The following is a 115012-nucleotide window of genomic DNA, read 5'->3' as shown; positions in this document are numbered from 1 at the left end:
AAAAGTACTTTATTTTCAGAAGTATAAAGTTGCAGAAAGTGGGAAAATAAGTACATAATAAGAACAAGTAGCCTACTTTGATACAAATGATGCTACTTAGCTGCACTCTGCAATTGCACTCCACTAGAGTAAAGGTGTTTTCCACCGCAGTAAATAAAAAAAAACACACGTCGGTGCTCTCTGGTGGACAGATTGTGTAATGGCGTTTTAAACGACCTCAAACAACATTCTGTACTGCAACTTCTAGTATATTATCTGTCACCATGTAAGATATATCTGCAATCATCTGATAGTGACAGATATCTAAGCTTGCCTGATGTTTGGTATATTGTTGCTACTTTATACTTCTACTTTATTTACTTCACTTACATTAATGCAGCTTTATAAATTAATAAAAATGAATAACAAATAAATAACAATACATTATGACATATTATTGATAAAGCTACCCAACAATATAAGTCATTAACTTAGCTCGACTTTACAAGCTGCAGAGTTAAAGTAATAAACTTAATAATGCATTAATTAATAATATATATCCAATAATATAATATATGATATATGATTATAAAATGAGTCATTCTGAATAATGAATACTTTTAATTTTGGTCCTTTGATCTTAATGCTTTTGTACGTTTTCTATCATTTTGAATGCAGTACTTTTATTTGTAACATAGTATTTCTACCCTGTGGTGACGAGTACTGTGGTATAGGAGCAATCCTGAATTTAAATCCTGAATAAAAGCACAACAGAAGCATTAAAATATCTTTAAAGTACCAACAATAAAAGTAATAATCATGCAGAATGGTTTATTGCAGAATCATGTTTCGCCTATTTTATTTTTGTATTATAATTATTGATGTATTAATGTGCACAAGACTGTTTTGGCTTATTTGAACATGGCAATAATATATATATTTCTTAATCATTCCACCTCTGACGGTAGAATAACTTTTCATTAATATAGTTGTTTTCTATAGAAAATAAAATATAGCAGTATAATGCAGTAATAAAACAATAAACCATCAGCATGGGCTAAAAAGTAAGAGTAACGGTTATTTGTACTGATTAGTCATGCTGGGTGGGCTTCTTCAAATCAGCTGACTCGGGCTTCCGTAGCCGCGCAGCACATGACCGGGAAACAAGGAAGTGTTGTCCGAGAAGATACAGGGCCGAGTCTGTTTTCCTCCGCAGAGGACTTGGTAAATTCATTTCACGCTTAAAAGGAGAAGCCGAGCTGAAGGAAGAGACGGACAGCTTCAGTATTTTATCATTACTTCATGAAAATGGGTTTAAATGGCGCGTGTTCGCTCATTCTTTTACACAGTTTACTAACCTGCGTCACTTTGAGCAGCGGGCTGTTTGGAAAATCATTAAAGAGACCTAACATTGTTTTGATCCTCACCGACGACTTGGACATCGCTATCGGGGGTCTGGTGAGTGCATTTGTTTGTTTTTTTGCTATTATTACATGCTAGGTGTTTATTTGTTTTACCAATAAGTCTGTGTTTGCAGGATAGGACGATGCATGTGATTTAACTGATGTAAACTTGACTTTTATTTGTAGTCCAGAGTGATGAAGCTGCTCACATTCCTCCTGGTTAGACGCATCCTTGCGGCATTTCTCATAGTCAGCATAATATTTGCTGACTTAAAATCTCGAAATTGAAACGGCTGTCTGCCTGACAGTGTGTTGTTTGTTTGTTTAGAGGTAAAATAAGTATGCAGATGTTTATTTGAGTAAGATGTTAATACCACACTGAAAATACTCCACTAAAAGCTACCTAAATGTAAGTATTATCAGCAACATTTAGTATGAAAAGTAGAAGTACGTCATTGTGTATCTCCTTAGCCTACTCTTTAATCAGCTACATTTGCATAACCTGCTTTGGCAACACACACTAAACTGTTCTTATTTTATTTATTTTTATGTATCAGTACTTTGTATGTGCCTTTTTTTAACACACTGGATATTTTAATTTATTTTAGGGATTAATTCAATAATATTAAATAATCTACGGATAGTTTTTTTGTTGTTGCGGTTATTGATGTATTGTTTGCTCGTCAAAAGGTTAGTATACAATGAAACTAAAGGGAACTTTTATAAATAGCATGGTTTGCCAAAAGAAAAAAAACATTGAGTTTACCATTACTACAAGACACACGTTTTTTTATATTTCTGAAGTTGGAACTAGTGGGTGTTTGGTAAATAAAAGACAGACAGTTTTAAGTTAAATTAATTCAATCGTATTTTTCAGCTCTAACCACAACAGTTGGTAAAGCTTAAAATATATAGAGTTTGGATCTGTGAAGAATGTTTATGCATAATATAAATATATTTTAAGTAAATGTTATTGTCTCTGTCTGCATGCCAATGGGTCAAAACAGTGTTAAAATCCATATTAGGCACTGATGCAACTTAATTAGATAACGGTTACAAAGAAGCTTGTTGTTGCCAAACTAAAGAACACAGGAGGCCATTACATTACTCCGATAATGAATTTGTCCCATCACTATCTTTTCCTTCCAGAGTCCACTCACCAAGACGAAAAAACTGATAGGTGATGCTGGAATATCGTTCACAAACGCAGTAAGTATCAGCATCATTATCGTCCATTTAGTGCTGTAGAGAGAAGATAGTACAGATATTAAAAAAGAGCCATTTTCCTCCTCTCCTGCCCCTAACAGTTTGTGGCCAGCCCGCTGTGCTGCCCGAGTCGCGCCAGCATCCTGACGGGGAAATACCCGCACAACCACCACGTCATCAACAACACGCTGGAGGGGAACTGCAGCAGCACAGCCTGGCAGAAGAGCGAGGAGGCGCACACCTTCCCCGCCCTGCTGAGGACGTACGGAGGCTACCAGACCTTCTTCGCCGGGAAATATCTGAACCAGGTTAGGGATGATACCACGACATACTTGTGCATTTGGGTAGGATGTAGGAACAAAATAGAAGAGAAACGTGAATTGGAACCATTGGAACCAGCTTAAACCAACTGTGCAATACCAACAATACTTAAGCTGTGTAACTTCAATGTTTCAATTATTCAACTGTGACAGTCTAATATTACTAAGGATTAGTACTGCATTTCAGTTTACATTTTGAGCAATAATCGGGTTTTCATCAATAATATATTTATTTTTCCTTGTATTCCACATTGCATATTCACATTTTTACAACTTTTTAATAAATTGTAGTACAATGTACACATTTTACTTGACTTCCTTATGTATGCCGATCTGTCCAGCATTTTTGCAACACTTCCAATAAAATAAAATAAATTGACTTTACAGTAGGTGAATAGTTAAACACTGTCACAAGGTCTTCCCTTTGTGATTTAGTCTCATGATTAAGTCAGGCTGTCAAAGTTGCATCAACCCTTGAGATAAACAGACGAACAAATGGGGAACCAGGAGACACACTTCACCTAAACAGAAAACAAATAACGCTTAACCCCGTTTTCCAGCTTCCCTGTGTCGCAGCAGCTATAACTTTTAACTGACTTTTAACTGACGTGCCTAAAGTGATACAAAAAGTGGAAGGAGTCCACTCGTGAGAAATCAAATGTTTCTGCTCCTCCTAATGTGTTGCCGATTGTTATTTATTAACACAGGTACCGCCCCCTTAACACTATATAAGTGCAGGCGTGTTCCATGTGTGTACTCTGGCACACGCCCAAGAATTGTAGAGATGCCACCAGGCCACTTTTATAATTGTATATTCCCTAAGAGAAGAGCAAACATAAGAATCGATGGGTACCAACAGAATAAGATACATGCATTAGGCCCATAAACTCTCATATACGTCTTCCTGGAAATATATATTTATATTGTTTGTCTCTTTATCGATGTGCTGCTATAATACCAATCAAGAAAACTGAATTTAAGACTTTGGTTGTATATGACGATAAATAAATTCACATCATTATTCTGTTTGTGTTTCAGTATGGGCACTCGGAGGCTGGGGGGGTGGAGCATGTTCCTCCAGGCTGGAACTACTGGGTCGGACTGGTAAGACAACAACCTTTTGAGCCCCAAATGTACACCTAGGCTCCCTCCTGTCTGACACAATTGTTTATTTTTGTTTACAATTGAAAGCCTTTTATTATATGGTCCTGTCTGCAAGTCAAATCCTGTGCCATGAATTTGGGAAATGATAATGCAACAGTCATTGATCTGCATGTTGTCCGTACTGTATATTATATATATATTCCTTTCCCCCCCCCTGTTTTTGGTACATAAATGTCTCTGGGAAGTTTGTTTCTGTGTGTGTAAGAGCAGATCTGAGTTCAGCTCAGTCGTCATGTGACTGTGAGCTGTCTGCAGCAGCAGCCAGACGAATAAATAGACTAAAATTAGATTTTCTTTCAGTCTCTAACTGGGTTTGTCAGTAAGCAGAGGTCATGGTGGTAATACGACCGGCGTGCAGACCTGTTTTTATCTGCAGCGCTACTAAACAAACACATCTGGTCCCATGACCACAGCTTATCTTAACTCGGACAGAGTCATGCTGATTCTATAGATTGTGTGTGAGGAACATGTGACCGTGAGGACGTTTAGTTAATGTTTGTAATCCTACACTAAGCAAGCTTAAAGTGCTGACAACATAAAAAGGGTTTTGGGCTTACGTTTTTATATTTGTTCTTATTTTACTTTTAATATCTGTCCTCTACAGAAATCCTAAAGGACGATGGAGAAAAATAAGATTCTGGTGATCCATTTTCGATCCATATTTTTCTTTCCTGTGTTTATGACTTTCTAAGTTCTTAAATGTTTCTTTCATTTTGGAACAGGTGGGGTAAAGAGGTTTTGCAAGGTGAAATAAAAGAGTTTTGCCACTACAGTGCAGACTTCATAAGTTTATCTCGAGCAAGAATGTATATAAAAGAAGTAAAAAATAACTTGTGCTAAAGGGGTTATATTTCTACCACAACATAAACAGAAGCACAAAAATGGTAAAATCCCAAATAAGAGTATTTCATGAAGTTGTTTGTGTTTTCCAGGAGAAGAACTCTAAGTACTACAACTACACTCTGTCAGTGAACGGGAAGCCTGAGGAACACGGAGCAGACTACAGCAAAGACTACCTGACAGACGTCCTGGTGAGGAAATCAAACACACCAGCTTTATTTGATTGTGTGTCATTCTTGGTTTTCCTGTTCTATCCTATGTATTGAAAATAATATTTTAAATTGTGACTGTCCCATTAAAACAATATTCTATAAACTTAAGAATATAATGATTTTAATATGATATAAATGAAAGAACAAGCAAAATGTAATATAACAAGCAAGGTCGTTAGGGTCAGTAAGAGCTCAATTAGTTTCACATGAATTTTTAGCTTTGACTTTAGGATTTAGTTTAGTTTTCAGAGTGTGTTTGCTTATTTTAGATTACATTCTTTTTTCTTAAAGGGTCTAGTTTGTATACACAACAATATGTTTCATTGCTTGTTTTCATTTTAGTTTATGATAATAACCCAAATAGAAATGCCTAGAATGAACGTCTTTGCTGCGACTCTCAGGCCAACAGGTCTCTGGACTTCCTGCAGTATAAATCAAACTACCAGCCGTTCTTCATGATGGTGTCCATCCCGGCCCCCCACTCCCCGTGGACGGCGGCCCCTCAGTACCAGAACAGCTTCAACACCACCAAGGCTCCCCGAGACCCCAACTTCAACATCCACGGGAAGGTAGGCTCCTCCTTCCACTTAAATATCCCCTGTGAGGATGGGACAACAAAAAAAAGTGACATTATTCCATCTCCCCTCAGGACAAACACTGGCTGATCCGACAGGCTAAAACTCCCATGACCAACTCCTCAGTGCAGTTCCTGGACGATGCCTTCAGGAAACGGTCGGTCATTGCTGCGTCTATCGTTCTTCCTTCGTTTCTTTCTTCTTCCTTCTCTCCATCCACTCCTTTATTTAGCTTTGCACTCTTCATTTTTTCAGTGATGACAATAAAGCACTTAACTCTAACAATGCTCGTAAACACAGTAGTTTGACCTTTTTATGAGCTTTGTTTCTATATAAAGTCTCACATTTTGGTTTCCTGGCCTGCAGATGGAGGACTCTGCTGTCAGTGGACGACCTGGTGGAGAAGATCGTGAAAAGTCTGGAGGTCAGATCTGAACTGGACAATACGTACATCTTCTTCACCTCAGACAACGGATACCACACAGGTAATCAAAATATAGACTCTTAAAATGGCAGATGACAAGTAGATGTTCCTTTTTTAAAACACAAATAAACAAGGACTCTGGATTCAGAAGGTTTTAAGTTCACAGTGTTTGTGTTTTCTTTCAGGTCAGTTCTCTCTTCCTCTGGATAAGAGGCAGCTCTACGAGTTTGACATCAAAGTTCCTCTCATGGTCCGAGGACCGAATATCAAACCCAACCAGACCAGCCAGGTACACGCGTGTTCCGTTGTAGTATCAGCTCAGTGCCTCCCTGCAGTATTTGTTGAACTAAATGAAATGTAATAACCCTGTTTTCAGATGCTGGTGGCCAACGTGGACCTCGGCCCGACCATGCTGGACATCGCCGGCTACAACGTCAACAAGACGCAGATGGACGGTATGTCCTTCCTGCCCGTTATGGTGAGGTCACTAACAACCCGTTCATGTTATTGTTCTTCTTCAGTGTCTGATTCATCAAAAACAGACATCAGGCATCACATCAGTCTATTTACAGTCAAAAACAAAACAGCTGTTCATTCTGATGATCTTTAAACCGGCACCACTTTTCTCCTAATATATCATTTATTTTATTATTATTATTATTATACAAGTGTTTTGGGGGAAAACATAAATCTTATTAAAAATATATTTTTTTAGATATTCAAAATAAACAGATTCCGATATTAATATTGCACTTTAAATTGATTTAATTAACACAAAACACAAACATTTTTAACAGATTACATTTAAAAATAAATTATTCTAGTTGAAGTAATGTAAAAGTTACAGTGCTGAATTTAAGAAAGTTTGCGCAATATTACTTTTCTATTTTTGCTTTCAAATATGTTCATTGTAATTCTATGTGGCACCTGTGTAAGTATGACTTATTTCACACTTAATTTAATTAGTTTACTTTTGATTATTTCCATCTGTATTACTTACTTGTTTTTTAAGCAAGAGTGTCCTCTGGGGTTTGATCAAGTTCTACGTTATCTTGACCTATCAATGAGAGGTCGTGCACATATGTACCTGTGTGTACCTGTGTGTGTTCAGGAGGGCAGGGTGAACAGCAGCAGCTGGAGGACAGACATCCTGGTGGAGTACGAGGGGGAGGGGAGCAACGTCTCTGACCCCGCCTGCCCTCTGCTGGGACCCGGGGTGTCGGTAAGAGAGGAAACTTTCATTTGATCTGTGAGAGGGAAGAAGTCAAATAAATAAACAAATTATTCTCCTCCTTCCATCCGTCCTCTTTCTGCAGGAGTGTTTCCCAGACTGTGTGTGTGAGGACTCGTACAACAACACGTACGCGTGTGTGCGCACGGTCGCCGCCTCCTCAAACCTGCAGTACTGCGAGTTTGACGATAATGAGGTTGGCCTTTCTTCTTCCATCTAATTTGTATTGCCCTTTTGTGACCTGAAAAGATAAAGACTGTATACAATCATTTATATTTGGATGTGCTGAAACACCATTTGTCATGCAAAAGTACTTTTAGTTCCATTCCAGTCTTTTATTCTAACTTTGTCTTTGTGCCTCTGTAGATTTCTCCTCCATTCACCAGATGACATTAGATAATGCCTAGTGTGTAACTTTAGGAACAACAATTTCCTTCGGGACAAATAAAGTCCTGTTTTATCTAATCTGCATAAATTAAACATAACATTTCAGAAAAGGTGTTATACAAAAAACAATTGCCTTAATGTAAAGTAATCACATGTTGAATTTGTATCTTATTGATTGGTTTAAAGAAGTGTTTCTCCCTAAAGCCATCATATCTTTGTGAAGATTCTCTACTTTGGTGCCTACTGTACTGGTGGTGGAATCCATCTTATTTGTTAGTTTCCTCAGCTGGAAGGTAACATTGGTTGTGGATGTGCGCCCCCTGCAGGTGTTTGTAGAAGTCTACAACGTGACAGCAGACCCCTACCAGCTGACCAACATCGCAAAGAGCATCGACCAGGAGGTTCTGGAGAAGATGAACCACCGGCTGATGATGCTGCAGTCCTGCGCCGGACAGTCCTGTCGGACCCCCGGCGTCTACGACTCCAGGTCTGTTCAGCAGCGCCATGCTGCATTGATTCTCTGAAAAGTGAAAGAAAACAAATATATCTCTGACAGAATCCAAGTTGTAATATTGCATACTCTTGCATGTTACTGCATTTGTGTGTAGGGACTTTCTATTACTGACTAACTGTAGTTAACAAGGTTTGTAGTACTAGAAAATCATTTATACATTGAAAGTGTATTGAACTATGACTGCATAATGGGGCCATTGAAAGTAAAAAATAAACGAATGATGGTGCCAAGAGAGGGGGTTTATATCCCCTGTGCTTAGAGTGTTACATTTATGACAATAACTTGAAGAGAAAACACCTAGAACATTTTCTAAATTAGCGGCATAAATGTACAAAAAAAGCAGAAAATGTCGATTATTTTGTCCATGAATAACATTCAGACACTATTTATGTTTTTGTCAATGTATTGCCTCATAATCTCAGAGAATATTTTAATTTCGCACTATCTATATTATCCATACAATTATTATATTGCAAACTGTATTTCTTTCCAGGGAACTTCTTTGAAATTATTCAGAAATGACAGACCAACAGTTTCAGGAAATCTTCTTTGTTTGACTGGTACCTGAACGCAGCCTGTTCTACTGCGTATAGTTCTAGAATCGCATTAGAATATGAATGCCTCTGTCTTCTCAGGTATAAATTTGACCCGAGACAGATGTTTCCGAACCACAGCTGGCCGCCCAGCAGCATCCGACAGAAGAGGAAGTGAGGAGGTGGAGAAGAGGAGATGAAGGATGGAGGGAGGAAGAGGAGGGCTGAATAGTTTTTAGTATCCAGCCTCCTGCTGGTGTTGCCTTGTTTCAGGCCTGAGCGGTCTGTGTGTGTGTGTGTGTGGATGGAGAAGGTATCAGGTGAGGAGTGGAGGGGGGGGAAGAGGCCTCTGTGGGTGCTCGCCCCCCCCCCTTAAAGCCTCCAGGTTGGGCTGCTGTTTGTTGAGTTTGTCTGTAGGTGTGCAGGGAAATTATTCAATGTTGATTTATACTCACAAGCCATTAATCCTTGTCGTCTTGTAAGCATTCATTGTATTTGTTTAAACCCCTACAGAAAAGGGACAAAAAGAGACCCAGTTCTTATAAATGTCTCCGTTGAGAAAATAATATCAAAGATCCAAGCAGCGATAAGGTCACATTATTTTTTTCTTATTTAAATAGTGCACAAGAAGTGGTTTGCTGCATTCGGATGGTCCTCAATAATTTGTCAAATTTTAAATATAAATCACTGAGTTGCACTGGTAGTAATATAAAACTAATAAAAGCATAATAATTAAAAACAGCACTGTGGTCACTTGATAATGTCAATGAGGATCAACCGACTGCAGCTAAATAAATCCTGGTACGATGATAAGAGAAAACGTAAAATCGGAACGATCACAGGTATTTGTAGTGCAATAATTAAGTATATAAGACGATCAAAAGTTGAACGCTCACCTGTAAATTTGGTGTAATTCATCAATAGTGTTGGCTTGAATAGATGTGAGAAGGAGATGGAAAGATTATACTGCGAGGAATGCAGAGAAAAGCGAGCCGCCTACAGAGAAGTTGACAAACAGGAAGTCCAACAGAAACACATCTCACAGAAACGAGTGCCTACATTTACAATCCAGCTGTCACTTCCACTCTGAAGCTAAAGACAATACGACTGAATAACGATCACACACTGAGAGCAGACGGCATGTGACAAGGAAAAGCTAACACCAATTTCGATTTTTGTCACAGTCATTACTTTTTATGCAGGAGTCTGAAATCAGTCAGGAAAAATGTCCAATAATTATTAGTGGTATCAATAAAAACCTGCTTATAAGTTTACAGGACCATTTCTGACTTTGAAAGCACTTGCTACACCGTTTCAGTATCAGACTCGCATACAAGTACATTACCTAATTTCAGTGTTAAAGCACCTTTTTCATCCAAAATGTTCTTTTTTTTCATTTCCTATTTGGATTTAATTCATCCTGTGTTGTATATTTCATATTTACTTTATTTATGTCACAACTGTCACTTTAGATGGGCAGAAAATAAATGTCTATGTTGGGGTGGAACATTTCGACAACTATTTAGTTTTGCGTTTAACTGAGCCACATTTAAATAAATAAAAAGGGTTAAGGAGAAGAGATACATTTTCTAGAGAAAAAAAGGTTAAACTTTTCCAATAATCAGGGTTCCTGTTTTAGGAGAGTTATTTTGTTTTGTTTTTATTTATTTATGTTTCTAACAAGAATTCTCATTTTGTTTTCTGAGCTGGATGTGAGCACTTTTTGAAGGACAAATTAAAAAAATATATTTGATATTTTTATCCATGCCACCTTCTCCCTCAAATTTAAAAAGAAGCTTTTTGTTGGATAATTGTGTTTTTTTCCCCCGCCACACTTTAACTATTCTGCGGTGTTGAAATAAATCTGATTTCCAGAGACTAAATAAATGACAAATCAAAGCTACCTACAGAAAGTATTTGTTGGTGATACATTTTTTTTTTTAAATAAAGCTCAAATTTGTTCAGTTTCCAGAATCTAACCGAAGATCTGATCAGGACATTTTGGGGGGAAATATGAAATATCAGAAAGTCTGGTCAGAACTAAACGACTGACTCTTGTTGTGTGTGTTTATCTCAATTGTGAATGATTTTCTGACTGGCTGTTAAAATGTGTTCCACTGCTACTGGAGTTATTATTCTTGTAATAATAATAATTATATCATTTTGTTCATGCAGCGGTTTCCTCCTCTGTATCTGATTCACATCTGGACTGAATTAATGTGAGAACCCTGATCTCCACATGTGATTATATTTCACTGATGCACTTTCCAATCTGTCAGAACTCTCTTTATGGAACCATTAGTTTTATTTTATTAAACATTTTTGTAGAGTAGCTTTTTATGATTCTGTATTTTGGGCTTGATTGTGTGTTTGTCCAAATAAAGAGATTCTCAAAATACTACATTTGTCAATTTTAGATTTGTCTTTTTGTCACATTTACACAAAGTATTTTAAGTTTTGATAACCGGTGACCCTAAAAGCCTTCTTCATGAACTTACCTTTAAATCTTACCTGTTTTATTTAAACATTTCCTGTTAAATTCTAAAACAAATGCAACGTTTATGTTAAGGTTTGATGCCAGAACTGTAGAAAACTACATATTTTGCATGCAATTACTGTATTTTCCAGATTAATCAATACATATTTTAGTCTATTAAATGTCAGAAATTAAATTCAGAGAATACTCACAATCCCAGATGTCTTCAAATGTCCAAATAGATTTTTAAATGAATTACGCATTTTAGCTCTGTAACACATTTGTCATTCACGAGTCAAATGTTCTTTTTATATAAAATATTTATTTAATTTCAGCTTTTACAATTTATTTTAGTATTACACATTCCTTCCCAAATTAAAATGTTGGCTGTAAATTAAATACAAAGTAAAATAACAAGAGTTTATTTTGGAAGATGTATTCCAGTTGGATAAAGGTGTCTTCTGCAGACGGTGTGATGATGAATGGGTGGAGTATTTTTTACTTCATTTCTATATTTTAATGTACAGTATTTTAGTTATATGATATGGTTTTAGCTCAATGTTCCTGGGGAAATTAAAACATAAATTACATTCTATGAATCAGCATGTTATCACTTGTGTTATTGCTCCCACGGAAACGTTTACTTTTCTTAAAATGTCTTCACAGTTTCTCAGTTCTTCTCTCAGTTAGTGTGTGAAAAGGTCTGACCTCAAACCAAAATATCCAGGTGTGATCAATGCAACATCTGCACGTTGCTCCAGGGGCGAACAGCCACTAAAAACCTTAACAAGTAAAATCCAGAAGAACCACACAGTTCCTCATAGCTGCCCGATCACAACAGTCCAGAAATAAAAACATTAATCCTACGTTAAGTTTCCTGCCGCGGCCCGTCATCAGCTGTCCGTCATCAGCTGTCCGTCATCAGTTTCCCCCCCCCCTCCAGGACGGGCAGGAAGGGCAGGTCGGTGCTGCCCAGGTACGTCCTCCCGCGGTGCTGGAACACGTCGCTGATGGCCCAGGTGAGGCGGGCCTCGGGGTCCTGCAGCGAGCCCACCAGCCCCCCGTCAGACCCCAGCTCCAGGACCAGGGCGTAGCGAGGCAGCAGGACGCGGTACCAGCTCAGAGGAATCACCTGGAGACAGAAACACTTCATGGTTATCTAAAAAACTGTTTTGATAATACATCATATTTGATCGTTCCAGTGTCTCAAGGTTGTGAATTTACTGCTTTGTGTGGATTGTTGGACTATGAGTTTGTAAAGTGTAAAACCACATCAAAGGTCAAATATCATTTTCCATGGAGGGATTATTAAAGAATATCTTTGTCATCTTTACGTAAGTTCAAAGGGGATATGACACCATGACATGCGACCAGATGAAACTCACCGTTTAAATGACTTTTTATTATTCTCAAATCTTCTCTGAACATTGATGGAAGCATTTGAGATAATGTAAGTAGTACACAACTATATTCTAGTTATTTGTATAAGTGTTAATGTAGACATTTAACCTATTATACCGTTATGCTCCTTAAACCACTTAGTAGTCTGGTCTCGTTTTAAATAACGTTTATTACTTTAATTAAGCTTAAAAAGAGTTTCTCTGTCAGCGTGACCTCAGCTGACATTTCCCAGAGTTCACTGGGAGTTCAGACCTGTCTCTTCCAAGTGTCGGGTGTGACCATAGAGACTGTATAAACAGAGAAGTGTTTTTATCTTAAACCTCTTGTGTTCATCTAACAATTCAATCTGTGTGTGTGTGTGTGTGTGTGCGTGTGCGTGTGCGTGTGCGTGTGTGTGTGTGCGTGTGTGCGTGTGCGTGTGCGTGTGCGTGTGTGTGTGTGTGTTAGTAAAGGGGTCCTGCCCCTGTCCCGTCACATTTCACACTATCTCTTCTCAGGCTGGAACAAAGCCTGTTATTCTCGGCTGACTGACACACCAGATAATTGTGACTCACACAGCCTTCCAGATGGATCATGGGAAAGTAGATTTGGTTATAAAAACAGCAATCAAAATGTAGTTAGACAATCATAAGTATAAAGTGTAATAAATATACTGGTTGACAGTTAAAAGTATGAAGTTTGTTTTGTGTGTTCTGTGTGATATTACTAGAACACAATAAATACAGTTCTAAAAAAAACACTCATACATAATTTCAGGATCTGTGTGCCGCTCTTTCCTCTCATAACAACCGCTCCATTTCTCCAGAGATCATTTTGATCATGTCCCACATATATATTATTTATCAAAGTAATTCATATAAACTATGAAACACACTGACTTTTGCCAGGAATCTTTTGACGGCGGGGTACGGGGCGATCATGTCTAGGAAGGGAGGGGTGATCTTCCGGAACCTCGGTGTCGTTATGCCAACAAGGAATGTGCCGTGGTCGCTACGGCGGATGTTGTCGGGGTAACCGATCATGTTGTCCATGACGACCTCCTTGGTGCCGGCCTTTGGGCCCTTCAGCCAAAACCTGAGAGGGAAGAGAGGAAGAGTGTGATGTTGTTCCCTCGTCTCAAAGTAAAAAAGGTTATTTAAAATGTGTTTCTGGTCAGAGTTTCAAGTTAGGTTGTTGGTTAATATTAGCTGAGTTAAGAGTTAGCTAATAGATTTGTATTTCTGGTGTTTACATTAAAGGGCCCTTATTTCAGGTTTAATATTTGTATGTTGTGCCTCTACTGTGACATGTTTACATATTTTAATGTTCAAAAAGGACTTTATTTTTCTCATACTGCTTGTGCTGCAGCACCTATTTTCACCGTTGTGATTGGGTTGTGATTAGCCTATCACTTACAATGTGCAATAGCCAGTAAAAGTGTGAGTGTTACATAGTGATGACACTATGTTATGGAAGTAAACAAAAGAGTCCAATGGAGGTGTTTCAAGCCGGGGGGGAGAGTGTGTGGGAGAGAAACTCCCTCTGGAGGGAACTTGCAGACAATTTGCATGCACTAAAACCTAGAACACAATACAGGGAAGTGTAAACCCCAAAAAGCATCTTAGGGCCTCTTTAGGGTTTCAAAAACTAATACAATGGTTATCCTGCTGAAACGTGAATCATACACGTTTATTTGCCACAGATCTTATTTTTCAGCAATATTCCGAAATCCAATCTTCAGGGTCAGCCTAGAGAAACACGTCATCACTTCACCACTCTATAGTGTGTACCTCAGTATGCGTCCGATGCTCGTCTCCGCTAGCAACAGGAAGTGCTCGTCAGGTGACAGAGCGATGCCGTTGGGCATGTAGAGATCGCCCAGCAGAACCGTCACACTTCCTGTCTGCGGGTCGAAGGAGAGGAGACGCCCGAGGCTGTTCAGCTCAATCACCTGAAAACAATATACATTTTAATTTAATTAAGTTTGTTGTTTTCCTTAATGTATATTATTTAGCTTAAATATGTTTAATGAAACATAGTTGATATACTGTACTGTATATATATTTAGCTTAATTTGTTGTACAGCTGTTGTGTTTTATTAAAAAGGGTTGAAAGTGCAGTAGAGCCCCCTCAGCAGCTCTGAATGGACCCTCAGTGTGGTTTTTGGCGAAAGGCTTTGGATGGACGGTTACAAAGAAAAGCCTGAGTGTCCTCAAGTGTTATTGGCAAGCACGATAAAAACATCTCTGAAGGACTCTGCATGCATCAGCTTCCCTCTGCCTTGTGATCTTCTCAAATAAAAATCTAAAAAACAGTGATTAGCAGATGGTTTTTGGCTAATTGCCTCCTATCCTCCCCCCCCCCCCCCTCACCTCCAGGGTGACATGTCTGCGTCCCCAGCGACTGGAGGAATCGGTGAAATAAATTATCCCCGTCTGAGAGGAAATCTCCAGACCGTTCAGGAAGGCGAAGGGAACGCCAGCAGCACCTGAGGAACAAAGAGAAGAAGAAAAACAATTTATATACATTTGTAAAAATCGTACTCTCATTTTGGTTGATTTAATGCATATGGAATACATTTTGGCGAAGGTGTGAATCCTAATAAACTTTGAAGCCAAAATGTAGACACTCAGGCCCTTAAGTACAAACATGTTCCCATTAAAACCACAATGTGTTATCCCAGGGCCATTACAGCAGAACGTCGTGCTTTAGATTGTATCAAGTTTTTAATCTTGAGCTCTGGCTTCAAAGCAAAGCAAGTTTATGTATACAGTATAGCACCTTTCAACACAAGGCAATTCAAAGTGCTTTACAAAAAATAAAAGACATTAAACAAAAATAAAACACATTAATTCAACATTATATTTTTAACTATTTCCACGAGATGCCCTTTGGTGCAAATACATGCTATTTTCTTGGTTTTCTGCATAAAAATCCCTGTCGATGCCAATCATTTACATAAACCAGAATGAAAATTACTTGAAAATAGCCATAATTTAAAAGGGTTTGAATTCTGAAAGATATCAAATATTTGGTAGTTAAGATCAACCTAAAGTTTGTTGAAATATTTATCTCAGTGAAAGGAGGAAATTATATAATTAAACAACTTTTTTTGTGCATTTTGACGCAAACAATATTGTTCTCCAAGGATAAAAAATAATATTTGAGTGATTATTTAAGTGAAGTGGTCATTTTACACACACACACACACACACACACACACACACACCTTGTGAGTTAGCCAGCAGCAGGGTCTTCTCTCCAGTTTTGGGGTCGACGCTGTGCAGACCAAGGTACGAGTCAGCCACGATCAGCTGACCGTGACGATCCAGACGGACTCCGTGAGGACGGCCGCACACCGGCTCGTAGTCCGTGCTGCTGCCTGCAGGAACATGAGGACTGCATGTTAATAACAACGTTAGAAATGTTTATGTAATCCTTATCTAATACTGAGGCACATCTGCTATGCCTCAGAACAGAGCTGAGAGAGAGAGGGACTAGACATTTCAAACTGAGGAGAAAGAAGAATTATTAAAAGTTTGGAGAGAGACGACCAATGATTTTGTGATCATAAACAAAACAACAAACTATTTTGTTTCAAACTAAGACAAATCAACTATGGTTAATCTTTTGAAGAGGAAGACAGTCATTTCCACATGAATACAAACCAAACTTTAAGAAGACTTTATTTATTATGTAAAGAAGCAGAAAGTAAAAATAAATATGAGAGAAAAGAAGTGAAAACAAGCTGCTGATGACTGCTGCTCATAAGCCAGTGCCCTTTAAATAATTAGACAGCTAAATGTTTGTGCTGTGAAATGTAATTTCCCGAACTTTTAAGAGAGGGTATGGATTTAAAAGGTTGTGTCTCTTTGCTTACATTCACCTCACTTAACAGCAGCTACACGTTGACTGCAGGAGTTTATTTAGTGTGAGGGAAAGAGATAAAGTCAAAAGGAAGCAGCTGGCCCAGAATAAACACAGAGGAGAATCAGACGTGGAAACACACACCACATTCTGGCAGGTCCTGTCCCATGTGTGTGAGGAGTGTGAGGCTGTCGTCAGGGGCGATCCTCCATAGCTTCCCGTCCACCGTGCCCGTGAACACGTTCCCTGAAACACAACACACACCGGGTGATATATGGGCGAAGAGCATTCAGACCATAGTGTGCCATTTAAACATTTTTTTTTGAAACTAGTAATAATGTATCTATAATGTTTGGAAAATGTATTTAAAAAGACAATGATGAAATCCAATCACAACAAAAAAATCTAAAAATGTAATAAAACAAATATATAATAATAATAATAATAATGATAATAATAATAATAATAATAATAATAATAATAATAATAATAATAATAATAATAATAATAATAATAATACATTCATTAATTTATAACATAATCAAAATAAAATTGATGTCATAAAACCAGACATCTATACAGATCAATTTAAACATGTCACATGAGCCATACCGGGGACAAAATACCTTTCACGATCATTATTGTTTCACTTGCAGATCATTTCATTTATTAATCATTTAGTTTATTAAAAAAACATGATTAAAATCTTAGAAAATATCTCTTTCTTTGAGGCTACCCACAAATCTACTAAACGTATTGTTTATCCTCTCACTCTCAATATCAATTTGTCAAAGTTTACATTACAAACAAAAAGGCCAGCTCACCCTCCTGATCAGCAGTGAAGGATTCTGGTCCGTGAAGTTTACCAGCAAACAGCCTGCGGCCCTTCTGCAGCAGGGTGTTCACAGCCAGGGGCCCCTCGAGGGCTGGGGGGGGGGCCCTTCAGACTGCAGGAGAAATTGGATTAAATTGTTAATGACTGTGTGTGTGTGTGTGTGTGTGTGTGTGTGTGTGTGTGTGTGTGTGTGTGTGTGTGTGTGTGTGTGTGTGTGTGTGTGTGTGTGTGTGTGTGTGTGTGTGTGTGTGTGCTTACACATGTGGTTTGGGGTCTATGGGAGAGGGCAGCAGGTAAACTCCAACAGCCACAGAGAGCAGAGCCGCTAATAATGATCGTTTACTCAACCTGAGAAATAACAAAACAAATATTTATTACCTCTGTTAAAAAGTTTTAAAACTCAAAGTCAATTAAGGTTGATATTTATTTTTATTTTAAATATTTCTGGTGAACAGATCATATTTTTCTTAAGGCAAAACATCTAAGAAATAATAGAAATATAAAGGAAATTATCAAAACAAAAAAGCATGTATAACATTCTTTAAACTCTATACATGATAGCCTTATCTGTAGATTCAAAGTGCCTTAAACAAATACAATTAAAACACTTTTGGCACTGTTTTACGCTGCAAATCCCATGATTGTGTTATCTTTGCAGATCCCAGTTTGTCGTCAATACGTCACAGAGTTGTGTCACATGTGGTGAGGTGAACTTTGACATGTGAGTGATGTTTAACACAAGATCAATCATATACCACACTGCATGTTGGTGACACAAAGGGGAACCCAGGTGAGTGAATAAAACTCAGATCAATGATTTAAATGAGATTGTAGAGCATGATTGTGGGGTTTCCTTTAAATGTGAAGGAATTCCTCTGAAAACGGGTTCTTTTGTTCCCTCCCATCACAATGGAAAGAAGCTAGAGGTTCATATGTGATATAGAGTTGAACAACAATTGCATTCTTCACAGGAAATGAAATAAATCCCAGCCGGGGAACTTATGCAACAGTTTGCATGATGTCATCTAACCTCCTCTCCCACACATAAGGTAATAATCTAGATCATTTCAAAGTGCTATCTAATCACATTTACTGGTTACATAATTCAAAAATGGGAAGTTAACCAGAACTCTAAATTATGTTTTGGGGGTGAAGAGGTTAATGTGCTGACAGCTGCTGGAGGAAAATAATAGTCCTCTAGGGGCTCTACAATGTCTACATCAGCACATAAACATGATTTAAAGTGTAGTTCTCTAATAGCCGAACTAAAGACGACCCCTGTGCTACAGTACCGTGAATATGTGACAACAATCTGAAGAGGAACAAAAGTGTTCCTGTGCTTTTAAATACTGAGAAAAGCTTTTGCGATAAGCGAGCTGTCACCTTGCCAAACTCCGTTCAAAAATGTGCCAAGTTTTACTCCGTCTTGAATGCACCATATTATATTTCACAAATCCTGAGGAAGTTAAATGAAGAAGCAGGAAGTAGTATTCTGTTTGGTTAAATCAGATTTAAACGTTGTGTTATATCTCCCGTCCCGCCCACACCTGCTGACAGATCCACAGAACTTCCACACACCTGAACCTGTTGACTTTTATTTTTATTTTTAGTAATTAGGAGCTGCTTGCATGCATTTTATTAATGCCGACAAGCAGTATGAATATTGACTGTACAAACAATATATTTAATTCATTATTATTACGACGCCGCACTGTTTACAACAAAATATAACATATTTCTGAACGCGGTTTGGCGACGCAGAATAACACTTCTTCATAATTCTGCAGAAGAAAACCGAGCCTAATAGTTGTTTCGTGTGAGTATACAATTATTAAATCGTAAAACTTACATTGTTGAGTTTTGAGTGAGCGTGTCCTCTTGCTGCTGGATCAAACTGATCTGACTCAATGGACCTGACATAACACCACAGAGTAAATAAGAGCATCCGGCGAGGACCTTCAAAATAAAAGTCTAGAGGCACACTTTTCCGGTCCATTTATGTGTCTTATAATATACATAGACTGTGTATATAAAGGTCTTATATTGTCAAACTTTTTCAAATGAGTTTAATATGACCAACTTTACTTTAGCAGGTCATTTTTGAGACACAATTTCATATTATTCAGGGAGGAATACCACTGTTGTACTAAATTTCAAATGTTGGCAGTACAAAACAATGTGAGAAATTGGTTCCAAATTGGAGACAGAGCTACAATATTGTTGTTCTAATGAACTCACCTGCATATACCATACATTAGTTAAAATTCGCCAGTTTTGTTTTGTGACTACTTCAATTAGTATTTTCTTTCAATAACCCGGCACCATTATATAACACTCACATTCTAAAGTGCTTAAATAAATATAAACTGTGTTTATAATTTAATACTTTGGTCTATTACTGTGTATTTTAAGTTATTTCTGCTCTTAAAACCTCTCCCGAAAACATCAAAGGATTACTTAAACAAAAGTTTCAGTCTGAGCTTTTATTTTGAAGGCAGCACTGAAAGGCTCCTTTCTGCAGTTTTACACATGAACAGTTACGTGTGTGTGTGTGTGAGACAGAGGGGGGGGGGGGGTCCATTTAAAGTCTGTGAGTAGTTGGGGTCACAGGGAGGACAAGAGGAGGAGGAAGAAGAGGAGGAAGAGCTGCTTTGGACTGCAGTTCTGCCAAATTACTGACAGCCTTTTTATGCTAAGCTATTTATTACTGGCTGAAGCTTTATATTAAATATTTGGAATTTGTCTAAAAGGGTTATAAAAAAGATCTGAATTGATTTTGGAAAAGTATGGCTGCAATTTAAGATTATCTTTTAATCTGCCGAGTAGTTTTGGTCTATAAAATGACAGAAAATAAAAGATATATCTCAGAGAGTGAAGGTTATGTCTTCAAGTATATTGTTTTCTTAGGTGAACAATTTAGACCCAAATGTATGTAATTAAAATTGCATAACAAAATAATAGTAGTAACATCTCATATGTGAAAAGATGAAACCAGTATTCTTGGGGGATTTGTTTTAAAAAATAAAGAATTTTCAAGAGGAGATACACATTTTTCTTTCAATCAAGTAATACATATATGGACTTATCTATAAACTCTTGTCAAATATATTTAAATAATCCCATTTACAGCAAGTTATTTCAACAAAGAAAACACAACAGCAGTTAAAAAACATGAAAGCACTTGTTTTTGTTTTAATTTCAACTTTATTGGATGCAGCCTGCCCTGTGTGAAGGAAAGGCAACATTTGGTATCGATTCAAAGAGAGACCGCAAGATGACGACAAAAATACATCTGAAGAGTTCTCCTGCAGAAAAAGCGACATGAGGAAGCCCTGCTGCAGGATTCTATTTCGGTCTGACTTTAGCAAGGCACTGCTGTATTCTGAGCTCTCAAAAGCCTACATTTAACTAGAAATATTGCTTCTTTTGACGCTAATCTTGAATAGACAGATTGATGAATAAGAGGTTCATTACAAACCATCTTCTTTTCATCCTCTATTCGATTCCAAACACAAGAATCATTTTGGATTTTGCAGCTCAGGGCTGAAATTAAAACCTGAACATTTTTAATTAAAACAAACAGAAATCACTTTCTGAGCTCAGATGCTAATGAAGAACTCATGATTCGAGATCAATCTGATCTCTAAATAGTCGACAAAATGGCATCATTGGAGAAGATGAATATCAACAGAGTTACATGCAGATCTTTGGCATTTACATGTACAGTGTCTGGATGCTCACGCTAAACACAGATCGCACACAACAGAAGATAAAAGCCTTAAAGACCGGAAATCTTAGATAATAGATTAGTTATGTCATTTAAGAGCTGCTTAAAAAAGACTGATGTATGGTACATGTAGTGGTTTCTCTACTTTCCAACAACTATTTGGTTGTTCAGATAAATCCCTAAACCACAGCTTTGAATGGAAAGTTCTTGAATATGCGGAAAAGTGATTTTCTTGCATTCAATCTGCGAATGAGGATCATGTCAAATGCTCAAAAGCTACAGAAAAGCTGCACATGGTGGGGGGGGGGGGGGGTTCTATTTCCAAAATCAAGAATTATATTTAGTAGCAGCTTAGATTTCAATGTCTCAAATCACAAGAAAGTAAATACATATTTAAGTATCAAGTGTAAATCTAATTGTACACCACATAAGGCTGATATGTCTAATTTATGTTCATTGTTAGTATTTTGGATTGCTTTGTTTCTCATCAACATGTAAAACAAAGACACTTTTAAGAGGCTGGATCATTTTTGGCTTTCTTTGCTTGAAAGAAATGATCAAAATAGTTGCAGAATATTTGTCTGTTGATAAAATAATTAATTCATATTGACTTATTGTTTAAACTGTAAAGAAACTGTAGGGAAACAAAATACTTAACATCTGTTTTTCCTCGAGGCCTACATCAGCAATTAGACGTTGCTCAAATGATTGATCGGGCAAACAATCAGCATTATATGATGTAACATCGTAAAGTGACACAATCTAGATCAAATCTAACATGTTTGGAATTTCTCAAACGGCTTCTTCTAAAAAGGTAAACAATGTTAGGTGAAGCCAATAGTTTGCATGTCTTAAATGTCTTTCTAAATACCAGATGTCATATATAAAAGTATTCATTTATGAACACTACTGGCCCAAAGCTTTGCATCAAAGGTTAATGAATCATCAAGCCTCACTTATACCAGCAGATCTGACAACATTTTAAAAAAACATCAGATGTTCACTCCAAAAGTGTTCCCCCCAGTTTTCTCTACGATAACGCATGCTTTAATATTATTAAGCCCCGTAGTGAACAGAGAGCATGTGTGTCACAAAAAGACAAAACCAAGAACAACATGCGACATTCAACAAAACCATTCACAGTCTAACAGCTAAACTCAAAATATACCAAAGATGAAAAACAAATTAGCTTAAAAAAAACAACAACTTCTGTCACACTGTACTTCCATTTGTTTAAAAAAAAACATTTAATTATGTGTGGAGCTTAACAAAATCTTTCAAAATAAGATTATAGTGTATAAGATGTTAAGATAAAGTACAGTTTGATGGCGGAAGTTTAAAGAAAAAGAAGAAAAATGAAAAAAAAAAAAAACCCGTCTTCCCTGAAGTTAAAGTGCCCCAAAAACTGAATGAACTGATACGATTAGTCTGGTATGATGTCATCTGACAGAACAAGTTGTTTATCAGATACACAAACAACAACATGGCTTTAAGATTCATTAACTGTTTCCATGCAGACTTGTGTATCTTTTCAATGATATTATAGGGAAGCAACACAAGGCCAACATTGTTTGAACGGTTTATAAGCAGCTAAATACCAAATGTGTGATTTCTTTTAATATCCAGAATTAAGGTCAAGATGAGCAAAATAATCATTTCACCATTTCAGTGACTTGACTTTATGACTTCATTTAAATTGGCAAAGCAAATGGAGTAAAGAGTTTTACCCCAAAAACATGTTGAACATCTGGATAAAAAAATGTAAATATGAAAGCTTTTACAGTTGCACCACTTTGAATTAAATAATGGGAAAACGTCCAAAATATTTTCAAATAGTTCATTAATCTAGATTCTGTTGTATTCAAATATAACTTTTAGTTTTGGGGTGTTTTTGGTACTTCTTAAAGAGACGTTTTAAAAAGCTTGATCATACATTTCCCAAAATGCCACGTCTCAAATAATAACATTTTATTTGCGAGTATTTCCGAGTAAATGATGTATTCAATTGGAAGAATGGCCCTTGAAATGTCCCAATTAGGCGTTCAGCTGCTTGTAAGATTCAAATCCTCCTGACCTTTTCCCTTTGCTTCCATATCATTAACCCAGTGTTCGATAATAAAATAAACCAGGGTTAAAACCCCTTTAAATAAAACTCTAAACTTTATATGTGTTCCCTTCAGTGGGAACAGGCCTCTGATATATGTTTTGCTCCAGGCAACACCACAAAAATATCTTTGGTTATAACAAAAAAATAAATCTATGAGATAGTTTGACACAGAAATGAGAGAATAGTTACAGGCTTTGCCCACTAGGTGGCGGTGTTGCACTTCAATCAGCTCAACTCAACCTTTGTTAATGACTTGTGATAGATATTAATAACCCCATTTCTAGTTCAAATGATTGTCTTTGTTTAATATTAAATGTATGTTTTTTTGATCAAATATCTGAATAACTGCTGCGACAAAAACAACAGATCTTTTAACAAAACTACATTGACAAACTCTTTGGTCTCTAAGCCATAAATTCCATATACTAAAGATAACATTGCATATATATTTAAGGCAGCTACTGGCAACACATGTCACGAAGCTTCACTGTACAAAAACGCCTCCAGCTGTTCACCTTCTTTCACACTTTGCATGTCTTTCTTTTCCTTGTATCCACCAGCTGAACCTCGGGCTGTAAAGGAGGTCAAGGCTGCAGGTTTTGACTGGAGATAAGAGCACAAACACACAGCGACAACACGACTCATATCAGTATCAGCTGTTCTCACAGACCTCCCTTATTTCTCCCAGCAGCAGCAGCAGCTTTCATTAATGCACAACAACAGGACAAGCCCGCCATTGTCCTCGAGGTCACACCGCTCACTACCGTCCTATTCCTTCTATTCTACTTTCCTAAACTTCTCAGTCAACTTCCAGAAACCGTCATTCCTCCTGCTGTGACCATGCAGGGTCAAAGGTCGGAGGTCAAGTCTATCCAAACTACATTGGCATCTTCGGCTTTAAATCCAACAAAATCACCCTCACTCGCCATAAAATAACTATCTTTCCAACCAAAACCACGTTTCTTTCTTCATTCAGTAGACAACACCTTTCCTCTTTCATTATCTGCCAGTAGAGTTTGTGTTTTCAGTTCCATTAAAGCTCAAATGCACCTTTTATTCCTCTGTACACCAACAACTCCCTATGGAGTCTGAAGTGTGCCAATAAGTCGAATACAAATAATAATCAAAGATAACAATCATTCATTGATTCTTTAAAAATGCTTTATATTTATGCATTTAAAATAAATGTATGTGATATTTAAAAGGTGATAAAAGCAGCAAAATGATGGAAATAAGAGTTACGGGATATGTAGCTGCTTATTTGCTTTGAAGATCTGTAATTAGGGCTGGCACATATGCACCCTGAAAATAATAATACAGAAAATATCTTTGAATCTAAAAAGTTTAATTTTCTTAATCGACAATTTAATTGCCAAACTTTTTTTTAAGATGATTAAATAGTAAGTTGAAATGCCATTTTATTTGTATTTAATTTGACTTTAATATTGAGTATGTGTCCCTCATCTGTTGTGTTTTCTTTTGGTGCCGTTTTCACATTCTATTAACAGCTATGAACATGAAGTAAAATAATTGTAATATAAAAAAACAACTTTCTTTGGCACACTCAAGACTCCATACATACTTTTTCCCTTCAGAAATATTTCTCAACTTTCAGGATCATTCAAGCAAAAGTCAAAGAGAATCCATGTTCTTTGCTTAAAGGCTCCTAATGATCTGCTCGTCCTGTCATGTGTATGTCCGCTCAATATCTCCCACTATCTCCGTCTGTGTCAACGAGCAGACTGCTGCTCCGCCTCGGAACAAAACAACTCAACTAAATAAGACTTTTTGTTTCCAGAAACACAAAACAATAAAAAGCTTCACCCATATAAATTAAAAAAGAAAAATATGTACAAACCATTAAAAACAAAAAAATTAAATAAAACTCTAACTCAACATATGGCCTTGAGTCTTTCACAAGTTTAAAGGGATACAAAGGGGGAACTCAAGAGACATGATGTGACAGCAGGACAGAGGAGGAGAGCATATGGCACGTTTCAGTGACTCTTTGGTGTGGGCAGGCAGCAGTCTTTCATCCAGGCTGAATCAAACCCCAGCATCCCAATATTGTCCGTTTATCCTTTCTCAGTTTATTTCCTTTAAATGTTTGGATCATCTTTCGTCCTGGCGCAGAATCCTTTGCTCTCACATCCCTCTCCTCGTCAAAATGTAGACACAGCTCCTCTGAGGATGTAAAAAAAAAGTCCCCTCCTCCGAGCCAGTAGGGGGAGTAGTCCTGTTTTTGGGGGTGAATGCTCTAAGAGGGTCCCCGGAGCTCTCTCATCGCCTCCTGCAGCCTCCGCCGGTAAGAATCATAGCGACGAAGCACCGCCTCCCTCTGCTCCTTCTCCTCCTTGTCGAGGATCCGCAGGAAGTTACGCAGCTCGGGGATGGAGAACGCATCCCACTGAGAAGAGGGGGAAACTTTATTCACAACACATCTTATTGAGCATCTTGTTTTTTTTGCATGATGTTCATGGATGGGACTTGATTGCTACTCTAATATAGATGAGAATAAGGAGGAAAGGAAAGCAGACGAAGGAAAGGGGAGCAAGGTAAGGATGGGAAAGGGAAAGACAGAAGGTGAAAGGAAAGCAGACGAAGGAAAGGGGAGAAAGGTAAGGATGGGAAAGGGAAAGACAGAAGGTGAAAGGAAAGCAGACGAAGGAAAGGGGAGAAAGGTAAGGATGGGAAAGGGAAAGACAGAAGGTGAAAGGAAAGCAGACGAAGGAAAGGGGCAGAAAGGTAAGGATGGGAAAGGGAAAGACAGAAGGTGAAAGGAAAGCAGACGAAGGAAAGGGGAGAAAGTATGGATGGGAAAGGGAAAGACAGAAGGTGAAAGGACAGCAGACGAAGGAAAGGGGAGAAAGGTAAGGATGGGAAAGGGAAAGACAGAAGGTGAAAGGAAAGCAGACGAAGGAAAGGGGAGAAAGGTAAGGATGGGAAAGGGAAAGACAGAAGGTGAAAGGAAAGCAGACGAAGGAAGGGGAGAAGGTAAGGATGGGAAAGGGAAAGACAGAAGGTGAAAGGAAAGCAGACGAAGGAAAGGGAGAAAGGTAAGGATGGGAAAGGGAAAGACAGAAGGTGAAAGGAAAGCAGACGAAGGAAAGGGGAGAAAGGTAAGGATGGGAAAGGGAAAGACAGAAGGTGAAAGGACAGCAGACGAAGGAAAGGGGAGAAGGGTAAGGATGGGAAAGGGAAAGACAGAAGGTGAAAGGACAGCAGACGAAGGAAAGGGGAGAAAGGTAAGGATGGGAAAGGGAAAGACAGAAGGTGAAAGGACAGCAGACGAAGGAAAGGGGAGAAAGGTAAGGATGGGAAAGGGAAAGACAGAAGGTGAAAGGACAGCAGACGAAGGAAAGGGGAGAAAGGTAAGGATGGGAAAGGGAAAGACAGAAGGTGAAAGGGAAAGCAGACGAAGGAAAGGGGAGAAAGGTAAGGATGGGAAAGGGAAAGACAGAAGGTGAAAGGACAGCAGACGAAGGAAAGGGGAGAAAGGTAAGGATGGGAAAGGGAAAGACAGAAGGTGAAAGGAAAGCAGACGAAGGAAAGGGGAGAACGGTAAGGATGGGAAAGGGAAAGACAGAAGGTGAAAGGAAAGCAGACGAAGGAAAGGGGAGAAAGGTAAGGATGATTAGATGATTATGATTTTATATAATCAATTTGTGGCGTTATCATTTTGTTTTGTTTAACTTCAAATGTGTTTTTTTACCTTTACCTAGCAGATATGTGCCTCCATACAAAGGAGTACAGAAGTAAGACAAGAAAGAGAAGGAGGAAAAGGAGATAGCGGCTGAGATAGCGAGCATGGAAAAGGAGGGAGATGAAGTCAGAACAGATGAGGAGGAGAAGAAAGAGTGGATACAATGATTCAGTATTGAGCTGTAGGAGAGATACAGTAGTTTCATATCAAAGGTCAATGAATATAGATGTACCATGACTTCTCCGGTCTGTTCCCTCAGAACGAAGCTGAGCGTGTCGGAGTCGGGTCCCGCCACCAGACGCAGAAACAACGGCTGCTCGCCATCCGCCAGCTTACACACGTACACTGAAACACACACACACACATTAATTAAGGCACTACAGTATGTGCGGTCCTGCAAGCCACATTCATGCAGGCACCAATGTGGTCGCTGCAGATGCATTTTGTGTGTGTGTGTGTGTGTGTGCGTGCGCACATATAAACATGCATGGCAGAGGATGAAAGGATGGGTGCAGCACATAAAATGGCGACCACAGTCATTTACAAAAACAGAAAGAGAGGGAGATCCATGTTGCCAGAAGAGGACAACAACACTTCACTTTAGGGCTGATAAAGTCCTCTACATATTAATTTTTTCACTGTACAATATCACCCTAAAAATAAGCTTTAAAAATGATGATGAACAATAAAACTCACGCATATTGACTCGTAAACAATAAATAAATCAATATACTGTTCATCACATTTGAATCAAAAATCAATCATGTGTGGCCTATGTTACTAATGGGTTATTGTGATTTTAACACCAACTTATTTTTACAAGACTCATTATTATTATTTATAACAACATTTAAATTTGATATTATTAATTTATCAAATGATGCCAATAATGGCACTTAAATTGACGGGTAATAACAAATTGCAAAGAAAACTTGTTCAACGTTTTGCAGAAATGATTGTGCCGTCTCCATAGAAGTGCAGCATTTAAATATTGCAAATAAAAAGGAGACCATCGCATGTGAAATGTGACAGGAGCCAAACTGATAGGGTTCAAGGTCACTGTGATCTCAAAAGCTTTTAAACAAACAGTGTCTCTTTTCTATTTTCTTTCAGACAGAAACTGGAGTATATCTCATCATGACTCTGAAGGACACTTCCTCACTAGCCTGGTTTTAATGAGTTGAATGAAAGCTTTTGTCTGGGAACTTTTAATACACAAAGTCTGCATACATCTGCTATCAGTCGTCTGTCTAGACTCTGTCTTTTATTAGTCTCACTGTATGTCTCCAGTAATGAGGTGAAACAAACCAGAGCAAGGCACAGATGCAAGCAGAAACACAAATAAACTCTATAAATGTGACTTCAAACAAGATATTTATATTATATAGCATTTATACAAATGTAATAATTATAAGTAACTTTTTATAGTACAAGGATCATAAAGCAAGCCCATCTTTCTCCTCTCTTGCAGATGCTACAGTAAGATTATATTTGAAACCCTGCAACAGCTGTTAATTCAAAGAGTTGGTGTGTGTGTGTGTGTGTGTATTCCTGGTGTTGATAGTAGGGAGAGCCCTGCATGAGGGCGAGGCATCCAGAAACACACACGCAGCACACACACACACATAGTTGACACGATGTCAGCAGTCCCAAAGCATCTGTTACAGAGCTTGGAATGAGTGGTATGAAACACACCGTCTCCGGTCTCAATCCAGTCACTTTCACTCTCTCTCTCTCTCTCCCACACACACACACACACGGCTCCAGCCTTACCCTGCTCCTCCCTGCGGTAGCGTTTGTATAAGGCGTATTTGGCTGGGTTGTCTTGGACTGTGAACTTGCTCAGCAGGGCGACGATCACCTGAACACACACAGGGGAAAAAACGGTCAAAAATCAATAAACTAACGACACTGATGTGATGTGTATTTATAAATAGTTTTTTTCTTCTTTGGTCTTAGTGTTTGAAAAGCAGTATCTCCTGTTCACCGTGGATATGTCTTTAGTTAGCTTATTTGATTTGTAATTAACAGACACCTGTAGGCCATTCATTAAACTATCCTTTTTGTGTCTGCAGGTTCATTTTCTCAGATTTTCAAAGAAAGACTAAGAAAACTCAGTGAAAATGTAATAAAATCTCAACATCTGCCAGAATGCACTGAACCCTGACTTCAACCAGTATGTCATCAGATCCTAATTAAGTTGTGTTGACATGTGTGTGTGTTAGCCACCTGTCTGACGGTGTTATTGGAGCTGATGTGGAGGGTGTTGGTGACTCCGCGGGGCAGATAGAAGGCCTCACCCACCAGCGCCCCCGCGGCTCCTCTCTGGCCCCCCCGCACCGTCACCGGCCTCCTCAGGTCCATCTGCACTTGGATGAAACCAGTATACACACCAGTGGGATTCTGGGTGAAAAAAAAGAGGGAGGTATGGTTAGAGCTGCAAACAGAGATGTATGGATTAGTCAATCAACAGAAAAATAATCACCAACTATTTTTATATTTTTAGGCAAAAATGCCTGGAAATGCAGTTTTAGGTATATCAAATGTGGAGGATTCACTATTAAAATCAGGAATTTAGATACAGTATATATATAAAAGTTGACAAAAAACAACAACCACCAAATTAGGAAGATTAAGTGAACCAAAACCTTGGATAAATTAAGAATAAAGAAAGTTATTTATAGCAAGAATCTAGATGTACGTGCTGAACGATCTCTGCAGAAGAAACCAGTTCACCCAGACAGATGGCCCCAGACGGAGGAAGAGCATCTTAATCCTATTACCGTGTGTGTGTGTGTGTGTGTGTGTGTGTGTGTGTGTGTGTGTGTGTGTGTGTGTGTGTGTGTGTGTGTGTGTGTGTGTGTGTGTGTGTGTGTGTGTGTGTCACAAGACAAACGAGATCAGTACGAACAGTCAAACTCGCTAGTCAACTACAAAGGGTGACAAAGAGAATCTTGCACAATCAGAGACAAAGCGATAACGAGACCTTAAATATGTCAAATAAGAACAAAAGTTTTGGGTAGGGACGACATATCGATAACACCATCAGTTCCTTTTTTCAGATAAATATGTGTTCCATTTGTTTTATCTTGTATTTTCCATTTAAAAATAACTTTTTATGTTAATATGAATAGTTTTGATGTTTAAATAATGTAAATGAGGCATAATCTAATGCTAACTTCTGGTGATTTTAGGAGAAATCTAAAGATGTAAATAGACAAAGTTACTAATATAAACATCTAATTATGTATTTTGGATGTTTTTCTTTCCACTAGTCTAAAGGAAGGCATGTTAAAGAATCAATAGCTCCAAACCTTACAATGATGGCATGTGAACATTTGCTCTGATGTAACACTTGTATTCCTGGCCTACTATAAAAACAAGCACATGTTGTTTTCCTGACTGGTAGCGCTCCAACAACACAAAACCTGCGCTTCGCCTAGAGTGCGTTATTCTTTTCTGGATTCAACATGCTGCGAGAGTGTGCCCTGTGGCTTTGAATTCAGCTCCAGACATGTTGGACGCTGCCAAGGGAAACAGTGTGAGGAGAACAATGGCAGGAATAACCTCTGTGATGTGAACGCTGAGGAATGCTGCAGCTGGGACAGCAGCACACCTTCACATGAAAACCTGCAGACTCCCTTTTATATCTACAAACACCAACAAATACTACATATAAAAGACATTAAAAGAGCATTTGAAAAAACATCTGCAGTGTAGGTTTACACGTGTTTCAGGATTTTCTCTGGGATACAGAGTTTACTGAATTGCAGATTAAAATGTGCGCAACACTTCTAAAGACTGACTGTGAGACTTAAGATGAAATATTATGGTCATCTGGTGTCACATGTTGAGCTGGTTTATTAAAAGCTGCAGCTAATGTCAGTTAGTACAGATTAGGTTTGTCACTTTAGTTGTAATTTATACCTTTATGTACGTGTATTTAAGGGAAGCAGACAATCCATTTAGACTCTTTGTAAACAAACTTTCCCTTAGGGACAATATCTACAACAACACTATTATTGAGATGACTAATTGGCTCCATATTGACAAACGACAACTTCAAATACTGTTGAATCTATGAATTTGTAATTAGAAGAAATAATATAGTGATATATGAAATTCTTTTCACTCTTCTCACTTTTACTTTTGATTCAACTTGCTGATAATCTGTGTACATATTTGGTGTGTGTGTGCGTGTGTGTGTGTGTCACTTACGAGTGTCATCTTGAGGTGGTCTTTGGTCAGAGAGTTGTACTGCTCGATCTTCTGTCTGAATTCCTCCCTGTTGAACTCCGTCCGCAGCTCTCGCTCCTTCCCCACATCCTGACAGAATAAAGGAAACATGACACGATGAGTTAGTCACAAGTCAACTTAGTTTATCAAAACAGTAAAGTCTCTGTAAAGACAATAGCAGCAGCAGCACACATGGACGACGAGTGCACAGGCAGAGTTCATTCTCATCCGAATTAAGAGTCTCAGTAAGTTACACAAGTTATATTTGATCATCTTCTGCACAAACATTAGTTTGAAAACATTTTTTGGAATGTATTTCTTAAGTGTCACACTTTCTTACAACTCATAAAATGACAAAAATATCCTCCTAAATCCATTTTCTTTTGTTGGAGGAGCTGCATGCTAGTAGGGAAACCTGAGAAAACCAGGCTGTTTTTGGATAAGAAGAGGAGCAACAAGATAAGACTTTACAGAAAGTATAACAAAATATAATACATTTTTCAAATGAGTTGACAAGTTGATAGAAAGGCAACACAAATACATGCTGTCTTTAGAGAATCTAATCATTTTACCTTTGGAAGGCGAACCATAACAGGACGCCGGCAGAAAGCAGAGTAAGCTGTTTTTAGTCCATGCTTTAGGGTCAATAGAGCATTTCTCATGTGACCCCGCCCATTGATATGATGATAAGGAGGGAGGAGATAACTTCAGAAGTGCAATTAGAATAAAAAGCAACATACAAATCTACATTTTCCAATGTGAATGACGGAAAATAAACCTTGTGTCAAAGACTGCAGCAGGAAGATATTAGCACCGTGTGTTTCTGAAAAGAAAATCTAAATCTCTGACTTTAAGTGAGAAAAATCCCTCACTGCTGGAGGGTCAGCGCATGACCAATTCACAATCTGTGTCCCATGCTGTGCGACTGACTTCTAATTTTAGACAAAACATGAACATCTCCTGCAGGAAACTGAACGATGCAAGAAAGAAAAAATATGATTCAGTTTGACGGCCACATGGACTTTAATCGTGTTAACAACCTAAGAGTGTGTACTGTAAAGCACAAGCTGATGTTTGTCAAATCACACAAGAGGCTTCACTGTAAGTGAGGCCTGAAGTCAGCCAGAGGGGGGAGGAGGTCAGAAACAGGCGTCAGCTGATAGAGGGAGTTCTAGATAAAGAGGACGAACTGACACGTGTACTGTGCAGACAAAAACATCTTTAAAGAGCAGCAATAAGAGCAGTGACACCAGGTCAACCACACAGTCCAACCCTCCTTTTACAACTACCAAGGTACACATGCAAAACTATAATGCAGGTCACATGATAAAGCTGAGTGTTACATCATCAGCAGTTTCAGGCAGTTGGCGCATGCAGGAGCTTGGTTTCAGGATAAAGTGACACATAAAGCAGAAATATATATTTACAAAAAGTGGGCTTTTAACTGCTAATTAAATGTTTTCCTTAAATACTGGCAGGTTTCAGCATTTCCATTGGGAAGGGTTTGGGGCTTTTCTCCATCTCATCATTATAAATTAAACTAGTTTTTGACAAAATAAAGAAACATTGTACTTTAACCTCTTTGAAAACCATTGTTCTTACACTTTATAGACTTATTTAAATACAAAAGAAAACAATAAATGATAATGAATAAAAGCCTACAAACTGTCCTCCTACTAACTTTTGGTTATATGTAAAACAATTAATTAAAAAAAACATGTCAATGGTAAAAACAACATCCTCTCATAGCTTTTAAAGCCTCAAAACAACTGACTGACATTTTTAAAGACATCTTCTGTGTGCATGTGAACAGTGTGTGTGTGCCAATGCAGTCTTTTAATTCTCCAGTGTAGTGTGTGCTTACATGGGCATAGTGCAGCACTCCTCTACATCTATTAAAAACTACACACACACACACACACACACACACATAAACACATAGTGCAGAATCCAGGGAGGCTTTGAAGGCACACACACACCCTTATATGGAAAACACACACTGCTCAAGGGAAAGACAAGGTGCCAATGCAGCGTGTGCAAAGTGCAAACACACAGTTAGAGGGCTTCTGACAATGTAATGCCAGTCTGTGGGCCAGATGAGAGAATTACATGCAACATTTAACAAGTCATTTATCAAACGTTTGGATTTAAAGAAAAAACGATGATCCCATAGAGCTGGTGAAGATGCAGACTGCAAATCTGTTGATGTGTGCTGTCAGAACTGGATGTTATTTTAGATTCAAAGAAAAAATGTGATTCTCTGAATCGGGTCTTTACATTTTTGAAAAATGAAACTATTTTTTTTTGCATTTTTGATCATAACATCTGGTAGTGGACTACTTAAAACTTTGAGAAAACACATTTTCCCACCTCAGGCACAAAATATAAATAATTACTAGGAATTTCCTTGAAAGAATGTGACGGGGTTGAAGTTTTTGGCAAAAAGTAGCCATGAGACCTTGTTTAGCTAAGACAGCACCACATGGAATTTAAGGACATCATACAATTGTAATATTTTGCAAAACTATTGTTGAATTTTTCCTAAATAATTGTTTACTATAAGTAATTCATACAACAGAGTTGAAATGCTGAGCATGACAATCTCAATCTGACAATAAAAAAATTAAATATAGGTAAGAAAAGATACTGACACATGCCTTTCTTTGCCGCCTTTTCCTCAATAGACTTCTGTGATGTCACTCCCTCAATGCAGATGTCACATGGACTGATCCATTATTTTAATAGGGGGGTAACATGTATAGCGTGACAGGGTTGAAACAAACTGGGGGACGAGTGTCAATAGTGTTATTATGTTATTTGTTTAATATTCAATGAATATGTGATGATGCTCAGTGAGGACATGCAAAAATGTGTGTTGTCTACTACAAAGACAACTAATTATTATAAAACAAAAACTAAATATATATATTTAGTTTTACATTGTAATGCAAAACACCCTGTTCCTTTAATTCAGTGCTTTAAAATACATTTTGTAGTTTTCTTTCATTTAAAATCTTTGAAGTAAGCTTGGGGGACACAAAGGGCACCCGATTCAGAGAATCACTAAATATTAAATGACATGAGAAGATTCTAATAGGATCATAAGGCTGCATTCAGCGTCCTTAAATACATAAGAAGTTTGGAAAGTTGTCTAAAGAAGCGCACAACTTTATTTAGGTAGGCTAGTAGACGCTGATTGACATAAAATCACATTTTTGAAAATGTATAAATAACTGAAGTTATCTTGGGCTCTAGGACATTTGAATGGACATGTTTTACGACATCTTATATACTTTTAAATCAGCCTTAGATGTGATGAATTATTACTGCAGAATGTATCCTTAATAAATGGCTTTACTTGGGAATCTCAACACCAAAAAGAGGTTAAAATATAGCAAGTAAAGTCCGTTTTAATTACAGAATGTAGTCTCTTCTGATTTAGAATAAAATAAAAGAATATCATCTATTAAATTATGGAGGTAAACAAATGTGGTGCAGACACATTTATTAAGAACTCAAGAATGCAAGTCATTTAAAGCCTGTATTGTTGCATAAGGCTAATTCCTCGGTGCGGTGACCTCAGTGGGTCGACCTGACTCATCCGGATTAAAGGACGAGGGTATTGGACCGCAACAAATCTGCTCGACCACATGCACACTAAGACACACATAACACCCTGAATCTGAGGGGATCAGATTCCTTGGTTGATCTGAGAAAACTCCTTTTTAAAAAGGTGACGTCAAGTTTCTACCGAGGGGATTTTCCACATTCATGTTAATCACCTGATGAGTCAAAGCTTATCATTGACAGGAAGTGACGAGGTGATTATCTGTCACCTTACCTAGCACAGAGACAGAGCGGGAAAGGAACACATAATTAAAGATGAATAAATAGAAACCTATGAATGAATCCTTCCTCTCGTGTTAAAGTGTGTGCACAAGGTAAGCAGCTAAACCTGAACATCTTGTAGATCAAGTGACTTCCAACCTACATGGAAGTCGCTCCTTGGCACGTTAAACCTGTACTATGTTACTTCCTGTTTAGTCCGCAGGGGGGAGGTCACTCATCCAACTATTTGTTTGTATATGGCTTATTTGTATTTGGTCAAAGTATTGTGAAATAATAGGAATAAGTGCTAGTTATAAATTGAGCAAAATCCTCCCACTTGACACGTCTCCTCAGAAATAAAGTTAGGAATGTAAACACTTTAACTCTCCCCGTTATCTCAGAGCATCTAATACTGACCCAGTGATGTTACTGGCTCACAAATATAATTTTAGCCCTCAGGAGTGTGCATACCAAGTGTGTCCAGTTCAGGAGAGAGAAGGTTACTAGGAACTGGGAGGCTAAGAGCAGCTTAATCCAAACAAACCAGAGGAGCAGAGCACAGCGGAGCTACAACACCATGAGGTCATGGTTTGATTTAACAGCACAGCGAATCCTCCCACTGAAGCTGGAAGATCAACACTGAAGAGGCGAGAAGGAAGACAGAGGGACAGGAGCTGGGCTTTTTATTTCCTAATAAAACACCCATGTTACTGGTTCCTTTCCAGGTACATATGGTTTCTAATGTGTTCTAACCTTGAATGCTGATGAGAAAGAAGTAGAGAATAACTTTGGTAATTGTAATCGTCCAAAAACTTCTGTTTGTAAGAAGTTAATCCTGTTATGATTGAAGATATGTTTCTCCTAAAGTCCAATACTGACGGTACTACATTTTTTATTCAATATTTAAAAGAATACGATTTCATGTCCCCATGCTGCACTTGTTGCATTAAGCAGATGTCCATTAAAAAGCAGAACAGACGTTGCCTCAGCACCAGAGCTACCAGGAAACACTGGGGGGGGGAAGTGACGAGACAAAAAAACAAAGCAAAAAGAAAACAGACCCGAAGAAAGACTTTTATAATGATCTCCCTGTGTCATTGCTGCCGTTTCAAGAATAACCCAGGTGGGTAAAGTTCAGTCTGAATGTGTGTGAGACATACAATTGCTTTTTCTTTCTCCAAACTTTTCTCCACACACCTGCAGCATTCCTGCCTTTGTCAAACACTGTCACGCTGCATCCACCGTCTGTAAATAGATGGCATCACCATGTGAATGTGTGTGTGTGTGTGTGTGCAGACAAAACACGCCTAGCTCAGCTAAATAGACCCTGCACAGAGGTCTGTGTGTTTGTGTGTTGGGGTAGACTAAACACAGTGGTTAGGCTTTGCTAACTTTATCTTACCTACATTACAAAGAGAAAGAAATACATTATATTTCTGTCTTTGTGTTTACATACTTCCTCTATCCGGGTTTCACAGGTTATGTTATACTTATGCTCTGCCAGTCTGAGTTGTGTCTCCAAATCTTTCGTTAAGTTTCATTTATTTAGTCTGATACTTAACTAAAAAAGTTATTTGTTGTCAATTATACAGAAAATACACATACTTAATTTCTTCAACAGTTCTTTATAGATTATTCAGAAACTTATTCTCTCAGTTTGCTCAATTAATTTTCGGAAAATAGTGAAATATATTAACTGAATTAATTTTCTGACAATTGCCTAATCAATGAATCGTTTCAGGTACGATATGTAATTATGAATTATTATTATTTAACACTGTATTTCCAATAAACAGCACATTATTAAATGATTTGTTTACCCGATTTGCACTTTAGTTTGGCGTTTCATTATTCTAAAATCCTGAAAAATGTTAGTTTTCTACGAACTTCCTTTCAACAATTTACTAACTTTTACTGTAAAATAACAAAAACTATTTCGGAAAAACTTCCAAAAATGTCTCTAAAGATTAAAGAGCCATAAACATACAATCCTTAAACCCAACGACTTAAACCATCTCTGTTTCAAATCCATATTGAATCAATTTTCTTTGTTTTTCCACCCTTAAGCTCATCCCTTATTCCACTAAATCTGACTTGTGTCCAATCTCCTATCCTCCTCACCCCCTCCCTCTCTATGCTACTTCCTGTTGAGTCCGCGGGGGGAAGTTGAGATCGGACACACCTTTCCTCCCAGCATTCCTGCACTAATGGGTACACACGCATGCACAAGCAAACCGCCACATAAATGTACAAGTGGAAGTGCTCACACCTTTCCTCCCTGTATAACAGACAACCCTCAGCTAATGGACAGAAACACTCTTCTTCTTGAGAGGACATTCCCGAGTTAATGGACGCTCATACAGTAGAGGCAGTGCAGCCTTGTTAAAGCCTTTTATAGATCTTATGAGAGTGCCAACCACTATGTAAGCTATTCTGTAAACACAGCTTTCTCATCTCTTATTATAACCACCATTCATTTACATCTGGGTAACCTCCTCAAGTTTTCTAACAGATACCAGGGTTTTTGTATTCAAGCTTTGTATAATTATTTTAAATGTTTTCAAAATGCAACCGCAGTAAGAACACTTAAAATAATATATATATATACATATATAGATATATATTATAATATAGATATATATATATATATCTATATATATATATATAATATATATATATATATATATATATATAGATTACTATATACTATATATATATATATATATATATATATATATATATATATATATATATATATATCTATCTATATATATATATCATATATATATATATTATATATATATATATATATATATATATATATATATGTATGTACATGTATTCATCAAGATGCCAAAGGGGTTATTGTCATATGCACAACAGCTACCTCTGGCAATGATGGTAAAATCACAGGCTCCTCCTACAATACAACATACTCAACTTAAGACATCAAATACATCTAAAATACTGCAATATAGTTAAAGTTACATAATGATTCAAGTAATATGCAGGAATAATATCATTCCCGGGTTGCTTGAGAAAGTCCCTCAAGGAATCAAAACAAAAGTGTTCAACCATGGTATTACACCATTATTCATTGGGGGACTTTATTCTGTATTATCTGAAAGTGCTTATCTAAAATGTTGTGGAATGGAAGTGGTAGCATAAAATCGAAATACTCAAGTTGAACTACCTCTAAATGATACTTAATTACCGTACTTCTACTATTGTTTCTTTCGAAGAACAGAAAAAGAGGTAAATGATGCAATTGCCTTTACAAACAGAGAAGTGAAACCTGCAGACTAAACTAGCTGACCCGCAGAGGGACATGAAGACAGGCTCCACACAACGATGTGAACCAGAGTGGACCCATTACATCACCCTGAGGTACTTTCTGTATGTTTCTCAGTGGTTCAGTGAGTACAACATGGAGACATGCACGGCGGAGTACAGGACAAACAGTTATGGTTCAATGATCTGCAAAGTGACCACAAGGAGGCTGTCTACAGGGCTGGGTGGTCCTCCTCCATGAACTTTAGCAACAGTAACAAAAAAGGAGGTAAAATGAGAACTACTGTATGTGAGGAGGAAGGAGAGAAAATGAGGATGGTAGGAGGTAGGAGAAGAGAAGGAAGATGAAGAAATATGTTTCGTAGAAAAGACAAGAGAAGGGAAATATCCAGAAAACTTGAGATTTTTTTCAAGCTTTGGTAATATTCAAACATGTTTAGACTTTAGCTGACTCCTTTTAAACTCAAGCTCAAGTCAAGCAGATATAACATTAAAAATAAATGAAATCAAATTATGTTCATGGTAAACTCACTATGAAGTCTGCTGAGAAATGTTCCCATTGAACTGAAAAATTGAGCCAGGTCTCTCTCATACACACACACACACACACACACACACATATATTTGCCATCCGCACACAGAGTACATGTTTCAGATTATATGTTGAAGGCAAAGATTGCACAACACAAACTGCACAAGGTTGAAAAACATAAGTCTTTGAACACATATGTTATCACAAAAGAATTGAGCAACAAGCCCAGCGGTGTTTGTACATGTATGTGTGTGTAAGCAATAAGCATGTGTGGGTTGAGATTATGAAACTTCATGACTCTGACCTTGGAGGAAGAACAGAGTGTGTGTGTGTGTGTGTGTGTGTGTGTGTGTGTGTGTGACTTCCCCTGGTGAGTTTTATTGCTGAAAGCACAACACCAGCATGTACAGGTCATACATTTAGGACATTTTGTGTTTATTAGATCTTAACTTTTTTCAGATCCATATTTCAGTATTAAGAATCTAAAGTGCCAAAATACAGACAAATGTTCTTAAAGAAGCTTGGTTTTTCTGAGAAACAGTCCAAAACAATAACATGGAAAATCGTCACTTTTAAGAGGCTGAACACAACACATATTTGGACTTGAAACTAAGATGAATGACTTAAAGGAGTTATGCAACATGCAAGATAAAAAACAACATTTCTAAAATCAAACAAATTGGGATTTGTTTCTGAGCTACCAATTGTAAAAATGCATTTATGAACCAACCTAATGAAGAGCAGAACAGTACGGCCAGGTGGACACGGACACATTCATGTACACACACACGTCTGTGGAGATGGCTCAATACTTTAAAAGTTCCTGAATGACTAAGATGAATGTTGTGTTACAAAACTGCCCCACTCCAGGCACTCCTAAAGCAATTTTCCAAAGTCTTACAACAGCAACTTTCATCCATAAAAACAGCCTTGTTAGAAGTTGTTTAATGACATGGTTCAACTCCTGAGAAGCCACAAATGATCCTTTAAAGAAATGTAGCCAAAGAAAGCAAACAAAACACCACTGATGAATGATAATGAAAGCGAGGTGTACTCCCATCGACAGACTCCATGAGTCAGATATGAAGCAACAGAAAAACAAGGCAGTCACCATCAGTCATATCTGACCACTTTATGACTAAATGACCCTCAGTCCCCAGGAACGTGAGAATCAAACACAGGAAACAAACATAATTGCATGTTTTAGAACACTTGCCAACTGCCTGCAAACATATTACAAGAAAGAACATTTCCAATCGTCCCACATATCACAATTTAAAATCATACAATCTTTATTTCAATAATTAACGCAAGGTGTTTTCGAGTATTCATAGCTTGTGTGAAAGGTAGAAATAAGTCTTAAATTACATAATGTAGTATCAGGGTACTAGAGGTTGTTTCTGTGATACAGTGGACACAATGAGGATGTCAAAAGGAGGTGTGTCTGTATGTGGCCTGATAAAGGAAACAATACCTGTGAGTTGTGTGTGTGTGTGTGTGTGTGTGTGTGTGTGTGTGTGTGTGTGTGTGTGTGTGTGTGTGTGTGTGTGTGTGTGTGTGTGATGATGACTATAATTCTCTACAACAGTGGAAAACCCCTTCAAAGAGAGCCTAAACACACAGAAAAGCACAGCACATATTCCCACATCAAGGTAGCCAAAACACAGACTGAGGGATATCCATCAACCGTGAGCAAAATCCTCATGTTCAAAACCGGCGCACACTTAAATAATGAGCATCTAGCACCATGCAGAGCCCACAGACGACAAGGTTTTCATTTGGAGACAGTGGTAAAAAGAGGGTTTTAGATCCTCAAAGATTCAAGGGATTGATTCATCATATCCCCAATAGCTGAAAATCTAAAACTCCTCCACAGTGCAAGATACAATATACTTAAAATAACAAAAAAAAGGACATAATAGTGCAACATTTCTTATTGCAGGAATAAGAAAAATATATAAAACAGAAGAAAGAATGAGATATATATATATATATATATATATATAATTTGCAATAAAATGAATACTGTATACTTTAAAAAGATATAAATGTGGAATATAGAAAATACAACACTTTTATAGTACCCTGTTACAAGTTAAAGTCCTACATGTATTTATTACTTAAGTAAAATCATGTAAGTATAATGATGAAAATGTAATTTAAGTATTTAAAGTAAAAGTACTTGAAAAGTTCTCACATTTGAGAAGCGGGAGACTTTGAAAATGTGTTTATATGAACTGATGGAAATATTTCTGTTATTTAAATGATTATTTGGTTAATTATTTCCTCTTTACTTGCACTATAGTGTTTGTGTAATTTTTTATCAAACCAATCCTATTTACAAATCCAAATGTTAATAGTAACTAGTACTTGAGTAAATGTACTTAGTAACATCGTGCATTTGAGCGTAATTCAGCGTTGGGAATTTAACATGAGACATCTAATGACATGCAGGCTGGTGAGTATTTTGCACACGAGTCAGTGTGTACTCCGTCATTATGTGTGAGCCTAACATTATGCATGTTGTGATGAGTGGCATGTGAGGAATGCTATTTACAGCAATTGTTTTTGAACACATATTATTATTTATATATAAAACTTGACTTATGCCAAGGCATCAGTAAGTAAAGGCATGGTGTTGCCCTGACTTACTGACACTACTGAACTTATTCAGCAGCGAGCCTGAATCTTTTGCTGTAAAACAACAATGATGATGTAAGTATGATAACAAACTAACATTTGGTCAATGTCTTGTTTTTCTAATTTCTACTAAATATATGTTATATTATCGTTACATTTCTTGTCTATCATTTTTTTACATTAAACTTGTTTGTTGTTTTAAGAAATCTCACTTTATTGCATTATACAGTACCAAAAACGTTTTTTGATTCACAAAACTTACTAAAACAAACTCTAAATTGTTATATTTAATTGTGTTGGTTTTCATTCATGTCGCCGTTTCATTTTGGACACTCATTCGAAAAATGACATCTCAAAATTCCTGAATAATCGATTGAGTGGCGAGTTTTTCCACTAATAAAACAAAAAAGTGTCTTTAGATGTGCTAAGCAGGACATCTCACAGCTGAAAATTAACTTCACATTCATCCCTGGTGGACAAATAGTGTAAGGCATGTACCTCACTGAAATGTCCTATTAGTTATCTGCCGACAAATACACTAATTCAACCATGTGCAATCAGACGATGTGTTAACACTCAATTCACTGTTTAATACTATGATGAATTGAAAAAGAAACATTCCTCACACCTTAACCTTTAGTATTTCCAAACACAGCTCCCTCTAACCACAACATTAACTCACACCAAAAATGTCCGCTCCTGAATAAAAAAAACTCAAATCCTCTGAGAAGGTGGTCTTCAACGCATCAACACACACTTCCAGTGAACCTGCCCTGTCATTAATCATCATTCAGACTCTCACTTTCTGCTTTGAGGTGGTTTTGGTGCTGTGTCTGATGTGCAGAGCGTGCTGTGGTCTGGTGATAATGGTCTCACTGGAAACCAAACTGCTCCCAGATGAGCTTGAAGACGGGAGGTAACTTTCAGAGCATGGTAGCAACATTAGAGACCAAAAACACATGCTTCATTACGAATCATATAAACACAGGGGAGGCCAGGCGGGAACTATCTCACTTTTCTACAAGAAGATAGGCTGTACGATGTGAAGGAAAAACCAAATATCGCAATACTTTTGAAAAGCGAATGCAATATTTTTGACTGATATTGCAATTGCGATATGATTCACCATATTAGACAGATTGATTCTTTTTGACATTGTTATTGAGAAGAATGTTTTGTACACTGCAAACAAGACATTTAAAGACATCACCCGGGACTTTTCTGAACTTGGATGGACTATTTTCTGACATTTTATAGACCAAACGATTAGTGTATTAATCTAGAAGACAATCGGTTAAATTATTTGACAATTATAAAAAGTGAAGCAGCCAAAGCAAACAGATACAAATCTTGGATTTTGCTGATACATCTGATATGCTGTAACCAGCGGTACCAACATACAGTATTTCTGTAATAAAGGTTGTGAAAAAACTCAATAAAAAAGGACGAAAAAGGGAGCAAAGATTAAAAAAGCACAAAAAGCACTACGAATGTCTGCGTTTGCTTTTGAATAGTAGTAATAAAGTGATTTAGTGCCCTAACCAGGTAGGTCACACCCCACACCTGGTGCCCTTTGACCTCCTAAAAGGATGCTACAGGTGGTTAGTTTCTCCACAGAGGTACAATGAAGAGGGGAAGAAGGGGGAAGGAAAGTGGGGAGAAGGGGGGAGGGTACAGAAACCCCTTCACCACCTGTTGAGGGATTTTGGCCGAGAGCCATACAGTAGAGAGTATGTTTTAAAGCAGCTGCTGCATGACTCATCATCTCTGTCCACAAGCTTCATTAGCTGTGAGCGGGCAGGAAGGGTTGGATAAATAGACAATTACTATAGTGCTGAAAGCTAACACACTGTCATGGTGGATACATCTTGGTGGAAGCGCATGTTAAAAGGTGTTTTTAAAAACTAAAACTAGAGAAGCTAGAAATTGACCACCAGTTTAAATGAGTGACATTAAGTGACATGTAACATAAAATCCTATTCATGCCATTTGATGATATTTTAGAAGCCTAAACTCTTCCAGATTTCCCTCTCTCAGACACAAACAGCCCATAGTCTCCATGACGCAGGTGCCTCTCAAAGGCCGATTTATCTTATTATACAACACAGACCATTGCTTTTAGAGGAGGTGTGTGTGTGTGTGTGTGTGTGTGTGTGTGTGTGTGTGTGTGTGTGTGTGTGTGTGTGTGTGTGTGTGTGTGTGCATGCATAAAAGCACTCCGGATCTGTTTGAAGAGATAGCGAGGGCTGCGCAGTTAAGAACAATCCACTTATGTTTCTTTTGGAAGAGCGGAGCAGTAAAGAGGGCAAAGGCTAAACGAGTCTCATAAAAAACGTTATGTAACCTGCAGACGTCAACTGAGACCGAGTCAAAACATCACACTGCAAAAGGTATCCAACACACAGATGGTTGAAGATCAACTGATATCATATGTTCAAAGTAGGGCTGTGCATTTAAATCGTATTTTAAATCGCAATTACGATTTTGGCCTGCCACAATTACGAAAACAACATAATCGAAAAAAACGATTATTTTGCTTTGCTTGGTTGTGACAGTGCACTGCAACATATTTGATCTAATTTATTTTAGTCTAATTTATTTGTATTTATCATATTTACATATGTTTAGTAGCTTGTTGAAGTGCGCTCCAAAATATTTGTTGATCTTGTTTATTGGTATTTATTATTTTGATATTATTTATTTAAATGTAAATATAAATGTATCATTTATTTTATTTATTTTTGTATTGGTTTTTCAGTTGAATTATACGTTCAGGGTAATCAACAGTTAAAAAGATACTGTTCAAATTATTATTTGTATTTGTTTTAAAGTTCAATAAATGGATGTTTTCAAAGTCAATGAATAATCGTATTTAATAATCGTGATATCAATTATTGACCAAAATAATCGTGATTATGATTTTTGCCATAATCGCACAGCCCTAGTTCAAAGTCAACTTTAGTTTGACATTTGATGTTAATTCTTTACTTTTGAGGTGAAGCTGTCATATATTCTGCCCTAAATCCCCAGTAAAGTTATCACAATGCAGTAACATATGCAGGAGGCCCTTGTTAATGTCATTTCTCTGTGTTTGTAAAAGCAATTACGCCATCGAACTTTAAATGAAAGTATTTCTGGTTGAGGAAGTTTGTAGCCAATAACAATAGAAACACAATAACTTAATTGTTTTAGGAGAACAATTCTTACTTACTATTCCTGTCAGAATATAAAAATACTCCTGAAGCAGGCAGATATATGTATGCCTTTATACAAATCATTGCACATTAATTCAAATTTCAATTTACATGACACAGTTTAACTTCTAGGAGCTACACATTGACTAACATTCCATTCTGAGACATATTTCTATCTATCTTGCAGGTAAAATCTAAATGTTACCGAGTTAATGGTCTATTTAATGGGGTTAAAAGACACATTCTCCAGTCAAGTACCAACTCGTCGGCCCTTATTGACACCACAAACTAATAAAAAGAGACACCAGTGTTTACGGTTGGCATGGCAGTGTTGTGAGTTCAAACACTGCAAAGGTTGACTGAAAGAACTTGAAACAGGACTGTAATTCATAGAAATACTCAGATGACGCTGGATATACAAGAAAACCAACCTGTGGCTCTTTCTGTGGCTACAGAGGAAACTATAATCACTAGACTAACTCTGGTGAAATCCTATTTCACTCTCATTGTTTTCAATAAACACATTCAGCGTAATGTTACAGTATCCCACAACATTAAGGTTTGTTTAAGGAAAATAAGGATAGATTTCATGAATTTACAGCTTTAAAAATAGGTTTGATGCTCAGTGGGTCACGAGTTGAATCTGCAGCAGTGGATGTGGCCTAATGGCGCGTTTCCACTACACGGCCTTGCTCGGCCTCGCTCGGTATGGCTGGGCCTCGTTAGGACTGGCTCACTTTATGGCGCATTTCCATTACAGTTTAGGAACTGGGGTAGTATCTATAGTAACGCAGTGTAGGCGGAGCCGTGACGTGATCTTCAGAGGACCCCAGAAAAACAACACAGCCGTTAGCTGTTAGCACTCAGAGCTCACAGCTCCTCATATATGTTCAGAAACTAGACAAAAGTTAAACAAGTACAAACCACAGACTGCCTGTGTCATGGTGAATACAGTCGCTGCTTTATTTATGTCTGTATAGGCCGTTGTTGTGAGTGTGGACGGTCGGAGCATATACTGCGTTAGCTTAGCCAACCTCCATTTAGAAAACACGCATTTTAAAAGGTTTTTCGCCTGCCGTCTGTCTGCAGACTTGACAAAGCATTAATTCATGGTTTTTACTAACCGGTATCAGTATGTTGTTACTTCGGCATCATTTTGAAACGTGTATTACAATTAAATCACGGTCAAATATGTCCATCTTGTTGTAGTTGTAGCCCCCTTGCCAGCGACGCTCTCTCTAGTTTAGCATACTCAGCCCGACTCAGCCTCGTTGTCTCTGGCCCTGGACCCACGATTTTATGAGGCCAGAAAAACTGTGAATTAGGACCCGCCGGCCGGTACTAGGCCAAGTGAAAACGCAACCAAAGATGGGCCGCTGACGTCACAGCCCTCTTAAACCGGGCTGCGCGCTGTAGTGGAAACGCGCCATAATAGTCTTTAGTAGGCGTCAGAAGTCGGCCAAGGACAACAACTTGAACTTGTAGAGTGAGAGATAACCAGACAGAAGGCAGCTGCAAAGATAAAACTGGAACCAAATATTCACCAAATAAGTGTCAAGAGTAGAAACTGTGAGGAAAGCCCCAAAGTTTCAGGTCGGAGTCTGGTTTCAAAATCAGAAGTGTTGGCAGTAGAATTAAATGTGATAAAGTGATGAGAAGAAAGGTAATGCCTTTGTGATTGGAAACAACACATTCAAATGCCACATTACACAGAATATCATGTGGTATGTTACCAGAACCTGACAAAGAAGAACAATCTAATAATAATTCTTGATTTGACCAATAAATCTTGCTTTTAAACAACAATAATTAAATTAAAGAATAGTTTGTTACAAAAACAAGAGGCTGTTGTACAAAAGGTTGCTAGTTACTTGTCAACAACGAGACTTGGGTGGCCTTAGAGAGAGCTGGACAGGAAGTGACATAACAATGAAGGAGGAACCAGGATGAAGGGAGGAGAGGAGGCTAGAGGGGTGAGGAGGTGAGAAAAGGGGGTGAGGTTGGACAGACCGAGGAAGGAAATCTAGAGAAAGAGAATGTGAGAACAATCTGATTTGGGTTCATATGCCAAGAAGGACAGGAAAGATTTAACAAGGATGGTGTTTTGATGAAAGCAGCCAATTGTGTCCCCTTTGCACTTGATCTGCTTTAAATGCTGGTGTGACCAATCCAGATCACTTTTTTGACTAACTCTTCCATCCTGACCACAAACCAAGTAAAACACACTAAATACTTGACATTTCCGGCATAACATGTATAATCTTTATGAGCAGCTTCAATAAACAAGTATTCTTCAATCTGGGTAAACCTACCAAATGGCTTTAATTATTAAGATGTACATGCATGCAATAGCTGTTTGGATATCTACTATAATATTTACATTTCTGCTTTAAATGTACTCATTTCATTTCAAACCTTTATTTAACCAGATGGTCCCATTGAGATCATAGATCTCTTTTTCAGATACTAGTTAGTTTAGTACTAAACTAATTCAGAAGCTCTTTGCATGACCAGGGCCTTCTTAACCAAAGGACAAATGCAAAAAGTGAAAATGGGTCAAGAGGAGAGATTGTGTTTTAATAAAGGGGTCAAAAGCTCAAATCTTGTGCAATTCAAAATAAACGAAAATTCAATAAGAAATGTTCCAATGGTGTTTGAGAAACTGTTTTACAGGTCGGCCTGCAAAGGTTTGCACAAACAATGAGCTAAATGATGATGCCATTGACTATGTGAGAGAAAAGGGGAGGGAAAAGAGGTGGAGATAAGATCTGAATCTGTCTATAGAGTGGCAGTCAGTCTGTCTATCAGTCGCCCTTGCAGATAAAAACCATGAGGTACATTTCCCACAGCGACAGATAAGGAGGTGGAAACGTTAGCTCAACAGTAGAAAATGACCTCACTTTCATGTTGGCAGAGATTACACAATTCTCCACAGAGGACATGTCAAGAAGCACTGGTTTAACTGGATAAACAAAATGAGTTTGAAAACAAACACAATACAAAATGTACCTAGAGACGGCGTGGTGAGGTAAAAACATATTGCACCATAAATATATTGGTCAGCAGTGGGGGAGGAAGAACAAACGTTGTTATTGTACACTATAATGAGGTCATTTGAAAGCCAAACAAAGCCTGAGCTTCAATAATTTCCTGGGAACACTATATGGTGTCCTTTTAAAAAACGGGAACATGACAGGAGTTTACTGTATGAGGAAATACCGCTTCCTTTTTCAGATTGAAACACACACAGTTGCTCTGATGGTACAACATTAATGCTGTGGTGTAAACCTGCAGCTGAAACCATAAGCTGATTTAAAAGGCTGGGAAAAAGCTTGTATGAGTGTCTATGGAAGTTTATGGAAAGCATAGAATGCGTTGAGGTAATGCTTTATGATTATAGCTCATCCCTGAACTGGATGTTTTAATGTCATCTCTTTTTCAGATAGTCTATCAAATACATTGTGCATAAAGAAGTGGGAACTGTTTGAACTGAGGTTGTTGCATTTATTTCATTTCAAAAGAAGCCCAAATGTTCAAGTGAATTGATATCTAAACACGAGTAGCCGTATGCATATTTAGCATGCAAATACTTAAAAAAAATAAAGAATATTTTATATATTTCAGGATCTCATCAAAAAACTTGCTCTATGGGAAACATGCACAATGCCGCCATTTTCAAAGATGTTGGCTGCGACATCAGCCAGTTGACCGTTGAGACCGTAAGTTCAGTAAATAAGGAAAAATAAATATATATTCACTTTACATACTTGTTTGAATATTTACTGTTATAGTTTTAACTTGTTTTGGACATGCTAAAACTGCCTTGTCATACCAAATCATTCCATACCAGTCTGCAGGAAGTTCTTGATGAACAAACTTCCTCCCTACTGTACATCAAACTATTTTTGCACAGTGATTACATTTGACCCTTTTTATCAAACATTAGCAACACCTTCGAGCACTATATCCAAACTGCTATATTGTAAAATACCACAGTCTATTGACAGATAAATGGTCATTTAGATCATCAATGAGCAGAATTAAATGACTTGTAATGCATTTTAGCTTTTTGAGAATTTGGAACCACTTCCAAATGTATTAATTTATAAGGTTAAATAAAGGTTGAATTAAGGACACCACTGTGCTACCCTACACTTCTAGCCTGTATATTAACTTATTTATGGTCAGCTGACACTGGTTCTGTAAGGGAAGAACCAACTGCTGACGTCTGTTCATTACACGGATACAGCACAATCACTGTTTCTGTTAAACAAGATTAAATGTTCTGTGCTGGTGTGTGACGTACAGGAAAACAAACAGCTGCACACGTACAGTATAACACACTGCAGCGGCAAACCTGGACGTCTACTACTGTAAGAAATGGTGTCATGTTGTGTTTTATGCTTTATTTAAAGCACTTAGACGACACTTTGCTATGTGGATGAAAAGTGTTATAAAATGAACTTGCCTTGCCTCGAACAAGCCTTTAAAGTGAGTGTGTGTGTGTGTGTGTGTGTGTGTGTGTGTGTGTGTGTGTGTGTGTGTGTGTGTGTGACCTAGGGGTTGGGTGGATTACCCTTTTTCCACGAGACACACAGACCCACTGGTCATGACATGACATTTCACCACAGAAACACCATTCACGAGTGTGGAAGAGTGGGGGTGTGTGTGTGTGTGTGTGTGTGTGTGTGTGTGTGTGTGTGTGTGTGTGTGTGTGTGTGTGTGAGTGAGAGAGAGAAATACTGTCCAGTATTACATCTCATTTCCCTGTTTGACCATCCTGGATCAGTTTATCAGCTGTCAGTCTATCCGTCTCTGTTTACACTCAAGCTTATTAAACTTCTCTTTCCCCAGACATTAGAGACTGGTACAGCCGGGAATCTTACTGAGAAATCTCTCCTGGCAGACACTGTGACTTGAGTCCAACTGAAATCACATTTAGCCACTTCTTGTTTTAGTCAAAGCTAATGTCACTTGCCTTTCTTACATTATAGGAAGGTAAAGAAAAGAGAAAGAAACTTCCAGCTCATCAAAGTCATATTCGTCCACCAGAAAGTACTGACACTTTTTTTTTTTCACTGTAAACTGTCCATGTTTGTCCTGACCACTAGTCATAGTTCCGTTTCATTTAAACTACCAGCTTTAGTAAGTTTACTGTATTCTCATTTCTCAAACATATCTTAGGCTTTTCAGGTCCAATATTGTAGTTAATCCATTGCTGTACAATAAGTACAACTCAGTGATCAACATGAATAGCCATCAACTCTGACAATAATCTTATATTTTTCCAATGGTAAACCAGTCATTTAATGCAGCAGTCCCATACATTTCTCCCAAAGGACACGTCTCTTCTATAGATGTAATTACGGTTGGCATGTGGGAAACCACCATGCAGGAGCCAGCGTGCCATTCAGGTCTGGAGCCACAGTTTTGGACAGGTCACAACCTCTGCTCCAGCTCTGTATGGGCTACATTGTGCATCCACTTAACACAAACACACTGCCATGAGGAATGAGGAACTGTGTTAAGGGCATGTCATGGAAAAGTGAAGGGTCATGCATTACTGCAGAATCTGCAAGCAGTGCATGTCTCTCTCTCTCTCTCTCTCTCTCTCTCACACACACAGACTAAGTGGGCAGAGAAGAAGAATAGCGCAATTCTGTTATAGTATGCCGAGTTTGAAGGCATGACACAAACCAGCTGTATTAGCAAGACTGTCTTAAGTACTGTATGTGCGTGTGTGTGTGATATCAAGTGGTTCAGTGTGAGTGAGAGCCACTTGAAGTCCAGAGCAGGCCAGTATTTAGTCATAGACCTGAAGAGTGACCTAATTGTTAAAGGCCCAGACATGATAATGCCTCTGGTTTTTAACTCGAATCTAAAGCCCAGTCTAGACCTAATTATCTCAGTCTGCAGGCACAGGAAATCCTTCAAAACAAATTGAAATCTAAGCTGGATCGCATTATTTTATTTAGTGCCGTTTAAACTCTGGGATGAAGTTAAAATGGGTCACAGGGTAGGGGTTGAGATGGGTTCATGTGATTCCCTGCTTGAGGTATACCATAACTACTTGCCTGCTGCTCTTCTACTTCTGTATTTTAAGATATTCTTTTGTTTATTCAATCCCACATTTGGCATTCCTTAAATGCAACTCCTTTTAAGACATCAAAAGCTAATAATACTATCTGCACCAGGGGGAAAACTGGACACCTATTGTTAAAGCAATGTAGGCTAAACCCGACAACTGTCAGACGGGGATTAAGCCACAAACTGGTTTACATGCAAACGTGTGCACCCGCACTCAGCAACATTCCGTTCGATTTATGTTTCCTAGTTGTTAGGAAAGCCAATTTAACAGAAATAAATCAAACTTTACATATATATATAGAGTCTCAAGTCATCATCAGAAATGACAAGCTTTTTCACCGGCACTGTGAACTCCATGGTGGATTTTGTTGGGCGAAGTTCACAGGAAACAACAGGTGAAGGAACTTTAAAAGTGAGGATTTCATTTAAATAACGGCGATTAATTATACTGTATATATGCCGAACTAAAGTATAACCAGTTAAAAGTTGGAAATTGGCTTCAATTTTGCATTACATATTTGCTTTTGCTAGTAAACGAAGTAATATAAAGTTGACATATTTGTGAATGAAGTTCTGAATGACGCCCCCTTCCAAATGAGAAACCCTGACTATAGAGTTGGTATACTACTCCATGAGAAACAAACAGCTTACAGAGGTGTTATCCTGACAAGCAGCATGCCAGTAAATCATTGTTACCTTGTTCACTGTGACTTTTCCTGAGGGTTTTTTGAAGAAAGATGTCCTGGCCGTGAAAAAGTACTCTTCGGAGTCCTCCTCCAAGCTGCTGTAACCACTGCTCATCGTGCTATTCCACGTCATTTGCGGAGAAAATCCCTTGTCTAAAACACGGCTGCATCAAAACCCCCCCAAACTGACAAGTTCTTAGCTTTAAACCAACTCCGAACAAGCTAAATATGAAGACACGCGCCTGTTCATTAGTTGGTGGCTTCCTCTTAGAAAATCCTCTTCTCCCGACACTGGCTTTACTCCCCCGGCATGGCACGACACTCACTCAAAAGTTACCCTTTTTAGAAACAAAACGCAACTATGACGTGTCACCAAAAAAAAGGGGTCCAAGAGCTTTTAACAACTTGTGAATTTCGACGAGATAATGAAGAAAATCCGGCGCGTAACTCCACTTAACCGACGCCTCTCCCTGTACTGTCGAATTTATCTGTGTGACAGCGAGGCTACAGTAAGGCTCCGCCCAACTAAGAGCCGCCAGCCAATCAGATGTATGAGACTTAATGACACCACGCCCAATGCAGCTCAACAGCCAATCAGCGCCTTAATGTCAGTTTGAGTGGTTTAGGTTAAAGCACTATGTGTGGATTTACTAACGGAGAATAATACAGAAAAAAGTTAAACGTTTCTCAAATCTAACATGTATAATATTAGTTTCTGGACTTTGTATTTCCATCAGTTAGATTTACACTGCCTTACTTTTCCCTTTCATCAAATTAGGAGGAAACTAGTGCACTTCTCTCAAGCATTTTGTATTGCTTAAGTATTTTATCTTACACCCCTGCTGAAAAAAACAGTTTAGACCAATTTAGCTGGTCAAGCCAGTAGATATTAGGCTGGAATGGTTGGCTGGTTTAGAGGGGTTTTGGACACTTTAGCTGGCCAGGAATGCTGGTTTAGCTGGTTTAGCTGGTTTAGCTGGCACCAGCTAAACCAGCATTCCTGGCCAGCTAAAAAAAACAGTATTGACCAGTATAGTATGCTGGTATGCTGGGCTGGTCACCAGCATCCATCGATCACCAGCATATGTTTAATAATAGTATTAAATATACCATGCTGGAAGCTTACCAGGATTCCACCAGCATACATTGTTTAAATACTGGTATGATTATTTAAACCAGAGAACATAAATATATTACAAAGATTCATTGTGTCATGTATTCTGGTATCTACCAAAATAAAGACATTGTATAGTGTTCATAACAGTATTTTAATTTAATAAATAGCAATAAATAGCTAGTTAATACAATAAAATACACAGTAACAATACAATAATCAATCAATCAATCAATCAATGTTTATTTATATAGCCCAATATCACAAATGTTACATTTGTCTCAGTGGACTTCACAGTTTGTACAGAATATCAGTATGACAATACGACGAAAAACCCCACAGTTTAAAGGGGAAAATGGGAGAAACCTCAGGGAGAGCAACAGAGGAGGGATCCCTCTCCCAGGACGGACAGACGTGCAATAGATGCCGTGTGTAAATCGAAGAGATAATACATTTTATAATAATTATACAAATAACAACCAACCTGCAAATCAACATACATCAAAATAAATACATTATCTAAAACAGGTGCATTTGATTTAAAATAAAAGTAATAAATAGAATTCAATATTTAAATAGTAACAAAAACAGTAACACTATGTATGATAAGAAAAAGGCAACAAAGAAAGTGTTCTCCATAATGTTTCCCGTTGTGTAGCGTCCAGCCTTTCCCAATCTGGCCTGCATTTCTGTCTGTTGAAGCCACTTCTTGAAGCCACTTCTTGAAGCAAACTGAAAATAAATGTACAGATATAAGTACACTGTAAAAAGAAAACTTGACATTTACGTTAACATTTGGGCTGCTGTGGTTGCCAGAACTTGACCGTTCAAGTATGGTAAAATAGATTACAAATTACAGTTGGTTGGCATAGACGTTACAGTCAACAATTGCTTATGGTGAATCACAATGGCAAAAACAAATAGAGCTAGTGTTCACGGTGCAGCTGTATTATCTGGGAAATAGAAGAATCGGATCAGGATTCGGTATTGGCAGACAATCAATATCAAATGAATCGGATCATTATTAGCGTCAGCATTTGATCACCTTTGTCGACTTGCAGTCTAAATACAAAGATAACTCCACTCCTCTCCTACCACTGCTTACATCTAATGAGCCTTGGTAGAACTAGTGTCCGAGTCATAGGGTCCAGAACTGACTGAAGACATGTGGAACAGAGTCCCATACAGGCATGGTTCGATGTACAGGAAACTGGAACTTTGAACAGGTGTTTTCATCTTTTCTGCCTGAAGATTCACAACTTCTTGATCAGGTGTTTGATGTGGGCTGGCATGATCCTTTCTGCAGCGATAAATAAAGAAAACAAAGAAAACATTTTTAATAATAGTAATGATGGTAACTAGGGATGCTCCGATCGTCAATTTTGGGGCCGATCGCCGGAATCAGTATCGGCCGATACCGATCGCCGATTCGATCGAGTAGGCGGGGCCTATGGGGATCTTCCATTTAAAGTGATGTTTAAAACTCAGTTAATGGGGCTCATTCACTGGCGCTTCCACAAACAACAACCAACATAATTATTACATTCAAATGAAGTACATTATTCAAGTTTACATTAACTTTGGATAATAACACGGGAGAAATTAGCGGAAGCGCTCTCTCCCTCTCTCTCTCCCTCCCTCTCTCTCTCTCCTGACAGCCTGTCAGTATCTCATGCAGCTCACTGATCCAGTAATGAGTGACCCGACAGCAGAGGTGGGACCAAGTCATTGTTTTGCAAGTCCGAGTCAAGTCTCAAGTCTTTGCGCTCAAGTCCGAGTCAAGTCTCAAGTCTTTGCGCTCAAGTCCAAGTCAAGTCTCAAGTCAGGATGGGAAAGTTCACGTCAAGTCCAAGTCCTAAACTTTGACAAAACGAGTCTTAAACAAGTCATTATGTGCTTTTCAACAAATGTAATGACATCGATCAACAGAATAATACTTAATAATCAAACTGCTTTTATTAGTCACATTAATAATTTAATAATCCATTTTCTCTCTGCTGGTAAAGTAACGTGTTTTCTTCTATTTTAAGAGGGATCAGTAAGGTAAGGCTACCGTGACGGTTTGATTCAGAAGGAGTTTAATGTACAAGATCCCTGATGTTAGGGTAACCAGAATGTTTATTTCCACTGTGTACAGCATGTTATAAGGGACCCACTTCTATCTTTATGCAAGGGATAATGTGCAGCGAGGCGGTCTCTTTGGGGAAAAGAACACCTGAATCTAGATCCCTCTGCAGGTGGTACTTAAAGTATATTCTGATGATAATACTTTTCTACTTTTACTTGAGTAACATTTTGAATGCAGGACTTTTTATTGTAACCGAGTATTCCTACACTCTGGTACTTTTACTCAAGTACAAGATCTGAACTTCTCCCACCTCTGGCAATAAATCCTGAGTGGTTACCAAAAAAAACCCCTGCTCTGAAGGCTATTTTCATTTTACAAATCCTGCACTCAGCTTTGCTTTCTCCAATATCATTGAAATGCAGCCAGATGCTGCTTCTTTTTTCGGTTTTCGCAAATTTCTTGACTTTTTCCGACGCGCTTGCATTTAAATCCGGCTCCCCGTCTCCCCGTGGCTCTGTAGCTGGCCTGTACCACTACACCTGCTGTCTTTGGAGCGTCTGGCCCCCACCCTTCTTTCACATAATGGTATGATCCTAGTGTGTCCTCGCATATGATTGGCCGCATGGTGGCCCAGCAAAATAAAGTCCCGTCCCTGCCTGCATGGATTCACAGCAAGAGTTGCAGCGGCTGAAGATTCTGCTCTCCCCGACGGGAGTCTGCTCTTCTAGCGGCATCTCGCGATCGGCGTGTTGGAGACCCCTGAATTAAATTATCAAGTCACCTCAAGTCAGAAGGCTCAAGTCCAAGTCAAGTCCCGAGTCATTGGTGTTCAAGTCCAAGTCGAGTCGCAAATGTTTTGTGATTTTGTCAAGTCGAGTCCAAAGTCATCAAATTGGTGACTCGAGTCTGACTCGAGTCCAAGTCATGTGACTCGAGTCCACACCTCTGCCCGACAGTGAAGAATAAATATATTTATAACTAGTTTAGCTTGTTCCAGAGGTAGATACAATAGCTAAGTGTGTTAATGTAGGTCTAACTCTTGTGTGTTTTGCTCCGCTCAGCGGTCCGTCACAGCGGGTGGAGCTGCAGGATATCTGCTCACACACGTTGCATACCGCTATTTTATTGTCATTTTCGGACACCTTAAAATACTGCCAGACTGGTGAAGCCATTTTGGCGAGCTTGTTTTGCCGCGCACAGAGAAAAGTGTCATGTATTTTACGTCATAATTTTACGTCATGCGATCGGCTCTTGCGATCGGCATTTTTAGAGAGCACCGATCGATCGGCAGAGAGTGAGTATCGGCCGATATCGATCGGCGACCGATCGATCGGAGCATCCCTAATGGTAACAACAATAATATTAGTATAACTATTTATATAGCACTTACACAATTGCAAAGTGATTCTCACAACAAAAATAAAGAACAAAACAATAAAAAAACAAATGATTATAGGAATGTTAAGAGACGAAGAAATTATAAACATTCTGAGAGGCCGACTACAAAAGGTAGACTCAATGGCTCTTGATGACATCAATGAGCAGCAGTCCCAATAGATGCTGTTGTATAAAAAGAAATAGAATAGGTCCAGATTTATTCTATTTTGTGTTGGATGATTTGTTTTATTGATTGCTGATGGATGTTAAGATGTGTTTTACAATTATAACAACAAGATTATTGTAATTGGAATCAAAAAGATTGCAAATCATAGTTTTTATAAAATCACTAGCAATATAGGGTTTATTCAACAGCAGTAAAGCATTAAGTTGCTAAATGAACGTACACTGAACTGTAAAAAAACGTACCACTATTTAGGAAAGGCTCTGATCAGAAGGGTTGACTAGTAGGACAGCAAAAAGGTGGAGGAGGTCAATAGGCGCTTTCACACCGGAGTACTTTTCCCAGGAATAGTTCCGATAGTTCCTGGGATTTTGCATTCACACCAAAAAGATCTGGAACTAGAACTTTTTTTTGCGAACCTTTTCACCCCTTTTTAGTCCCTGCTAGAGAGCAGGGACTTTCCTGGGGAGAAAAAGGTTCCAATTTCTGATTGGCTGGGCGAATTGCAAAGCACGCCCCGTAAAACTCTGAAAAGTTTTTATGAAGCCGCCATTTTATTTGCTCGCATTAGCATTAGCCCAGTGCACCAACGGAGAGAGACTAACTTATGGCAACACAAAAGAAAACATGGGAGCGGTGGAGTGATGAGGAGGTGTCGGCGCTTCTGGCGATTTACTCGGAAGGCTTCAGTAGAAGCCAGTCCCCAACTCCGGGGACCTCCGGCCGGGGACTTCGGGTGGCAGTATACGCCGTGAAGTTGTTTGCGGCCTGCCAGTAAACCCAAAGCAGAAGAAGAAGAAATGACGTCAGCCGCTTCATTTGTGTAATCCTCCCTCAGGGACTTATTCCGGTGTGAACGCGATCTAACGACATAGTTCCGGAACTAAAGATTTCCGGGGAACTAAGTTCCGGGAACTATTCCTGGGAAAAGTACTTTGTATGAAAGCGCCTTACTATGTCATGTACAACCATTGGTAGATGTTACACCTGAAAGAAAGATAAGGAAATAAGACAACACATTGAAATGGATTAGAATCTCACCTTTTTCCTGGATGTCAGGAAGGCCACAAAGTCGTTCCCTTCAAGTCCGCAACCAGTCATAGGAGTTCAAATGCAAAGCCTGAACGATGACAAGAGCGGGAGACTTACATTTTACAATTATATTTTTAATTAATACCAGAGCAGTGTGTACATAGGCCCTGTACGACATGCAGAGAACAGATCAAATCCCCTGACAGACTCACACACTTTGGTGATGTCCTCATCTGATAATGTTTCATTTTTTAGCAGCAAAGTAACATTACTCAAAGTATATGTCGGACCCAACTAATTTACAGTATGTTTTGCATCTCCTCAACAATGGTCTGTATCATTGAGTAGAAAAAAACTGTCCCTACAATTTCAGGTAGATTAACACACATTTGAGAGAAAAGTATGTGAAGCACCCTCTTTGTATTAAGCGAGCTGCCACAGAAAGTACAGCTTAACATGAAGTTAGCTAACGTTAGCTAACTTCATGTTCAACAAAAAACCTCTAGCGTGCATTACATTGACGATTTTAAACAAAACTTAACTCTCTCAACTTGTAAGATAACGTTAAGTTAACTTACCCTTAAATAACTACATCACGTTTTTCAGGGGAACCACAAACTGCAGAAAACGTTAGCTGCTAACTGCTATGACAGCTATCTCTTGTTAAGGGAAGTAACAATAGCCTCCTAGCAAACTTAAGGTTAAGTTAACATTAACGTAACGTTGTAAGAAAGCAAAACGAACCTTCGAGAAAGCTTTTACTCTCAGACTGGGTGAAATTGTGTAGTGTTGCTTACCTCCAGAAGGACTTTTAGCGCGTTTCCAGACAGAGCTGTGAGAGCGGTTCCTCTCAGAAGAGCAGCCGCTGGGCGGAGTCACAGAAACGCTCAACTGATCTTCACTCCCCGACCGTTAGCGGCAGTCAAAACCATGTTTTATACCGCTTTGTCTCAACCACTGCCGTCACGCCGTTCCCCCGTGTCCCGCCCTCTCTGTCTGTCTGTGTCTGTTTCAGTTTCGCCAGCAAGACTGCTGGTAGACCAGCATGCCATAAATACCAGCTTCACCAGCATAGACCAGCTTAACTACCAGCTAAAACCAGCTAGCTGGCCAGGCTGGTCTTGAACCAGCAAGACCAGCCTGGTCAGCTTGTCCAGCCTGGTAAACCAACTAAACCAGCCTAACACCAGCTAAAACCAGCAACCATCTTAAGCTGGTCTATCATGCTGGTTTTTTCAGCAGGGACAATAGTAAAATATCTATCGGTATTTCTTATTTCTTTCTTAACAGCAGAAAAAGACTCATAATGCCATATGAAAACAGACTAGAAAGAGCATGAATGTATATTCTTTAACTTGGAAATACGAGTTTGGCAAAACAATCCCAAACATGGATTTACCTGGCATGAAGAAACACAATAAAGACTGTATACTACAACTGAAAACCCCAAAGTCCAACCTTTACTTTTTATAACACAATACCAGATTTATTTCAGCATGTTTCCTTTAATGCTTAAACACAGAGAGCAGATTCAAGATTGCAGCTTCCCTCTGACATTTGAAGCCCAGAGGCAAAATGAGAGGTTTCTTTCTCCTCACCCTCAAACCTCAGCAAACTGAAAACAAAGCCTGAAAAACACACCACTGACAAGAATAAAGTTACCCACAATCCTAAAAATAAAGGGTCAAAGATCAGTTACAGACCAACAGTTCAAACAGATGTGATCCTGCTATAATTAAACACAAACATATATTTTCAGGGTGAAACAAATAAGTAAAATGCAGTGTCTTACCTCGATCAACAGGCAACAAACTAGCGCTAACTTTCTAAGTTTCTTCCTCTTCCACATGCTTTTGCTACCCCTGCGTGCATCAAGTAAACTCAAAATACAGACACCAAAGGCCTTTAATAGCTACTGCTGGACTGACGCATTTTGTGTGTGTGTTTCTGTGGCCAACACACCCTTCTTATTGGGTGGGACAGGACTTTCTTTTTTCATTTTCCAGGAGGTTTATACACTGCTGGTGGGAGGTCATGTTCGATTGCATGCATATAACATTTCCACTGATGAATACATTGTGTTTTGTTTCATTTTTTAACAGCCTTTACCTTCAGGAATGTTTTAATGAGCACAGAGCTAAATTGCTCTCATCTAAAAAAAAGAGGTTCATTATATTTTAGCTGAAGCCCTGAGGGTTTTCTTAATGTTCAGTTTGTGCAGTCTCTGCAAATGTCTGCTCTGCTCTTAATTCACTTAATGAAACTAAAAAAGAGGCCTCAGGCAAGAAGACACCAAAAGTATTGAGATAGAAACCAATAAATAATACAAATGTTAAACAATATGTGGATAATATAATCTATGTTTATGCAAATTTGCAAAACATTCTTTGTGTGGGGGTCATGCAACTGTTTTTTTATGGACAAAGGGATGAAATCATCCAAACCCAAATGAGAAGTCTCCATGAGGTGAGGTTTTACCATATAAGGCATGGTTGTGTGGTGCAGAGATTCACTTAACCTTTTACAGAAAGCAGGAGATACGTAGTAATATGTCAATTTTAGTCCCTGATTTTTCATTTAATTCTTTAGGCACTTAGGTGAATATATAAATATGTGTTTAAAAGGAAGGGAATCATGAGCCAGCACACTTTTCCCTAAGTTAGAAAAAATACATGTGCATACAGTATGTAAGCTAACACGCAACACTAAGATGGAAAAAAGTAAAATCCATATTGATAAAGCTGAATGTCTGTATTTACCCTTATCTTTTAAGGTGTTTTCAACTGAAATTGAATGTTATTTTTATATGTCTGTAGTTAAATATATATTCTTTGCAACCCAAATTACTGCTATTTTCTTTCTGTTTTTGTTATTATTTTATATAACCTATAATCTTTGCTTGAGCTTAGTTTCAGCTCTCTTTTTGGGGGTCCTTTAAGTTATGTTTGAACTTACATTTATATTAACAAAACCTGCTTATTGAGTTGTTTAATATAAGTGTTTCCATTTGTTCCCTAGCTTTCATGCACATATAGCGCCTATGCTGCCATCACACAGCATCATAAAACATCAAATAAAGAATAACAAACATAGTGAAACCCTATAATACATTACATTGTCAGCAGACCTGGGGCAGGCTGCTGAGTTTATGAGTTTTTACTCTCAGTGTTTTCAGTGTCTTTTGTATCCAGCCAACAACTGCAAGCTATTACTGAGCACAGAGACAAATAAAAGTAAGTAGTGCACCTTCTGTTTTCAGAAACTAAAAGGAGCGTGTTTCCTAACATGCAGGGCAAAGATTTGAAAAATGTTATGTTCCTATGAAAGCCCACCCAGCTGCAAATAAATGGGCTAAAAGCATCAGAAAAGCAGGTTCAGCTGCAGGGTGAAATGTACGGTACATCTGCACTAAATAAAGCCTAACCCACAAACACACACACATTCAGTAGCAATGGGAACAACCAAGCTGCAAGATTAAGATAGACAGGCTCTAATTTAAAACCACCAAAAAAGAGAAAAGGGACCGAAAATAAATATGGCAGATCTGAGGCAGCCAAACCACCATCGTGCCCTTTCAATTCTGCAGAGATCCATTCAAAACACACAGAGTACACAGATAAGCAGCTGCCATATTGAGCCTGAAATCTCCAGTGTGAAACAGAATGAGAGCAACGTTTTAGGTTCAAATTGATCCTTTTTGCACTTTGACACTTCATTTTAACCAAAATGTAAGAACGTAGTTGTGTTGCCTTATCTATTCCAAATATTGCATTCTTCTCCAACACAAACCATAACATTTTCATAAACCATGTAGTCTCATAACTGCACTGTCAATTTCATCTATTTTTTCATGGATTATGTTTGTTTTTAAGTATCACAAATACATATCTGATCAGAATCTAGGATATCAGAATGCTGCAGCTCATGTGAAACACAAAAAAACATCACATATACAGTACAGCAAACACAAACACTCTTTATGTCTTAAATTGTATTTGTTAACTGTGAATAATATAAGATTATGTTGCACGAGTCATTTAATTTGTGACAAAATGTGACGAAGTAAAAAATAAATGAAAATCTATCCATAATGTTAGTTTCACGTGAGTACAGCAGACCGGTGTTAACTGTTGTACATTTACATGTGTCCTGTTATATTGGGTGTTATTTATTGTACCCCAGATAATATATGTATACATCATATTATATGAATGTAAATATATGTAGACAGAGAGGTGGGAAATCAGGTTTCACTCTATACAGTTCACATGCTCTGGCTGGTGTTAATGTGCCCTCCAGTCTCTCTGGCTGCAGACCCTCTGGTTAAACATTACTCACATTCCTGGGAGTCCCTCACTCACATGAATACACTGTACTGTAACCTGGAGGATGTTAATATGAGGGCACAAAAGGAACAGCAGGGGAGATTAAAAGATTAAAACGTTCCCATGGCACCAACATGCATGTGGTCAGTTTTCTCCAGTATTGTGTTCATCAAGTGTTTAAGGCTAGAAGTGAAAAATGACTTTTATGTCTTATTATTAATGTTGGAAAACTGAATCAGTGCATACACTTTTTTTTTTATGCTTTCTAGGGAAAAATGAAAAAGAGGGAATTTTTAGTAGGCTACATTTAAGGATTAAATGATTCTGTATGATTATTTTTTATTTTATTTTTATTTCATATTTTCTTATGTATAAACTATGTGAATACAGCCGTAGGAAAGATGGAAAAAAATACTAGTCATACAGCAGGGATGAAATACTGTGAGTTACAGCTGAAGAAGAGAGCGATGGTGTGGTTCGGTGGTTTACTGATCCGCAGACTTAGTTATACATTACATGCATACCAAAGGAGGGGCAGGGCCGAAGGTTTCCTACATAAAACCTAGAGCACTGACTACTTAAGGTTCCTCTCAACCAAAAACAACCAAGGGGACTCTTTTTGGACCGCACAAGCTCCCAGCAAGCAAATTATTTAAGCTTTTTATTCAAATAGGGAGTTAAGTTGGTTAAATGTTGGAAATAAAACAGGCCACTCATGCTCTTAGTCTCCTGTGAAGTTTATTTTTACTCCCTGGTATCTGAAGGTCTGGTTAAACATTAATTCAGCTCTAACAAATGTGTCCTGGGAAATGAGATAGAGAGCAACATCAAATCAACAAGGTATAAAGGTGAATTAAAGCTTAATCTTACCATACAAATTATATTCATCAAGCCATGTTACTTTCTTATTTAGATGAAAGTTCAAATGTTTGAGTTAATAAGGATATTTTCTTTTCTAGGCCTTTCACGTTTGATACCTTTAGTATATTTTCATGCCAATACTGAGGTAGCATCAAAGTTAAATATCTGATTACTTCTGAGAAGTCACGCAATGTGAAAGGTTAGGACGAGGGGAGGTGAGAGGTGAGCAAAGGTCAGAGGTCAAAGTTTGAAGAATGTGTCATTTTTAGAGAACCACCAACGACAGAACGGGCGTAAAAGATTTCCCCTCAGGCTGCCATGACCTCACTGAGCAAAGATGGTATTACCTTGTGCAGGTACCTCTGTGTGTGTGTGTGTGTGTGTGTGTGTGTGTGTGTGTGTGTGTGTGTGTGTGTGTGTGTGTGTGTGTGTGTGTGTATGTTGTGTGTGCGTGTGTGTGTTATTTTCTGCAGGTGGGTGTGTGTTTGTTGTCTAATTAAAGGCAGTAGGCGTATAGGTAGTGGTGGGTGTGTGTGTTTTAAAACTACTTTAAACGTGGGAACAACCGTGAGTGTTTCTTTTTGAAGAATGTGAGCTTCACAGCTGAACGATTAGCTTTGTTGGGAGGTGGTACTTTACCTAAATCGTAATTACGAAAGTGCCACGAAACTACTTTAATAATTTAAAACAACACTTTAAAATGTGTAACCTTAAACAACAAAATGTTTTATTTATAAAGTCGATGAAGTAACAGTTTAAGTTGTGAAATGGCTGTTGATAAGGGCCACCAAAAGATTCAGAAAACTGATAAGAAACGCAGGTGAAGGTCTGCTCCAGATGCTAAATGAAGACCAAAAGGCTCTTTATTGCATCAAAGTCCTTTAAGGCACTGTTAGGAAGATTTATCAACTACCTGGGAGCACTCAGACTAATAATTTACAAGAGAGAATAAAGCCAGAGCCTGAGGGTGTAAACATCAAATGCGTGCTGTGAAACGCTAAGCAGAAGCTAATGGAGGAGACAGGAAACCGTGTGTGTGTGTGTGTGTGTGTGTGTGTGTGTGTGTGTGTGTGTGTGTGTGTGTGTGTGTGTGTGTGTGTGTGTGTGTGTGTGTGTGTGTGTGTGTGTGTCCTTTGTTTTGGTGTTACAGGTGTTATATATCCAACCTGAGCTATACGTTGCCTTAGGGTCTGTGAAACTGATCTCCACGTTGCATGAAAGCACCTTTGAGATATTAGCATGCAGGTATTTTGCAGTATATTTTGGGATGTCAACATTATTTAGTGAGTTTTTCTGTGTCCCAGCGTCCTGTGTTTTCCCTACGGGACGCAGTATTTCATCCTGACAGACAAAACACAGAGTGTCTGGTGATCAAAGAGCAGAGGAATCCTGTTTGAGGATCACACGCAGCCTCGGTGTATCCCATAATCACAGACAGACAGCGAGAGCACGGGGCAGCCCCGGGCCTACACTGCAGCTGGGGAGCAGCATTACACGCCTATTGATGGTTAATGAGGGGGGGGGGGGGGGGGGGGGGGGGAGAAGAGGAGAAGAGCTATAAAGAGCTGGACTTTCAGTTAACAGAATAAAATTCAGTAGTGGATGAAGTACTTAGACCTTTAACTTAAGTACAGTAATACTACATTGTAAAAAATACCCTGTTATAAGCAGAGTCCTGCATTAAAAATCATACTGATGTTAAAGTACAAAAGTACTGGCATCAAATAATACTTTATGCCATATCTTTATGTCACATTAGTATCTTGCGAACTCCAAATCCAGGAAAAAACAACACTTATGTCACATTACAAAATGACAATATCCAAAACTGAGGATGATAACTAGACTCATATCACAATATCAATAAATTGCCCTAAGACAATCAATACATGGGTTTGCATTCCTGCAGTGAGGCTAATGTATTATTCCTATTCAAGATACTTTATTGAATAGGCTATACCAGGCTATAAATAGGGCCAATGAAAAATAAACATTGTTGTCGTCTACAATCTGTATGACTGTGATAAGCTGGATGAGACATCCAATACAAAGATCAAGTGTGTGCTCGGATCAAGACCCTGCATGCACATTTCATTCTGCAGGAAAAGTGTAGAAAGGATGGATGTAAAAAAAATGTCAAGGCCCCCAGATGGCAAAAGCAAAACAGGGCCAAGTCACAAGTTAAATTAACCTCAGTAGACCCAGCGTATATCCTGCTCAAAATGACATTACAGCAACAATGTTCACACTGATGGGAGTTTAATGAGCACGGGGTCACTGGGAGGAAGTTGCCCTTTCAAAGAAAAATAATATTCTTTTTTTTCGCTGAATGCTGAATTAAAAGACTCACAGGATATTATATAAAAGTAACAGGATAAGGGGAAGCAGCTGGCCTCGACTCACAGTGGAGGGGAACTGTTTTGCAGCAGCAGCAGCGCAATAACAGAACTGTGGGACACACACACACACACATACAGTTGAATTCAATTCAAAGAGATTTATTGGCGCGATAAGATTTTCTTTCCCCGCCCTTTCGACGTCTCTCCTCCCCAAACAAACCTTTAGCATAGATGAAAACGTTGTATAGATAAATATGAAATCATAGTGAGCTTTTTTACAGTTTGCCTTGGAATTTCATGAGCTTTGTTATCACAATACACTAATGCTTCTGCTTTCTTTGTGGTTTGTTTTTGTATTCTCTGCCTGTTTGTTTAATGTGAGGCCTGTCAGCATGCGTTTAGCTGGCGGCGCATGTGTGTGTTTTATTTTATTATGCTGACAATAAGGTCAGTGTGTCTGTTTCAGCTGCATGAATGGTGAATGTGTGTCATTTACAGTGAGCTTTCAGCGCGAAAGGTCGGTATCTGAGGCTGAGATTGTCCGCCTGGATAAAGGACAGGAACCAAGATAAGAGCAAACAAACATTCAATGTACACACACACATAGACACACACGGTCTGCTGTGGAGTCCCACCCTGATACAGATCAGTTTCCCTTTGAACTTCCCACAATCTCCGCAGAAAGATTACTTCGAATGACTTTGGATTTTAGGTTGAATTTACCTCCAGAGACCCTCCTGCACACGTACGCTGAATTCAACTGGGAGTTATTTTATGATGAGTTGTCATAAATGTGGCCACAGACTTGCAGACATGTACTGTATAGAATAACACTGTTTCCTGTGTTGTGCCTCAATACATACTGAGCTGACATTTTCCACCACAGAATTTATCTCCAGTGGGTAAATGTGAAGATTCCTGTTGTAAAGTGGATGAAGAAATCTGTGCTTTAAAACATAGACTGATGTTAGAAGCCTAGTCTGGCTTTTTACCAAGTGTGGCCCCACTCACATGTTGCCAACAACACCAATGTTTCCTTTCTTTTGTGTGGCCATTTTTAAACGCAAAAAGGTCAAATATACTAAACTTTATAGAGAGGCAAAATGTGACAAGAATGAACCATTCCGTTCAACATGACTTGGTTCACACTGTTTCAGCCATCTGGTTGAAATATTAGCCAATAGGCCACGGTCTATAAAATGAGTCGCAGGGCTACTGGGGGGGTTTACGCTGCTGGACATCCATTTGTCTTTGTTTAGATTGATTTGGTTTAGCCAGTGAGGCTTACTGAAAAATGACAGAAACTTCATCCATATCGTCATCGAACGTGCCGGTTTTGATGGTGTGAATAAAAGGATTAAAGCATCTTACCGTTTACGTTTACCACGTGTTAACTGACCCGTAGAGCTGCATCTTTAAACTAGCACCTGTGGTTATTATTCAGCTGTACAGTATGTGTCTGTATTGTTGTTATTATTATGTCAACATGATTTTAACCTGCCAAACACAAATGCACCACAACACACAGTCTTCAAAGGAGAGGTGGGGCTCAGCTGGCCGCAGCTATAAGTCACATTGGCTGCCCTGTCGGCCATGTTGGGACATGTTAGCAGCCAAACTGAAAGAGATCTGCGGGGCTCGTCTGTCTCTAAGCCGGCGGCTGGTGTCCTGTTTCCACAGCTGATGGTGGGGGAGCTTTTGTCTGTCAGACCTGCATCTGACTGGGAGTTAATCCTTCACAATCCACAAAGATTACAGTGTTATTCTGACAGATATAATTCATCTCTGCTACTGTCCATCAGTCTCGTTTTGCCTCAGATTCTTTAACAATGCAGGGTTTGGATGAAATAATAAAAACCTCTATAAATGTGTCTGTACAAGTTTTGTGTCACCATTAGTGTTGGCTTTGGAAAGAAGCTGTAAATGCAAGTTTTTCTTAGCTCAGACTTTCATGTTTCATATGTTTGTGGTTTCAAATGCAATAAATCTTTGTGGTTTTCTTTTGTTCTTGTTGTTGAGGCAAACTTATAAACTCTTCTTTGCAGTCAATTTCAATACTGTTTCTGTTAGATGAACTCTTGCGGTTTGTCTGAAGTTTAAAGAAGCATTTATACATTGTTGCACATCCAGCAGTTGTTTGTGTCCATCTGACAACTGACTGAAGTCTAATACCCGCTCTCTTTTAGCTCATTTTGAGTTATATATCTGGCTCTTAAACCGCTTGATGCAGAAAAAAATGTTGCAATGAGAGAAGGGAAAGTGTGGAAAATAGGTCAATTGTGCTAAAAGATGCTAAAACAACAAAGTGAAGATTTTGAAGTGAGGCCACTCACAAATACATTACCATTTGGTCCATTATCAACATAGACAAAATCTACCTCAAATGCGTCCAGACTTTTAATTTTACATCACAGCAAAGGGTTATGTTTATTTAAAGGAAACCTATCATGCTATATTTAAATGATATATTCTAGGGCCATACCTATATAAGGTATATTTATACGTTTCTGTTTTCAAAATACCAAACAGATCATGCATTTTAGCCATGCCTCATTTCGCTCTATGTGCTGTTTGCTGTCTACGGGTCTGATTCTGCTGACCACGCCCCCCTGCAGGAGAGGGGAGACGTGCTCTGATCAGCTGCTGGGCTGTCAGAAGAGGGGGAGAAAAAGAGATCTCCGTGTTTTATTATATAGAGTCGTTATTCATTTGTTTTAAAGCTCAATAAATAACAAAGAAGAACTTTAACCGGCACTTTTCTAATTTTGTAGATTTAAAGAAGATTTAAACTTTAACGGACATGTTGACCGGCGAAACAAACTGAAACTGAAACTCTGCCGCACGGTCCCCTCGTTCCTTGGAAGAGGCGGAGAGGTGGGTGTTTGTCATCTGCTGGTGGACTAACCGGAGAGAATTACAGTGCTTGCCTCGACGGGGAGGGATTGCATTGAATTAAAGCAGCGGGAGCAAACGCTTGCCTCGGGGAGGGAGAAAGAAAGCCACAGCGGAGAATAAACAGAAGGGTAACCATGGTAACCAAGTCTTCTTCGCTGCTATTGTGGCAGACTACAGCGCCACTTACAGGCCTGGCATATGTACTACAGCGTCTCCAGCGCTTTCGAACGGCAATGGCCGTGGCTGTCTCCTCCTGATTGGTGGAGTTGGCCCAATAGCCGTAGCGCCACCGTCCTGACGTCAGGACAGTGTTCAAATCTGGATCAGTTTTTATCAGATCCGTTGCAGCCCCTTTTTTAGAGATTTGGGTATGGAGGAAAATAGAGAGGGTTGTGTTTTCTGACACTTGGTGAGTTCCCTGGAACACCGGGGACACATATTCATGTATAAAAGACGTACAAAAGTGCATTTAGCATGAAAGGTCCCCTTTAAACTAAAACAGATCAAATATTTTTAGGAAAGGCAGTAATATTACATACAAACAAAGTGTGAGGTATGTTGAGTGCACAGTTTTACATATATTCCCATGAATGCTTTTAGAAAAAAGCTTCTTAAATACTGAATACTGTACATGTAGTTAACACTTGGGATTTTGACTGATTCAGTTACTTTCAGCGTGTATCTCCATGTGTTCTCTTTCTTTTTGCAAACCTGAAATTTTTCTTTATGTAAAAATGTTTTATCTCAACAAGTTAGATGTTTCTCCCCGCAGTTTTTTTCTGCAGGTAAGCCTCCATGTTGCTTGTGTTAAATACGAGACTGATTAGAGGACTGGAGGAAGAGGAAGATTCAGAGAGATACACGAAGAGGAAGAGAGGCATGATAAGCACATGGTGGTGATGTTTGTGTACAGGTGAGGAGATGGGGCAGGGGTTAGTCAGATGCAGGGTCATTTAAAAAGGAGCTACACTGTCTTAAATTAACTTTTGTCAAACCTTAAATTATTATTTTTAGAGATTCTGTGAGATAATGGACACCTGCATTTTTAAGGGGATGAATATGTAGTTTATTCTAGTTTATTCTACACAACATCAGAATCTGATTTAAAAAAGCTTTACAAATCTTTTAAACACCCCTCAGTCTAACCGTAATGGCCCGTCCACACGGCGGCGTGCGTGGAAGCTTCAACGCTTCTGCCCATTCACTTTGAATGGGGTGACGTCACGCTTTGCCGAACTGCATTGTGGTTCCGTCGCTTCGCGTTGCTCGCTTCAAAAGTTGAGAAAAGTTCAACTTTTGAAGCTTCGACGGAAGCGTCAGCCAATCAAATCATATGCCAGTACAAGCTCTAGCCAATCAAACCGCGTGCTTGTGTGTCCGGGGCGGGAGATTCATGTGATTGATTGTTGGTCGAGTTTCAGACACGCCCCCCGTGAGAAAATGACACAAACGAGAGAAAGAAAGAAAATCAGAGGGAAGGAGAGTTTGGAAATTAAACATTGGACAAAGAGGAGGGAAAAGTTCTCACACTGGAATATGTTTTCTAAAGTTTTACAACTTTTTTCCTTCCTGCTGGTTTTTCTTGTGAGTATTTAATTGTGGTTTCAGCATGGGACCAATAGCTGTTAATGAGCAACCATAAAACCTCAGAGGGTAAACACATTAACATTCCTCCTTTATTCAAATGTACCTTTCTAACTATTCAAACGTTTCACTCTTTGCTCTCCTTCTGCTGAGTTTCAGGCTTGTTTCAAAATGATGTATTTTTCTTGAAATACAAAATACTTGTACCTTTAAATGCTACATCAGTGTATCATCTAATCCTATTAAACATGTGTGTGAAATTGTCCTAATAGGCATTTCAATTTTTATGGCCAAAGGTTTTTCAATGTATTTTTGACCCTCTAAATCGTGGTGGCTCTTCCTCTTCCACTTTTAATAATTTATTTATTTTTCTGATTGAATATTTGCTCTAATTGTTCCATCTTCATTTCTCTTACCGTGTTTATGTATGCAAAAATCCCCAAATAAAACTCCTTATGGTTTAATAAATGTGAGTTGTACACTAACTCTAGCAGTTGTTTTCCTGATATCCCACAAGGTCTTTATTCTGACATCAGGTTCTGACACACTGGCGTTAAAGAGTCCATCTTTCTACCGGACTCCATATTTACTTTCCTCCCTCCCTCTCTCCCTCCCTCCCTCCCTCCTCTCTCCTCTTTGTTTCCTCTCCTACTCCCTCCTCCTGTGTTTGTGTTTCCCAGCAGACAGGAAGTCGACCCCATCACGGTTTATTCGCCGTCAATCAATCACCGCCTCTCCCTCTAGCTCAGCCAATCACATGAACTCCTACTAATAATGCCTTTAAGGTTTTCATTAAGCTGGATGGAAATATATACCACACAGACTTAAATTGCAGAGTAGTCATGGAAATACTTTTTTGTATAGAACAAAAGTAAAAGCATGATGTGTTTGAGTTTCCCAAAAAAAAGCAACTTCATTCATTTAAAAATCTTCAATAATTGAATATCCCAATGTTGTAGCACGATGTTTTTGAGATCATTCTCGATGTCTGGATACTGAAAATAATATATATCGTGCAGTCCTACTTTACTATACAATTATTGAATGTACTGTTCAGTAATTGTCCCGACATTAGCAGAGTTCAGGAGTTCTTGTGTTTCAGGCTGATTGAATTGACTGCTGATCACATAGTCAGTGTAGTTAGATAAAGAGTTGGAGGTTTGTCTCTCCACTGACACCGACAAGATTTCACATCACACACTGACGTCAAACTTTAATGGATGGTGAGAAGATTTTTTGGTGCCAACTAACCTATGGCCTAGGCTCCACGGGAACGAAAACGGGTTGAATCCGCATATTTCTCATGCGTATAGCCCTTTAAGCTCGACGACGCCGTAACGGAAACGTAGAAACAGACCCTGCAAACGACAACGAGTCCAAAGGTGGATAGATCTGGGAACGGAGCGCTCTGGGGGGTCCAACGGGGCCGTGTGGTCGCCTATACGGTCATCCGTTTCTGATAATGACGACGCAATAGCCCCGCCTCTCCCCGCCTCTGCTGCTCACCCCCGCAAAAGTACACTGCACACTGAATTCAGATTATTTATCTTTATCTCGATATGGACATAAACGCGAGTGAAGTCTAATCTGACAGGACGGAGACACGCAGCTCCAGCTGCATCACAGCGGGAGCAAAACACACACTTCAAGTCAGATCATCACCCTTAGCTATTTTAATTACCTCTCAAACTACCTAAACTAGTTATAAATATGTTTATTTTTACTGTCGGGTTTACTTACTGGATCAGCTGCTGCATGAGGAAGCATGAAGATTTAAACTTTAACACACGTTGACCGGCGAAAAACTCTGCGCGGTTCCCTCGGCCCCCACCGCGGAGAATAAACAGAAGTGCAGCCATGACAACCATTCTTCTTCGCTGCTTTTGTGGAGGAAGTTGCTGCTTTTTGTGGAGGAAGTTACAGCGCCATGTACAGGTTCGGCATATGTACTGCAGCTTTTGGAGCAGGTTGGATGTAAACGGAGCCGTCTCGTGGAGCTTGACACAATCCGGTGTATATTGCGTGTGGGCGGAAGCTTTTTTGCGGTTGCGTTTGCGTTACTCCGATGCGTTTTGCCGTATGCGTTCCCGTGGAGCCGGGGCCTATATCTGCTGGTCACCAACACACACACACACACACACACACACACACACACACACACACACACACACACACACACACACACACACACACACACACACACACACACACACACACACACACACACACACACACACACACACACACACACACACACACACACACACACACACACACACACACAAGCCATGTTAAAACATTTGCCACAGTTTGTGCAGTAAGTACAGACTTTTGTTAATATCATTATTATTACATCTGTTTTTTATTATTATTTTATCTTGTTATATTCCATTTTATTTTCCAAGTAGGGGTATCTTTTTTGATTTGGCTCTAAAACTGTATTTATATTATACTTATATGTAATTGCCTATTTTCCCACACAGAAGGAGTCCCCTGCACGGGTATTACAAACTAAGAGAGAAAATGCTTTGGCAGGCTGCCCTGTCACTATGATAACTGACACAGCAGGTGTGTGTGTGTGTGTGTGTGTGTGTGTGTGTGTGTGTGTGTGTGTGTGTGTGTGTGTGTGTGTGTGTGTGTGTGTGTGTGTGTGTGTGTGTGTTAGCACCTCCACCCTACATGTATCTATACATAATAAAACTAACAACTGAGGGAAACACAGAGTCAGATTCTACCACCTATAGGAAGTACAGTTCAATACAGATCTGAGACCACACACACTCTAAACCACTGCACACACACCAAAAAATTGCTTTTTATGAATTGACTGCCGCCACGAAAACCCACAGCACTGTACTCAGCACGACTCAGCACTATCTGTGTGTGTGCGTGTGTGTGTATGTGTGGGTGTGATGTGTGTGTGTGTGTGTGCGTGTTTGTGTGTGTGTGTGGGATCAGCACTGGTATGAAATGTGCTGAGCTAATGCTCCTCATGCCAAGAGAAAACACCCACGGACATACAGCACATGAAACCTGAGCGCGCATACACACACACATACACACACACATTCACACACACACATATTCACACACACACACACACACACACACACACACACATATTCACACACACATATTCACACACACATATTCACAATTTCATGCACACATATTCACACACACACACACACACACACACACACACACACACACACACACACACACACACACACACACACACACACACACACACACACACACACACACACACACACACACACACTAGCCATTCTTGATGAGTGATGCATTGTGGGTGTGTGTCCCCACTTGGTGTCCAAAGTATCAGTAAAGAACAATGGAATTTGAAAACATGTTAACTCGAAAAAATAAAATAAAACAGTATATATTTTTTATTATTATTTACTCTTATTATTTTATCCTATTTATTCAATTTTAATACTGTATAGATATATCTATTTTGTTATGTTGATCTTTTAATCTATATTTATATGATACATAAATGCCCACACATTGTTGACTATTTAAAATATTGTTTTGAGCATTTCTCTTCTTGACAATATTCATTAAGATGACACTGAACATACTTCAAAGTTATTATAATATGTTTGGCTGGATGAGCAATGCCTGTATTCTGGTAGAACCATTTTAGACTGTATGAAAAAGTAGAACTAATGATTCACCAGCAGGCAAAATGTTTGACTACAGCGCCCTCTTGTGGCGGTGCAATACATTACAATATTGCACTCTTGAGTTTTAAACTATTAATGTGTTGAGAATGACATTTTAACCAAGTTTAACCAGATAGCAAAGTTCAATAAAGACACAAGCATTTGATCATTTTCTCACAAATGAAAAATAGGGGAAAAAGAAACAGGAAATGAGGAAGATGCTCTCTCTCACACACACACACACACACACACACACACACACACACACACACACACACACACACACACAACACACACACACACACACACACACACACACACACACACACACACACACACACACACACACACACACACACACACACACACACACACACACACACACACACACACACAAACACAAACACTCCCAGTGTAGTGTGTCCTCACTTGTAGCAGTGTGTTGTTGTTGTTGAGCTGGTCCTGGCTGAAGGGAGAAGCTGCAGGATGACAGTCCAGTGACACTCGGTCCCGACAGGCAGCGTGACACTCGTACTTACACCCTGCAGAGACAGGAAGTGATCCATGAAAGACAGGAAGTGGTTTCAATGACACTAAGTAAATAAAGCATGAAGCACAGGCAGGGGTGTGTAACGTATATTCAAATACTCCTCTGATATCCACAGCATGTCAGTGGAGGTCAGAGATAAAGCTTGCAAATTAGATTCAACAGTATGCAAATTGTCTTATGGAGGAAAATGGGTCAAAATAAAGTCTCTCAGGATGTGATACACAACATTAAATACTGAGATTTAAAATGTGAACGTTTTTTTTAATGAATTCCTATAGTATTTAGAATTACTTTCAAGAAGCTTTTCACATATATATTTGGTTATAAGTACAAACATATCAGAGCTGCAAACACACTTGTAAGAGTACACAGATCAATGGCTAATGTAAAAGTACTCATAACTGTAAAATATACAAAATTACAATATAAATCCCCTATTGAAAATGTAAGAGCAACATGTTAAATGTTTAATAATGCTTAATAATTCTCTCAAAATCTGCTATTTGATTAGTTGACCAAGTTGTTCTGGTATACACTTTTGTCTAGTTTGGTTGATAACTAAATGTCAGTAAAAAAAATGTCCCTTTGAATTTAAGAGAAGAAGAAGTATTAAGTTAAATGAAGAGAGAATAGTACCTCAAGTTTACAACACTTACAACAAGTAAATGTAGGTAGTTACATTCCATCACTGGCACACACACACACACACACACACACACACACACACACACACACACACACACACACACACACACACACACACACACACACACACACACACACACACACACAAAAACAAACACACACACACACACACACCACTATGAAACTCTCTCCTCGTTCCCTACCTGGTGACCTCTTTTTCACGTGCTGTCCCACTTTATCCGACAGTTTGCACATGGCCGCTCCCATCTCCCATCTTCATCTCACACACACATCCTCCGCTCACACACACACAACTTCCCCCACACACACTCAGGAGTAAATCCCTCTCTCCCTGCAGTGTTCCTCAGAGTCTCTCGGGCGTTTCTGCTGCATATCAGACTCCTGATGCTGATTTGCGTGGAGCCTTCTCTCTCTGTTTCAGAGAGTGTGTGTGTGTGTGTGTGTGTGTGTTGTGCTGAGTGGGGATTTAACAGTCAAATGGAGGCCGCAGTGATGGACACACACACAGGAGGGGGGGGGGACTGCTGACTCAGTTATACTCTCTCGCTCTCTGTGTTACGTAGTGGGTTATCTCCCTGTGTCTCCCCAGTTTCCTGACTCCATTCATCCTCTTCACAATGAACTTGATCCACACAGCAACATCCGTCTACATTAATCCATCCCAGCATGCATATTTTATTTTGGAGAGAAATATTTTAACGACGTAACAACAAAGGTATGCAAACTCACGTAAGTAAATCTGACAGCAGCCATTCTGCACTATACGTTCTTTTACTTTTGGTACTGTGTTGTCTTGATTTTTCTATAAAACAGTAGTAATTTGACTCACAACAGAGTATTTTTACATTGTCGACATACTACTTTCATTTGAGTTAATGAATCTGACTAATCCCTGCAGAAATGTATGCTGATTGTTCCTGTTTTCTGAACATAACATCAGGAATCTCAGAAAGATTACAGTACTACCTTATTTAAAATTATTTGTGTTCTTCGTCCTCCTTGCCTTTATTTCTGTTGCTTTATTTCCCTCTTCTCTTCCTCTCTGTCTCCCCCTTTCTCCCCCTCTCTCTGCTGTCTCAGGGCTAAAAGCTTTTCCCAGACTCCCACAATCGATCCCACTCAATCAGAGGAAAGTCGGACACAAACTCTTTAACCTTTCATGCTTCTACTGTAGAGATTGCATGTACAGTTTGTATAACATCTTCCATACCAATGAGTAAAGAGTGATTTTAGTGATGTTTGAATAGAATACACAAATAACATGTCAAATTTCAGAAAAACTAAAGGTGCTAAAAAATATACAATCCTGAGAATCAGTTTGAAATTAAGTCAAATGTTTTGTTAAAACTAGTTAGTTTTGTGTGCTTTTCAAACTGAATGTATCGTGTGTTAAACATATATGTGTTGCTATTTGATGAGTACGATTGTATGAAACTAAAGTGGTTTCTATTAAGTTCTGGTGGATTTACAAATTGCCTGAGGAGCCAGAAAACCAGACTTGATCTGTGCCACGACACAGAGCACTCTTATTGTGAAGGCTCAGAGGTCAGAGGTCAGGAATCACAGACTGGGCAGACTCAGTTTTCTTTCTCCTGTGTGTGAAACTCTTTTTTATTTTTGGCACAGGAACTCTAATCAGGTCTGTGTGTGCAGAGGGAAACACAATGAGCCGTTAGCTACTTTAACACACACCTGCTGAAACACACACTGCTTCACCCCGCTGCCCTGAGGTCAAAGGTCAAAGCCAGACCCCTAAAGGTAGTGTGATTCAGAGGCTCGGTCAAAGGATTTTTGAGGTTTAAAATGTAAAATCGTACGACAACTTCGGGGATATGTGTTGTTTTATATGAATAACCAGCTATAAAGTGTCAATTCAAATAACAGATCCATGAGTTGAAAGTTTGTTAGGTATAGGTTATTATAGTGACTCACTTATAAAACACATTATTTTCTATCTGTGGGTGCCACGTTACAGCATCCTGTTTACAGAGCAGTCGACCAGGCATGATGCTGCATTCATGTGGTGTTGGAATAATCCGAAAAAATGTAACTTCTGGATAACATGGCGGATGAAAGTAAATACTGGGTTGATGCTGAGACATTTATTAATTTAAGCATTGAGTATAATTTTTTGATCACATGTAATTTTGTGGAATCACGAAAAGTTATTTAACAGCAAAAACTCTGCTGACAAATTATCGTGTTTAGCATCCATGCAGATTGCAATTACGAGTAAATTCAAGTATAACAACATTCTACTGTATGACAGGGGTGTTTGTGTACGTACGTGTGTGTGTGTGTGTGTGTGTGTGTGTGTGTGTGTGTGTGTGTGTGTGTGTGTGTGTGTGTGTGCACGTGTGTGTGTGTGTGTGTGTTGTGTGTGTGTGTGTGTGTGTGTGTGTGTGTGAGAACAGGTGTGTGCTGATTACAGCGACCATCTGTTCTTTTCTGTTTCTTTCAAATATGCTAAAATGTTCTTTCTTTTTACTTCTTTACTTTTACTTGACTTAGCTGCAGACAAAATGTGTGCAATGTGTGAGAAGTTTAGCCCAATATTATTTCCTGAACACACTCAGGACTAGAGATGTAGAGATTAAATTGGTAAACTATTAAATCACAGTTTTTAAATAATTAAAGGTGGGTTAGGTAATTTTGGAGAAACCAGCTCGAGTGCGCTAGAATTTGAAAATACACAGCCGGAAAAAATCTGCCACTTCCTCACAGAGCCCCTCCTCCAACACACACGAACGCGCACATGACCAATGAGGGCACGAGATAAGTTTGTGCACAGATGGAAGGCTGACAGGCAGGTAGGCCATCCAGTCATTTTAGCCGGGCCGGCTAAAATGATTGGTCGTGCTTTTTACAGTACTACAGCTTCCACAGATGACATTTCTTTTCTTTCTTTTTTTTCTTTTTTTTTATGTATTTATTGTCAAAGCACTTAAGATATTCATTGCTATCGGGATGTTAAGAGCATTCCATGGAATATAACAAAAAGTGTTTCTGAAATAAATTACATACCCCACACCTTTAATAAGTATTTTTTTGATGATAAATAAAAAAACTGAAAAAAAACTGAAAAACTGAAGCTGCAAAGAGCAATTTGTCTACTCTAGATGAATACAAATAAAAATAGTCTTCTAAAATAACCGCCAATTATTTCATACGTTTGAATAGTTTTTAAAGAATGATCAAGAATTTTCATTTCATTTCAAACCTTTATTTAACCAGGTAGGTCCCATTGAGATCATTAATTTAAGGGAGACCTGCAGCAAGTAGGTTACACATGAAACATAAAACAATAAAGGACATCATATATATACAGGGCTACATTTACATACCTATCGACATTTACAAGTACCAACAGTATCAAAGAGCATTTCACCTGTCAGAGCTTTAAAAACAGGCAGTGGAACCAAATTGCTCAGTTTCAATTCTTTTTGAAGACTGTTCCAAGCAAGAGGAGCTGCGCACATAAAAGCTTTCGTACCTAAGTCAGTCCTTGCACTTAGCACATGTAACAAGACCACATCATGTGATCTCAGGCAATAGCTACCTGCAACTCTCTGTGTGATCAGAGAGCAGATATAAGATGGGAGTTTACCCAACATGGCTTTATATATGAACATGTACCAATACAGTACAGTAAAGTAAAAATCATAAAACTTCACAACTTTACCTTTTTAATATGGTTAAAACTGGTGTTCCAAAGATTATATTTTCAATGTGGCAAATATGAAAGTAACCGCCGACGATTAAATAAGTTTGAGGATTTTGAAAAATGTAACAATTTAAGTTTGAGTAGAATTTGTAATGTCAAATTACTCTGATTCCAGCTTAGAGTAAATGTAATATATTTGATTTGTGGACATATGAGGACGTCATCCTGTTTTTTGGGAAACACTAATCAATATTTTCTGTCCATTTCTAGACTTAAACAATAAAGATGAATCGATAATAACTCATGGACGATGGGATTAACGGAGGACTCACCAGAGCTCCTCCACAGCAGACCGACCTCCAGACGTCCGGAGCGCCGCATCACTTTAGGAAACCGATAGAAAAATCCTGACACCCTCCTCACAGTTTTGCCAAAGTTTTTAGCAAAGCCCATAGCTCAAACACACACACACTTTTTTAAGTGTTTTCTGCTCCTACAGAATCAGAATACCTGATTTAAATCCAGATTTGACTCCATGCAGGTCTGAAACCCACCTCCCTGTCACTGTGATGTTCCTCTGGCTCTGCTCCGGTCTCACTCTGACCCTCTGTCTGCCCCCCCCCACCTCCGTTTGCTCAGTCGCTGTGACAGTTTGGCTCCAAAGACAACACACACTCATCTGTGGCAGCTGATGACACACACACACACACACACACACACACACACACACACACACACACACACACACACACACACACACACACACACACACACACACACACACACACACACACACACACACACACACACACACACACACACACACACACACACACACACACACCCATCCAGTATTTTTGCACAATGGTTTAAAATGATCCTTTGATAAACCACAATGTGAAACTCTCTTTCTCTACATACAGTATATGGAGACACTCAAATTAACTGTGTTAAAAATGGACCCAGTTTGGGATAAATTATTTGTCAAATAACAGTAATTGCATCTGATCTTCTTCATCAATTTGTTTTTATTCTTAATTTTATTTAATATTTATGTTGAGATAATTCAGATAATATTCAGTCTTCCTTTTATTTTTGGGTTATTTAACCAAAATAAAAAATGGTTTTAAGACACAAGAAGCTCAAAGTTTACCATAAAATCGTTACAATTATTTCATTATTTGTATAAAATGATGAACATGTGACATTTAGAACTAAACTAATAATCCTTGATAAAAGCTCACACGTGAGTATGAGCAACCATTACATTTTATGTTGCGTAAATAACTCAACAGTACAAAAATAAGGTAATTATTCAGATTTTTTGAGTGCTGTTTTTTCAGATTTTGACATCTCATTAAATAAAAGGAGCTCCCCGTACAATGGCATATCAACCCTAACAGTACTTCCAACACTTTCTGATTGTATCTGTTCGTTTGTTAATCATTACGATCAAGCACACATGCATTTGTTACGGTTTAAGTATTCAGCTTTTGATAAAAACACTGCCGTGTAGAAATACTCTGTTACAGGTATCCTGCACTTTTAATCCTAATAAAGTATAAGGATCAGCAAAAACGTTATACAACACACACACACACACACACACACACACACACACACACACACACACACACACACACACACACACACACCACACACACACACACACACACACACACACAACACACACACACACACACACACACACACACACACACACACACACACACACACACACACACACACTGCAACAGTAAACCCGTCAGACAAAGATCTCTGAGGTTTCTGTTACATCATCTTGATGAGAGACAGAGCGGACGTTTCTTTATCGAGTCTCATCTGACCCACTTTGGGAAGCATTCATTTACTCTGAAGTAAAACGACATGTTTCACATTTCTACATATGACAGCTACAATTTCTTTTACAAATGAAGATTTTTGTTCCCCAAACATATAAAAATAACAAGTACAGCTTAAACAATGTGAATGCTAATAGCTAATTTGATCGGCAGAAGATGATATGTTACTACTTGAACTTAGTTAAATATTTAAAGCACATTTATTTTTAGTGTAAAATATTACAATAAACCGTATTAATATTCTGATTGTTAGAATAAAAATCAACCAAAATATTAGTTTGTTATTAGATTATTATCTTAAACTCTCAAAATCAATATCCAAATGTCGTTTAGTTTTTTATGTCACTGTAATTAAGGAATTCCACAGTAAAAATCATGAAAATGCAAGTCTGAGAAAGGCCAGAAATACTATATATCTTAAGAAAAGAAAAAACGACATTTAGTGTATCATGTAAACTGGTCCTACTAGTATGTGCAATGAACAGTATGTTTTGACATCATAACTAATTGAGAGGATAGGTCAATTATTCAGTGTTGTTATATTAAAAGCAATGCTTAGTATTAAAGAAACTTATAATTAGTCATTATAAGTTCATGGAAACTCACGTGAGTGTATTTAAACAATTGTTAAGGCTATTGAATGTATGACAATGTTATGAAACCCCCCCAAAAAGCTCTCTGCAGCTTCAATTAATTTTTAAAAGGAATAACTGACTCTCTGTTTCCTCTGATTTATAAGTGACTGTTTCTGAGTTAATAAGTGAGCCAGCTCTCCTCCGCAGAGCAATGTTTCACCTCTACACATTTTCTCAGGAAGAATATACACTCTTTTGTACTTATTGGAAGGTTTGTATCATAAAGGAGGAGTAATGGACTTTGCTGAGCTTCCTGCATTTTAAATGAGCCTTAACACTTTATACACAAAGTCAGGTGGAAACAGAGAGCTCATTATTGTCTGTAAACACAAGGAGTTAAAAGGTTAAAAGGACAAAGGCAGAGTCAGAAGATACTTTGTTTTCTGTCTGTCAGCATTGTGTAACTGTTTTATATTTTCAGTATGACCTGATGCATTGTTGCTGAATGTTTTGTGTGTTTAGGACTAAAATATTACAGTAAATAAAGATATATTTGTCTTTAAATGAAATTTGGACCTGCTAACTTGTTGGTTTGTCTACTTGTCCACACATTCATATTATTAAAATGTGATAAAATAGATTTTAACAAAACAAAAACAAAAGTTATAATGTCCTTTTTCAGGCATTATTATAAAATTGTTTTGATTTCTTGCACATTTTTGTTCTTCTTGCACTATTTTATATCTTTTTCTGCCTTAAATATTCTGTATGTTGCTTTTTTAGAGGAACTACTATTTTAAGCTGTAGCTTTTGCATGTGACAATAAAGCTTTTGATAATGTAGAGCAGGGGTTTTCAAAGTGTGGGAAGGTGAGCCTCCCCTCAGAGAATATAAGAACAGCCGCGCCCCCCCTCCCAATTATTATTGCTATTATTATTATTATTATTGTTGTTGCTATAATGCAGGGGTATTATTATCCAGTGGAATGCCCTTACCTACTGGCCTAGTTAAATCAAAGTGGTTACTTATTTTTGTCTGGGCAGTGTAGTTTTACACACCATCTTATTTGACTTTCTCAGGGCAGACCCCCACAAAGAAAAAAATATATGTACACACGTAAGGTCATCATCTTAACAGTTTTTAATGCTCGAGTCATCCGTGAGCAGAGCATCAAGTTGGCATGCCTATTACAGCTGAATGCGGCGATTACCATCTTGTTCAGCAAAACGCCTCACAAACGTATTAACATCCAAAGCTTTAGTGCGTTTTGATTCAATGCTGAGCACAAGCCAAACTTGACAGTCTCTTCTCTGTCATTGTAGACCGCAAATACCTATTCCTTCCGTGTACTTGGGTCCGAATGTTTCTCGTTTTCTGCCGCCCGTTCAAATGAAATCGCCGCCAATCACATTTCCTCGCTCGCGCCAGGGTTACAAGGCTCGCGTCTTGTGCTGCATTCACTTGCACTCGGACATCAGGGATTTTCTCTGATAAATGTCCGATGAGCCACAACTTTTATTTCAAAACAAAGCTGCCAACTGGGGTGGCCAGACGCTGTCTCCTCTCTCACTTTAGGTAACTTCACTAAAAATCGATCCATGTTGCCGCTCGCATAAAGTTAGCTGAAGTTAACGAGCTAGATTTCATTGTTTCTCTTTATTTTTTTCTCACGCTGCGCCTCCCCTGAAGCTCTCTGGCGCCCCCCAGGGGAGGCGCGCCTCACACTTTGAAAACCGCTGATGTAGAGTATTAAAACTCTTTGTCTTCGACAGTGATAGTGGAGGTTAAACTAAGCTTTTAGTTTCAACACTCCCAGACGCACAATGTCCGCCTCACATTCCTCTGAGTTTCCTCTTTCTATTGTTTGCATCAGAAGTGGACACAGAGGGAGGTCCAGGTTTGACTTGAGGAGACATCGTGGCTCACTTTTATTTAGATCAGAAACCAGTCGGTCTGCATAACAAACTGCATTCCTGCTGAGCCCTGCCCACACACTCTGCCCACACACTCTGCCACACACACACCATCACACATGACAGAGGCTGCTACCTAAACATTTTGAGAATAACTTTTTCAAATGATTTTTTCTTTCCTTAAAGGTCTGGGAGGAAAGATAATGGAAATGTGACTTTGTAGCAAGGCGAAGAACCTCTCTGAATCATTAAACCCTGAAACACTTCAGTTATACTTTCATAAAAGTATAATATTTTCCAGAAAACCATTATTTTTTACTGTGACTTGTACTTATCTGATGCTATTGCTTTTGACAAACATTATTTTAATTGTATTCTACATTCATGGGAGGTAATGTATTTATAGTTTGTTTCCCTGATGTGGGATATGCTATCTTTGTTACTTTGTTGTTCTTTATGTATATGTTTTAAATACATTTGAGTTGAGACAAATAACCATTTCTGCTGCTTTGTGACAGTACATTTGATTCTACAGTGATATAAAATGGAAAAGAACTATAAAGCTGACATGTATTGGTTAAACACAATCTATACAGCTGGAGGAACAAAATACTTTAAAATAAATATGATTATAATTTGCAAAAATGTTGTTGCTTAAGATGCACATTTGAAAGAAAGTTAGAAGGTTTGAATTGAGGCATGAAAAAGCCACTGAATATTACATGTTCATTCAAGCTTAACCTCCAATATGTCTGTTCATTAAACACTTAGTTTGAGTCTTCCTCTGAAGGGGCTCTTCACCATAAGAGTCCACAGTACCCCCCCCCCCCCCCCCCCCCCCCCCCCCCCCCCCCCCCCCCCCCCCCCTCGCTTACCTGCACATGTGAGCCCTTGCTGGAAGATGTAGCGGCAGCACACATCACACCAGGTGTCCTCTCCTCCGGACTCGAAGATGTGTCCCTTCCCGGACTCCTCTTCCACCCTGGGGTCCCTCTCTCCGGGGGAGAAGATGGTCCTCACATCCGGGGGTCTGAACCCCTTCTTCTTGACCCGGGGAGGCCCTCCTCCACCTTCCATCCCGGCTGGCTCTCCGTTCCTCACCTCGGGGCTCCTCTCCGGTGGCTTCACCTCCGGGGTCGCCCTCTCGCTCCAAGCCGCCTCCAGGCTCTCCAGGCTGGCCGGCTGGGGTGACGGGGGGTGCCGCCGGACGGCTCGCACCGCCGCGCCCTTGTTGGCCTTGGAGATCCGTATTTTAGCGCCCGGGGGCGGCCAGGTAGCCTCCGGTGCCTCGCGCAGCGTCCCGAGGGATTTGTTCACCTGCACCGTCCGCACGGGGATGTCCTCCGTGACCGAGGAGCGCGTGGGGACGTACTTCCGAACCTGGTTCACGACGTTAAACATCACGCACACTCCTCCTGCTCTGCTGCCCGGTGGAGGTGTGAGGAGCTGCTAGACAGACCGACAGGTGAGACGTCACCGGTGACACCGACTGTGTCCTCCTGGCCTCGTGCTTGTTGCGGGTGAGCAGGTTGAGGCGGTGAGCGCGAGCGGCGGAACGGGTTAGATCTCATTTCACAGCGCGAGGTGTCAAAACAGCTTGTTCTAGAAAGGACAGCACGCCAAACTCAGTTCAAAGAAATGCTGATTTAAAGATTATATTTTTTTCAAGAGGCGTGTACTCTTTGCAATCTTGATTACAATTCTCACTCTATTTATATGAGTATTATCTCTAATTCGGCAAACATTTGATCCATTACAAGCCCACATGTGATTAACTTACAAATATTATTTTTGATGTGACCTGTTGCTCTCTATGCAACATTGGCCAAAAATAACTTCCCTTAAACGGTGTACACGTCTTAAAGTTGGGATATAATTGGAGCAAGGTGCTTTACAGTTTATTTAGATATTGATCAAAACTCAATACAAATAACTTCTCGTTGGGCAACGTATTGGAACAGTATGAAGACAAAAAATAAATGATTAAAAAAGTGGAGTGGAAGTGGAATTTGCCCTTTCTAGTTTGACCACAATGCGGCGCCATTTCCACTTTATTTAGCAAAAGCGTGTCTCTGCATAGGAATGTGTAGATTATAATAAAGTAACAGCACGTCAAGTTATTACATGTACTGTACCCTCCACAGGAGGATGATTCTAACAATTCAGTAAATCATATGAGAGATCCTCAAACATATTTTGTTTATTGACCCTTGCAGTACTTATCTGTCATATTAATTGGTTTTGACATAAATATATATTACTATGTTGTGATATTAAATGGTCTTAATTTAATGTTTGTTATTAATTGATAAAAGTTGAATAGTTACAAAAAGTAAAAACTTAATTTAAGGAGTTAAAAAAACAGGAAGAAAGGACACCTTGATATAAACTGAGATGTAATTACAATGAACAGTTTATTTTAAGTCATGTACATTAGCATTCATGCGTAATTCTGACAGTACACAAGTTTCTTTGGCACCTTTTGACATAAGTAAAACAATTAAAACCTGAAATGCCGTAAAACAACACCAGGAACAATTACAGATAACCCACATTGTGCATCCCTCAGAAACTCTTAAAAACATTCATTCATTTTTTATAAAAAAGTGCAAATGCTACAAAATGTCATTGTCTTTTATACAACAGCATAAATAGTTCTAATTTAAAATTGCTAGTTACCCTTTATCTCCCTGAATAACACATTTTTTTACAAAATAACACTTAAATCGCAAACAACGGTAGTTATCAATGGCAGGAAAATAGTTTTGTGTTTGGCTAAAGTTCGTTGAAAAACCTGAACAATACAAATATGTATGCTTTTAATCCCAGAATAACACAATTATATATTATTCTAATGCATGCAGCTGCAGATACGTTAATGCTGTGGGCTTTATTTGCATGTTAGTTGAAGTGGCAGAATAATACAGATGTTTCCTGAGTCTGATTTTAGTCCTTTTGCATGTTTTAGAGAATGTTCTGTTCACTCGATGTCGTCCTCATCGTCACTGTGAAAGGCTTCCTCCTGTGAAAGAGAGGAAAATACAGATATTGAAAGAGTTGTAGGTCAAACTAATTGTTTTAAATGATATCAACAGGTGGTGTGTTGCTTACATATCCGCCCTGCTGCTGGGCCCAGGAGGAATAATATTGCTGCAGATATCTGGCTCCGTGGCCCAACAGTCGGTTCGTGGGCAGTGTGTGGAGCGCTGACAGACGGGTGGTGACCTGCGGGGAACACAAACAACTTCAACTGTTAGTCAATCAAAATGGAAGAAACCTTGGGGAGAGCAACAGAGGAGGATCCCTCAGTATATGTCATGTTTATAGATTTAAAAAGATAATACATTTACATGTTGGTCAGTTAGGCAAAGCTTTTCACTTAAAAAGGGATAGTTAGGGAGGTTTGTATGAGGTGATTTAAGTTCAGCGTGTCCCCAGTTTGGAGAAACTGACAGGAGAACCAGCAGGAATAAAAGCAATGTACTGCTGTGGACGCATCAGATCATGTTTTAGACATCTAAAAACATCAATATAATTTACGTTTTATTAAGAATATTTTTACGACTTCACCTCAAACTAAAGTCATTATTGATGCTCCCTTCAAAGTGTCCAATGTCCATTGAAAAAACCCAGTAATTTAACCTCTCAGAACACGGAAATGGTTGATCTACTGGTTCCTTGTTTGTGTTTTTGTGTAACTTTAGTGTTTCAAATTGGTTATTTCAAATTCACCAAAGTCATACAATAACAAAAACTAAACGACGGAGACAAGCAGAGAGGGTAGACAAGCAAACCCCTATTCTGAGAGGTCGAATGACTGCTTTTCTCAAAAGAGTCTGGTGGCTTTACATCGGTTACATTCCTCCATCTGCATCTACTGTATACACTGATGAAGCTAAATAACTCATACAACCCCACTTCAAAAGATTCAAACTATCCCTTTAAACGTTTTTGATAAAACATTAACGTTATCCTCACCTCACAGGTGACAGCGATCTGAGTTTTGGGAGATGCTTTTGGCCCCGGGGAGTCTGGGTCGGGGCTCCTGAGGCCCATCCTCATGAGAAGCGTCTGCATTAGCCTCCTAAAGAAGTTGTAGTCCGAAAAAAGTTCTAGGGATATACCAGAACCTTTCAGCTCCTGGTGGAGACAAGAAACCATTTATTTAGGTTAGGACTCAATGAACACTGAGGAAAAAACTGATCTGCATTTAACACACTGAAATATGTATTTTTATAAATAGGCTTAACGTCACAAAAATTAGTTTTTTTTAACACAAATTTGACCAAATTGGCTCAAGAAACAACATGAATACATAAAAACGCATTACAAACATGAACGACTTCCACATTTTGCTGTGAAGAAGTTTCCTATAAGAACATTCAAAAGGTTAAAGGAAACTTTAGATATCTGTAAAAGTTGTTTCTTACTCTCTCGTCCAGTCGGTCTCCAGACTCCCTGAGCAGCAGGCCGATTATCCTCTCCACATTCTCATCTAGGAAACAAGACGCATGATTAACAATCACGTCCAAGAGAAGATAACAAATACCTCATTACTACACAATCACCAACATTTTCTTCAGCTTTGATCAAACCAAGCACATTGTAAACACTAAAAGGCCATGTAAAGCATAATTGCCTGTATTTAATTAAAACAATTGATCAAATCATATATGTCAGAGTATGTTTCTGATGATATGAGGGAGGCTGGTTATGGTGAACAGTCTCTTAAGTGTGTTTGAAACAGTGATTTCATTAAGGTGATGATCTTCGCTCCATTGTAGGTTTATATCTGCATTCATCAGGTGGAAATAAGAGGTTTGGAGAAGAATGTCAAATTGCAGTAGGCCTGGTATTTCTCTGAAAGACTTTTATTCTGAAGGGCTGAATCCGAAACTCACCTTCTGCCGCATCTGTCTCTATATCAGGAGGAAGGAACGGGATCTCATCAGCGATGTCTGTCAGTCTGTTCGCTACCTCTACATCTTTAAGATCATCCTCCTCTTCTTCCAGTAGGTTCTTCTCAACCTCATCTGTCCCTATAGCTGAAATAAATAATAAACAGACAATAGTACGAGAGAATAAGCACACGTGTTGACAGCAACAAGTCCGAGCCTGTTTCTTAGACGGGCTTTTCCAAAGAATAAAACAAATCATCCTGAAAAGAAATCCCCAAAATGACCAAGTGTTACTTTAGGGAGAAGCCACGAGGTCTGACTCAGAGCCTGCTGGGGGAATGATCAGGAAGAACATGTGGCTGCATGTTTACAACGACATTTAAACGCCTTGACTTCATTTGAAAAAACTGATATTTTTTTTAATTGAACAAAACAAGATGACTTGGCAAGAGTCAAAGAATAATTGGGATGGGAACAGTTTCATGCTCCTTTTAAATACAGTTTCGTCTTGACTTGCGTTTTTTCATTGTACTTTTTCATAATTGTATTTCCAGTGGCATCTTAAATTTGTATGGACTGTCTTATCTGGTTTTGTCAAGAGTCTTTGGGTCTCTAGAAAGCTACTTATAAATACAATTTATTTGTATTATCGTTTTAAATATCCCAAGTATTATGTATTAAATGTATACCCCTGAAACCTCCAGAGCTTTAGACTTTCATAGTTATTTTTAAGACATTTTTGAACTTTCTTCTGCCAAGATTGTTAAAATGAATCATTAAACAAAATCAACTGTTAGATTCAGCCCTTCTGATCATACAGGAGATGTAGTGGAGTTATCTGAGGCTGTAGCTTCATACTTACGGGGATCTAAAGAACGAACTTCCACGCCATTAGCAGGCCTCGTATCGTATGGCTCTTCTCTTTCTTGTTTTCCAGGTCTGATACAGCTAAGAAGTTTGGGGAAAAGATTCTTCCTCTTCTTCTTCTTCTTCTTCGTCTTCTCCTGTATTTCAGTTTGAGGGGAGAGTTTGTTATCGTCTGTGCCCCCCGTTACTAGAGTCGGTCTGTGCTGTGCAGATGAAGGTTTTTTTGGCTGTCTCTTGTTGAAGTAGGCCCTGAGGATCCTGAGCTCCACCGAGTCCTCCATGTTGTCTGAGTCTGAGGTAGCTTTAGCGTCACAGTTAATATTGCTGTTCAGGCCGGTGTGGTTGTTAAACACGTCGTGGATCTTCACGTGCCCGTTCGCCATGTTGCTTCACTGTAGATGAATACAAATTAAATCATTAATATGCTTATAAAATTGAAAGAGAGAGAACTAAAAATGTCGAATTTGTAGCAAGAGGTGCTTTCACATCTCAGGACATTAGTAGTAATTCATATCATTGTATTTGTCTTGTGTTCTTATTATTCTTTAAATGTCTGTTTTTTGCTATTTTAAGAGTACTTTGGTTATATTTACAATTGCAACTAGTGATCACTTTAATTCATGAATGGTCAATACAATGTGAGAAAGATGTGACAAATGCCTGATTGATAATGATCCATTAAATAACAATTGAACATCAAAAGCCCAGATGTTTTTATTTGAATATTAATACAAACCAGCAGAGCAGCACATTTAATAAACATCGACACAACTGATACATTACTTATAATAGTAAACAGTAGTAGTTTTTATTGATTAGGGAATGGATTCTTTAAAACCATTATTTTCCTGCTGCAGATTATTGTATGGTTTTTGTTTTACTGCCTGTATTTGGCTTCCTCCTTAGAAAGTGTGGAATTAACATTTTTCTAATACTGTAAATTGATCTCATCTATAGTATAATCATGTACAAATCACTTTTATCTTTATTTTATAAACTGTTTTGCTTTATTCTGTTACTGTTTTACTGCAATGTGTCGCCCTCTGTTGGGTGCACACATTGCAGTAAAACTGGGTCATGTCGAAACAAGTTACCATTAACTGTTAGCTTAAAACAACCTGCCTTTTTCGCAAAAACACCAAAAAAAGGGACCAGGATTTTAACAATAAGGTTATTTACTGCTACACGACATGTTTTACTCATATGAGGCCCTTTGAAACGGTATTTGAAGCCACTTTATATGCATTATAAAAGTATATGTTACGACTGTTGAAGTGTCAGAGGTTAACAAATGTGAAAGTACACTTTACAAACATCATTATTAGTTTGTCCAACTTCACTTAACTGGCTACCATGGTTAGGATGGCCATACAAAATGCTAACTATTATACTTTGTGTAAGTGGACAAGTCTTTGGTTACAATATCTACCAAACGTACTTTGAACCACTATTAATGAAGCAGTTTTAAATTGACGATATCAAAAAAGGTTAACTTTCGTCATTGAGCTAGGTTAGTTATTAACTTTAATAAACTGCCTGAAACTACAAATACACACTTACAGTAATAACACTAATTCCATTCAAATATAACATTTTAAGACATAAAACATGAGTACTTACGGTCAAAATGATTAAAAAGTAGCTAAATTATCCGGAAAGGATTCTTCTTCCACTACCGCTCAGCAACTGATCGTCTGAAGTTTTAAAGAGTCGAGTCACATGTCGGCGACGTACGTCATCACGTATTTCGACGTCTTACTGTACGTGATGATGCAGTATTACTATTACCGGTACTTTTCAGAACGAGTGATCAACAACACAAAAAATACACATACATTTTGATTTCTATGATAATTTTGGGCTTATTTTCACAGTTTAACCAAAAGTAGATAGAATTGTACAAATGTGAGCACATGTTTTACTACATTGCTCCTTCTAGCCGAAACACAAAGGATTTTCTACTAAAAGACACAGTAACAAATTATGAATTACAATTTTATTAATTCTAAAATGATAAGATTACTCAAATTAAATTACAACTGTAGCCTACAACCTTTATATTTTTGAATGATGATTCTTCTCTTGATCTACAGAAACATCAGAAAAGGGTGCTTTTCGCTGGTCTAACAGCAGCCAAAAAAATAATTGTAATACGATGGAAACCCCCACGACCTACTAATCTCAGAGCTGTCAATCGCTTCTGCTAATAAGGCTAGGGGGAAACATTAGAGGCTATTCAAAGAGCTGCTGATCTGGTAATATCATTCATGTAAATTATGATTGTACATATATGCACACCTTGGTGCAATTGTAGATTATTAGGAGTCAATCTCAATTCAGCTTAAACAGATGAAAGGTTAAGTGGAAAAAAAAAGGTATGAATGTATTTTATGTGGAGAAATTGTTATGCTATAATATAAATAATATATATAACATAATATATATGAACTCAGACGATTGCTAACAAACATCAGGTAGGATTTTCTGTGAAATGGCAAGATGGGTGGGAAGGGGGAGGGACGGGGTGGCATGGGAAAGGGAATCCCTATATTTCTTATTTTTTTCTTTTCTTTGTCTTTTCTTTTTGTATCATTGTCTATATATTGTCTATATAATTTGTATCTGTGTATATAAGTCCCTCTGTGAGGGCAAACAAACAACAATAAAAAGTTGGTCACAAAAAAAAAAAACTGTACAACCTTTATATCTCTCAAATAAATATGTATGTATGTTTTTTTTCTTCCCATAACATTTTAAAAGTTCACCAAATGTATAACCAATCAGTAGTTGGAGTTTTTTGTTGTGAAGGAAACTTCTAGATCCTTTTTGTGTTAGTGATAAACAGAAAACCAAACATGCTTTTGTTTTGAGTATTCGTGTCAGTTATATTATATATATATATATATATATATACTTGTTTTACGAGAGGAATTCCTTTTTCCAAGAAGCGATCCATTTCTTTTCCTTTACATGCCTGACTCATGACCTCAAATACGTGCAACTCAGCCTTTATCCAAACATGACTCAACCTGATGCTGACTCAGCGGTCATGTTACTCTTACTATAATAAAAGAAATTAAACTGATGATACAGACTTTGACATTTTAAACTGCTGATAAGAATTAGATCCTTTAAAGGGGACACAAGTGACGTCTAGAAAAGGCTATGGAAGCCCATTTCCACTAGTGAAAAGGAAAACTGAAAAAATAAGTCAAAATGATGAGATCAAATGTCACAATTGGGAGAAAAAAAACTGTGAAAAAAGGTTGAATAATAATAATAATCTGTTCTGGAGCTTTTGGTTGTAATATGAAATGTACAACCAAAAGCTCCTTAATTCTGGATTTTTTTTAAGACAATATGGGCAAGAAAAAATAGGAATTTGGACGGTTCAGTCCACAGAGGGACGTTTTGATCCCACTTCTTTTTCCCAAAGGTATGTTAGTTCGTTACATGCTGGCAGTAAACACTGGAAACTCCCGCCTGTGACTCAGCCGTCTCAAAAGCCTCACAGTCTTGTGTCACATTCAGGGTGGCGTTATCACAGCTGAATGGAGGAACGTTTATTTCCTGTTATCTTACGACACCAACAAGTGAAATACTCTTGGGTTTTGGATTTCTGAAGCACAAGGAAGATTTAAAAGAGGTTAAAGTGTTTTAACTGGCAGCATGTAAGCAATTAGAAATATTATATCAGCACTTTTTGACTTTTGAACACACCAATATAACTTTACACACCCTTTTAAACAACTGATAATGATTTACAGGAATGTTTTATACCATACTGAAGGTTATCAGATATTAACAACCCTAGTGTCTAGATTGGTATGATGTAAGTATTCAAGGCACCCTTCAAATGTTTTTTAATATATATATTTAATCTTTAAATATCCTTTTTATTTCCTATATTCACTCTTTCTACACAATACGGTTTTTATACACCTTACTGTTTTTCTATCTTTTTTTATGATTTAGGTGTATTTTGCTGCTTTTGTGAAGCACTTTTTAATGTGGATTTTGAAAGTGTATCTATACACAATGATAATAATGATTACTATTATTATTCGTAGTATATTAGATGCTGCTCTTTTAACCCAAAGATAAAAAAAAACACATTATAAAGCACACTATGGAGCATTTTGCATTTGAAAATTAACTTCTTCATTAGATCCTGTTGTTTCCAGAACAATGTTTTTGGCTTTAGAAAGAGGAAACAGTTATAAATATCTGTTTTTCACCACAAATGATTCAGACAGGAAATAACGTCAGAGGCAAAACTCACAGCATCACATCTTCTTTTAACAAATTAATAAAATAAAACAACAAACTTCAAGTAATCCCATCATCATCATCAGCAGAAAAATACAAAAGCAAAAGTCCAACCTCAGAGGAAACTCAGGTAGAAACCATTTAAAACTATAATAATTAAAAACAACAATAATGCCATCTTTTATGCCATTACCAGAACATAATCCAGAGGAAGGAGGTAAGGAAACGCCATGCATAAACTAACGCTGATGAGAGACGATTTAATACAACGTTTCTACTCGATGAGAAGCGTGTGTGCATGTCCTTCAGAGCTTTTGACTATTATATAGTCTCTTTGTAGGAAAGGTCAGGATTTCAGATACACACATTTTCTGTTTTATAATCTCCAGACACTCAGAGGAAGTCTCAGAGTGGGAGGGTGAAAGCGGTAGCCATCGTAGAAGTCCTTCGGCTTAAAACATTTGGGGATTTAACAAAGTTGGACAGGAAAACTCAAATGTATAATCTAAACATTTGGATTTGGTCAAAGAATTATCCATATGTGAAGCAGAATATCCCAAACATTGTTAAAAAGAAAAGCTGTAAGCCAAGAGTGCCATATGAGTTTTTTTATAATTGTGTAACTTTTAACACTGAATTTAATGTCACCCCAAAGCAAAACATTGTTTTTAATTTGAAAAGAAAACAATGTTTGACTTTGCCAGTTTATTAATATATTTGTTAGCAATTTTAGCTTTTTATTTGCTATAACAACGAGAAACTAATCAATTACTAGATTGAAATATGAAAATAAAATCTAATGTCTCGAAAAAATACTGAGGTTTATTTCTGGTTACTTGACTTTTTTTTATTTCGATTTTTTGTTTCCAAATTTGAGAAGCATTATCATTTCATTAGGAGGACTAACTATGTTGTCCGTTTATATTTAAAAGAGAAGAAAAACCTGTGTTAATAAGTTAATGATGAATCATTTTGACTTCTATAAACCTAAAAATACAACCTGAAAGGTGAATTCTTCATCATGGAAATATTAAAAAGGTTTTTTGAACATTTGACGTCTTCTGGAGCTTTTAGTCATAAGAAGGAAGTCCGGCAAATATATCTGAAAGCTCTGGAAGAAGTCTAATGAGTTGACTTTAAATTCAAAATAAAGCTTCCTTTCTGTGTGAAAGAAAACAGAAATAAATCAGTATAAAAACATCAAACAAAAGCAATCACTCGTAAAAAAAAGTCTTATTGAAAATGTGATTTCCCCATGTTGTTGTTCAATAATGTACATTAGGTTTAAAAGCCTTCAAACTTCTACGACGGCTACACTTGATACACTCACATACTTTGGAGAAAACAGCTCAAACTTTATATCTCAATTTAGTTTACAACAGGTTATATGAAAAGAAACCTAACAGGGCTGTTTTAAATCCATGGACATACTGTACATACATGCACACAAAATAAAAATAAAATAACAAGACAATCATTTACCCAACCAGCACTGAAGTCAAATTAAACATTCAATACTCCTCGGTGCTAAATGGTCAAAACATTAATGTAATGTAAACGATTAATATAGAAATGAAAAGAGACGTCAACTATTCATATTGCATTGAATATTTTCAGATCTTTTCTTTTCTTCTTGGATAAATGCTGCTGCACACACACACACACACACACCACACACACACACACACACACACACACACACACACACACACACACACACACACACACACACACACACACACACACACACACACACACACACACACACACACACACACACACACACACACACACACACACACACACACACACACACACACACACACACACACACACACACACACACACACACACACACACACACACACACACACACCCACACACACACACACACCACACACACACACACACACACACACACACACACACCACACACACACACACACACACACACAAGCTGCGTATGAAAGAGTTGTTGGGTCAAGGGCATAGTAAGAAAAGTTAAAATATTTGTGTTACTGCAGTGTTAGAGTCAGACGTCTTAAAATAGAAAAAATAATACATTATGTTTTAAGACACCATTAAAAAAAAAGGTTCCGTCCTCCATAATTAACAGCCTGCATTATGGGTAATTTAAACTTTTATGTTTTTTCCCCCTCCATACTGAGCCGATACAGGCTTAGTCTTATATTTCAGATTTCAATTTGTACCATCTGTGTCCAGACGTTCTGTAAACAAGGTTAACGGCATGGGGGGAGTTGTGTTCTTCCGGATTTAACTTTGTAGAATAAACCAGTAATTCCAAAACGTATCTATCTTATGATACAGATCAATATAAACTTGAAGCAGCTGTATAAACATGTTATTATTATTATTTAGGGGCCTGGAAATGTAAAATGTTTAAGTTTCAAGCACTTTAAAGGTTCCTAAACTCAAAATGAAGCATTTCCCTACCTTGTACGAACCCTAAGAATAAAGTTAGTATGCAACCAACATATATATATTTATGCTATATTCTTATTAAATGTGTGTATTTAACTAGTATTAATATCCCAAACATTGGACCACTGCCTGTACTTGTTTTGTTTCAGTATCTGAACGTTGGAAGCAAGATGCGATAAAAAATAAAGTGTCCTTCCATCTGAACTCAGACTAATGTGAGACAGTTGAAATAAGATTATTCTTTAATAACCTCATCAAAGTGTGGACCCTGGTATGCTGATGGAAACATTAAGATTACATCATTTGGTATGAAAGCAGAGATTTATGTGAAAAACAAACCACTGTGATAGTTTCTAGGAACATTAAATAGATATGACACTACATTACTGTAATGTCTTTGGCACACATAGGGTAAACATATATAAAACTGTAGTATTTATGTCATAACAGAAATATTTTGTAAATGTTTCATCAACACATTGAACCCATTCTTAAAATATGAAATTTCTTTTCACGAGTTCAGCTCACGGCGGCCGCTCAAAGTGCACTTACATCCTGAACCCTTAACGAGCAAACACTCAGTCAATCAACCAATCAGCACAACCAATAAATAGAATATGAATAAATAAATACAAATAAATATTTGACCGTTAAAATGTCCACTGCAGTGCTGCTGGGAGCTGAGGCAGTTCACTGTTCGTCTGCAGAGTCTGGTTTTTTTACGCTTTCTCTCCCAGATTCGTCTCCACTACGAGTGTGTGCAGAGTCCAGAGAGTGTGTGTGTGCCTCAGACAGCCGTCTCCAGGTCCTCGTGGTTGGCAGAAGGTGTGTGTTTTTGAGCGTTCAGGAAGCCGGCGAGCTCCGAGTCTCCCTCCGCCTGCTGGGCTGCCGTCTTCCCCTGGAGCGCACACACACACACACACACACACACACACACACACACACACACACACACACACACACACACACACACCACACACACACACACACACACACACACACACACACACACACACACACACACACACACACACACACACACACACACACACACACACACACACACACACACACACACACACACACACACACACACACACACACACACACACACACACACACACACACACACACACACACACACACACACACACACACACACACACACACACGGCCGCAAGCAACAATTATATCCCAATTAATAAACTTTTCAACAATATATATTTCCAGAATCCGAGTTGACATATTTCCATAACTTCATTTGTCTAACCAACAGTCCGAAATGTATGAACAGTTTCACTTTCACAAAGAGTTTCTGTCATTTAGAGGGCTGCACGATTTGGTTAAAAATAACTAATTGCGATTATTTTTGACTGATATTGCAATTGGGAATTAACGATAAAAGATGGAGGACAGACAAGAAAAAACATTAATGGATTATAAAACTTATTGTGAATTATTATCTATCCCGTCAAGTAATCAGTTCATGATTTGTAAATGTTATGCAGTCCTTAAAGCCCCTGTCACACTGTCCCGAAATTGACACCAGATGGACACACGATAAAGGAAATGTTCAAATTCGGCTCTGAACGCACACAAATCGTGTCATCTTCGTCTGATCATCGGTGCCATCGGGCATTTTTCGCCCCGATGATCAGACGAAGATGACACAATTTGACAAGATGCCCTCACGAGTGCCTTACGAAGGGCAAAATGGACACACGAATTCAACATGAAAATGAACCTTCGGCAATTTTTTGGCATACCAAAGATTTTGCCACCGCTCACGAAGTTGCTGCCGGAGCCTGAGAAACTCCACCGGCGGTCATACGATGGCTTAAGATGCCCTCACGAATGGCCCGATGTTGTTACGATCAGAACCGAATTTGAACATTTCCTTTATCGTGTGTCCATCTGGTTGTTTTATTGCACAACAAAATCATGTAAACATATTATGTAAATAACCCAATTTGTGTTCTGTGAAACTGAAAAGGATAGTACATTGTTTTTGTTACTTTCGTTGCAGTTGTATGTCTTAAATGTAATTTAGGTTAACTTCCTGTTTTATTTAGATGCTTTTATTTTGAAGGCGAGTTGACAGGAAGTTGTTGTTGCTATGGAAACAAACAACATGACGGAGAAAACTTAATATCTTCTACATATAAAGACGGAGAAAGAACAAAGTCTGAAAATAGCAGTACAGTATCATAGTACTTTAACATAATTGTTTTTGTTACTTTCGTTGCAGTTGTATTTCTTAAATGTAATGTAAATGTTGCCTTCGTGTGTGGTGCGGGGCCATCTTCGTGCGAAATTCACAATTCCATATTCGTGTGTCCATCTGGTGTCAATTTCGGGACAGTGTGACAGGGGCTTTCCTGAACAACAAACTACATAAAAGTATCTTACTTTTATTTATAATAGCTTCGAATTCACAACTTTTTACTTGTATTTCATTTTTATGTAATTAACTTTTCTATTATAGCTTATTAATTTTACAAAAATGTTCTTAGTTGCAAGTGAATTATTGTTATGTCCTTTATATACTGTACATATATTACTCTATAGTTTTCTTTTCTCTTTTAATCCTTATGCTTTTGTTATATTGTTATGTTATTTTATCTCTGGCAGAATCATTTCTTTGGGATTTATACAGTTTAACCTTGTAGTGAACCCAGAGCAAACACAAACACACTGCTCAGTTTTCTAAAGACAAAATATTCCTGTGTACAGATTAGGACGTGGCTCCCCCTGAGACACACCCTAGAAAGCTCCATGAACTTGTTTCTCTGTGAATCATTTTCATGTCCTGCTGCTCTCCTTCCTGACACGACTCAGCCGGACTTACGGGAAGTGTGTGTGTGTGTGTGTGTGTGTGTGTGTGTGTGTATGTGAGTGAGTGTGTTCACCTGGAAGTTGGTCTTCTCGAGCGACGCCCCAGCCTGCACCAGCAGTCTGCACACGGCGTGATGCTTCTCTGAGGCTGCTTTGTGCAAGGCAGTGTCTCCTCTGCACACACACACACACACACACACACACACACACACACACACACACACACACACACACACACACACACACACACACACACACACACACACACACACACACACACACACACACACACACACACACACACACACACCACACACACACACACACACACACACACACACACACACCACACACACACACACACACACACACACACACACACACACACACACACACACACACACACACACACACACACACAAGTTGTGAGCCGGGGCCTTATGTCACACACGTCATTGTGGTTGTTTTTATCAGGTTAAGACCACACTGACGTCAAACAGAAAGCAGATAACATACCTCAACAGAATTGAGGTATGTTAGCATGAAACGTCTCACACTTTAAGGGTATGTGGTTTTTTAACAGTTATAAGTATATTACTCTAACAGAATGAATCCTTAAGTAAAAACAATTTTTTAAATAAGTTACATACTTTTCTCTGTCCGTCAAATCCAGAAGCACCTTAGAGCCTGAAGAGGAAGAAGCAGGAGCAGTTTTGATGACAATGATCATTTACTGTATTAAATAAATACACATTTATCCATCTTAAAGTAATATTCCTAGAACCATGTCAAACTCATGATGGGCAGACAAGCATACAAATGGACGCAGCAGAATCACATCAGGTCTCTTTAATGGCAAACATTCGTCTTCCTTGTCAAAACCTGGCGCCTACATTACCCACAATGCCACTTGACGTCCAACAGTTTGGTTGGAGATTCAGATGTGTCTAAATAGGAGTGTCTAATGTAGCAATGAGCTTTAAAGATATAGTAAAGATGGGGAGCGGGCTACAGAGATACATTTTTCGAACGTCACATCTTCAGGTTTTGTTTTGTTATTTCTACTTATAGTTTTACATTTAGTGGCCTTACTTGAGGACTTTATACAGCTCTCTCTGGGGATATTAAAGCCTTTATATGACTTTTTTACATATGCAGTAGAACTCCCTTACACCGGGAAACAGACTTAAATAACAACATTTGTAAGGCTGTAATGGCTCTTTGTTTAGAGTATTAAACACGATTTTGATATCTGAAATACCCTAAAAAGCAGCTTAAAAATCATGTGTCACACTTCACTGCATCATGCACATCCTCACCCTGTTGCAGGATGAAGCTGACCAGCTCTGTGTGTCCGCTGTGAGACGCTATATGTAGCGCTGAGCATCCTACAGAGTCTCTGACCATCAGACTGACGCCCCGACGCACACACTCCGTCAGCTAGAGACACACACAGGAAACAGGTTAGGGTTTTAGAAGACAAGGGAAATACAGAGTGCTCACTATTACTCCACTTATTAGGATCATATATATAAAACATCTGAAAAAGAGATGAGAGGATTTATGCCAGATTTAGCTATTAGCTCATTTTGAGCTTGTTTAAAAAACGTTGGCATTTATGTATTTTCGTAATATATAGCATGGTTTACAAAGAGTTAATAAACCATGTAAATTCAAAGTATATCCTGTGTTTTCTTGAGCCTGCTTCCTGCACTGGTTCTTACAAATTGCTTTGGGCAATGCTTGCAAACACTGTTCAGAGATTTAAGGAAGTGGTTTAACAAAGGATGTTTGTCTGAGTGTTCAATGTCAGTTAAATGCAGCGGATGACAACAGGTTAAACTGGTTTATATATCAGCGGTGTGTGTGTGCGGTGTGTGTGTGTGTATGTGTGCGTGTGCGTGCGTGTGTGTGGTCTGAGGGATTACCATAGAAAGATCTCCTGTACTGGCAGCTGTGAGCAGGGCTGTAAACACACAGAAAGACAGAAACCATCATCATGACACTGCATAATAAGTCGATTTCCATGGAAACACTTGTCGATCTGCAAACATATTCCACTTTTGATAAACATATCTGCCTGTATGTTGAAAAACTGTCTGACTCTTTTTACAAACCTTAAGAAAAGGGAACAAAAAGGATAATAAAATGATTATATTATCCTCTCTGTTGGGACTCTTGAACTCTTGACTTTGAACTTTCAGTTTCACTTCCTTACAAATGCAAAGTCTGTCAGGGAATTGTCCAGACAGGTGACAGTCAAACATATTTCCATGTAGCAGAATATTTTATCTCTGGAGCCATTAAACCGCTCTAAAAACCACAGTTAAAAAAAAGACTTAACGACAAATGAACCCGAATGCCTGCCTTAAAGGGTTAGACTCGTTTTATACACCAGGATTTATAAGTGATTCTTAGGGAGGTAAAGGCACCAAAAAACGTTTGATCACATTCAACTAAAACAATGTGCCACAACAACAGTGATTTTGAGGTTTTAACGTCACGTATGTAATTTTATAAGAAAATGTTGTTTCTGTCAAACATGTCTCTGGAAATGATATGAAGACACAACAACAAACAAACTTGAGAACAAGAAAACAAGTCATTATTTGTTTAATCAATGAGCTCGGTGTTGTTGGAAGGGCAAGCAAAACTGAAAGTGGATACACATGAAACATGTTGGGACAAAGGGTTCAACAGACTGGAGAGTCCCAGGAATACAAATAACTTATTTCTCACATGACACCATAAATAACTTCCAACTTCTCCAGAACAAATCCCCAAGGAGTTTTATGGTTATAGTCATAACAAGCCTGAAAATGAGGAATAAGGGGCTGACAGCTGTTTTTTCTGAAAAGTTATTCAGGCTGAAACATTTCCTTTTTGTAATTTGCATCTGTAGATATCCTTTGGACATTACTTATAGATACAATTACACAGAAGTGGTTTATAGGAAGCTAAAATAAGGCATATTCCTGTCTTAAAGTACCAGAACAATATGAAAAATCATATTATTACAGGTTTCACTTTTAGTTTTGACAGGTGCTAAACTACAGCTACAAACTAGGTTTTATTCATTTTAATGTGTGTGTGTGTGTGTGTGTGTGTGTGTGTGTGTGTGTGTGTGTGTGTGTGTGTGTGTGTGTGTGTGTGTGTGTGTGTGTTTTACCTTGTTCATCTGATGTCAAGGAAAAACTAGAAAAAGAAATGACAAAGGGAATTCAATTGGGGTTCACTTATGTAGAAAACATGACAAGTGCAGCAAGTGGCCGTTTTTTACAAAATGTTGATAAATGATATAATCTTTAATATATACAGTATCTTCTGTTTGTGTGCTGACGTACCCAGAAGAGGGCTCCACCACCACATCAGGCATCCCCGTGGACGACCCCGGCCCCCCCAACGGGCCCTCGTGGTCCAGGATGAACACCTCGTCCTGACAGATCTCCGTCACAAAGTGGAGGTGCTCCTGCAAACACACATGCATCAAACACAGAGCATTGTGAACACATACGAGCAGGTGAAACATTGGTCATCAATCATAGCATTTTAAATCGGTTTTTACCTGAGCCTTGTCGATACGATAGAAGCGGTCAGTTGATGTGGCTGCAGAGCAGAGACATGCATGTAAACAGGAAGTACTTAACAAAGAAAAACTGTATATGTAAACAACTGTATAATTAGAAGAAGAAGAAGAAGAAGAGAAAAAAAAGACATCTGTGTGTAATCATATCACTAGATCAGCTGATTTGAGTTTGATAAATTAAGTAATAAAACAGGATTACATTGTGCCATAAGACAATAAATGACCCTTAATCGAGAGTAAGCAACAATAAAAGTTACTTAGTATCCTGGAAGATTTTCATATCTAGTTATGTATAAAATATTTTTCTATCAAGTTATATTATCTCTGCCACTAATCCTAATTATAATAATAAGTCACTCACAGTCCAAGAAGCTCCAGTGGGGAGAGAGTCTGCTCGTTGAACTTGTCCGCGGGACGCCTCGGACCTCATCCTGAACACAAACGGATCAGACTCATGAACTTCATCATCACTTCCAACTACAAACTGAATGTAGAGAAACATTTATATTTATGGCGGATTAATTAAAGAAAGCAAAAGAGAAACTTATTATTAAAACTTATTATTAAAGGTTATTTGTTGAGCAGCTGAACCATAAATACAGACAGAGACAATCACTATCATTAGTGTGTAGTGTTGAAATTATTTTCTAAATGTCCAGAAAGCTTTTCCCCCGGTGTGGTAGGACCAGACTCTACGCAACATGGGTGTCGGTCTGTACAAAATAAAAACTATTTATTGTTTTAATCAGTTTTTTTAGGGGAATTCCTTTGTCTGTATGGATATGCCAACATCACAAAACATATCATCACTATCATAAACGATCATATCATATACAAATGTGATTAGTTCATGAAATTATTATATCTTTTAAAAAAGATAATGTTCTTATTTGTATCATACTGTGTTTACTGTGTGTATTTCTTTGTTTCTTAAATTACGCATATATATTTTATTTATCAAAAGTATTTTCTACCTAACTTAATTGTCTATCTTCCATGGTTTAAATGTGTCACATTTATATGTATGTATGTGTTGTAAAGCTACAGCTCTAGTATAATATACAAAGATATCATATAATCTTGGACATTGAAAACAAATATTTTAAGATAACTGTCAAAATCCTTGACATTTTGACCCAGATTTGAGGTATTGTAAACATTCCTATTGATGGTGTGGGGGAAACCTCTGAAGTAATAGGAGTCAGGATGGAGAGCTGGAGCTTTGATGGCAAACACTGGTGGTTTATTTGGAGCTTCGGCCGGAGAATTAACAAGACATGTCATAGGGGCACGTGGTCTGACCACACGGTAGAGATGCCACAATCAATTCTGAAGAACCCTCCTGTAGCTCCAGGTTTTAACTAGTTCACAGTGTAATAATCAACATTCTTCAATAGATAGACTAAACAGTTGAGGACACTGAATCACATTTGTTGTCGCTTATGGCTCGAGGTCATCTACACCCCGAGAAGGATGTGTTCCAGGTGTCCCACAACAATAACTATCTCTGACCGACAGTTGCCCGGTCACAAACTGGTAACAACAACAACTTGCTAGGGCAGCCCCTCCTTAAGGGAGATAACGGCTGCTCAAGGTTGGAGCATCTGGGTGAGAGGGTGAAAGAGGACACTAGATGGCATTTTATATACGAAGCCAAAACTGATAATAACCCAGTTTTTACAGCAAAAAGAGACTAGAAGGGATGTACCTGATAGTGCACTCTGTGGCCAGTAGATGGCGCCTGGTGTAAATCCTATAATCCACAGCACACACGTTTCAAGGTTAACAACAAACTTCAAATGAAACACACACAGAGGTTAGCTCGTTATTGACACACAGCTAGAGAGCGGCTCAGCATTCCCAGCGATTATCCGTCTATAAACAATATGCATCATGAAATAATAATGTTGAGGAAACAGAACAGAAGTTAAAGTGATGATGAGCATTGATGAAGATTAAAGGGGAAACTTGCCTCCTGTAATCGGTCGATATAGAGTCTGCATGTCTCCAGGTCACAGTCCCCCCTCACCACCACTATGCCTACAGGGATGGCTGCCATACAAAAACACACTTTAAAATATGATGCATTGAAAAAAAGAGTTTTCTTGGCTGCATTTATTGACATTATAAAAGACTAACATGGTGAAGCCAACAGGTGCTTGTTCACACATTCAGCAGTTACAAAGCAACATGATCAATCATTTATCCAATAACTAAACTATAATATTTTATTATTTTATTTTAGGACATCTTTACTTTCAATTATTATGTTTATATAATATATTTTTGTATTGAATTTTATTTCACCTTTTATTCTTACTTCTTATTTTTCTATAAATATGTAATGGAACCACTGTCGCAAAGCTCAATTTCACCCGGGGTGAATAAAGAATTTCTGATTCAGATTTTAAAGTCATGTTGGTGTCCGCCTGTTGAATGTATTTCCAATATTCTCTTTCATTACCTACTTACTCTTTAATGTTTTTAATTGCTAAATGCTTCACTATGTTTATTAGCTCGTCTCTTACAGTACTCGGTATATCTGCAGTTTGCTGATAAACAGGCTGAGAGCAGTGAGAGTGAATGAAAACGCCATCATTCTGGGCTGGAAAACCAAAACAATGAGCTGAGAGGCACAAATTACATAATCATTGTGAGTCGTCATGTGATTTAAAATAAAAAAAATTATTATAGCCACCTAAAAGATCCTTACATATGTCTCGTAGCCGGTCTTTGTCGTACTGCAGTCGGTCGTACTCCTGGAGGCTCACCCGATTCACTCTGAGACGCAGGCGATCTGGAACTGAGTGGGGGCTGCAAAAAAACACACAATGTACACGTTCACACCCACAAATTCAGACAAACAAACAATGATATGGACACATGCACACATGCACGCACAGACACATACTGTATACACACACGCATCACAGACCAAACCTTGCTGCTTTTGCAACCTTTTACATATTTTTTACGTGAAAGTTTGGAACTGAACCAAGGTTTTAAAGTCTACTAAGTTATAAATGGAGGTTTAAGATAAGATAAAATAAGATAAAATAAGATAATCTTTATTAATCCCCGTGGGGAAATTCAGTCGTTTACCAGCAACAGGGTAAGATTGAAAAACAGGACAGCACAGATTCACACAGATTAATACAATTAAGGTTTAAATCAAAGATAAAAAAATGGTAAATAACTATAAAAAAAGTTTGTAAAAAGTATTCAAAGTTATAAACGATCCCCAGAGCTGTCAAGATGTGCAGCTCGGCTATCCTCCTGAAACACATTTTTAAGTCAATGGTATGGGTAATAATACTTTAAAATAAGTGTTAAAAATTGATGCCAAAAACATGATGTATGATCAAAAGCTTCAACTCCTACCTGCAGAGGAACAGAAATGTTTCAAAATAAAGTGCATTGAGGTCACTTTTGTTCTTTTCATTCACAGTGGAAGCAATATTAAGAAAGTAGCTTTTCAGGGGAGGGCGTGGACATTAAGAGAGAGCAAAGGAGCGGTGCGGGTAAACAAAGCTCAGGGAGAAGTTCAAGGTAAAGGGACTACAGCGAGAAAAACATCAAGACAAGAAGCAGAAGCAAATTTAAAAGTGGCTTCAGCACGCTGCCATACACTCGTCTCTGTCAGTCGGCAAATAACCAAAACTCACATTCAACACAATACGATGCAACCTGGGTTCAATCAATAAGAGATTTGAAATCCAACACAAGTTTGTCGAGGCTGATGCTGAAAATAGTGTTTTCTCTGAGTCAGTATTCAACACCTTTATCGTTCGTATGGGTTGTACAAAAAACTAAAAACAATTGTTAATTTTGGCATATTTTTGATGTTCTTCATCATTCAAAAAGTGGGTTTATTATCGGAAATGAAAGTAAATTGAGGGTAGAATGTAGATTGATTAAACAAAGTGTCGTCAATCTGCATGGTATGAGTGATTGAATACATGGACTGGTTTAGGTATCCTCAAATATTGTTTGAACCCAAACGAACAAACGCTGACAGAAACAGCATCGAATCAGTCAGTGACACGAAACAGACAGTGACAGAGGGTCTCAGGTACTTACACAGAGAAGGAGTCTGGGGGAGCAGAGAGGCGGCGCAGATCAGCTGCACACACCTTCTGAATACTACAGCCGCACACACACACACACACACACACACACACACACACACACACAAAAACACACACCGAGGAGAGGAGAAACGTATGGCAGAGAGGAGACGAGGAGGAGGAGAGAGGTGAGCAGTGGAGGGGAAGAGAGAAAAGAGGAGATAAGGAAATGAGAGGAAGGAAGAAGAGAGAGAGGACACAAGGAAACAAGAGCGAAGACAGGAGAGGAGACAAGTGAGAAAATGCAAAATATAGGCGAAAAGGGAAAGGAGTAGGGGGGAAGAAATGAATCAAACAAGAGCAGAGGAAGGGGAAAAAGAAAGAGAGAAGGTAAACAAATGAAAACAATAAGTAATCATAAAGTTTTGTGTTGATAAAAAGGAAGGGGAGGAGGAGGGGATGAGAAAAGCCCATCAGGTAAGTGGACAAACATGAAGAGCACAGAGAACAGGAGCTGCAGCCCGTCTCTTATCACTGCAGACCCACAGATATAACCGCTGAACATGGAGTGGGTTAGTCAACAGGGATTGAGAAGCGTTAGTAGATAGAGATAAGCTTTATTTTTACTCAGCCGCGAGTGTAAGTACATTTATTCAAGTCTCAAGCACAATTCTCACGCACGCATTTGATGCTACTTTTGACTTCTACTCCATTACATTTCAGAGGCAAATCCGCAGGTTTTTACTCCAAAACCTTGATTTTCTGTGTTCATTTTTACATCAAATATATATGATGCTGTGCCCTACTTCCCAGTAGTATGTCAAGGATCTGAAACTGGCTCCAACATTAAAATGCTCTTACTTGATAAATAATAAAACACTCTATAACAATAATTTCAGCATACTGATGTTTTAGATAGATAGATAGATAGATCGTACTTTATTGATCCCAAATTGGGAAATTGTTTTTGTTACAGCAGCATAAAAGGCATTTTACAATAAAACAAAATATACAAGAATAGAAATAAAATAAAATAAAATATAAAATAAAATATAAAATATACATGTCAAAATACAAAATAGAAAATATACATACAGATATTATATATATATATATATATATATATATACAAATATACAAATATATATATATTCAAAATATATGGAATTATGGAGTATTAAATATGAAACAGATTATGTGTGAGTAAAATGTACAAGGTGGTTTTATTTCTAGAGAAACTATGGAGCAGAGAGTTCTCTTCCAGCCAGAGGTGATTTGTTGTACAGTGTTATTGCAGTGGGCAGGAATGTTTTCCAGTATCTGTCCTTGAGACAGGGGAGCTGCAGCAGTCTGTTGGAGAAGGAGCTCCGTTGACTGTCCAGCTGCAGGTGGAGAGGATGGGTGGGGTTATCCATGATGGACAACAGCCTGTTCAGTGTCCTCCTCTCCACCACAGCTTCAAAGGGTTCCAGCTTGATGCCGATGACTGACCCAGCTTTCCTGATCAGTTTATTGATCCTGCAGGTGTCACCGGCTCTGATGCTGCCCCCCCAGCAGACCGCAGCAAAGAAGAGTGCACTAGCCACAACAGACTGATAGAAGATCTCCAGCATCTTACTGCATACGTTGAAGGATCTCAGCTTCCTCAGAAAATAGAGTCTGCTCATCCCCTTCTTGTACACAGCGTCAGTGTTGATCCTCCAGTTCAGCCCATTGTCTAAGTGCACTCCCAGGTACTTGTAGACCTCCACTGGATTTATGGATATATATAAGTAACAAATGCTGTGTTTTATCTTGTAGTTTGTCAATGCGGAACAAATACAAGTATACTTAAGGATAGATTAGTAGTAGAAAAATGCATCATATCATATGTTTAAAAATAGCACTTTTATATGATTGTGCAGTACTTTTACTTTGGAAACCTTTTGTCCATTTGGCTCATAATACTTTTATACAATCCACATATTAATTCAGGAATTGTAAATCTTACTTTTAATGGAGTATTTTTAGACTGTGTTTGTTCTACTTGTAGTAAGCACTTCTTCCAGCACTGCAGGCGACCACAATGCAGCTGCTTTCACCCTGAAATAAATCAATAAACGTCTCCTTCTTCTTCTTCTCAGCCGATAACCACACGGTATAACATGTCAGAGTGCGATTGGATATCTCCCCGGTGCTTTTGTTTTGATTAAATAGAACATAAAGATATCCATTTCCTGTGATTGTGGTTTGGCGGGCTGCAGGGAGACGTGGGACACGGAGAGGAGTGAATGTCTGCTCCCACTAAACAGATTGAGTGACTCACTCTGTGCAACCCGGGCTTTTACAACACTGCTGGCCTAGTTCCTGTGTGTGTGTGTGTGTGTGTGTGTGTGTGTGTGTGTGTGTGTGTGTGTGTGTGTGTGTGTGTGTGTGTGTGTGTGTGTGTGTGTGTGTGTGTGTGTGTGTGTGTGTGTGTGTGTGTGTGTGTGTGTGTGTGTGTGTGTGTGTGTGTGTGTGTGTGTGTGTGTGTGTGACTCACTCATTAAGCAGGGGCACAGAGGTGCGCCTCTTGCTCTTCTGCACCATGTTGGCCTGATTTCGGAGGGAGATTCGGAGCGTGGATGGAGCCAGTCGACACGGCTCACCGTCCACCTGCATGGACACACAGAGACCCAAAATAAAACTCAAAACTGTTTTAATGTCAGTGACACTACAATAATTAAAACAAACAAAATGCTTTTCCAGGAAATAAGGAGGTAAGAACATGATCTAAGGTCATTTGAGTTCAATGCGCGGGCTTCAATTCTAGCCTTCATCTTTTTAATTTGGCTTTAAATAATGGTTGACTTTACCGTTTTATTTTCTACTTTACCTATTGCTATTTTTTAACTTTTTGTTATTGTTTATTTTCAACAGATTGTTTTGTTAGGCTGCGTCTTTGCAAGAAATGTACCAAACAAATACCTTTTTATTAGTATTTTGTGAAGCAGAATTTAACAAAGCAGATTAGCTATGAGTACTTTATTTGATGGAAATCCTTTACTTCCTATTTCTAACCTTGATGTATGCCTGTGTAATTCATCTTAAAAGTAGTAATCAACTTTCTATAGCTAGAATCGGTGTATTATAAAACGGTAAATCCAGTCCCTCAACAGTGCTGTACATTAAGAGTCCTCACCTGAACAGGAACTGTTTTGAAGGTAGTGAGGACGACTTCTCTGCACTGATGCAATCTCTCTCCATGACCGCCGACCTGTAGCGCCGCCTGGTGGACGAGAGAGGTTCTTACAGTGAAGGTTATAATAACAGGAGGGTCGACAATCACATTGAAACATACACCAGTGTCACCGCCGCTTCAAACAGCTTTCAAATATTTATTTTCCCCCTCATATCCTCTCTTCATCTCACCAATGAGGCCATGGTGAAGCCAATAACCTCGATGCAGCCGTCGTCATGACGCTGCGGTTCAAAGTCCCGGTGGTCGCCTGTGTTTCCCCACGGCATGGTGCCAGCACAGTACCTACACACACACACACACATGTACAAACTGTTAAATATGGTACATCTAAATTCATAAAAACAACTTCTAAACCTAATGAATTTGTCGTGTAGTTTTTCACCCAGTATTATAGACATATGGTACATTCACTTACCTGGGAATGTTTAGAAACACAATGCACTGAAATTTCAGCTCCTGGATTTTAGGAGTTAGATCGGTACCATCACACTGTCAAACACAGGGAGAGAGAAAGAAGGAAAAGGAAGGAAAGTGAAAATTATAATTTGTGGTTGCAACCATCTGATTAGATGTGAAGGGGTTAGAAGTGATTGATAGAGGTCAAGGGTCATGCCCTAAAGTAGCTGTAGCAGAAACAAGGAATGCGAAGAATTATAGACCTGAGGCATAACGTTTAGTGCAAAACTTTAAAAAAGAATTGTCTGTAGTTAAGCATATTATTTAATGTACAGTAAAGTGAATTTAAATCTTTACTTAAATGTCTGCGATAAGTCTAGGAATATTTTATATTTGTACTTGTTGTTTGGTTTTCTTATTATATCAGCCTTATATAAGCTAATGTCAGCACTAGCATGACATTCAAACAGATATGTTATCAGCCCAATAAACTATCATATAAATGAAGTCAATTGCACAATTTTAGGTTTTGGATTGTTTACTGGGCAAAACAAATAATATAAATAAATGTGGCTTTGGAAATTTGAAATGGGCCCTCAAGTGGCCACCTGTCCAGATCTGCACATCCTTCTCTGATATTCTGATATCAAGAGAACAATCTAGTCATTAATGAATAGTTAGCCGCTGCTCTTATCATAGCATGGACGTCAGTGTGTGTTTATTCAACGTCCTGCTGAAGGACACTCGAGCATGGCAGATGTAAAAAGAGGAGTTGAAGGACGGACTTTTTAATCACCCGCCGACCTGCTGCCAAGACATGTCGACACGGAAAAAGATACACGCCGAGATAGAGAGGGAGTGTGTGTTAACACTCACCACCACTCTGACGTGCTTGGACAAATCCCTCGAGCTTCTCTGGAGGAAATCTGAGAACGCGGCCTGGACACACACAACCACACACACACACAGACAAACATGCACACACACATTAACAGAGAAAACAGAATCCAACTGAATTACAGTTCATTGCATTTCCCTCATTAAAAAGAGATAACTCCCCTTCATGCTTCCTCTCAAACTCCCACCCATCATTCATTCCTGAAATCTCTCAATCTTTACAGATTATATGCAGGTTTCAAAACGTTACATTTCAAATGATCTGTTCAACACTTTAGAAGTGAATTAGACAAATTATAAATATTGAGTTAAGTGAAGAAGGGGAGAGATGATATAGGGGCTTTCTGTATACATAATATATTATTTTCTTTATTATTATGTATTGTTTCATAGTTTGACATCACTATTATGATGTCATATAATAATCTTGTGTCTAAACAATTGTGACGATAATACGTATATTAAGAGTTTGCTATATGTTTACTATTTATTTTGTCTGTTACTTTTTAATTAATTTATTGTTTAAAATAAATCTAAATCTAAAACCAACATAAAAAAGAAGCTTGCATCTAATAACACATTTTTGGGGGAAAATCTACTAACTATAGAGTAGAATAAAAATGAGTAGATCTACTGTTCATCATAACTCTAAAATAACAAATAACTGCCATTGCATTGATGCAAGATAACACCATTTCATATTGTATTTAGGATTATAATTATTTAAGGCTGACAATAAGACTTAGAAACAGTTTATCTATGTTCCTTTCATCTGTATTTCCTTTGTCTTTTCCCCTTCATTCCCTCCAATCTTCCTCCTCAGTCATCAGTGAGTGCTTTAGGAAGAGAGACAGAGATAGCAGAGAAAACCAGAACAGTTTCTGAGAGTGAATGAGGGACACTCACTCCTGCATAGAACATCTTGTTGCGGAAGCGACTGTTAAACTTTTCTGGGTTGGCCTCTGGAAAGACACAATCAGAGAGGCAGAGAAGCAGAATACATTACATATTTTACAAAACAACAGACACATACAGTACGAATAAGAAAATCTGTCTCAATCTTGCATGCATGAATGCTCTGAATCTGTCCTTTTAAATATTTTATTCAATTCTGCTCTCTTTCAGTGGAGTGCAATGCATTAACGGGAATGAGGAGGACATAATGGGATATAAATAGAGTTAAAAAAAAGACATTAAAACAGATTTCACTGACCTCTGGACTCATGAAACTCCAGGGTGACATGAGCATCGAAGCCCAGGCTGAAGTAGTTGTTGAACACCTTCAGAGGCAGCTGAGGACAAAAATGTTTTAAGTGAGTGTGTTTGCATAAATATCACACAATGTATTCACATAGACAAATCATATTCGTTTTAACATGTTTATTAATATCGTACAGTACAACCCAAATCCTCATCATAATAACCATTCATAATGAGATATGTCCCTTTTTGACTTTTTGTGAGTTTATTAAAAAAATGTATCATACTAAAAAAGCGAGTTTGTGGAATGTAGGCAGGGTCATATATCGGTAATCAGTGTTTTTGGGCTGGCGATTGCTAGTTAAAAAAAAAATGTTTTTGGAAGCTGCTCTTGATTCATATTAAAAGGTGTGCAAAGGCAAATCTTTTATTGTGAGGCAGCTACATTACATTTAAGCAATAGCTCACGACAGGCCGTGGTATATGCTCATTATATCACAGCTAAGGGGCGTGGTTCGGCCCGACGCGAAGGCAGTTTGCTTTTCAGCCCAACTGTATACTGTTTTTCTCAGACGCGGAGGGATACTGACTAGTTGTGAAAAGTAACTTACAATTCTACCTGTGGTATACGATCAGTATATCACGGCTAAGAACCAATCACATTGCTTGATTTGACTTGTCCGTTTTATAATAAAAGTTAGCCAAATCACTGCTATTTCTTCAGTTTTAAATACTGCACTGAGGAATTGTATCATCATGTGCTGGTTAGATGGACTTCAGATAAAACACTATAAAAAACAGCACTGCAATTTGTCATCGCACCCTCATCTCCTGAAAACTGTTTTATTGAACTCTATTGAGTTGAATAAAATCGATCTTTACGGTCCAGCTTTTTCTCTATCTCCACAACATGATCTATTCACAGACTAACACCCTAAGCACCACGCTGACTGCTTACGTTCTGCGTGCCCTCCTCCGGCTGCGCAGCCCCTTTCTCCACCAGGAGGTTCCACCTGTCCAGCTGCACCACCGAACCGTCCTCCACGTGACACAGAACCTTGGACACCGGCTCGTCTGTGTAACCCTGTGGAGACAGAAATAAACAGACATCAGGAAGTAAATAGGGAGACAGGAAACTTGCATTACATATACAATAAGCAGTTACAGCATTGAGTCAGAGCAGTACAACTTGATATTTTGATTTATAGATGATGAAAAAAAAAGAGAAAAAGGAAAGAGGGGAATGTATGGCTGGTACAGGAAGAGCAGAGTGGTTTAGAGAATAGGAGAGAAATGTAAAAGATGAAGGGATGATGTTGTCTCTAGCTCAATTATGCCTTTTATACCTCTTTCTATAACACACCACACACACACACACACACACACACACACACACACACACACACACACACACACACACACACACACACACACACACACACACACACACACACACACACACACACACACACACACACACACACACACACACACACACACACACACACACACACACACACACACACACACACACACACCACACACCACACACACACCACACACACAGTAGGGAAACGATAGAGTGGAACAGAGAGAGAGCACGTAATGATTGTCTCTCAATAAGTGGTCTGCCTCACTGACACCCTGACCACCTTAAGAGCACACACCAAACCTCATGCATAAATAAAGGGATTTTACAGATAACACACACCTTCCTCCTCCCTTTCATCCGACTATCAAGCCTAGTCTCTCTGACCTCCGTCACATCAGGCATTCAAGCCTCGTCTCTCTAACTGACAGTATTTTGTCTTTTTCTCATTATTCTCTCCATCCCTTGTCTCTGTGTCGACTGCTTTTAGTTTCTGTCTCCCTCTGGACAGGGTCAGGAAATTAGTTCACTAAAGAGAGCAATGAGTCACACACACACACACACACACACACACACACACACACACACACACACACACACACACACACACACACACACACACACACACACACACACACACACACACAACACACACACACACACACACACACACACACACACACACACACACACACACACACACACACACACACACACACACACACACACACACACACACACACACACACACACGTACTCAGCAACTTACAGGTTCATTAACGCTCACACAGAGAGAGGTGTTGCAGGTGAGTAACACAGCTGAGTGTCAGTAAAAGGAGAGAGGAGGAAGAGGAAAGAAAAGGGTGGGAAGAAGAAAGGAAGCAAAAAAAGGAGCAAAGAAGGGATGGAAAGGAAAGGAGAAGGAATCAGAGGAAAGGAGAGGAGCGTGAAGGAGAGGAAAGGAATTGCAAGAAAAGGGAAGGGAAGGAAGGTTCATGGAAACAAAGAAAATCAGATGTAAGAAAATGAGTGGAGAGGAATTGAAGGAAAGGAATCCAAAGGAAAGGAGAAGAGGGTAGAGGAAAGCAAAGTGGATGAAAGGAATAAGGGATAAGTGAAGAGAGGGAACTAATTAAAAGCGAATGGCACGAAAAGAGAAAGAGTTTCAGGGAGCAAAGGAGAAGAGATGATAGGAAAGAAGAGGAGAGCAATTGAAAGGGATGGGAAAGGAAGGAAGGGGAAAAAAGGTCAGGAAAGGTATTAAAAAAGGAGAGGAAAGGGAAGGAAGAACAGAGACCAGGTGGAAACATCTCTCCAGTCAGAAACAATAGTGACAGAGAGGACAAAAAGGACACACTAATTACTCTGCAGTATGAACATAGATATGACTTTTCAGCTCCGTCTTGGTTCACAGCCTCTATCTCTCTCTGCATCAGGACTTATTTCTGCATTGTACTCCGGGAATCTCATTAAAGTCATTCCTGTGTCCTTGTTCATCATTCACTGTGCACAAACTGCTCCACGTGCCACATTAGGTGATACAAAACTACCAGCATTATTTTCTTTAAACTATGTTCATTTAATAAATACCCCAAGAAAATGTCATTTTTGTAAATGTTTGAGGTGTATAATCATTTTTCTAACTCTGTGTCATAATGAGGGTAAACTCAAAGTGGTTGGACAGACACTTAGATGGATGAAAAACTACAGGGAGGAGAAGCCCAGACGTCCTGCGGCTCAGGAGTCAAGGCGAGGAACTCACCCCGCCCCAGTTGAGCGTCCTGGCGAGGTCATTTCCTGTTCCCAGAGGAAGTACAGCGACCGGAGGCTGGGGGTTCATCTGCAGCTCATCGAGGGCGGACAGGATCCACCCCACCTACAAAAAGACACAGACAGAAAGTATGAGGTGCAGGGATTTAAAATTCAATAAATAGATATACATTATATTAGAATGAAAGAGCTAGCTTCTGAATACAGGAATTATTAATTACTATTTTATCCGTATTTCTTTAGGGTAACTGTCTGATTATAAGCTCTGAAATGAATTACTACAACTACTACTACTACTTGTCTTACCGTGCCGTCTCCTCCGCAGGCGAGGATCCTCAGATTTGGCACTTTGCGATACAACTCCAACCTGGTATTTCACACAAAGTGCACAAAGAAAGGAGATGACGAAGAATGAAAGATGATATTTCAGCAGAAGTGCTGATTGGTGTTAAAAGTGGGAGTAATTATCCAAGTTTTCATTGTGATAATAATGTGGTGTGAAATTAGGATTCAGACAGTTCTTTCTAGGTGCATACTTAAGAAAAGTGTGAATTGTTGTCTAGTTAAATAAAGTAGAGTAGATTTATGAGTAAAAACGTCTCACTGAAGAGTACTTACGCCTCTCGCAGCCCCCCCTGCGACAGGTCAAATACTTGTCGAGGGTTCAGGATCCACATGAACATCTGTAACACCTTGAAACCCTGCAGAGAGAAATTACAGTCAGGGGTTTCTATCTTACATGGGCAATAACTATTGTACAACCTTAAACACAAGACAATTGGCCCCCGATTTAATCCTGTTTTAATGAAGTAAACTCAGGTTATCTTGTAAAACTAAATAAATCAGCCACTGACACCCTGTTAAGATCTGTAAAGTGGAGGGGTGAATGAATAAAAGATCATTTCATTGAATATGATAATGTCATGATACTGATATCTGTTATATAACACTCTGTTTGAAATTCATGGTCACCTACTGTTTGACTCAAATGTGATTCAAATGATTTGTAAACATAGATGCAGAATAATACTGTCTGGATAACCAGGATACATATAAACTATGGGTTTATAAATAGTAAAAGTCTATTGTAATATTTTATTTATTTATAAATGTACATGAAA

The 115012-nt window shown here is 38.5% G+C and overlaps 5 protein-coding genes across 14 annotated transcripts in view; 1 reads left to right on the top strand and 4 right to left on the bottom strand.

The window, feature by feature from the left end:
- Positions 1-1137: 1137 nt before the first annotated feature.
- On the top strand, positions 1138-11187 carry gnsa (glucosamine (N-acetyl)-6-sulfatase a). Its single transcript, XM_034133526.1, has 14 exons — positions 1138-1437; positions 2532-2591; positions 2690-2896; positions 3947-4012; positions 5005-5103; positions 5526-5693; positions 5774-5856; positions 6066-6184; positions 6309-6412; positions 6500-6601; positions 7235-7345; positions 7440-7550; positions 8068-8228; positions 8891-11187. The coding sequence occupies exons 1-14, from the start codon at positions 1282-1284 to the stop codon at positions 8964-8966; spliced, it is 1623 nt and encodes a 540-aa protein (XP_033989417.1). The 5' UTR covers positions 1138-1281; the 3' UTR covers positions 8967-11187.
- A 483-nt stretch (positions 11188-11670) lies between these two features.
- On the bottom strand, positions 11671-19239 carry zgc:194209 (uncharacterized protein LOC570908 homolog). Its single transcript, XM_034133306.1, has 9 exons — positions 19196-19239; positions 17605-17694; positions 17336-17451; positions 16656-16757; positions 15874-16026; positions 15017-15132; positions 14435-14595; positions 13544-13739; positions 11671-12396 (listed from the first exon to the last, which is right to left on the bottom strand). Coding segments are annotated over exons 1-9 (1161 nt in total). The 5' UTR covers positions 19198-19239; the 3' UTR covers positions 11671-12171.
- Positions 19240-20527: 1288 nt separating this feature from the next.
- On the bottom strand, positions 20528-83586 carry rassf3 (Ras association domain family member 3). Of its 2 annotated transcripts, XM_034133327.1 has the most exons (7): positions 82951-83586; positions 73275-73387; positions 31102-31209; positions 29113-29286; positions 28657-28744; positions 27116-27228; positions 20528-25587 (listed from the first exon to the last, which is right to left on the bottom strand). In XM_034133327.1, exons 1-7 carry the CDS (start codon positions 83474-83476, stop codon positions 25438-25440), a joined length of 1272 nt encoding a protein of 423 aa, XP_033989218.1. In that variant the 5' UTR covers positions 83477-83586; the 3' UTR covers positions 20528-25437. The 2 variants fall into 2 exon arrangements, with proteins under 2 accessions (XP_033989218.1, XP_033989219.1); XM_034133328.1 differs by lacking the exons at positions 73275-73387; positions 82951-83586 and adding an exon at positions 51388-51848.
- An 879-nt stretch (positions 83587-84465) lies between these two features.
- Positions 84466-89572, bottom strand: LOC117485037 (apoptosis facilitator Bcl-2-like protein 14). Its single transcript, XM_034133630.1, has 7 exons — positions 89461-89572; positions 87836-88232; positions 86977-87120; positions 86506-86570; positions 86054-86215; positions 85187-85300; positions 84466-85097 (listed from the first exon to the last, which is right to left on the bottom strand). The coding sequence occupies exons 2-7, from the start codon at positions 88221-88223 to the stop codon at positions 85056-85058; spliced, it is 915 nt and encodes a 304-aa protein (XP_033989521.1). The 5' UTR covers positions 88224-88232; positions 89461-89572; the 3' UTR covers positions 84466-85055.
- Positions 89573-94000: 4428 nt separating this feature from the next.
- The window catches only part of dgki (diacylglycerol kinase, iota), a 57176-nt gene continuing 36164 nt past the window's right edge, over positions 94001-115012 (bottom strand). For 3 of the 9 annotated variants that reach the window (XM_034133583.1, XM_034133584.1, XM_034133586.1), the window contains exons 11-34: positions 114510-114592; positions 114198-114258; positions 113884-113997; positions 111711-111836; positions 110766-110844; positions 110459-110514; positions 109532-109594; positions 108675-108748; positions 108430-108541; positions 108200-108286; positions 107561-107673; positions 105053-105115; positions 103671-103786; positions 102945-103024; positions 102681-102725; positions 101334-101403; positions 100952-100992; positions 100731-100855; positions 100556-100581; positions 99315-99352; positions 98706-98826; positions 98037-98073; positions 97461-97560; positions 94001-95449 (exon numbers count right to left, since the gene is read on the bottom strand). In XM_034133583.1, the coding sequence (XP_033989474.1) occupies positions 95339-95449; positions 97461-97560; positions 98037-98073; positions 98706-98826; positions 99315-99352; positions 100556-100581; positions 100731-100855; positions 100952-100992; positions 101334-101403; positions 102681-102725; positions 102945-103024; positions 103671-103786; positions 105053-105115; positions 107561-107673; positions 108200-108286; positions 108430-108541; positions 108675-108748; positions 109532-109594; positions 110459-110514; positions 110766-110844; positions 111711-111836; positions 113884-113997; positions 114198-114258; positions 114510-114592 (1941 nt within the window). In that variant the 3' untranslated portion in view covers positions 94001-95338. The remainder of the gene's footprint in view (positions 95450-97460; positions 97561-98036; positions 98074-98705; positions 98827-99314; positions 99353-100555; positions 100582-100730; positions 100856-100951; positions 100993-101333; positions 101404-102680; positions 102726-102944; positions 103025-103670; positions 103787-105052; positions 105116-107560; positions 107674-108199; positions 108287-108429; positions 108542-108674; positions 108749-109531; positions 109595-110458; positions 110515-110765; positions 110845-111710; positions 111837-113883; positions 113998-114197; positions 114259-114509; positions 114593-115012) is intronic. The other 6 variants (XM_034133587.1, XM_034133588.1, XM_034133589.1 and 3 more) reach the window with 3 other exon arrangements.

The sequence above is a fragment of the Trematomus bernacchii genome, unplaced genomic scaffold (assembly GCF_902827165.1).
Source record: "Trematomus bernacchii unplaced genomic scaffold, fTreBer1.1, whole genome shotgun sequence".
Lineage (NCBI taxonomy): Eukaryota > Metazoa > Chordata > Actinopteri > Perciformes > Nototheniidae > Trematomus > Trematomus bernacchii.
The sequence above is the reverse complement of the archived record's forward strand: the minus strand, read 5'-3'. Positions and strand labels throughout refer to the sequence as shown.

Excerpts from the sequence above, each read along its gene's own strand:
- zgc:194209 (XM_034133306.1), bottom strand. Across the intron at positions 16,758-17,335 it reads CTTCACTGCTGATCAGGAGG|GGAACGTGTTCACGGGCACG; the intron begins GTGAGCTGGCCT and ends GTTGTGTTTCAG. Across the intron at positions 14,596-15,016 it reads GCAGACATGTCACCCTGGAG|GTGATTGAGCTGAACAGCCT; the intron begins GTGAGGGGGGGG and ends TATTGTTTTCAG.
- LOC117485037 (XM_034133630.1), bottom strand. The coding sequence starts at position 88,223 with ATGGCGAACGGGCACGTGAAGATCCACGACGTGTTTAACAACCACACC. Across the intron at positions 87,121-87,835 it reads AGTTCGTTCTTTAGATCCCC|CTATAGGGACAGATGAGGTT; the intron begins GTAAGTATGAAG and ends TATTTATTTCAG. Across the intron at positions 85,098-85,186 it reads CCCAGCAGCAGGGCGGATAT|GAGGAAGCCTTTCACAGTGA; the intron begins GTAAGCAACACA and ends TCTCTTTCACAG.
- rassf3 (XM_034133327.1), bottom strand. The coding sequence starts at position 83,476 with ATGTTTAACGTCGTGAACCAGGTTCGGAAGTACGTCCCCACGCGCTCC. Across the intron at positions 29,287-31,101 it reads ACCACCTCAAGATGACACTC|AATCCCACTGGTGTGTATAC; the intron begins GTAAGTGACACA and ends TTTTTCACCCAG. Across the intron at positions 25,588-27,115 it reads AACAGACCGGAGAAGTCATG|TGGGATGCGTTCTCCATCCC; the intron begins GTACATCTATAT and ends CCCTCTTCTCAG.
- gnsa (XM_034133526.1), top strand. The coding sequence starts at position 1,282 with ATGAAAATGGGTTTAAATGGCGCGTGTTCGCTCATTCTTTTACACAGT. Across the intron at positions 6,185-6,308 it reads AGACAACGGATACCACACAG|GTCAGTTCTCTCTTCCTCTG; the intron begins GTAATCAAAATA and ends GTTTTCTTTCAG. Across the intron at positions 7,551-8,067 it reads GCGAGTTTGACGATAATGAG|GTGTTTGTAGAAGTCTACAA; the intron begins GTTGGCCTTTCT and ends CGCCCCCTGCAG.